General features: G+C 44.0%; 1 protein-coding gene across 2 annotated transcripts; it reads right to left on the reverse strand.

Annotated features, from left to right (window-relative positions):
- Nucleotides 1–25,778: 25,778 nt before the first annotated feature.
- On the reverse strand, nt 25,779–102,881 carry LOC147885748 (CAAX amino terminal protease family protein). Of its 2 annotated transcripts, XR_015543448.1 has the most exons (10): nt 102,798–102,881; nt 102,439–102,464; nt 59,900–60,112; nt 59,789–59,866; nt 59,544–59,604; nt 32,890–33,014; nt 28,419–28,481; nt 28,195–28,319; nt 26,163–26,371; nt 25,779–25,909 (listed from the first exon to the last, which is right to left on the reverse strand). XR_015543448.1 is itself a non-coding variant. In XM_087396603.1 (9 exons), the coding sequence occupies exons 1-9, from the start codon at nt 102,847–102,849 to the stop codon at nt 26,224–26,226; spliced, it is 891 nt and encodes a 296-aa protein (XP_087252729.1). In that variant the 5' UTR covers nt 102,850–102,881; the 3' UTR covers nt 25,779–26,223. The 2 variants fall into 2 exon arrangements, 1 of the variants encoding a protein (XP_087252729.1); XM_087396603.1 differs by having other exon boundaries at nt 25,779–26,371.
- Between the last annotated feature and the right edge of the window lie 32,098 nt (nt 102,882–134,979).

Genomic DNA, 134,979 nt, shown 5'->3' on the forward strand with positions numbered 1-134,979 from the left:
GCAGAAATTACATCAACTAAGAGGAGATTATCATGTGAATTTGACATGAAGGATCTTGGACAACTAAGGCACTTCCTTAAGATTGCGATAATTGATTCACCTTATGGTATTTGGATGCTACAAAGACAATATGCTTTGGACATGCTAGAGAAATATGGTATAACAGCATGCAAACTTATTGAAACTTCACTTAAGCAAAATGCTAACATGGTTGATGATGGGTGCTACTTGCAGAATGTGACTATGTTCTGGAAGATGATTGGAAGTCTCATATATCTCACCATCATTAGACTAGACTTGAGTTATGCTTTGGGTGTGGTGAGTCAATTTATGCAAAAAGCCTTGTAAGAGTCACCTTGATGTTGGTGAGAAGAATACTTAGATATGTGAAATCCACAATAAATGTTGGCTTGGTTTATGCCAAGGAAAGAGGAATATGCTTGTGTGGTTATACTGATGCAGATTGGGCTAGTAGCATTGATGATAGAGGGTCAACTAGTGGGTATGCATTCTCTCTTGGGAGTAGTGTGATTAGTTGGAGCAGCACAAGAAGCAACCCACCGTTGCTTTGTCTAGTACAAAAGCAGAGTATAGAGGGGTTGCCATAGCCACAAGTAGCTAAGATTGCTTCTTCATGAGTTGGGTGTATGCGTTGATGGTCCAGTAGTGATGTACTGTGACCATAGAATATGATCAACACTACTTGAAAATAAATTAATGAAAGAAGCCTCATTTGACAATGTCATAGTCTCACGTGACTATGCTGGAAAAGATTCTAACAAAAAAAGGAATCAAAAGTACAAAATAAACATCCCTATAACAATTATTCTCTAAGATATGGTACCTAAGTTAATAATGATATAAGTAATATAATAGTGATATAAGCAATATAATAGTGATTAATAATTGTTGTTACCACTCGATACCAATATTACAACTGGCACGTTAGAATTAGTAAGTATGCTATAATGGGATAGTCTCTATGTTTAATAGTGGGTACCTGTAATAGTTACCACGAGATGCTAGAAGCCAATATGCACCACTTTCTAACAACTTGTATCTAATTTAATAGTGGGATGAAGAATATAATAGCTATGTTAGTGGCATTGAAATCGATTTTCTACAATTAGCCTAGGAAGAATATTAGAGAGAGAGAGAGAGAGAGAGAGAGAGAGAGAGAGAGAGATGCTTGCATGGTAGTTCAACAGAGAGAATCACCTCGATCAACTAAGAAGTTTGTCTAGAGTTGAACATGGATTCACCATTCCAAAGTTGAAAGAAAGAAAGAAACAAAGTTTATTATAGTCTACAGGAGACTAAAAGGTCTATGAGGCTGGAAGTACCCTCCATACAATAGAAAAGATTTAAGGATGGAACCACTAAAGTAGGCATCCATTCCCAAATTACTTACTTACATGAATTACAGAGCCAAGAGTCTTTACATTTCAAGCTGAATTCCCTTATGAAGGCCTTGCCATCACGGTAGACTGCCCACTATCTAGTTAAATTCTCCTTCATTAACTCAATGGCCTTCTGCTTAAGTTGGGATCTAGTGAGTTCTTCTATCATCCATAATTTTGTACCTTCTAGATTATCTGAGGATGTGAACTATGTTAGATTGTTTGAGAATATTAACTTTGTTAGCTCTTGCAAGAGTGAGCACTTCATGGGTACCATTGAATGGTTTTCCTTAGGTAATTCCCCCACTTTGATTTTCAATGTGGTGGCTTCTCTCTCCTTGCCTTATTTGATTGGTAAGTCGACTTGTTTCCCTAGCTTGGTCCCGACCTCATGAGAAATTAGAGTGTCAAGCTTAGAGATAACAATTATGAAGCTTATCCATTGGTGTACCACTCAAGCTGCCATGTGTCAAAAACCCATCCTTGTTTTTCTTTTTCTTGTGGGGTATTAAGTATAACAGATATAAGGGAGCACCTACAAGCATAGAAGAGGGGAAGAATTAGATTTCCCTTGCTGGCAACATGTGAGTGCAATGACAAGGGTGTAGCATCCCCTAGGTCAATGGGAGTGCCTTTCTCTATAGGTGAAATCTGGTTGGAAACTAATTTAGTGCACTAGTTGGCAGCCCACAAGTTTTTGACACATAGTTTGGGAGCCTATAGTTTGGGAACATGATCTTATAACATAGTTTTGGGTAGTTAAACTAGCTTGGTTAGATCCCTACTAGTAGTTGGCCTTATCCAATTGCATTAATATCCACTCCTCATCAATTTCTAATTTAGCCATGGAAGCAAAAAGGGCATATCGGAGCTATTTATCATTTTGATAGAGGAAATTCCTCTTGGCAGCATCCTTCAAATTTTATAAGTAAATTTTTGTGTGTTATGATGGATGATCCTAGCCAAGCTTATTGACATTGAACCCTAAGGGGTGTTTATGCATAAGAAGGAAAGAGGAAGATACACAAGGCTCACATTGCTCATGAAGGATGCTTCTTCATTACAGGAGAGAGAGAGAGAGAGATTACAATTACACTCTTCTTTACATAATCCTCATTTCAAAGAAGATGCATAAGGTTCTTCACACACGTACTTCAAAGATGCCATTGTCATCTTTCTTACAATCGTATATACCCAAGCATCATCCATATACTCATGCATACATATCATCTATACACAAAAAATCTCCCCCTCAAGCTCAGCATGAGCTTGTACATAACATAGACTCAAACCATCTCTAAAAAGAAAAGGCTTATCTTTACCCAGAGACTTGGTAAAGATATCGACAACCTAGGCATCTATCCTTACATATCTCAAGTCAATTTCTCCACTTATCATTTTCTCCCTAATGTAGCAATAGTGGACCTCAATATGTTTTGTCCTTGCATGGTAAATGGGATTCTTGGCCAGCGTGATAGTAGTTATGTTGTGTTGAGTCTCTTGTAGGTTAATATGGTGTAGTACAAGTTTGTTGTTGTGATTGTTCTCTTGCAAATTCATGTGTAGTTCTTCTTCATCTAAATGAAAATGAAAAGTTTGATGCAAAGTTTGGTTCTAAGGCAACTATTGCAAGTCTTCTAAGTCTATTAGAGGTGACCTTGAATCATTTGATGTTTTGCAAGACCATAATGAATCCATTGAATGAATTCTGCAAATAAAAGTAATATGAGATTCTTGATAACTCATTTGCCTTCTTTCTCACACACCATTGTTGTCATTTCCTCCTTTGTAAGGTATTGCAAAGCACTAATAGACACATCACAATTCCCTATCTCATGAGCTACATTATGACTGTTACTTCTTTGTGACCTTCCCGCCTTGCAATTCCATGACCCCTTCGTGATATTTTACCCTTGTGAACCCATCAGACATCCTCAAATTTGCAAAACCCTTGACTTTGAAATCTAGCTTGTGAACTTGACACCAATTTTCAAGTTTTTGCAAGTCTTACAAAGTCTTCTATCTCTTTAAGTTCAAATTTCTCTAGAGCTTACAAATTCTTACTTTTTTCGTGCTATCAAAGCTGAAATTACATTCAATTGAGGCTTTCTCCTGATCTTATTCTCCCCTTTATTTTGTTCAAAAATTTCTTGAACTAGGGCTATGATGAGAGAGAGTCTCAAGTAGTTTTCATTAAGAATTTGTGAAATTTTTTAGAGAGAATGCTAGAGAATTTGAGAGAGAAGAAGAAGAAGAAGAAGAATGTATTACCGTCCTCTGGGGGCCGAGAAACCGACCCATGGGACCCATGAAAATCACAATACAAGTGTCTCCCTTCTTTTATGGAAGGGGTAGGAAAACAACTATTCTTAAATACATTGAGTAATACAACATTCCCGATATTGAAGAATCTTGGCAATAAAATTGCCCAGAGTGGCTATATGGGTATGTGAAAGCAAGCTTGCGAGGGTGTCGTGTTCCTTTGTAATGTTGTTAAAGTCCCTCCTTATGCATGCATATCGTGGGGGGGGGGGGGGAGGGAGGAATGGAAGCAAGGAGGGAGCGAGGAAAGGGTGTTTTAAAGAGGGGGGGGGAGGATCTCAAAGCTCCATCACTCTATCATCGTGGCCTATTAGGGATACGAACATAAGCTTCACAACGAAATACACGAAGATGCCCATAAGATGGTGGCTTGCCTGACCAAACCTCTTCTGGCACTTTCCCATCTAGGGCCTTGCTAAGCGATCTATTGATAAGATGTACTACTATCTTGATAGACTCAGCCCAAAAGCCATGAGGTAGACCGGCATTAGAAAGCATGCTTATATTCCTTTCTTGAATAGTTCTATTCATCTTCTCAGGAATCCCATTCTGAGAAGGATTCTCAGGAGTAGTCAACTCCCGCTTGATGCCACGTAGCTTACAAAAATTCTTAAAATGCATGAGAGGTATACTCTCCTTCATTATCAGTGCACAAAATGCATCAAAGGCATCACTCTTCTTCCGAAGAGGATAGACCCACACTTTCCGTGTAGCATCATCAATGAAAGTAGCAAAGTAAGAAGCACCACCCAATGAAACAGTAGGCATAGGTCCACACATATCACTGTGAACCAACTCCAATGGTTCAAGCCTCTTCTTGCCCAAAGATTTTTTATGTGAAGACCATGTTTGCTTCCCATACATGCAATGCTCACACATGCTAAAATCTGAAAAGTTAAACACGAGAACATACTGCAAACCAGAAAGTATCTTCACTCCTGTCATGCTCATGTGTCCCAATTGACGATGCCACAAGGAGACGGATGGTTGCTCAGTCACATTGATTACATTATCTCTTATGCCTGACACATGCATTGAGTACAACATTCCATGCTTGGAACCTCTAGCAATCACAAGTGACCCTTTGATAATTTTCCATGTATTGTTGCCAAAAAACACATGATAGCCATCATCATTAAATTATCCCGTACTTATCAAGCTCTTTTTCAAATTTGGAACATGCCTAACATGCTTGAGTACAAATGTAGAACCATTAGGAAGAGACAAGTGGATATCTCCCACTCCAACAATGTCACATGGATAATCATTTCCAAGTCTCACAGTTCCTTTCCTTCCTGCATCATAAATGGTAAACCACTCCCTATGTGGAGTGACATGGAAAGATGCTCCTGAGTCTAGTATCCAATTCTATGACAATGCATCATCACTAGTCACAAGAAAAGCATGCTCAAACATAGAGGCATAAAGAATGTCACCCTCATCACTATTGTTACTTATGGCATTCACTTCCTCTATAATGACCGTGGATTTCTCTTCCTTCTTGGGCTGCACATTAGCTTTGCCTTTGCCTTTATCGTTCTTCCATTTGTAGCAATGGCCTTTCTTTCCACAATAGAAGCATTCCAAATCCTTTTTGGCATGGGATTTTCCTCTAGATTTGCTTCTAGACTTGCTTGTATTTCTGTCGTGGTATTTCCCCCTGAAATATGACCTCCCTCTCACATTGAGAGCACTTGAACTTTTAGTTCCAGCATTGTTCTTTCTATTTACCTCCTCAGTGAGAAGGCTATTCTCAACATCACTGCTTGCCAGGCCTCCTGCATGGGCTAATTTGCTTATAGCAGTCCTAAAAGTGTCCCAACTTTCAAGAAGGGTGACCAATAAGAGCATTGCCTTAACTGAGTCATCAAAGGCAATTTTCTGAGCTGAAAGTTGACTGAAAATTGTATTAAACTCATTTAAATGGCTAGACATTGAAGTTCCTTCTTCCATGCGAAGATCTATGAGTTTCTTCCGCCAATACACTTAATAAACGGCACTCTGCTTCTCATAAAGATCATGCAACTTTGTCCACACACCATAGGCACCACCTACAGTATCTTTCACATTGAAATATACCAATTTTGAAAGTGTAAGCATGATCATGGAGCGTGCAAGCTCATCCACTTCTTTCCACTCTTCATCGTCTTCCTAATCCTCTAGCTTTATGCCTTTGCGTTTTATAGGCTTTACTTGCTTCTTCTGCACCCAAACATTGTAGATTTGCTTCTTCCAATAGAAGTTTATGCCATCCAACTTCTCAATGTTAAACAATGCATTCTCTGATGCCGAAGCCATCACAATGGATGACAGAACAACTAGGATACGATGCACCAATGTACCAAACTCAAGCCCAAAAAATATCAACTACAATGACAAAGACCACGCTGTCACTGTAACAAATACATGTTCTGCTGTAAGTGACCTCAGGGCATCCCAAAACCAGCCAATAGCTTTTGCACGGTAGCTCCGATGCAAAAAAGATAAACATAAGAAATGTAGCTTGTAGGAAACTCTACAACTTCTCAATTTATAGCAGGTCCAAAATCCTTACTGATTTTTAAAAATTTTCTGTTGAAAACAGCCACTTACTTTGTACTGCTGTCACAAGCTGCAGACCGCAACTCTCTGCTGTTTTGCAGGTCTGATAACTTTTGACAGATAATCCAAATCAGAAAACTTTCAAAAGCAAAGTTGTAGCCCTTGAAACAGTCTACAACTTCTCTGTTCAACTCAAATTCTGAATCTTAACAGTTTGAGAGATATTCTCTTCTGAAAGTGACTTGTAGAGCATAAACCATGCATTGACTGTTACATCAAGAGCATAAACCACTTTCTGTAATTGCATACCAGAGAATAAAAAATGCCTTGCAAGTGCCCCTAAAATGCATTTATTGCATGTACCTGGACTCACTGCATATGAGCACCCATTTAGGCATCAAATATATGCATTTGTGCCACTCACCAAGCATCCAACTTAGTGCTTCAAAAGTGCCTGCACAAGTCAAAAATTTACTTTTGTTGCTCCAAAAGTCGCATTAGCTCCCAAATATGATAGGCAATGATGTAGTATTCACATCCAAGATTTGTGGTGCTTCCACACGCTATAGGTGACCTTCCAAAATGACAAAGCAAGGCTTCCTGCAACAATTCGAGCCAATATAGATGGCAATGTAGCGACTATGGCTTGTTCCCAAATGAACTTCTAGCTCCGTGGAGGGCTAGAATATATAGAAAACAATTTTTAGATCCTAATAGAGCTCAATTTGGAGCTTCCAATGTTGAAAAAGAACACTTTTACTGTACCGGACTGTCAAAAGACTGCTTGAAGAAATTTCCAGCCTGCTAGTGTGTGCTTAAAACTACCATTTATAACTCCTCCAAGCTTGCTACAATGCTCTGAATTGTCAATCACGTGCCCAACTAGTATCCAAAGTTTGGGAAAATCTCAAACAAGCTTCCAGATGCAGGAAAGAAGCCCGCAACCATGTATACCTGAGATTTTTCGATTGCAGTTCTATAGGAACAACCTGTTGCATAGATAACTCACAGAACACAACTCATTACAGCCTAGTTTTGGATCATTCTAGGCTGTAGTTACTGCAAAAACTCTTCCTGTAGCAAGGCAAGCTGAAGAACATCTTGTTTGTGGTAGAAAAGCTTAAGAACTCCTTGTGTATAGCTCAATTTTGTCCCTTGAGAGTTGAGAAGCAGTTCAACAAGCTTGTGGGAAGATAGAACAGGATCCCGAGAGCTTTTCTAAAGCTTCTATAGTGAAAAACGAGCTGTTCTTGAAGAGGAGAAACTATCCTATGCATCGCATTGCTCTTCAAGAAAACTGCTACATAACAAAGATGAAGCTGCAGCTCACGAACGAAAACTCCACAAGTTGTGGATGAGATCTCCACCGATGCACGGAAGTCCCTTGCAATCCTTAGCAATCTCCGTGGTGGCGATGTCCTCACCGACCTTGTTCTGCAAATGCCTCTCCCCCGGATATCACCAAGTACATCGAAGGCAAAGAATGCTTTGCGCCACCTAGTGCATTCTCTTCTCCATCTCCAAGATCTCCATACACCGTGAGCTCTGATTCCAGTTGATGGAGATGAGGTCTTATTGGAGAGCAACAAAGAAAGGGAGAACACCGAAATTGTGGTTGCTAACTCACCCAGATCAAGGTAAGCTCTTATTGGTATAGACTGGACCATTGGCCTTTACCCCAATACTTTGTGCTTGACTTATATACTAGATACTTTGCCAAGGCTTGTGCTAAAGACTAATTGTCACAATATATACTGGTTGGTTTTGACTCATCAAAATTATTTATTTTTTATGAGATTCTTTCAAGCCATATAGCTTCACATGCTCCTATTGTGAGAGCTCTTTATGTTGCTTTTGTTGAGGACAATGAAACTTTGGGTGTTTGTTGGATAACCAAGAGAAAGGACATTGTGCTAAGAAGAATGCATATCCTTGTGTTGATATTCTTGTTTCATGATCATTGGCCTAATCACTATCATAGTATTCATGACTTCCTCTATCACCCATAATGAATACAACATAATCAAAATCACGATCAAATCTAATATATGAGAAATCAGTTACCATGGCTAGGGTGGAAGTTTAAGGGGGGCTTGGCGAGGAATACAAGAGGCAAAGAAGGCCTATGAGAACATGGAATCTGAAATCATTATGAGAGTATACCCCTTATGGGAGGAACTAAAGGCTTCTATCACATCTCTAAGAAAGGCTACTACTGATGAAACTGGGAACTACAAGAAAGAAACTTCGTGTTAAGGAGTGGCTACCATATCATATCATTTATTGGTTAAGCAATTGTTTTACATGAATATGCTTCTTATGATATTGAGACGTAGGAAAGGAGAAACATCTACTAATATCATCTCATACTCATAAGGAGAATATATAGAGCAAGAATATTTTATATGAAGCTTCACAAATATAAATAACTCAAACCAATTTCCTTGTTGATGGCTCTCATGTAAGAAATCCTAGATTTACTATATTTAGAACTGTGCTAAGGAACAGAAAAGAGACTGAGATAGCAGAGAGCAAAGGAATAACTGTATTGCTTGAATGTCTGTAGGGTGGATGTGATTGTCATCCATACAATTTGGCCTCTCTTATATAGAGAGTGAAGAGTCACACATGAAAAGGTGTGTACTCCAAAGGGTATGTGCATGAAGAGGTGTGTACCCCTTGTGAAGGGTGTGACCCTTGATGAGAGGGTACATTACAATAGGAATGTCTCTTCATTAGAATGTCTCTTGTGAAGGGTTATGCCTCATTAGGAAGTGTCCCGTCGAAAGGGCAAGTGTCCCGTCGAAAGGTCATACCCTTCCACAAGTGTCCATTCATTAAACCATCCATAAGTCTAGAAAGAGAAAGGAATACGTCACAGATCGTGACATCCCCTCCCACTCAAAAGAAGACCCTGGTGGAGATAATGAACCGATGTAGAAAATATCATGGTAGATTCTGAAAATACTGCTGTAAAAGATCAGGGTACTGCTGTAAGTCTTCATCAGACTGCCAAGTAGCATCGGAGTCGTCCAGATCTCACCAAAGAACAAGGAATTCCGTGATAAGTCGATGTCGAGTTTCTCGCTGTCGATGGTCCAGAATACGCTCAGGAATAAGGAGAACATAATCGTCTTCGATTTCTGGGACATAATCACCTGCAGGAGGAACTGCTTCATCGCCTGGAATGTACGTCTTTAGCCAAGAAATATGAAATGTTGGATGGATTTTACCCCATGATGGTGGTAATTCCAATTTATAACTTAAAGGTGAATTTTTCTTGACGATCCGGAAAGGTCCATAGTATCTTGGTCGCAACTTAGGAAACACAGACTTAACCGTCTTATAGCGATGTGCGGCTACAAATAATAGCACCATGTCACCAGTGTTAAATTCCAGGTGACGTCTATGTTTGTTGGCAGACCGTTGATACCGCTCTTGCGCTTTTCGCATATGATCCCTGACTTGTAGTAGAATGTCTTGCATTTCTTGAACCAGTTGATCAACTAGGGCCACTCGATGTTGAAGTACAAAATTTGTTGGTACAATCGGAGTGTGTCCATAAGCTGCTTGGAATGGAGTCATGTTGATGGCACTATGGAAAGAGTTATTATAAGCAAACTCGAGGAGTGGTAGATACTCTTCCCAGGCTACGAGGCGTGACTGAACATAATGTCGAAGCATTTCTTCCAGAACTTGGTTGACTCTTTCAGTCTGGCCATCTGATTCTGGGTGGTAAGCTGAACTGAACAGTAGAGTAGTACCCAAAGATTCGAACAGGGAAATCCAAAAGTGACTGGTAAACTTAGGATCTCTGTCGGATATGATATTCTTGGGTAATCCATGGTGTCGGAAGATGTGTTGTATAAAGAGTTTGGCTATGTCCGGGGCCTGTGCACTGCTTTTGCAAGCAACAAAGTGTGCCATTTTGGACAAGCGATCAACAATTACCATAATCTGAGTATTACCTCTGGAAGATCGTGGTAGTGTTGTAATGAAATCCATGGAAATACTTTCCCACCTTTCAGTTGGAACTGGAAGAGGCTGAAGAAGTCCTGTTGGAAGTCGTCGACTTGCTTTCATTTGTTGACATGAGAGACAAGATGTAACCATGTTGATGACATCTCTTTTCATCTGAGGCCAGTAGTATGTTGCACTGAGTAACCGGTAAGTCTTATTGATGCCTGGATGGGCAGCATAAGGAACTACATGATGCTCTTTTAACAAAAGACGTCGAACATCCTTGTCATGTGGTACACAGACGCGATCTTGATAATACAGAAGGTCGTCCGTATAAGAATAAGATGAGAAAATCTTTTGTTCGGAAGTCGAAGGTTGATCTTTGGAAAGAACCTGTACTGCGGTGCCGAAGTCTTTATCATTGAAATACTTTCCTTTGAATGAGTTCGGAACATCCACAGATAATGTAGAGATTACCATGGCTGATGCTAGAGGTAACCTGCTGAGAGCATCTGCAACTACATTGCGTAGTCCTGGTATGTACTCAATGGTCATGTGAAAGTTGGCCAGAAACTCAACCCAGCGTGCTTGTCGAGCATTCATGACTGGCTGAGTAAAGATATACTTGAGAGAGTGGTGGTCTGTTTTGACCACAGAGTCGGCACCCATGAGATAATGTTTCCAAGAGCGATAAGCATGTACAACAGCAAGAAACTCCTTATCATAGACTGGATATCGGGTTTGGATATCAGAATGTTTATGGCTGTCAAAAGCAATAACTCTGCCTTCTTGCATCAAGACTGCTCCTGTGGCGATGTCGGAAGCGTCGGTCATGACCTCAAATGGAAGGTTTGGGTCAGCAATAGCCATAACTGGTGTGGTAGTGAGTGCTTGCTTGAGTTGTTGGAAACTATACTCTGTTTCGGGAAGCCACTGAAAAATTGCTGTGCTTTTCAATAATTCGGACATAGGAGCTGCGATTTCGGAAAACTGATAGACCTTTGTATGGTAGAAGTTTGCCAATCCGAGAAAAGAGCGGACATCATGAACATTCTTAGGAGTAGGCCAGTTTCGGATTACCTCGACCTTCTTGGGATCCACAGAGATACCTTGAGCTGAAATAACATGTCCCAAATATTCGAGTTGGGTCTTGAAGAACTCACTCTTTTCAATGTTAATGTAGAGAGAATTTGCGCGGAGGACTTCAAAAACTTGGTGAAGATGTTGTTTATGCTCAAGTAGGGATCTGCTGAAAACGAGGATGTCATCGAGGTAAACGATGACGAACTTATTGAGGAAAGGCCTGAAGATGTCGTTCATTAATGTCATGAATGTGGCCGGGGCATTGTTTAACCCAAAAGGCATGACCAAACATTCATAGTGTCCATACTTTGTTCGAAAAGCTGTCTTGTATTCATCGCCTTCTCGTATACGAATTTGATGATAACCTGAACGAAGATCAATCTTGGAGAAGTGTGTTGCATGTAGAAGTTGATCGAAAAGGTCATCAATGCGAGGCAATGGATACTTGTTTTTGATAGTGAGCTTGTTGAGGGCTCGGTAGTCGATGCAGAGGCGCATAGACTTGTTCTTTTTTTCCACAAGTAATACAGGAGATCCGAAAGGGCTGCGACTGGGTCGAATGTGACCTTTGTCGAGTAGCTCGGTGACCTGTCTTTGGATTTCTGCATTTTGAGTGTGAGAAACCCGATAAGGAGGCTTCGACGGTGGATTACTGCCGAGAATAAGTTCGATTGCGTGATCCACTGGTCGTCGAGGTGGTAACTGCTTTGGCAATTCCTGTGGAAAAAGATCCAGGTAAGGCTGGAAAAAAGGTTGGTTGAGGTATTCAGGAGGATCCTTTGTTGGTGTCTCCTCGACTGCCGTAACCAACAGAAGTGAAGTCTTTGCTTGGCGTTTACGAACCCACTTCTTTACTTGTAGGGCAGAGGCAACTGGGGTTGAAGGAGAATCCCTAGAACCAGTTAGCTCAATAAGTTTTCCCTGGTGGACAAACTGGATAGTATGGCTGCGAAAACTGATTGATGGATCATAGTCGTAGAGCCATTGTTGTCCGAGTATGACATCGTACCGAGAAAGAGGCATAATGTCGAAGTTTAACTTGTCCGTATAATGTTGGATGCGAAAAGACAAGTTTTTAATCCTGGTGTTGCACAAGAAAGTTGTTCCATTTGCGAGTTCAATCTGATAGTCCATGAGGCTAGGACTGGTGGTCAACCGAAGTTTATCGACCACAGAACTGGCTAGGAAATTATGAGAACAGCCACTGTCGATGAGGATGGTGACCGTTGTTCCACGAATCGATCCTTGAACACAAAGTACTTGAGTGGCCAGGGAAGGTTCGGGGTTGCTGGCAAGGCTCAGGTGGATGGTATTCGCCATTCGAACAGCTTTGCCTTTCTTGTCTTGTGCTGAGGGCTTGTGCTGAGGGAGCATCTTCTTTTGGGGAAGTGCTAGGTTCCATATTAGAATTTTGCTTTGGTCGCTTGGGACAATCGAACCATCTATGGTCGCCTGTACAGATGGTACAAAGTCCTTTTGAGCTGGAGTAGTTCTTCTTGTCAGTGGCCGCACCTTTATGTTGGGGCTGTCGGTAATGACTTTGTGAAGAAGAAGAAACACGATCCTTGGGGGAGTGCTTCTGTTGGAATCCAGCAAATGATTTCTGAGGCTTCTGGGGATCTTGAGACTATCGCTGACCTTGATTACCGAAGTTTTTACGAAACCTGGTGTTTTCTTGAGGGCGAGCACCTTTGGCCATAGGAGAGTTTTGTGTGCGATTAGCACTCTGCTTCCCTGTGTTGAGGAAATCTGTAATGCGCTCCGCGTAAGCAATAGGGCCATCTGTGGTGGTGATATTGGCTTTAAGAACATCAATGCGTAACGAGGGTTGTAGGCCTGAGATGAAAGCATGAAGGCGATCATCCTCAGTTAAACCATCAATCTCTAGCACCAATGTGGTGAACTGAGAGATATAAGAAGACAGGGAACCCGTTTGCTCCAACTGTCGAAGTTTTGATCGTGCTTGGAAGTCCGCATTGGCAGGTACAAACTACTTACGGAGCACGTGTTCAAAACGTTCCCAAGTTAACACACTTTTTCCATCCTTTAAGCGTCTTTGCCACCATAGAAATGCTGTATCCTTCAGGAGGGAGGCTGCCAAGGCGATCTTTTTGCCTTCCATGAGGTCAACCGTGTCAAAATACATGCGCATTTTAGCGAGCCATTGGTCAACAGTTCGGCGATTACGTTGACCATTGTAGGCTTCCGGAAGTTTGACGTCAAGTCGTTTTGTTTTGGAAGCTTGAAGTAATCGGTAGAGAGTACGCAGTTCAGTATTTTCTACCTCGGGGGGGAAAGAATCCGCATCGTCGTCGGGTTGCGTCACCTCGTCCTGTGTATGTGCTAGACTTCGAGAATCTTGGAGTTGTTGAACTTTTTGAACCAGGTCGGAGATGCTGTCCTGAAGCTGAGATATTTGAAGTTGCAATAGAGATTCACTTTGGGTGTTGCCTTCAGGGGTCTTTTTGGGACTTGATTCTTTAATCTCGGGAGAGGCTTCACGCGAGCGGTGCGACATGTCAGAAATCCCTGTGAGAGAGGCGCGAACTTGCGCTCTAGTTTGTACCATCCCTGAAAGAGGATTCGGGCTGCTCCCTGAGGTTGCTCATATTGGAGGGGGCAAGCGAGGCAGGATGGAACCACCCGTGGAAATCTGGTAAGGGAGGTCCTGTCGGAGGTAACACTGGAGATTCTGAGAAAGGTGTTACTGCTCGTGATAAGACAGGGGTAGGTAGCAGAGTCCACAGATCTGAAAAAGGATAAGGAGCTGCTGTCGGAAGAGGAGGATATCCAGGAGAGGGAGTGCCTTCAGGATGTAAATACTGACTGGGAGAAGGTACACCCTGTAGAGGAGGATATCGGGGAGCTGAAGGAGGTGGAGAGTACCCTGGGGATGCCGAAGGTGAAGGGTAGAACTCTCTCCAAAAATGAACAACAAACTCCTGAGGAATATCGTGTTCCGGATATCTTCGTGTCTCGTGGAACACAACCTGTACTGTGCTGAGGAAATAATGTAACTAAGGTGCCTCACGCAGAAGGTAGAGGATGTGATCCAAGTCACTCGGAAGGCACGTGACACAGAAGATCCAAGATGCAAAGGCTCCAAAATGGGCTGGCTGTGCAATTTGAACACGATATTGTGTAGTAGCAGGTGCCTGAGGTGTCCTTGAATGGCCGGGTGAATTACCAGGGGTTTCCATGCTTTAATATGGATTCTTTCATTTGCTGTAATTTGTTAAAAGAATCCTGAAAAAGCAAATTGGAAAGACTCCACCTGGCAATACTTTAATCTGCCAAATGATTGCGTAGAAGAAGGCTGCAAATCGTTGTCCGGAGGTCCATGTTGCAGTGTTTTGTGAGGAGTGCTCGAGGCTGGTCTGGTCCGGGCTGTCAACGGGCTTTCTTCATTGCGAGAGAAGGCAACTGGTGCTGAATTGGCAGGGTAAACATGGCGAAACAAGGAGAGGCAGCAGCCTGTCAGGGAATCGGGTATGCAGGACTGCAAATAATGAGTAATCTGTCAGCGATCATCGCGAGGCAAGGGCTGGCTGGCAGCGCAATGTCGAAAGAGGGCTTGTGCAGCGTCGTACTATCCGTACGGTGTGTACGGGCCAGGATTGTACGGCCTGTACGGCAGGCTGTACGGACTGTTCGTCAGGCTGTACGGACAGCGCAAGGCAGTACGGATGGCGCAGGCTGCGGTGAGTTCGTCAGGCTGTACGGACAGCGCAGGGCAGTACGAATGACGCAGGTGGTACGGACTGTTGCGCAGGGCTGTACGGATTGTACGGAAGGGCTGCGATGGCTTGCGCAGGCTGCGGGAAAGTCCGTACGGCCGTTGTTTTGTGTTTTGTATTGGCTGGAAGGTACGCCCTTTCATTGGGCTGCCTAAGGGTTATTTGCCCCAAATTAATTTGGGGGTTAAGTTAACCCTAGGGTAGTTAGGGTAACCTAGGGTTAGGGGATGGGTTTAATTTTTATCCCTTTTTACCCCTCTAGGTTCCCTTTTGTAGGTACTTGGGCCTAAGAGGTGTACCTATTCGAAGGGGTGTGACCCTTGGAATAGGTGCACCTGTTCATGAGGGGATATGTCCCTATTGTTAAAAGGGATGCGACCCTGCATGAATAGGTATGTCCCTTTGCCCACGATAGGGTATGTCCCATGAGTGAGGAGTCAAGACTCGTCACCAAAAGGTGTGTCCCATGGTGGAAAAGGCGCGTCCCTTGGTTTTGGGACAACCCAAGCACCTTAAAGGACACGATTTTGGTCGTGTCCATTCACATCAACTTGTGATGTGAGGGGGATGGAGAGGCCAGGATGACTTTAGGCGTTTAAAAATTTTACGCTCATCCTCTCCATCTCTTCCATGCACTATGTGCACGGATGTCCTTCTAGCGGCAAAAATGTATCAGATCAGCGCTAGAAGGTGAGGGGCATTTCCTACAGGCAGGAGCGAATTTTGCTCTGATACCACTGTAAGAAATCCTAGATTTACTATATTTAGCACTGTGCTAAGGAACAGAAAAGAGACTGAGATAGCAGAGAGCAAAGGAATAACTGTATTGCTTGAATGTCTGTAGGGTGGATGTGATTGTCATCCATACAATTTGGCCTCTCTTATATAGAGAGTGAAGAGTCACACATGAAAAGGTGTGTACTCCAAAGGGTATGTGCATGAAGAGGTGTGTACCCCTTGTGAAGGGTGTGACCCTTGATGAGAGGGTACATTACAATAGGAATGTCTCTTCATTAGAATGTCTCTTGTGAAGGGTTATGCCTCATTAGGAAGTGTCCCGTCGAAAGGGCAAGTGTCCCGTCGAAAGGTCATACCCTTCCACAAGTGTCCATTCATTAAACCATCCATAAGTCTAGAAAGAGAAAGGAATACGTCACAGATCGTGACATCTCCTTTATCATATTGGTTGCTATGATGCACATAAATAAGGGAAAGTAGTACCAAATTGGAACTTCCACCACTTGCAAACAGAAAAACACTAGCTTTTGTTATCTGGTATCAACATGGAAAATATATGTAGAATGTAAAATTGTTCTCTAATAGCAAAAATAAATTCTTAGAATACCTCATTGCAAATTTTGATGGCACGAATTGCAAATTTTGCAATGAAACCCATCTCATATAATGGATTTATAAGGTCCTATAAAAATCCATAAAATATCACATCAAATCATAGCCTCCCATAAGAATTCAAAGAAATGGGCTTAGGCTTTTCATGAGTCTTAATCTACCCAAAGTAGCATGCAATCATGAAACTCCCACAACAATGTCTATTTCAAGTCTTCATCACTATGAATATGCATGCGATTGTCATCAACATAAAGCACCCCATCCTCTATTTTGTACATAACCCATATATCCCTCTCTTCCTCAACATACTGCATGATATCGTTTTGAACCCAACATCCTTTGTTATAGCTTCCTTGATTAAGTCCTTGAGTGTCCCAAGCACTACACTGATCGACATCAACTCTACTTTTCTTTTCAAAGCATCACACATTAATTTTTGTTTACTCGACTAATGCTTGATTATGATATCAAAATTTGAAATGAGTTCTTACCATCTGGTTTGATGGGATATCTCAAGGTGTATGCCCCAGGCACACCTTGGGTTCTATGTGTGTGTGTGCTAGAGGCACACTTAGGTGCCCATAAGCACTGTTAGGTGGTGGTAGATGCCACATAGACTGATTGAGAGATTCTAGGAGCTAATTGAGGAGATGATTGTGGAGCTTGGTGGCTCATGTAGAGGTGCCTACATATGGACCTCACCCTTCTTCATTCTATATGCATTCTCTCATTTCGTGTTCAGCTTCATGCTTTCCTTTCACTTCTTCAACATGGTATCAGATCACTATGATCCTCCTTGAGCCCATTTATGCCATGTCATCTTCTTCTTCTTCTTCTTATGCCATTTTCCTCTTTCCTTCCAAAATTTTGTGTGAGCTTGTTCTCTACCTACAAGCAACCATTTCCAGAACCCTTTCAGACCAAGCATCCTTGAATATGGGCGACCTCCTGGCAGCAAGCAATAGAAAGATATTCCCACATACACCCATGCTGATAGCTTCTTCGCGCGGCGAACTTTCACACAATTCTGCCCAATGCCTCGACCATTCAACAATTCCTCTGACACGTGTTGGGCGACACTACAAGCAAGCTGCTGATGAAGTTTGAGCTTGTTTGGTTAAGCATTTGAGGAGAAATAGACGAAAAACCAGTCAACAATCAAGCTCCTGGCTATGGCGACGTGACGCAACATTTTGCCTTTCCTCTTTAGTGGCTCTTCTCTGGTATACCAGCTTTATTTCTACCTAGAAAGCCCTCTTTTTTTTGCCTTGAAGAGTGAGATACAAGCCCTCCAAGATTAGGCCTCTGTTTTGGACAGTTTTGACAGTGTTGTGAATTTGGTGCTACATTAGATGTTATTTTGGCATTTCTGATACTTTAAAGTGTTGAATAACATCAGTACAATTGTGGCTACAACTTTCCTTTGGGTTGCTATACCTGGATTTGCTTGGAATACTTTCATTTAGCCATCTCTATGAAGCATACAAGTTAAAGTATCATTTCCATTATGATTTTTAGTATGGAATTTGGTTACAAGTCTTTGCCACACCAAATGCTTGTACTTTGAAGCTTTTCAGCTTTTTCTAGCCTTGTAAGAGAGTAGACACTGCCCATTTTGGGTTAGACCCTCTCATGGCTACCTTCTTGAATATTGATAAGTTCAATGGTAAAGGCTTTCACACATGGCAGATGAAAGTTAAGTTTGCATTGATGAGGAAAAACCTCTGGGGGCTTGTTAAACCTGCTTCAACTTCTTCTTCAACAGCCTCTAATGTTGGAGAATCCTCAGCTCCTACATGCCCGGCACGAGATCCTGCTAGAGAGGAGAAAGCCTATGGCATTATTGCTCTTGGCTTAGGAGATGACTATATTCATCACATTTCTGATATGGAGTCTCCTTCTGAAGCTTGGCAAAAGCTTGATATTCTTTTTGATGCTAGCTCTTACATCTCAAAATTGTCACTTAAGATTGCTTTCTTTGAATTGAAGATGGCTAGTGGCACACCCTTGGCTGCCCATGTCAATCACATGTGGAGTCTCATGACTCAACTTGCTTCTATCAACTCTCCAATCACTGTGGATGATGCAATGGCAGTATTGCTCAAAAGTATGCCTAAAGATTATGATCATGTTGTCACCACATTGAAAAATCTTCCTAATCCTACTCTTGAAGGTCTTATTACTGCCCTTCAAGAAGAAGAAAGGCACAAGAAACTCCGGAGAGGCAATGACACAACCTATGCCATAAAAACTCAAATGGGCAAGTTTCAATCTTGCAAACATTGTGGGAAGACTAATCACCTCTCAAAAGATTGCTTCAAGATCAATCCTTGCAAATATTGTGGCAAAAACAATCACCATGAAAAGTTTTGTAAGGCCAAAAAGGAAGCATCTACAAAACCAGAAACTGCCAATTTAGTTTCAGTTGATGTGCCTCCACAAGATGAGGCCTCCTATGATGATTATGCTTTTTGAACCAGCTTCACATATGCTCCAGATCTCTCTTTTATGTTGAGTCAAGGTACTCTGCATGGATAGTCCTCCAAAATGAATGGAATAAACTATTGTGTTCTTTGTAAACACCTCTGGTCACCATATGATGTAGGCCATGTGTATGTGTTTTGCTCCATGGTACCTCCTGCAGACTTTGTGTGCATGTACATGTAGGGGAGATAACCATTGGGGGTCTTATGTATCCCTTTGTTTGACTTCACACCCTTCGGAACCCTTGCTAGCATGAGATCCTAGCCATAGATTTATCCTTGACCACCATGAGATGGCTTGAGACACTATGTGACTAGATGTATCCTTGACATACCCTGAGGCATTCCCTTGAGGGGGGGGTTGATGGGATATCTCAAGGTGTATGCCCCAAGCACACCTTGGGTTCTATGTGTGTGTGTGCTAGAGGCACACTTAGGTGCCCATAAGCGCTCTTAGGTGGTGGTAGATGCCACATAGACTGATTGAGAGATTCTAGGAGCTGATTGAGGAGATGATTGTGGAGCTTGGTGGCTCATGTAGAGGTGCCTACATATGGACCTCACCCTTCTTCATTCTATATGCATTCTCTCATTTCGCGTTCAGCTTCATGCTTTCCTTTGACTTCTTCAACATGGTTTTCTTTCTTTTAAACTTGGGCCACATTTGAAAAAACTTCACCACCGCAAATATTCTCTTCTCATGGATAGTCCATCTCTTCTCCATGACGTCCAACTTCCTTCACTCGTAAGCCTCCAAATGTCCAACCATCATGCATTTAGGATCTAGCTTCTTTCGAAGCTCTTTTGGCACATGTGCATATGCCTCACACCCAAATATACGCAAATGAGAGTAAGAGGGCTTCTTGCCACTCCATGCCTCTTCAAGAATACCACCATCCAAACTCTTACTAGGTGATCTATTGATCACATGCACTGCAGTCTTCATTGTCTCAGCCCAAAAAACACCAGAAAGACTTGCATTGGAAAGCATGCATTGCAACCTTTCTTGAATGGTACGATTCATCTTTTCTGCAACTGGATTTTGCTCTGGAGTACAAGCGGATGTGAGCTCCCTCTTAATCCCACGTGTATCACAAAAATGTTGAAAGTCATGAGAGAGAGACTCTCCACCATTGTCAGTCCGTAGGCATTTAAGCGTTCTACCTGACTGCTTCTCAACCAAGGCCAGCCATTTCTGAAATACCTAGAACACATCACTCTTCGGAGCTATAGCATAAGCCCACACTTTCCTAGTTGCATCATCAATGAATGTCACATAGTATTCAGCCCCGCCTAATGACCGTGTAGGCATGGGACCACATACGTCTAAATGCACCAAATCAAGCTTTCAAACTCTTTCTTTCCCCTTATTTTATGGGCTGATTTAGTCTGCTTCCCATAGAGACAGTGCTCACAAAATTCAAAATCAGAGAAACTCAAATGCGGTACATAATTCAAATGGCATAAGAGTTTCATTCCATTCTGGCTCATGTGCCCCAACCTGCAATGCCACAAAAAAGTACTTGGCTGCTCGATTATTGCAACAACATAATCAAATACCTCTGATACATGTAAGGGATACAAAGTCCCACACTTGCCACCCCTAGCCAAAAGCATGGAGCCCTTCTGAATTTTCCAAGTCTGAAAGCCAAAAGTGGTGTAAAAACCAGCATCATCTAGCTGACCCACTCAAATAAGACTCTTGGTCAACTTAGGCACATGTCTCACATGTTTCAAAACAAATGCAGACCCATTTGCAAAAGAAAACTTTATGTCACCTACTCCCACTATGTCACATGCATAGTCATTTCCAAGATGCACACAACCTGTCTTTCCACTGTCATAAGTGGAGAACCATTCCCTATGGGGAGTAACTGACTCTGCAAGATGAAGTCTAATAGTAGATTTTGCTAATGCATCCAACTCATTCCAATCATCCTCAGACATATTTGCAGGCTTAGCTTCAATCCCTGCCAAGGTTTTAATCTGCTTCTTTTGAATAAGCACATCCCTTATTTGTTCTTTCCACAAAGAAAAGTTTGTCCCATAAACCCTATCTGCATTTCAAGAACTAGTTGTTGCTGCTGACCTTCCCTTCCCACATGCATGCTGGCAAAGGGATTCTCCATGTCTGTCGAATCTGTTCAGCCTAAACATCCAAACATGTTGGTGAATGTACCTCTTAGGCTGGATGCTACAGAAGGAGCAGGAGAGTTGGGCAAGGCCACACTAGTGAAGGGAGCTTTGGAAGCCCTTGGGCCTACAGGATCTTGCATCTCCTTGTCAAAGCTCTCCGTCTCGTCAAAGTTAGATGGATCCTCCTGTTGGGGTCCCATTATGGAGTGGGAGCTAGGAATTGAGCTTCTAGTTTGGACCAATCCCCAACTGGGGCGAAAGGTGGGTTGATCATAGCTTGAAGCACTAGCTTCAGGCGCGGGCTCCTTGGACAGAATTCTTTTAGATCGCAAGTGCTGCCAATTTCATGATTTATAATTGTCAAGTTTTGTTTCAATGGTGAATTCAATCCTTCACACCTAGTTAGGAGCTACTGTAGCATAAGAAAAGACACACATAACTCTGAGAAAAATATAAAAAACAACTTTAATTTGACTCTTCTACCATGCCCCCCCAACAAGGCGCTTCAACAATCCTATAAGGTCTCCATCCTCTCACAACTACTTGTCCTAGTGAAATAATTTTTAGGAAAATGGTTCAACTTATGTGGACTTATTAAGAGGCTATGCTATCGAGTTACTATATGGAGTTGGGAGATGGTTTAGGTCCTATTAGAGAGAGTCAATATTTGTGGGAAGAGGAATATGGGGCATTGTTGTAGAAGCTCATGATATGGCATCTATGTATCTCAAAGGGTTTATCAAACTCATTTGCCTTCAAGGCCAAAGTAAAAGTCATATTTATTTTCATGAGCTTGAACTTTGTCCACTCAAATTTTTCCAACTTCTTTGCCAGATCTATTAGTGGTATATTCACTTCAATATTCTTCTCCACAAAATGTTTCCAAAAATTGGAGAAACCAAAGGATTCTCTAACTCCATGAACTGACTTAGGTAACTCCTGATTCATCACATCCTCCATCTTTTCCAAATCAATCTTCACACCATCTACAATGCCATCTTTTCAATGTCTTTTTCCACAATCCGATCTAATGATAGTCCAACTTGAGATCAATGCGATTGAAACATTTGGCTCCAACCAACCTATCCATCAGGTCATCCAATTAGTGGCATGGGGTACTTGTTCTTCACTTTATCTTGTTCAACATAAGGTAGTCGATACATAGCCTTATGGTCCCATTTTTCCCAGTTTTCTTCATTACAAACAATCTCAATACTAAACAAGGCGATTTGCTTGGCCAAATGAACTTGCTCTCCAACAACTCACCCAATTTTCTCCTTCATTACTTCAATTAAAGTTTGCAAATAGCTCCCCAGCACCAACACTATCTGATGCTCCATAGGCCTTTGTAATGGAAAACCCTTGTGTAACTTTCAACATCACATCCTAAAACTCTCAAAACAAAACTTCTATTCCTACCTTTAATGGTTCACTTTTATTTGATTGAGGATGGGTTAATCAAAATGTTCATATATCTACAAATTTACCTTTTGTATGGCATGCAGATAGCCATGGGTCAATTTCATACCTCATCACATTGGTCCACATTGGGATCGATCGAGAGATGGATGCCACATACTAGCATCATGAGCTGAAACTTTGTACTCTATGAGTGCAAGAGATGGAGACGACGGAGCATGTGGTCATGAGATGTCCTCGATATTATGTTATCTAGGGGAGATATCATTGCCTCTTTGAGCAGAGATTTGAGGATATGAGCAAACTTGTCGAGTGGCACCATTCCACAACTTAAACCACATAGCCAAATGATTTGCAAACTCATCATAATCTCCACAAATGGAAATAGGAGAATCATGCCAAACGATATCGATTTATGTCCAATGGGGGTGGCTTTAAGCAAAATGAATTTCAAGCTCCATGACACTTGTCTAAAGTCAAGTTTGAGTAAAGTGGAAGGATCTTCACTTCGAAGAAATAGTCCAAGATGAAGCACTTGGGATATAACAAGCCTCATACGTCAAAAGAGACACTCCAAGTCATGATTACATTTTCAAGAGGAGTTAAGAATGAGTTAAGAATAGGATTGCATATGACTCCAATGCTGGTAGGTCCTAATAAACTGTCACGAAAGAGTGATGTTTCAATGCAACCACCAATTTGATGTTGCAGAATCCCACTTACCATAGTCGCTAGCATGCAATGCCCCTTGACAATGATATGGCCTATGGCCCCCCGTGTGCATCCCAAAGAGGGATAGCATTGACATGCCATGGCCTAAGGGCAACTTGACAAAATGATGTCACAACAATGCAAATCAAATAGAAATAGCTCCCACCACATACAAAATTACCAAAGAGATCACCTAAATGACTATTTTTTAGGACTAAATGGCTAGGGAAATATTGAATATGACATCTAAATCCTAGGATCAAAATGACAAGTCTTAGAGTTGATAGGACCAACACTCTGTTCCATAACAAGATATCTAAAAGGGAAGGTGTTTTTTATTATCATAGGTCATATGGAGTGCCTAAATGCCTACTTTTGTTGTAGAGTGGAGACTCTTATGTTGACAACCTTCTAGGAAACTCACTTTACCATTGATTCTCTTTTTTGGGCTATGTATTGGAAATTTTAAATTTTATTTGTTTCTTGCGAGGGTTGCAAAGGATCACTTTCTTAGGACCACCCGCAATTTAAATTCCTTTAAAGAGGGATTGTAGAGGGATAACCCAATATCTTCTATAGAAAGAGAAGAGTAGAGGGAACATTTGATTCCTCTGAGGAGGGATGGTAGCAAGGATAGTCAAAAATATATATTCTCGAGATAAGACGAGAGTATGCTTGTAGGAGATGCAAATGAAGGGGATGTCACATTATGTGTTGGGAAGGTAAGTCAAGCAAAAAATACTTAGATGGTGAGATGACTCAAGAAGTGCTACAAAAACAATGGAAGTAGCAAGAGGCAATGGCAAAAGAAACCCACTTAGATGGTAGAGTGGTGTTGGGGTGATGGACTAGGATAAATTTTAAGAAGGAGAAGGTAGCATTTGAAACAATGGTGATGTTGATTGTAATAGACAATTGAAGAACTTGCCATAAAACCAAGAGCTACAATGGATTCTCAACTACTTGAGACATGATGCCGACCCGCATCCCTAATTAAATATTTCTTACTAGCCTACCTTGAAGGGATGGATGATATCGTAATTTCTGTGATCCCATAAACCCCAATTCGCTATGAAAAGTTAAGAGTGTAAAATAAGCTCAACCCGTATAGAATCAACAATAACCTCAACACAATAAATTTAACAATGTCTTTGTACAAAAAAATTAAGGTCTACAACCATAATTATGCAAATAAGTTACCAAGCCTATGATTTATTTTGTGGACCAAGGTTACGATCCTTGAAAATGAAGAATATCTCATGATCAAGTTAAAGAGTCTCACATAGGAATTCTCTAATGGTGCCAAAAAAGACAACAGAATCATAACCTAAGAGTGTGGATATTAATGATGATTTCATCAGAGCTATTTTGGCATGGGTTCAATCTTAGAGTGAATCTTACTATCCAAATAGTCTTTTTCATTGATTGAAAAATAATCCCTAAATTGATCTCTCTTGAGTAAAATGACATGGGTGTGTGACCCTTAAAAAGACTTCATATGAACAACAAAACCCTTGGCACAACATGGACCTACACATCATAGACCCCTTGAAATACCATCAACCCTTGGCATACAAATGGTAAACACCCTCCCCCCATTAAGAATATGGAAGCAACAGAAGAGAAAGCCATCCCCAACAAGAGGTGGCTTCAAGGAGGACGAGGGGGTTTGTAAAAAGTAAGGCAATATTTGTGACTCAAATATATGGGTCTATTTGAGTCCTATGTATCCATCCAAAATTTACCACGTAGCAGAGCAGGTGTCATTACTTCAATCCCACAATCAAGTAAGATCTAAAGCTAACCATAATTGGTAAAACCAAGGCTGACTCAAGCAATGTTAATTTCAAGAATAATTTGAAATTTGAGGCTTTAGACCTCTTATTCACAATTATTTATGCCCAAAGATCTTTGTGCTTTTATGGCCCATTGATTTGGTGCTCTCAATTTTCACTTATGCTCAACACCAAACACTACAAAATTATCATGTACAATACATCGATGCATGATAGACATCATGATTCTTCTATTCAATTGTCTTCATCACTTGGCTCTCATTTTTACCTTCCAAGTTATACTAATCGGAATCCATGTCTAATTGCATACTAATCACGTGCAATGAATTTTCTTGAATGGCCCAAGGGGGGGAGGGCGGGTATTCACTTGTCCTCCTTATTCTATGCATATGAATCTTCTTGGAAATCAAAAGACACCCCGAGTACACATTTAAACAAGACCTTTCTGCATTTGTAGTATTGAAGCTAGTTTTCCTAGGTTGAAACATGAAAGTTTAATGATTTATAAAGTATCCATTGAATTTAAAGATACATAGGATCTCTTTGTTTAAGTGGCTTTCATATTCCACTTGGCTGAGTAGTAGTTATGTAGTATTTTAATATGGATATCAATGCAATCTTAAGGGCTCTAAAATATTGTTCTTTGAAAAAGTGTTCAATGATAGACGGAGGGGAAAGTGCATGAGATGTGCTAGTGAGAAAAATGAGTTGGTGATGAGGTAAGCGATATATCATCCTCTAGACAGTCTGTCACACAGATGACTTGTCTCCGAAGCAAAACTCGATGTGAACATACAAGGAAGGCACAATACTCCCTTAAGTATTTTGCAAAGAAGCAAACGTCCAGAAAGCACAAATCTATAGAAGTATTCTTGTACCTAAATTAGCTACTTAAAAAACAAAGGCAGGATGCCAATGGCTTAGTGGAGGTATTCGCAACAGCAATCGGCAAATTGGCAGCTTCCACAATTCTGTGCAAGTTCATTGCCTATTTTTTAAGAAGTTGTTTTGTTTTGCTTATCATCCATTAACTCACCACTCCTTTCAAAAAAGATTCTTTGACAATTATAATGGATTGGTTCATTTCATTTGTTCTTTCAATGTGTGTATCCATTGACATCTTCAGTTCTTATTTTGCTGGAATGCTTAATTTTGTTTGAGATGTGTGCAGAGTAGATAGCCAAAGTTGTCCACATGACTTGAGAAGAGTAGGAGTCAATTTACCTTAAGTGGTCCACCAAGCTTGATGAAACCAGCATTAAATTTGAAACTCTCTTGCATACATTCAATCTGCATGGAAAGATTTATCTTCTTGATTCAGCTTCCACAAAATTGCTCCCACAAGATTGTTTACAGAATGTGCAGCCACAGGTACTAAAATAGCTTGAGTGGACACACATGCTAGCCCATAGAGGATTCCCACAAAGGAGGCCCTGCAAAATTTGCAAACAATAAGTGTTTTTCAGGTGTAAGTAAAAGCTGTGTCAAGGAGCAGCATATTTCCTGACGAGTTGTGCATTTTAGAACATGGCACCCCGTAGGCATAAACAGTTAGGAAAGACCACAATCCTCATCAGTTCATACACAAAACTAGTAACCAGACATGCTGCCATAAGGAAGCAAGTCTGTTTGAGCAAGTACCTCAAATGAGAGCTTGGACAGAGGCACCTGTGCCTCAATTATAGGAAAGAAATGCAGAAACCAGGCACGTGGACCAGTGGAACATATGTAGAGACAGTAGAGCAATTACTGGTGATGTAAAGATATCCAAATGGAAACACATGGTAAGGCAAAGGTAAACTGTCTGTTTCTTGTTGGACTTTAACTGTACCTTTTTTTTAAATTACAGGATATTTAGTTTCTGTGGGGACCCTTCCTGTCAGAATTCACTTTCAGGAATGGAATTCACAATGTTGGAACCATCTTTGGTCAACAAAATTTGATTCGTCTGATCAACTCTCAGTTTAGAAACTGCCAATCCATTGTTGGGAAGAGGACTGTATCAGCATGTTAGTTTCCACGAAACCCCCTCAAAACAAACTCGAAAACTCCATTGGCAAAAGGGTCTCTCTCCCTCTCTCTCTCTCTCTCTCTCAGCCGACCAGTGGAGTTAGTCCCACAGACAGCGTACACATGTCTAGTCACCCGGATGGAGAGCTGATTGGGTGGGAAACAGCCATAAGCATCTCCTCGTTGCCCTTTACATGTTAGGTTCTCAATCTTGCACTGACATCGCAATGTATTTATTTATTGTCTTGTTTCAGACACCAGCCTCCTTGGGGTAATGTGGCCCACCCCCTTAGCTTTCATTGTATTTGGCTTTTCTTCAGTCTTAAAGACTCTTGGGTCTTTCATAGAAGTTAATAAACTTTCATTCTTTCTTTCCTACACACACGCATGCATGCACACGGGGCAGACACATGCATGCAGGATGGTGTTATTAAATTGCTGTTGATCTAAGAAAGGCAGTACCCAGATTTGTATGAGATTATCTTAGCTGAGCTTGCAGGAACACCATAGATGGCACAGGACTAAAAACAAAAGATTGTTAGCAAATGGTATTATAGTGGAGCCGAGACACAAGGAATTTTGTAATGCTGGTTAAGTCCTAGTCCCTCTGAGATATCTCTCAACATAATTATATTTTATCTTGCATATTGATCACTCTCATATGTACGGCATATACAAAACGTACAGAACATACAGTGCCATCCAGCATATTGTGGTCTAAACACCCACAAAAAGCCCTACCCATAAAAAAGGGGGTGCCATTTCCTGCCTATTTCTCTAGGCAGCTTACGCTGCAAAAGCCCTCTTCTTCCCATCTGAGCACTTGCCCACACCTTTTCTTTCCTTCCATCTAACTCCTAAACTCCCTAATTTGCATCCTCCCACAAGTTACCTTCTACTCTGCTCTGTTCTTCCTTCACGTGACAAGGTAGCCTGCTCTTTCATGTTACCCCCTCTTCAAGCTGCCCCTTCTTCTTTTCGTGCCTTCAATTCAAATTACTTCCAAGCTGCCCCCTGGCACCTATTTATTGGTTCCTATCCCCTCATGTCCCTTTTTCACATAGCCTCCTCCTCGCTACCCTTCCAAGGCATTCGTGAGACTATTTATCTATGGGCCTTGGCATATGATATATATTATATGCTCCCTCCCCTTTCTCTCCACACCACCTGTTCCTTGACTTCCAAACCAATATGGTTTGATTTAGTTTAAAAACCAGTACAACAGCTAGGTTGAAGAGAATTTTACCAAATGGCAAAGGCAGCCTTTCTGCCCCCACTTAAATGCAGCAGCCCAAATAGAACTCCACTGAGAGTTGCTCCCTTCCAATCCAGCCCAAATAAGGGTAGCAATGCTCCACGAAACAGCAACTCCTGAAAGTTGGCAAAAACTTGTTTATCCTAAAGACAACGTAATCTGAAGGCAATCTTAGATCCAAAGCATTACATCACAAAAAGTAAGAGGAATTATACCTCACTAATTCCTGGCAAAACTGCAACAATGGCATAATCACCCAGTCTCAATGGTCCGAGGACCTATAAAACAAAAGATTGTAAGGTCTATAGATTTTCAACCAGTCAAAAATACCACTGCATTATAATATAAGCTATCTGAAGTGTTCATTGGGCCTGTGTACAGACTCCTACTGACTTGGTGTGCCTGTAGGCCAAGGTCTTGGCCGTGACATCTCCCATCCACTTCTCCTGTGAAGAAGTCTCTGATCTCCTGCTACCAAGGGTGGTGTCCCATGATGGGTCTTGTGAGTCCATTGGGTGACCTCGTGTACAAAGGTTGTGGCGCATCTCTAGTCTAGGTACTCAATGACTCTGGCCATATCCATGTATCCTTGGGTGAAAAGGCAATGATATCTCCCTTAGATCTCAAAATACTTGGGCATCACATCATCAGGACACGCTCCCTAGTCTCCACCTCACGGGTATCACAAAGTATGCAAAGCATCAGATCTATGCAATGTCGTGTGGCTGCAATCTCGCGACCTGCCTTGATTTGAAATCTATGAGATGAGGTACTGAACTGGCCCATAGTGATCCGTACTGCATGGAAGAGATGGATCGGTAAGTATCTTGGCACTTGGATGAAGTCATCATCGCTCAATTGGAGTTGTGTGGGGGATATCCATCCTGGTCCCCTATGGCTGAGCAGGAGATATCCAATGTCCATGTCCTATGAATGTATACTTGCCATAGGTCAACCCGGATGATTTGATGAATCTCCACTGTGTGTGCTTCATGGTAAACTTGGACTTGTAAAGATGCACCCTAAGCAAGGTACCGTATTGTGCAGTACATGGATCTTTTTTTTCTTTTTTTTTGGGGGGGAGGGGAGAGCGGGGGGGGAGGGATTGTGTAGGGGTGCATTGTAATTTTAAAAAATAAATTATAACAAGGAGTGGTTCAAAGGTGTCCCCCTTTCTTTAAATACATACATAATTATCAAAAGTACCTAAAAATCCTAAATGTATTTGGCACTTGTTCGTGTGCACTTGCTGCCTCCTTCCTTCTCATCCCATCTCAAGGCTGGTTGCTGCCCCTTCCTTCAGCCCACACAGCCCCTCCGGACATCATCCTCTTCCAAGATGTAGTTGCTCCTATAGTCCACTGAGCTCCATAAATTGTAGACTGTACAGTGTAGACTTTAAGTCATGACTCGTTCTCTAGTATGTTCAATAATCTTGATCTAGTAACTGGTTTTACATTTGAACTTTCAATTTTAAGTTCTCTTTGTGTATTATTGAGTCCCATGTGTGATGTATATACATCAATAGTCAACAATGATAGAATTACTTGATTGTTGATGGTGATTTTCTATGGTCTACAGTCACTAGTATATTGTCCCTCTCCCTCGCTATGCCTCCCTATCCCTCCCTCCCTCAATACTTCAGTAAAAGAAATGATAATAATTTACAACAGGAACATACCTAACATATCTTTTTTTTTTAAATCCATATGGCACACATACAAGTCCTTATGCACCTAGCATATGGTAACACCTTGGCCCTAAGTACACATAGGATCTAACTACCAACCAGCTTCTCTACAAGTGTGAAAGTCTCATGTTGAAGCTCAGTTCTACTAGTATTGACGATCATAGCCTTGGTTTTACCCAAGTTGACCTTCACGTCTCGGCTCTCACAAAAAGCCAACAAGGCTATCAAATGCATCAGTAGCCCCTTTGTTGTGTCCAAGATCAGCACCACATTGTCTGCATAAAGTAAGACAGGTATGATAGACTTTGTTAAGGTATATCCTCGACCTCCTAGTGTGTCCAAAAAAGATGTGGGTCATCAATTTAGAGGCAAAAGAGGATGGGGGAGAGGGACACCCATGCTTCACCTCAATGGTGTTGCTCACCTCCTTTAACATCCAGTGACAAGCCTTCTCGATGATGGCTGATCCAGTGTAGATCAATCTCGTATGAGGCTAATACTAATCTAGTGAGGCGCATGTGGTTAATACTTTTAACATCATAGATGATACCTCTTTAAACAAGGTATGCATATACCCATGCAGGCCTGATAAAAAAGAAGGCATCTCCATGGGCATAGTGATGGTCATATCTTGTCGTCAATGATCATCCACTACACTCTTTCCTTGTTTTTCAAGTGCCATGTTATATACCTAGATGAATCCAGGAACATTCCCAAACTCATCCTCTAAAAACACAACATAGTGCAGTTTCAATCTCACGATAGTCACTCATAAGATAGAAAACCATAAACTCCATCACGCATAGCAGGGACTAGCTACTATGACATCCCCACTGACGTCATCACTGCCCAATAGTGGGTGTAGACCATAGTATAAAAATATGCTCTCACACATACAAATCCACACACCCACACATACTTGAGCATCCATTTATACAAAGTCTTCGTACTGAGTTTCTGTCGGCACTCCGGAGGTGACTCTGCCATGACAAAGGCTAGCACTAAAGGAGAAGGCTAATCAAAAAGTAGTCCAAAATCTCTTCATTCAAGCTAAAACTGCTTGTGAAGTCCAAACGATTTCATTTAGTCTCTCCCAAACGAGCATCTAAATCTAGCTGATACGGCAACGCACCAATTAAGATAGAAAGAATTATCGCAATACCAGTAGGCCGTAACTTGGACGAAAACTTCACGATGTGAAATTTGCATGTCCGCTAATACGGCACAAGTATATACCTAGATGAATCCAGGAACATTCCCAAACTCATCCTCTAAAAACACAACATAGTGCAGTTTCAATCTCACAATAGTCACTCATAAGATTGAAAACCATATACTCCATCACGCATAGCAGGGACTAGCTACAATGACATCCCCACTGACGTCATCACCGCCCAACAGTGGGTGTAGCCCCATGAGCCCCATGGTGAACATGAGGCTAGGGAACATGTGAGACAACTTCCCAACTATAAGTCCAACCAACCCACGAGTAATATTGAGATTTAAAAGAGAAAACGAGAGTAGAAGCACATCAAAGTGATCTAGCAAGATCAATGGCCTGCTATCAAAAGCTCCGAAAAACTTCATATTGAAGCTTCAACGAGGTAGACGTTGGTAGTGGCAAAATAATTGGGGGACTAGCTCCCAAAATGAGCAAAGTGGCAGCAACATTGAAAGAGGAGCTCACACCTCTTACCAAATATAAGGCAAGAAACAGAGGTGAGACTCGTTAAAAACCAAACGGGGAGGAAGGAGCTTGTGTACTCATTCTAAACAAAAAGGAAAAAGGTGGGGGGGATGCTTGTATGGTGGCATAACTACTGACGCTCTCTAGAATGGATTGGTAGTGGTCGTGTGCCACGCTCTAGCTCTTTCTACTTGAAACAACAAAGAGAGCTCTCATGCTCCCTCCCTTGCTGTTCCTTTTGAATAAGGGTAGAAGGTATATGCCTTGACTAGCCCCTCTCAATGCTACTCCTATGCTATCTGCTTGTACAAAGTAGAGTGAGTATACTTATGGACAAGTGAGCTGAGATGGACAAAGTAGAGTGAGTATGCTCAGATGGAACAGGTGAGCTGAGATAACATAAGGCTTTGAGCTGAGGAAAGAGTACAAGGCCCAACAAAGACTTTGATACCAATATAAGGAGGCAAATGGGATACATCTAAAGAAGGGGTAAGATAGTAGAAATGAGGGATATGGAATATGGAGAAGAAGGAAAGTGAAGATGTAGGAAAGAGAAGGGGCTGTGATAGAAATCAACATTCACTTATGCAAGACAGTAGAAGCAATATCAACTCAAGAATAGTTCACAAACATGGAGAGGAGGACGAAGAGCACGTAGATTTGAATAGATGCTGCCCCTTGGTCCGATGTCAGCAGCTCCTAAATCCGTCAAGACATGAACAGCAAAGTGGGACTGGTGATCTTGGATCTGTAATCTCTATATATCCAAGAAGCACAGTGTCATCAACTGACATGCCAAACTCCTCCAAGTTTTTCATGGACTATCTGGAAAATCTCTTTTTTAGGTGTTGTCTCTTGTGGTGGCTCTTGGGATCGTGGAACCTATAGCTCCTCTACCTCTTTTTCTCTTCTCTCTTGTCGCCTGTCTCAGTGAACACAAGAATTTTGACAGAGGCATTAACTCTTTCTTAACTAGAAAATATGCAAGAGAAACATATAAGGTCTAGATTGAACAAATGAGTACGATACATAATACACATACAGGTAACAAGGAGAAAGGCTCAAGGAAGAAAAGGCATTCTACCAAGACAAATTCTATCAAACCACGCTTGTGTCAATGAAAAGAACGCAAAAAGAAAGGACAAATAAGGCATATCTCGCCGAGGCAAGATAGATACCAAAAGGAAATCATGCAAAGTTGTTGCTACCCAACAACTTTGCACAATCGCTGGATAGCAACACTATCAATCCTTGTACATTGAGATGGGTTCGATCATTTAAGCAAAGGACGATAGTTATTGTGCATTACCTGTCTATTAGCCACGTTACTCGACTCTGAAAATTCTGGCCACGCTTGGAGTAGCATCTGACGCACTCCTGATACTACAACAACCAGTCCTAGTGTAGCTGCCAAGTGCCAAGATTCAGCATGGTCTGCACATGAAAAAAAGACAGAATTAATTTTGAAGTGTAACAAAGGCATTGATTGTTTCGATTGCCAATATGATTGGATCCCCCCCCCCCCTCTCTCTCTCTCCACCTTTTTAATATAGCAAAGGCATCTTGCTATAATTGCTCCTAAAAAATAAATCCTAAACCTTAAACCCTAAACTCTAAATCCTAAACCCTAAATCTTAAATCCTAAGCCCTAAATCTTAAATCTTAAACCCTAAACCTTAACCCTAAAATACAACCAAAATTTAATGAATTTTTTTAATTTGTGCAATAGGTTGGATATATCCCCCAACCTGTTGCTTGAGCAACAGGTTAGATATATCAAGCAACAGGTTGGGGGATATATCCAACTTGTTGCACAAATCAAGAATTTTTCTTATTTGTGCAACAATTTGATATACAATTGAGGAATATATCCAACCTACAACTGAAAAATTTTCTTGATTTGTGCAAGGTTGAGCAACAGTTGGATCATGTATACCAATGCACAAGCAATGTACGAAAGGGCTGGGATAAGCAAATGACCTAAAGCAAATGGCACAATAAAAAAATGATACTTTTCTCTAAATCACTAGCCATGGAAGCTTGCAAATGGCAACGTGGCTGATTTGCACTGCTTGCATGAAAAAATGTTCATATACCAGGACAACATCCACCTAGATTTGTGGCTTGCTCAACTCTTCCATGCCAAGGGGGACTCCCATATGCCATAAACAAAACTACATGAAATTGCCACATGCAAGGAGAGACAAGAGTCATACAAGCAATTATTGAACCATCATGATGATTTTGATTATGGCCAAGCTGTTACATATAGCAATGGAAGTAAATTTTATTCATGGTGTAGAAAACCAACAGAGAAGAGAACAAGGCTGGTTTTTGCAAGGAATACAGTACAACAGGTCGTTTTGAGGTGTTAGGTTGCACATGGAGGAGGGCTGGCTGCGAGGAGAGACGTTTTGTAAGCTTTATAAAAGCCTTTGATACTATTCCCAAGCTTAACCCTAGAAGGAAGAACTAGAACTAGAACTAGAAGTGCCACAAAGATAAGATAACATGGCAGCGGTAGCCAAGCTATACTAGCATAGAAGAGCAAAATTAGGATGAACGAGGGAGTTTTCACCATTTTTAAATGAGCCATTGGGGTTGAGGTTTAAGCAACTCTCCCTCCCCTTCTTGGATTATGAAAAGACGAGCAGGAAAAAAGTGCTGGAATGCACCCAGTAGCAAGCATCTCTTGCTGCTCCTAGTTTATGTCAATAATGTCCTCTTCCCATGAACATAGGAGAAAGCCAAAATTGGTAGCAGCCAACACATGGCCTCATTATGAATGTGGACAAAACAAAGAATATGCTGGTCAGGTCACACAAGGAGCACCAACCAGTCATATCGTACCATAGAAATCATGTTGGTGCAGTGGACACGTTTATATGCATGGGGGTCGACTTCTAAAGTAATCACACCTGACATAGCTGCAGAGAAACAGAATTAGGGCATTGTCACAAGAATACTTCTAATGACACCAGGTCCAGTACATAAGGTTGAGGCTCTGGGGGAAAGCTTTTACAAGACACATAAAATCATCCGTAGAATGCCCATAATCATTCTTTCACTAACAAAATTGTTGGGATTTGGTAAGTCACCTCTCCGTCTTTGAGCCCCCAAATGAGGAGAGCATAAGGGAGGTGCACCCAGAGGGACTGAGACATGCCACAGGGGGGATAACTATAAGAGGGTTTGCAGGGCTGCCACATGGGGAGCATGCAGGCTGCCATGTGGGTAGCATAGGAAACATTACCAGGCTGCCACTGGAGGGCTGGACAAGGTCTAAGCAATGGGCAGAAGGGCCCAGATCTGGGGCAACACATTTGACCTGAACCAGCAGCAAAGGCAGCCCAGAGAAAGGCAGGGATGGACCAGCAATGGAGGCTGCAACCCAGAGCGAAGGACTGCGCAGCACCCAGGGTATGCTTGAAGGACTGATCAGGGGGCGCACACAGCAGCAAAGGCTGCCCAGAGAAAGGCAGGGATGGACCAGCAATGGAGGCTGCAACCCAGAGCAAAGGACTGCACAGCACCCAGGGTATGCTTGGAGGACTGATCAGGGCACACAAACAGGTTGAAGAAGAGCAGGACAAACGCGCTTGAGCAAGAGTGCCGTGTGGCAGCTAGGCACCATGTCTAGACCTGTACAATGGTGTCCAAGCAAAGACTCCAAGCAGCAGATGTCTGTGCGCAGTGAGCAGCAAAAGCCGCAGCTAGCAGAAGGTATTTGCAGTGCATCAACAGGTCAGGTCAGGTGATCAGAGTGCAGCAGATGGGCACAGTGCAGAGGCACTACAGTCTACCACATGGCAAGATTCCACAGCAATTGGAGCAGTCTGGGTCTGCAACTACAAGTCGGCCAGTCTGTAGGATTACAGCCTGGATCGGTTGGTTGGCTAGAAGACCCAGCCTTGGGACTATTCCATTCAGCAAGGTCTTTGATACCTCAGCTTGGGTTGCCAACACTGCATCAGGGAGGTCCAGAACAACAGCAAAAGTTCCTCATGTTGGGCTGCCTACACAGCAGCAAGGAGGACAGGATTCACAGAAGACTTGTGCCTCACCATTGGGCTGCCTACACAGGAGCAAGGAGGTCAAGGTTTAAAGCAGCAAACACTGCCTTAGGTTGGGCTGTCCATTGGAGGCAGCAAGAAGGTGTGTTTGCAGGGTACCACTATGAAGCCCACAAAAGCTCTAGGAGAGCAACGCAGGCTGAAGTATTTTGAAGGTGCCACGATGAGGTAGGAGGACAGATTTTGGGAGCCACATGGTCCACATCTAGGCAGTGCCCCGCTGACAGATGGCACACTGCCCCCATATTTTGTATATGGTTTGGTCCATCTTTGGACAAATATATATTCCTATTTCTACATCTTCTCTTCAGCACAGTTGATTTACTGTCCGTTGACCTGTCATTAGGAGAGAAACTCACGTAATCGATGTGTCTCTCAATAGTCTCAAGAACACAAAGAAGGAATCTCACCAAGGCATACTAACAATCAAGAGATTCCATAAGGCATTCCGTCTCAAAATAGAGACAAGAAGAAACTCTACAAAATGAGCAAAACACAATCAAACGTGTTTCAAGGGGACGGCTCATCCCTTTACAAGAGCAAGGGCTTGACACTCTCTCTACAACATCCCATAGGCTTTGATATCCTGCTGGAGTAGAAGAAAATGGGCTTTGATATCCCGCTGGAGTCCATTGACTATTTACTTCTTCTATTACAAAGACAATTGAATATATACATGTTCACCCCTTAGAGTGAGCGTTAGGGTTTGTCGTCACACATTTGCAAGCAGACTTTGGGAACAAATTATTGCAGCTCATTTGCCATTGACAATTGCAAAGTGTTTGTTGTCATTTTGGCTTGACATTTGCAGATTTGCTGTCAGATCTTAGGCAACCAGCTTATTGCAGTGATGCCTTGAGGCATTGACATTTACAAAGCACTTTCTATTTTTGGGGATTTTATTGCAATGGCCAGGAATAACTTGATTGAAATTATTTCCGTTGAGGACAAGCTTGATGATACACCAACTATCCCATGTGGTCATACTTGGTGCGCCACTTGTTGGTATCCAGGAATTTTTGAGGTACTGTAACTAGATCAGAGACTAGATTTGTCTATCTGACATAGTCACCTACTGCCACCGCACACACAAGTGGTGCTACCATTGCTACTGCCACTTTTAATTCATCTACCCTGCTACTCCTTGCTAATAGTCTTAGGACTACTCCCGGGGCCCGTGGCAAGGTTAAGGGGATTAACTGCCATAATCTCCATTCCGGACGGATCCTCGCTGTAGTGCCTCCCACATCGGAACAAATACGCTAGGATTAGAGAGATGCACATGCACATGCCTTGATCGCTATGTCTAGCAAGAGGATTGTTATACCTCACATAAGGTCTTGCAAGGCAGCCAAGGCTGCATGGGACACTTCAGCCAGTCTATATCAGATGAGGCCAAGGTTACCTATTTACTCAGGCAGCTAGACAATGTGAAGATGAACGAAGGTGACAGCATGGATGCCTATCTCACACAGGTCAAGCACTTTAGAGAGCAGTTCATCAATGTTGATGAGATTGTACCAAATTCACTAAATCGACTCCCTGAGTCTTACCAAGGTTTTGCTCTTATATTGAGATTTGGTGGCCGTGGGTAACCCCAGCCACTACTCCTTCGATAAGCTTATGTCCTTTCTCTTGCAGGAGGAACAAAGCCGCTCAAACAGGGTTGCCTACAACCACGAATACCAAGCCTTTGCCACAAATTACAAAGGCAAAGGTAAGAGGGGTAAGAATTTTAGCAAGCCCAAGCCTTCTTGTACCTCATCTTCTCTCCCAAGACTGATGGGAAGAAGAAATCAAAGCGTTGTAATTATTGCAGGAAACCAGGCTATGACATCTCTTAATGTCAAAAGCGCATTGCTTCGGAAAAGACAAAACAGCATCGAAGTCTTGTAGTTACAAATGCTCCTGCTACCCATGATCACATTCAAGAGGCAGCAAACATGGCTCATGATGAGTGGGCGTTTATTGTGACCTGTTACTACAATGTAGAAAAGCATGATTCAGTTTTGTTAATTTCAGATTCTAAGACAGACTGGTATTTTGGCAGTGGTGCATCTAAGCACATTAGCTATTGTAAATCTCTATTTCATTCCTGGAGTGACACTCCACAAGGGGGCATTGTCCCTTATGCAAAATAATGCATCTTATTCCGTGAAAGGTATTGGACAAGTTGAAGTCACTTCTATGTCAGGGGATGTAGTGACTCTATTGGACGTGTTATATGTTTCTATCTCAGTCCATCTCCTCAAATGGCTCTCGGTTTATTTTTGACAGTTATCATTGTAATGTGTATGACAACCAGCATGACAATTGTATAGTACTTACTAGCGCACTTTCCAGAGGGTTATACCACCTTGATGCATATGACAAATAGGTTGTTACATAAGGAAATGCAGCTGCAGAATTTGTCATTTCAGATACACATTTGTGGCATGAGAGATTGGGACATCTCAATCATGATAATTTGGTGAAACTGCATTCCAAGGACATGGCAGTAGACCTCCAGCCCTTGTGTGCACTTACAAAACATGTCTGTGGGGGCTGCTTGTTGGGCAAAATGCATCAGTTCTCATTTCCAAAAGATGGGATTGTTGGTGCATTCAGGAAGTTGCATCTCTATGTTGAGAGTTCACGCTCAACATCATGTGATCATGTGTGCATAGCACCATCATGTGATCATATGTACATAGCACTAACCCAATAGAGTGCTATAAAGGAAAATGTTATATCCCCTAACCCTAACCCTAAATGGGTTTGTATATATTCTACATTTTCAACTAAATCTAGTGTACAGTTAGTCATTTGTGGTGTGCTCTCTAGCTGTGCCCTCTCTCCTCATCTCCACTCTTCTCCTCTCCCCTCTTCATATTTTGTCATGGTATCAAAGCTTGGTTCTGCCTTCTGCTGAGGCGCCATCATTCTTGTGAGAGTGATTGAGAGATTGAGAGATCGAGAGAGATTGAGTGTTCCTTTCACTTCCGTAGAGTGATAGAGAAATTTCTGTTCATTGGAAGAAATCCCGTCAAATTCCGTTCATTCTTGAGAGATTTTAGTTCCTTCTCTTGAGTGTTTGTGTGAGAGAGAGCTTGTAAGGAAGAGAGTTCTTCGATTGTTCCTTAATTTATCGAGAGAGCTTCGTCTTGAGAGATCTGTTCTTCACTTGAGAGAGTTTGAGAGATAGTTTGCACATCTATGAGATAGTTTTAGAACTCTATAGAGCACTCTACTAGCAGCATCGACTCAGCTTTCAGCCCATACTCCATCTACAACATATGCAACATCGACTAAGGGGGCCTATCGATCACCTGCAACATCTACAAGGCAGCCCATACTCCAACGAAAACCAGCAAGCATTGCGACTCCTAAGGTACTCACGGCCTTCAGCTCTCCAACCGGCTTTTCCAAGGAAACAGCAATGATCGACGAAAAGAGGCAGCCCGCATGCAATCTAGTCGCCACCATCACGCTAGCGATGCTCACGCAGTCACGTTCAAAGCCTCCACAGTGCCTTTCTACCTTTACACGCTCCAGCGCTTATGTCTATGGCTCCTTCAACACGCTGACTACTAGCGTCTCGTCTCCAATCACCATCAACCTCTCACCAACAAAATTGACGCCCATACAAGCTCTGCAGCTATGCCCAACACCAAACTAGAGCTCACAGGCTCTCCTTGACCAAACTGCAGCATCAACACCTCACGGACAACCACTTATGCCAACGCTCCACAATGACCTACCACCAAGCACTCCAAGGCTACGCCTCTGCCACGTCACTTGTGCCACATCATCTGTCACATCAGCATAGCCACATCATCTGCTGACATCATCATCTGTGCCACCTCATCTGTCCAATCAGCACATTGACCCTCTGTAGGCACACATAGTACTTCACAGTCACCGCATGTAACCACTCATGCCACCTCAGCACAAGGCTCCACTGGCACACCTCTTGCTAGGCACAGTGCCACATCATCATTGCATGTGACCCATAGTGACACATCATCATTGAGCACCATTTGCACTCCTTTTGCCCCTCCACCTACATCAAGTCGTATCTCTTGATCCAGGAAGAATTTGAGGGCGTTCCAAAAACGAAAGTCTTGTTCTTTCATCGATCAACGGTTGGTATAGATCTAAATCAGAGTAAACTAGATCGCCATAGAGGGGATGCTTTGAATTTCTCCAAGTTGCCAATCTAAGCCATGCCTGAAATTCCCGACTAGTACCTACTCGAAGTCAGTCCATACGCTCACATACGATTTCACATCATCACATTACCTGAAACCTGACGATCATCAGTTCAGTGGCCCGACTTCAGAGTGTACAAAGGCATTGCAGATTGTTTCAGTGAGCAGATAGCATTTGATTTCACACACACATGCCACCATTGTAAAGCCTACACGGCTATTTCACGGTATTATGCACATCATTTCAGCCTTGTAAAGCCTCTTAGCTATTCTCGGCATCATTTGCCACAAGCCTTGTAACATAGATCTAATTTTATATATTGCAGTTCTATCTTCATCGACAGTTCAGAGTCAAAGTTTTCTTTGCACTTAATTCATATAGAGATTTTCACGACACTTTTAAGTACATTTCTTGCACCATGTCTATGACTAACAACCTCAATCTGGAGGCATCTGCTAAGCTAGACAACTCCAATTACAGTACATGGAAATACCTAATGGAGACCATTCTTGTACTTCAAGACAAATGGGAGTATGTCGATGGGTCTACACCTAGACCATTGGACAATCCAGCCACCAATAGCTCTACTCCACCTATTGTCACAGCACTAGCAGCGGGATCTATAACGGGATCTACAGCTACACAAACAGTTTTCGCACCTGTAGCAGATCCTACCATTGCCCGAGCTCAAGCAAAATGGGATAAGAAAGACAAGTACACCTATCATCTGATCAAGCAGAATGTGCAAGATGTCATGCTAGGACAGCTCAACACAATCAAGACATCGAAAGAAGCATGGGATATGTTCGCAGCTCTCTACGAGTCAAAGAACACTTCCAGGATTCTCACATTGAGAAACCAAATCAACCAGAGTTTCCGCAACAGCAGCAAAACTGGTCATGCTTATGTACTCCGGATAAAAGACTACAACAATCAACTTGCAGCAGTAGAAGAGACTATGAACCCTGCATTATTGGTTCAAGTAATCCTGAATAGACTAGGAGAGGACTACGAGAATCTAGTCAAGAGTATTACCGTCCAGCGGCAAATTTCAACACTGGAAGAACTTCAGTCAGTCCTACTTGGTGAAGAACTCAGAACTCAGGCTATTCAAGCACGAAAAGGTCATTCTAATGATCAGGCATTCACAGCTTTAAGCAGAGGCAGATCATATCAGAGAAGTGGTAATCATCAGCAACAACAAGGTCATCATCAACAAAATTAGCATCAGCATCATCCTCAGCAACATCAGAATCAGCAAAGAGGAAATCATTCCAATCGAGGAAGATTCCAAGGACGAGGGAATGCATCCACCAACGTGTCAAACATCTAGTGCAACTATTGTCACAAGTTTGGACACTATGAAAGAGATTATCGCAAGAAGCAGTACGACCAAGGCGGCCAATCCAGCAGTAATCGAGGGAATTTTTGAGGCAGAGGAAATCACTGTGATGGACATTCTAGTCATAGTCATTTTGCAAATGAACATGGGAATATATTTCTTGCAAGCGAGAAAATGCAACAGACTAATCTAGTGTACCCAGACACTGATTACAATCCCAAAGAGGATTACAGCTATCAAGTTGACCAAGTGGAACAGGATCCTTGGTATGTCGACAGCGATGCATCATCTCACATGACAAATCATCAAGAATGGTTCACAGAGATGAAACCATTAGAAGGTTTTGAATTCTAAGTCTGATGTCCTCTCTTGTTTCAAGAACTTTCTTGCCATGGCTGAAAAAAAGTGTGGAAACAAGCTCTTGCCCTTGTGCACTGACCGGGAGGGTGAGTATATGTCCCGGAATTTTCAGATTTCTTAGCATCCCGGGAGCATAATACATCATTGCACAGTGCCATACACCCCGCAACACAATGGAGTTGCAAAGCGGGCGAACACAACATTGATGGAAATGGCCAGATGCAAGCTTAAGAGGAAGTCTTTGCTCAATTTGGCTGGCTGCAATTATGTGTGCCAATTATGTGCTCAATCGAGCACTCACACGGACATTAAAGACCATTACTATGAAGCATGGAGAGGCTAGAAGCCTGTGACTTCACACATGTGGGTGTTTGGGTCCTTGGCATATGCGCATGTTCCCTCTCAGCTGAGGCATAAGCTAGAAGATAAGGTAGTCAAATGCATTTTCATTGGCTACAGCTCACACAGCAAAGGATACACGTTGTATCACTCTGGCATAGGCAAGGTTACTGTCAGTAGAGACGTGGTTTTACTAAGAATGTAGCTTTACTTGACTAGAATGGAGAACCCTCTGATGTGTTCGATTCCTTCCTGCCCCTATTTCAGTCAAACAAAAATTCAGATCAGATTTTGCAGGGTACCAATCCAATGCTTTTAGCAGTTCACACCTCCTTAAGATGCCAATGTTCATCCTAATTTGCGATGATCATGCTATTGAACAAGCAGTTGCAGAGGAGAGGGCTGTCATTAGACAGCGAAAAACAGTCCCAAGAGGGCTCTTGGAGACTCTCAGGGACAGCAAGCAAGCTGAGGCCTTGGCTGCCCACACAAGAGGTAGGCAATTTGCTTGGTGGTGCATTGATTGCAACATCTTGCAATGAAGAACCCTTATGCTCTAAGGATGCGTTTGATAGGAGGGAATGGATGGATGCCATGAGAGCTGAACTTGATTCCATTCATGCAAATGGCACATGGGAGTTGTGTGCCCTGCCAACAAGCAAGCATGCCATCGGCACAGGGTGAAACAAAAAGTTGATGATAGCGTATACCACTACAAAGCCCGGCTTGTTGCAAAAGGTTATGCATAGCAATGTGGCATTGACTTTGAGGAGAACTTTTCTCCCACATCACATTATGACCATTCGATGTGCATTCTCATTGCATCACATCGGCATTGGGAGGTTTACCGACTTGACATTAAGATAGCTTTCCTACATCTATGTCAACCAACTCTAGGATTTTTTTTTTTCAAAAGTAGACCTCCATTAAATATGAATAAAACCCGCAAGAGCAAGCTCAAGGTGGAAATACATCATGCAATACATAAGAAAAAGACGTAGAAAATAACTAAGGTTTAGGCTGAAAATGCCATCTCAACCCTGTCGAAGTCTCAAAGGAGAAGGGGGAGCCCCTCCATTCCAAGAAAACAGCCCTCCTAGCAAAAGCTACCCAAGAGGATCCTTGCATACTCGTCCAGATGGCCATCAATGTATGTATAGTGTCTGTGCATGTCTGTGCATATACTGGCCAAAGTGCGGGAGGGGTAAACCTGAGACCCATCCAAAGCCTCTGTGCATCTGGCTCTCCAAATATGCCACGCTGAAATGCTCGCCGATCTCTCCCCAGAAGAGTCCACCAAGGCATGGACAGCCCTAAAGGGTAAGACTGCAATATCATCCACAGAGCACAACTCGACCAAGTGACATCTAAAATGAGTCATGTCTCTCAAAAAAGACCGGAGGCCTCGAAAGAGAGAGCCAAGCAACTGAGCCCCAAGTCATGAAGAAGGGGGATAGAGCAGAAGAACTGAAAATCCTAGCAATCCCCTTCCAAATAATCCTCACCTATCTGCAATCCACAAGCAATGCTGAATTGTCTCCATAGCAGAGAGGCAACGAGGACAGGTAGGGCCGGCTCCTGAACCTGGATCTCCATAGGTTCACTCTAATCCCACCATGAATAGAAAGCTAGAAGAGAGAGTGATTTTTCCATTCGTGTGGGATTTCCAGAGTCTCCATCAATAGAAACATGAAAACTATCCCAATGAGGAGCTCTGGAAGGCCTCCAACCTCTACATCTGAGCTGAAATCTCCTGGCATTACTGATAGTCTAACGAAAGAAGGGGAGGCTCTTCTCTCGGTGTCCTTCATCAGTCCATTCCCACTCTCCTGGTCCCACTGCAAGAACTTTATGAGGACACCTCCATAAAGCCATAACCTCCATGATCCCATGGAAATGAGAAGAGGGTCAGAATTTTCGTACCGCTGTCAGTCAAAACCAAACTCCACATAACCCATAATCTTTACAGGCTGAAATGCTCTCTCTAGCAAGATGTCATCTATGGAGTTGGACAGCCTGTCTCCCAAATGCACATAAAAAACCAGAGCATCCTCATGTGCATCTCGAACTACAATAACCTGAAGTGGAATGTCTGTATTCGTGAACGCAGCCATCCAAGTGGAACAAAGTAATAGGCATGTCATCTGTCTCCGCCCAATTTACTGACAAGCTGCATTGATATGCTGAATTCTCCCTACGCTACTTCTAAGATCACTAGCCATCTAAAATTTCTTGTTATCTGAAAGCTTTTAAAAAGCTTTCCAAGATCCCACAGTGGAGGCAGGCCCCCTCTCCCAACTGGACCACTACAGGCAGCTCTCTCTCGCAGGTCGTGCTCTTGTAGTCAACCAGGTTCTCCTAGCCACGGCTTGGTATGTGGCTTCTTGTTGGTGTTTCTCGAGATCCAGCGTGGCACAGCTTAGGAGGTTGGTCCGGAACTTCCTGTGGTCTGGGGGGGACGGCGGTCTCAGAGATACCAGAGCCAGGGTTGCCTGGCAGACAGTCATTCTTCCGCAGGTTGAGGGTGGCCTGGGGGTCATTGATCCTGAGCTTCAGAGTCAGGCCCTACTGGGCAAGTTATTTATCCGCGGTTTGACCCCTGGGGGGCAAACGTGGAAGATGTTACTTCAGCAGGGGGTCGGTTCTTGTGTCCCGCGCCGAGGTGGAGAGTGGCTACCGTCCCTCAGGTGGATCTTCACTTCTGCCCCACTCCCCACTCGTTCGTAGCCTTCTTATGGTTTGGAGGCGGCTCCGCCTCAGTCTCATTCAGTCCCCTCCTAGCTGTCAGGAGGAGATCGATCGCCAGCCGCTCATCTGGAACGACCAGGTCAGAGATGCCGAGGGCCTTCAGCTGGGGGAGAGATCACACATCAGGTGGGACGGCTGGATGCGGGGGCCAGCCCGGTCCCTTCGAGTTTGGAGGGACACGTATAGACACTTGGATACCGCTGCTCTAGCAGTCGCAGTCGGAGGTGCCCGTGGAGCTCAGGTGAGAAGCACGGAGATAGACGGAGCGATTCCAGCCGGTTGGTTGGTTCCACCCGAGATCCAGACCCTCATGCCTGGTGATGACCGTTGGCTGGGACAGTTCACCCCCCGTGGCATCCCACTGGTGGTTGTAGGTCGGATGGACGACACTTCAGTTTCCTTTTTCACGGTTACGGGGGACGGCCGACTCAGGAGAGAGGATGTGCTCATCGACCCACTACTCCCATGGCAGAGGGTTCGGGTCGTAGGCCTCGTGGGGAAGGTTTGGCGGGCCGATCCCAGTATAGAGCAGGATTAGCTGCAGTTATGGCGACTCTGGCTCTGGGAGGGGCGGACCTTGTCAGAGCTTGATTGGGACCCAGGAGAGTGGAGATGGCCAGAGATTGTGACAGGTCAGGGGCCGACCTCTTTCTTCGCCTACAGCACGACATTGGGCAGGAGAGTTCTCGGGAGGATGCAGAGCCGCCCGCCCACCCAGCGGCCCAGTTGGTATGCTCAGGGTATATCCAGGTTATTTTTGCAGGCCTTCTGGAAGGCCTTGTGGGAGAGCTGGCGACCGCGGAAGATCTCCTACTTCCTTTGGCTTCTCGCCCACAAAGGTCTTCCAGTGGGGAGCTGGTTGCGGCAAGTGGGTCACGATGGACGCTGCCAGATCTGTCATGAGGGCGAGGAGTCACCAAAACACTGTCTGTGGAGCTGCACTCGCGCCCAGGAAGTGTGGAGGTGGACCTTCGGGATCCTTACTCGCGCAGCACCGGAGTTAGGTATGATCACATGGGGTGCGTTCTGCTGGTGCAGCAACCGCACCTGGCTTTCATCACTTGTTCGAGGCATGTCCGCAGGACCCCACGTTCCTTATCACACAGGGGACGTGGGGGCCGCTCGAGAGCATTCCGCCGCACCTAGCAGAGGCTGACACAGGTTCTCAGGAGAGGCAGCCAGTCTGGGAGATTATTAGCAGCATCATAGGATGGCACATCTGGACCTCGCGCTGCGCGCAGATTCTCGGTGGCACCTCCCTTTCGACTGCCCAGGTCATGACTGACATCTGGAGTGAGATTATACACACCCTCAAAGGCCAGTGGGACCAGATACAGGGTGACTCCCGTGCTGGCCAGGAGAAGCGGAGACGTTTCCTCCGTGATTGGGACACACAGGGCCTCTTCTTCGAGCATACTTCGCAGGGCCTTCAGTGGCGCTATTCACCACCTCTCTGGCTGTTCATTCACACTCGCCTGATCCCTCCGTGAGAGAGAGCTTTACTTTTTTGTTTCCTTTTTGGGCTGCGTCCGATTTGTGAACGCAGTCCCATCAGTTGCAAAGCTGACCTCATGTATCTTGTTTTCGAAGTAATATAATCAGCACTGTTTTTTCGGCAAAAAGAATAATAATCTTTACAGGCTGAAATGCTCTCTCTAGCAAGATGTCATCTATGGAGTTGGACAGCCTCTCTCCCAAATGCACATAAAAAACCAGAGCATCCTCATGTGCATCTCGAACTACAATAACCTGAAGTGGAATGTCTGTATTCGTAAACGCAGCCATCCAAGTGGAACAAGTAATAGGCATGTCATCTGTCTCCGCCCAATTTACTGACAAGCTGCATTGATATGCTGAATTCTCCCTACGCTACTTCTAAGATGACTAGCCATCTAAAATTTCTTGTTATCTGAAAGCTTTTAAAAAGCTTTCCAAGATCCCACAGTGGAGGCAGGCCCCCTCTCCCAACTGGACCACTACATGTATTGTCTGCCATGCTCATTCAAAATACTATCGTTCCACATGACGGGCTGCCTATCGATCTCTTTGCGAGAGGAAGGGAGAACCCTCGAGATATACTCCTGAAGCTGGCCCAAGCTTTCAGGATAGTGTCCATAAGAGGGAAGAAGGAGATCTAAGATGGGCTGAAGTAAAAGTCCATCTAGTACTATCTATTCAATCTCCTCCGGATGAAGGTGTGCAAGACTGCATGCTCCAAGTAAAAAAATCCTTCCGTGGCTCCTGCCCAAGCATAAATCCCATCTTGGAAAGCAAGTCCCCGTAAATCTGGATCTATTAAACTAAGATACCCTTCCCAAGTGGGGAGAATCAAGGTCTCTATCATGGCTGTAACATCTTCTGTGCTACAATCTTCAATCAATGCAGACTTCATTCTTCATTCACTGCAAACACTCTCGGAAACTCTCTCTCTCTCTCTCTCTCTCTCTCTCTCTCTCTCTCAATGAACCCTTTGCTTCAGCACTCTGTGGCTTGTATGAGTTACTTTTTGACTTGTACTTTGTCTCATAGGCCCTCAAGGCCTCTTGCAGACGTTAATACATCTCTCTCTCTCTCTCTCTCTCTCTCTCTCTCTCTCTCTCTCTATCTCTCTCTCTCTCACACACACACAGAGAACACTAGGGCCCAGGAAAAATTGTCGGGCTGTAACCCCCCAAAGGTCTTTATTCATGAAGAGAGAATCTGAATACAAAGTTCAGCGTAGAGCTATGTTACAAAAAATTCCAAATCATGCATATTTACAAGAGCTCAAGGCTCATTCATTTGGCAACATGCCACTTGTCAAATGCATACTTTCCCAACCAAGAAGGACATGGTCCCGCAACTTCTTGGGTATGAACTGTTTATAAAAGGCTTTCTTGAAGCCCTTCCATTTCTTGGGAGCTGTATAATTAGCAATTTGGGCTATCCACCATGCACTAGCTGTACCAATCAAATGCAAACCAACCATATGAAGTTTCGAAGACTCACTGAAATTTTCCAAACTAAAGGTAGCACCAAATTGCCTTATGAATTGCATTGCCTTCTCGGCTTGACCATGGCAAATCTCACTGACTTCCCACCATCTTTGAACTCTTTAGTCTTTGCTCTCTTGCCAGACTTCTTCTTCTTATGCTTTGGATTTGATGATCCAGAAGAAGAAGATGATGACGAGGATGAAGAGGTAGTGCTAGAAGAAGAAGAAGACGAACTAGAAGAACTATGATGATGCTTAGCCTTTTTCTTCTTGGAAAAAGAATCTTCTCTTTTCCTCTTTTTGATGTCCTTAAAGCGAGACTTTTTACTCTTTCCTGATACATCATCTGTGGAAAGAGGAGTACGACTCAAAGATCTCTTTTTGCCCATCTCTTCCTGATTTGCTCCAGAAGGAGGCCTCTCTGGCTCTAACGCTTGAATCGCCAAAGTCAGAGAAGACTTTGTGCCTAGGCTCTGATACCAATGCAATCTTCAATCAATGCAAACTTCATTCTTCATTCACTGCAAACACTCTCTCAAAAACTCTCTCTCTCTCTCTCTCTCTCTCTCTCTCTCTCTCTCTTTGTGTCTGCTGGGAAAACAGAAAATTGGGTGGACAGAATTGAAAAATGCTATTCTCACTACAGCCAAGTCAGTTTTGGGGTACAAAAAGAGCAATAAAGAATGCAAGAAAGGGCTACCATACAATGTTTGGTTTGATGCTGAGTGCAAGGCAGCTAGGAATGCACTAAAGGGGATCCCAATGGGGGATGAGAAAAGAGCAGCTGAGAAACAGCTCCATGCACTTACACGTAAAAAAAGACGTGCACATATTGTGAACAAGGAATGGACTGATGCAATTGATTTTATCAAGCATCCTAGAAGAGCATGGAAAGGAATTAAACAAAGGTCAAATGACATTATGGGAGATTTTACAGAAACACAGATGCTGGAATATGCTCAACAGCTCTACACACATCCCAAGGCTCGGCCCATGGTGAGCATACCTCTCAGCAGTAATACTCAGGGTCTTTTCTCATTGAAAGATGTACAAGATGGCCTCAAGAAAATGGTAAATGGAAAGGCAGCAGACACTCTACACCTAGTGGCTGAACTCATTAAGTGGACCAATGAGCACACGCAAAGGCACATAGCAATGGCACTAAATCAGGCTTTGATGAATGGTTTCCCAACAGAATGGCAAGAGAATTGGATCAAACCAATCTACAAAGGGGGTGACCGCAATCAATTAACAAATTACAGAACAATTATGGTATGTTCCACTCTAGCCAAACTATATAGCACAATAGTAGAGGCCAAATTGAGTGCTTGGGCAGAGAAAGAAAATAAAAGAGCAATGGGACAAGCTGGTTTCAGACCAAAACACTGTACAGTGGATCACCTAGTCACTCTTCGAGTTTTGATGGAGGAAAGCCGCCTCAAGGGGAAGCCACTCTTCTGTTGTTTCATTGACTTTAAGAAGGCATTTGATACAGTGCCTAGGGATGTGCTATGGGAGAGAATGGAATGCATAGGGGTGCCCGAGGAAATAAGGTTTGCTGTCTTTAGACTTTATGAGAAAGTAAAATGTCAACTAAAATGTAAGGATGGGATGTCACAAGAGTTCTATAGTAATATGGGGGTAAAACAAGGATGTCCGCTCTCACCCACTTTGTTCGGCCTATGCATTGATAGACTTGAGGAGTTGGTGAATGAAGAAGCATGTAAAGATGAGTTATACAGCCCTCATCTAGCAGGTCTCGTGATTTGGTTGCTTCTTTACGCAGATGATGTGGTTGTTTTCACTGATAGTGAAAGTAAGATGCAAAAAATGATGGATATCTTCAGCATATTTTGTGCAGAGAGTGGGATGGCTATTAATGTCAACAAAACTAAACTCATGATAGTCAAGACTATACAGCCAAGCAGCCCCCTCCAAATCTTATATAAAGGACAACCCATTGAGACAGTGCACTCATTCAAATACTTGGGTATTGAAATCCCTGCCAATAATAGATGGAACAGCTGTGTGCAATGGAGACTTGATGCAGGATGGGCAAAATACTTCCAATTTGAAAATGAGTGCAACAATAGCAATACGAGAAGGTGGCAAGTACGAAATATGATCTTTGGGGCATATGTGATACAGACAGTACTCTACGGAGTAGAGGTATGGGGTGGGAGTATATCTCCATCAACGTGGAATGAGATAGAGAAAATGCAAAAGTCTTTCATTAGGAGGCACCTGGGCATCAAGGCTACTACACCATACTCTTTGTTACTCCTAGAGACAGGATGTATACCCATAGAGCTACATGCTCTGAAGAGAGTACTCAGATACATCACAAAGGTCAAGTGCATGGATAATGAAAGGCTACCAAAGAGAGCATGGAATGAAAGTCAGAAGCTTCAAAAGACAAACAAGGGCAAGATTTTGACATCCGGATGGGCACAGGACCTAAAAAAATGGTTCAAGAAGTGGGAAGTAGAAGAGTATTTAAACTACTCTTCAGAGGAGATTGATGAAGAGGCTTTTCATTATGACCTGCTGAATGCACTACACAGGAAATGGCAAACAGCAGAAAACAAAGATAAATTTGAGTACTATCGCACATATATCAACCCCGAATATTGGTCAATTTATACAGGAAGGGAGACAACAACGCAGAAGTACATATGTACACCTATAGCAGTGCATAAACGGAGGGCTTTAGCCTCACTTCGCACCCGATCACACCAGCTGCAAATAGAAACAGGGGGATGGAAAAAGATGCCAAGGGAGAGTAGAATATGCCAACTATGTGATCAAGGTATGGTTGAAACAGAAGAACACATGGTAATGATATGCCCTCACTATGCACACATTAGGGAAGAGTTCAATCACCTCCTTGAGGGACATAACAAACTGGCTGATTTGCTGCATAAAGGGTCACCTTCAGCTTTAGGAACATTTGTGTATAAGCTCTTCAAGCATAGGAATCCACCTGAATCCTAGAAGGTGGTTTCTCTTTCCACCCTCCCATCTTCGGGAGGAGCTTTCATGTACTTGTGATATTGTATTGCTCAAGTCCCATAGGCCGGTTTTGGTCTTCAGAGGACGATAATATATTCTTCTTCTTCTTCTTCTCTCTCTCTCTCTCAGCACAGACCGAAGCGTGATAGAGCCCAGCCTAATAGAGCTCAAGCACACGCTATACCAGAGGACAGAGACCAGGAGGAGCACGAGGAGGTCAGAGCTCACACAGAACACATGCCTCCACCCTGTGTATGTACACATGAGATGGTTTGTAGACGCCGCAGGATCTTGTTACATAGGGGACGTACTCACCGCTTCATCTCCAGATGATCCAGGATGATGGCAGCTTTTCGGAGGAGACTTACTCATGGAGATCTCGACCCACCAGCCGCTCACCTCCCCTTTGCTCAGATTTGTACTCTCATAGCAGGAGGCAGAGTCGATGGACAGGATTTCCAGTATTATTTTGGTTCTCAGACTCCGTGACACCTGGACTTGTATCTTTGCATAGGCATATTGTACTCATCCCCCCATTTTGCACCCAGGGGCGGTTTCCTTGAATCTAGTTTACTTTGTATTTAGGCTCAGATTTGACATTATGTACTTTCACTTGCATTGTATTGCGTAGCACTTAGATGATATTCGACGATGCCTCTTCTTTGTGGCACGTTGATTTTGTGCTATCTTGTATGCAGAGTTCTTGATGTCCCATGGACCCATTTTGGCCTTTAGTGGACAATAACACACTTTCTTTCTTTCTTTCTCTCTCACACACAGCACTAGGGCCCATGACAAATTATCGGGCTCGAACCCCCCGAAGGTCTTTATTCATGAAGAGAGAATTTGAATACAAAGTTCAACATAGAGCTGTGTTACAAAAATTCCAAATTGTGCATAATTTACAAGAGCTCAAGGCTCATTCATTTGGCAACATGCCACTTGACCTACTTAAACTAAGAAACTTTTGGAGGTTAAGTATCTTTCACCTAAGTCAATACTTTGACCAAATTAATTATAGCTCTTTGAACATAATTAAATAGATGAAGAACGCAATAATTATGATCAATAGATGGACAACTTGAGCTTTGACTTTGGAGTATTTACAACTTGGTGGCATGTGCCATCAAGACCACTCCATATAAAATTCCTTATCGGTCAACTTAAGCTGAGTGATACAATCTCGGGAACGGCACCAGCAAGAGCAAACAAACCAAGCCATGGCCAATAGGACCTGGTTGACCACCACTACTCTCTAGGCAAGGTCAAGCTTGGTAGAGCCCCAAAAAAGAAGCTTACTCCTATGCTCTCCGACATCGAAGCAAATTGCTGTATTGGAGAGATGCCCAAACCGACCTGGCATCCCAAATACCTCACAGAAACACCCTCTGAATCCAATTGAATCCCATGTCATTCCCCCAATTCGGAGTATCCTCGTCAGTCATCCAAAAGCCAATGGATTTGTGCCAATTGATGTGTGCCCCTGGAGGAGTGCAGAATAAATCTAAGGCTGTCCTGAACCATGTGAGTGTCTATGGAGTGGCATCCAAAAAAACAGCAGTATCATCTGCCAACTCACTATCCAGAAGCTCCTCTTCCCATGTCAATGGGTCTCAACCCAAAAATATCAGCCCGAGATCTAATGTAGATACTCATAGCTTCAGCCACAAACAAAAAGAGGAAGGGGGCAAGAAGGCATCCCTGGCAGACTGATCTAGAAATCTGAAGACTCTCTCCCCTTACCCCAACAATAAACACCTGAACAGCAGGGGGATGCTCTATTGATAGGGATTCCCTGAACAGCATTCCCAAAAGTCGAGGGTACAAAGTCCTCCCTAATATCCACCAAAATATGCCAGTTCAGAGAAGGAGTTCCTACGAATCAAGCTTGGCAGAGGTGTACGGAGAATCCCCGCATTCAAAGAAGGTGAAGGAGATGCAACCCCCTTGTCTCCGACAATAGAGGTAGACTGAAGAGCAAAAGAGACAGGGGGCGGTGCCAAAGAAGGGCCAGGAGTCTGAAAAGCAAAATGAGCATCACCACTAATCCTTCCCATGGGTGGATTTGAGGCATGTCTAGTGGGGAGCGAGGCACTGGATGGCCTCCCTTGCACTTCGTCTAGTGGAACGGGAGGTGGGACCTCTGTATCCACGATAAAAACAGGAATATCACCTGCTCAAATATGTGGAGGTTCTGGGGTACGAGAGGGTCCTCCTATAAAAAAGGTGGAGGATCAATAACCTTGATCGGTACCCAACGGGCGGAAACAGTTGTGAACCATGCTGAGGGTCCAAGACGCATTGCTGGTGCTTGGTGTCCCTTGAACTAGCCTGGTAGCATGGGGAGAAATAGGTGCCGAGGGAGTGGTATGAGGAGGAGCCACAGCAAAAGGCCGCTTGGGTCTTTTCTTCTTCCTTGGGCAATCTCTAGCAAAGTGCCCAAGAGGTCTCCATATCCTACACTGATCTAGTTTTCCAGTAATCTCAATTCTCTGGCGAAGAAAGAGCCACTCGGATGCTGCAGCATAATATGGTCATCCAAATTGTTAGGGTCTGGAACCAAGACCCTAACTCTCGGCACCACATCTGACCTGACCTGCTAAATAAGGCATGCCAAGGAAGGGGGGGGGATCTCTGCAACCAAACCAAAAGTGGCTCCAATGGTAGGAAGGAGGCGATGGTACACCTGAGGGAGGCCAGGAAATCTAATGAAGAGAGAACTTGGAAGTAATCTAATTGCTCTCTACAACAAGGTCGAAACCCAAGTTGCAAGGCGAGAGAAAATTCCTCCTAGAGCCTCGCGCTAAAGATTAGTCTGAAGCACTGTAGCTGCGGACTCAAGAGTATCAAAAACCACCTAGAAAAAGCATAATCCCAGTAAGCGAATGTCTGTGAGATGTGGTGCGAGGTCTCCCAGTAAAGCTACGAGCATCCAGTCCCTAGCCTGTAACCTGGAAGGCTAGACCCAAAGATGCGGGCGAAGACAGAAGTAGAGCTTTCAAGCTCTACGTCCTTTTTGAGTTGTTGCAACTCCTGTTTCGAAAAAATAACTTGTCTCGAGGCCTCTGTCTGACCCAAAAATCTGTTGCAGAAGAGGTAGAAGGGGAGAGATTGGAAAGGGGTAGGTTGAGGAGAATAGAGGGGAGAGGGAGAGGCCGAGGGGAGGCGGGGGGGAGAGGACAGGGAGGAAAGGGGAAGGGGGAGGGAGAGAGAGGGGGAGGAGTAGTGGTAAAGGGGGGAGAGGGGCTGGGGCAGGGAGAGGGAGAGGAGGCAGAGGAGGGGAGAGGAGGAGGTGGGGGAGAGGAGGAGGAGAGGGCGGGTTAGAAAGGGCAGGGGATTAGGGAGAGGGGAGGGTAGGGGAGGCAGAGGAGAGGGAGAGGGGGAGGGGGCGGGGGAGGGGAGGCGGGAGAGGGGGCTGAGGGAGAGGGAGGTGGAGGTGGAGGGGCTGAGGGAGGGGAGGGGCAGCAGGGAGGGGCAGCGAGGAGGTCAGGGAGAAGCAGAAGCTCCGGTATATGAGGTTGAGAGTTCTGAAAATCAGGTATGCCCACTGAAAAAGGCTCTCTATAAATCGCACCAGGCACCCCCGGCATGGTATGCCAAGTTACATTCACATTTATTATCCCTTGGATTACAAAACAGCCCCACGAAGGCCACTCTCTATGTCCGGAAGATTGAATCAGATTTTCTGATTTTAATTCTATGTGGATGGCATGCTTATTACTATGCCACATACACAGCAAATTGCAGCTTTCAAAGCTGATTTGCAGAAATCAATCGCCATAATAGATATGGGCAAGAGAAAAAACCCGCGAGAGCAAGCTCAAAGCGGGATACATCAAAATGAGGTGGAAAACAACCAAGGCTGAGGCTGAAAGTGCCACCTCAACCCGTAAGAGTCTCAGAGAAGAAAGGAGAAACCTTCCATTCCCTGAAGAAAGAAGCCCTCCTAACTGAGGCTACACGGGAGTCTCCCTGCACGCTCGTCCATACAGCCATCAAAGTATGTATGGTGTCTATCTAGATACTAGCTAATGTGTGCAAGGGATGAACCTGAGTTCCCTCCAATGCCTCTGTGCATCTGGCTCTCCAGATATGCCAAGCTGCTATGCTCGCCAGTATTTCCCAAGAGGTATCCACAGAGGCATGTACTGCTGCAAAAGGAAGGTGTGGTACCACATCCAAGGAACAGGACTCAACTTGATGACGTCGAATCGAAATGGCCCGAGAAGAGTCATGTCTCTCATAAAAGACCTGAGGCCCAGTAAGAGAAAGCCAAGCCATTGAACCCCATGTCATAAAGAATGGGGAGTGCACAAAGTGACTGAAAATCTTGGCTACCCCCATCCAAATCATCCTCGCCTGTCTGCAATCCCATAAGCAATGTTGAATCGTCTCCAAAGCAGAGAGGCAATGAGGGCAAGTAGAGTCGGCTCCGAATCTGGATCTCCAAAGGTTCACTGCAATCCCACCATGGATAGAAAGCCAAAAGAAAAGAGTGATCTTTCTAATCCTGTGGGATTTCCAGAGTCTCCTCCAAAAGCACCTCTGCAAATCCACACTGATATCAAATGCGTCCCAATGAGCAACTCTGAAAGGTCTCCAACCTCTATTACTGAGCTGGAATCTCCTGGCATTACTGACCGTGTAGCAAAAGAAGGGGATGCTCTTCTCTCGATGCCCTACGTCAATCCACTCCCACTCTCCAAGGTCCCACTACAAATATGTAATGGGAACTCCCCTGTAAAGCCAAAGCCTCCAAGATCCAGTGGAGAGAAGCTGGGGGTCTGGGTCAAGGAACCACTCTGAATCTGATCCCTGCTCCAAAAGACCTACAACCGTGACAGGCTGAAAGGCAGACTCAAGCAAGATGTCCTCTGTGGACCTGAACAATCCACCATCATGCACATCAAAAACCAGCGCATCTCCATGTGCATCTCGAAAGGCCAAAACATGAAGAGGAATAACCCCTCTCGTGAAAGCACCTGCCCAAGTGGAGCAAGTGAGAGGCATATCATCTGTGTCTACCCAATCCACTGGAAGGGCTGCCTCAATCTGCAAGATCCTCCCTGCACTCCCTCTAAGATGTCCTGTCAACAACTGAGATTTAGTCTCCTCTGAAGCCTCCGAAAAGCTTTTCATGACCCTAGAGATGAGGCAAGTTCCCTCTCCCATCTAGACCACTGCATGTAGTGTGAAGCACCAAGTGGTCTGCCAAGATCATCCAAAATAGTGTTATTCCACAAGACCGGTTGCCTATCAATCTCTTCACGAGAGGAAGGGGGAAATCCTCCGAAGAGTGATCCAAAAGCTGGCCCATGCTTTCAGGATGGCAACCATGAGAGGGACCTGAGATGTGTTGCAGTGAAAATCCATCTAATACTACTCATCCAGTCTCCTCCTGAAGAAGGCGTGCAAGTCTGTATGCTGCTGATAAAAAATTCCTTCCACGGCTCCTGCCCTGCTGGCATAAGTCCCCGCACCACCATCTTGCAGAGTAAAGCTCTGCACTGTAAATCTGGATTAATAATATTGAGAACCCCTTCCTGTGTAGGAAGGATGAGGGTCTCCCAAGCCACCCTGGCTAATGCGTCTGCTGTGCCATCAAGCCCAATCCAAAGAAAATTTCAGATCGGTCTCCTGAGCTAAATAATGCAATCCCTAGAACGGCACCAGCAAGAACAAACAAACCAGGCCGTGGCCAAGAGGGCCTCGTTGACCACCACAACTCTAGAGGCAAGGTCCAACTTGGTTGAGCCCCGAAAAAGGAGCTTCCTCCTAATGCTCTCCAACACGGGAGCAAACTGCTGCATGGAAGAAATATCCAAGCTGACTTGGCCGCCCAAATACCTGGCTGGCACACCCCTCTGAACCCAAGTGAAACCTATGTCAAGCCCCCAATCTGGAGTGTCCTTGTCGCTGATCCAAAAGCCATTGGATTTATGCTAATTTATCTGCGCCCCCGCCACCAAGCAATATAAATCCAATGCTGTCCTGAAAGAAGTGAGCGTCTGTGGTGTGGCATCCAAGTAAACTACCATGTCATCTGCCAACTCACTGTCAAGTAACTCCTCTTCCCGTCTGATGGGAAGTCTCAGCCCAAAGATGTCAGCTTGAGATCTAATGTAGATACTCATAGCTTCAGCCACGAACAAAAAAAGAAAAGGAGCAAGGGGGCATCCCTAATGGACCGATCTGGAAATTTGAAATCTCTCACCCCTGACTCCACCAATAAGCACCTGGCTGTGGGCTGATCTGTACAAAGAGGAAACAGCTTTGATCCAAGCATCTGTAAAGCCAAAACGTAGAAGGGTGCCCTCCAAAAAACCCCAATCTACTCTATCATAAGCTTTCTCAAAATCCAAGAGTAGAATGGCTAAATTATGGCTGCTCTGCATGGCCCACTCTGAAGCTTCCCAAAAGGAGAAGATGCTATCAAAAATGCTTCTGCCATGCACAAATCCCGTCTGAGTGTCATGAATAAGATCTAGGAGAAGGGGCTGCAATCGAAGGCTAATTGCCTTGGCCAAGATCTTGTAACATGCCCCCAAAAGTGTGATAGGCCTCCACTGGGACACTAAATTTCTGCAACCCCCTTCCGGAATAAGGTGGATGAGACCCTCTGTGAGCGACTCGGGCATCTCGTCAGAGTCCCAAATGCTCTACACAGCTGATGTAATGCAGTCTCCAATCATATTCCAAAATGCAATGAAGAAAGAAGGGGTGAGGCCATCCGAACCTGGGCATTTGCCCTTGTGAAGGGCTGAAAGTGCAGTCCTGAACTCTGTGTTTGTGAAAGGTGCATCAAGCAAAACATGCATATCCGGTTTCACCAACTTAGGGATGCTCTGCCAAATAACCTGTCTAGCATCCTCTCTATCCTGTGTGTCAGGATCAACAGTAAGAAGGGCGGCATAGAAACTATGTGCATGACGTCATCTGGATCTATCTATAAAACCCCATGTGAGTCAATAAGCTAGGATACACTGTCTCTACTATGTCTAAGGCCAAGAGTAGAGAAAAAGTGTTTATTGACTCTGCCACCCATCTGTATCTAGAAGGACTCCCGTGCATGAAAGGCATACTCTGCTTTCTGATCAAGCAATGTCTGCTGATGAGCCCTTGCTGCAGCAAGGCGCTCCTGAATCCAAGCATCTGAAGGCCATTTCTGCTCTTCCCTCTGCAAAGCTACCAACTGCTAGTGAATATCAATCTCACGTCTAAGAATATCTCATCTCCTGGTACTAGCAACTGAGTGGTAAAAGTCGCTAATACCAGAAAGGGCAGCAGCTACATGTGATGAAGATGGGTGCCCACCCTGGACATGAGAAACCCATATCTGCAAGGCTACCTCAGTAAGGTCCTCCTTTGTATACAAGGCATTCGAAATCCTAGTGTTGGCAGACCGGCCTCTCAAGTGAGGCTCTAAGATAGCCAGCACAACAGGAAAGTGGTCTGAAGTGGAAACCCCAGCAACAATGCATACCAATTCACCTCTGTCTAGTGCCCAATCAACGTAGAATCTGTCAATACATGCATGAATAGGCATCTGCTGCCTCCTGTTCGACCAAGAGAACAGGAGGGACTATGGCTGAATAAGAAAGGCATCGTCCAACCAAGTATCTCTGCCACAGTAGTGAAAAAGGAAGGCATCCCAAGCTGCTCTCTCCAAAGAGTGAAGTCCTCCTTCTCTACCCCCTTTTTTGTCTAACGGTAACTCGACCATGTTGAAGTCACCTCCAATCACCGAAGAATCTGCAATGGGAGCCTAGGAGAGTAAATCCTTACCACATAATGACATGTTCCCCTCTAATGTTAGAGGCATACAGGTTGAGGAAACCAACCTTATGCCCTCCAATCAAGAGAATAATCCACTGAGCCCTAGAGGGGATAATGACTCCGTGTCCAACAACTAAGGAGAGAACTGACTCTGAAACTGAAATAGAAGTGCCTCCCCTAGTGCCCAAGGCAGGCGACCAAAACGTATGGCCAGAAAGCAACTTGCCTGACTTGACACAATCCCTAGAATCTAGTTTGTGCTCCTGAATAAATAAGACATCAATGGAACCCCCAGTAACACCTAGATGAAGCTGATCCTATATCAACTGTCTGCGCCGGCGATGTGGGACGCCATCTAGGCCCTGTATGTTCCAGCTCACAATCCTCATCAACGGGAGGATGTAGAATGGAACACCTTACCCGACCTAGTGGCGGAAACAAACCCCTCAACCGGGCAAGGAATGAAACCAAGTGGCAAAAAATCAACAGGGAAATTAAGACATTATGCATTTCAATCTGCATAATTCACAAGTTCATCACTTTTCATCAAACATCCACAAGGTTGCTAACCCACTTCTCTCCACATCAGCAAATTTCAAAACCAATCACAATTTCAGAGGGGGAAGTGAAGGTCCAACTTTATTTATTGTAATACTTTTTCCCGCTGCACTCTATGCACCAATTTTTATTTTCAAAAACTCCAAAAACATCTTTTGTAAAGCACCCTCTACTTATACAATGCAAATTAGGAGTGGTGAGGATAGTGTAAACTGCACCTATCCTCTAATTATAAGATATAGGGTTCATGGGACAAACCCTAACCGAAACCCTAAGGGGTGAACATGTATATATTTCTGTTTTCTTCGTAATAGTGTACAGTTAGTTGTACCATCTCCTTCTTCTCCAACATAGTCATCTCTCCAAACATTTCACTTTCAAGCAAGTAATCAAAAGCTCCAACGAATTAGAGGGAAGAAGCACCAAAAAGCAGCACTGATTGAAGCATTCAAAAAAACCACCATAAAAACTCACATAAGGAGAACTGGACGGAATTCTTACAACAGCATCTGGGCACCCAACGACTAATGAATGCAGAGTGTCTGCCATCAAGCACATCCCTTTCTAAACTACTAAGGTGAGTATATTACATGCAAGTAATAATGTGCTGTCGGCAACTGACCAGCCTGCTTCAGCTGCCCAATGAGATGCCTACAAGGTAGTAAACAAGCATCGATGGGACAAGTATCCTTACACACAACTTTGAATGACCAGTATACTGAAGGGATGAAGGCAAAATGTTAACTTGAAAATTTTCCAACAGTTCATTTATTTGCCATATTTTGTTTGCAAAAAGCATCTATGATAGGTCTCTTAAGGTTGGGAAACAGTATACCTGCTGGATAAGGAGTCCAGCTGCAGAAATGCCAGCACATGTAGTAACACATGCTCTTAGTACCGCTTCACGTTTTGGATCCCGTGATGATTCTTTTACGTTCAAACTAATATCCCGTGATGATTCTTTTAAGTTCAAACTGATATCTTCCATGCATTTGCTTTCTTCATCCCTTCTCAATGATTCTCCATCAATGAAAAAGCTTTTACTTAGCTCGGAATAATTACTCAGATTGTCTTCATCTGTTGCCTTTAATATGGATTTGTCTATCACATTCTTATGTTGTTTCTTGCCAGAAGCAGGCTTCGTTCTTGCCTTCACAACCTGCATGGTAAATTTAAGCAAAAAACTGAAAAGGTCTCTCCCTTCACACTGATCCCTCCCTCTATGAAGCTTCTCTTAGCACAAGACAACCTCAATTAAAGGTCAAAGTATTTTCAAAGTTATGATAACAGGATCTTAACCCCACCCTCCATCCAATTTAATAATAAATTTCATGTACAAAGTTTATGAAAACAGGATCTAGCTAGCAAGCCCCACCTTCCATCACATTTAACTGCTGTCCATTCTTGCTCCATGTTGATTCCTTTGGCATACCCCTTTTCTATCTTGCTATCCATAGAGAGTATTTTCTGAGTCATTTCATTTATGGTATCCTTTACCTTCTTGACCTCTTGTGCTAGCATAGTATTTTTGTTCTTGCATCCTTACCATTGCCTCATACATCTTCCTTTTAGATGTCTTGTAAAGGTTGCAGTAATTTTCAGCCCTTTCAATACAGCAATCCCTTCCCAGAGAATTTGGCCCTCAAAATTACATGTTCCGGCTGTCACACAAGGGTGTTGAGACAGCAAAGTGATGCTGATGAGCCTGGTAAAGATAGGGCTACTCCTGGACAATGTTCTCAAGCTGCCATGATTGTTCATCCTTACGTAGTCCTTCCCATCTGATTAGGTATTCAAAGTATACATTATTGCGGAGTTCTCTATCTCCGAAACCCACAATGCGCTCGGGAACATAGAGGATATGATCCTCCTTGTCCATAGGTCGCAAATCTAAAAGAATGTTGCTGGCCCCCCATGTGGTTTCAGCAAAGACACATGAAACACATTGTGGATATCGGAGGTGCTCAGTAGCTCCAATTGATACGCTACCTTCCTAATCTTGCAAATGATCCTGTAAGGGCCATAATACCGATGAGCAAGATCTTTGTTGGTATTACCCTTCAGCAAAGCATGACCATAGTCCAACTGTAGTTATGTCAATTGTGGTGACATTTCTCAGTAGCTTGGTTCATCTCTAATTTTTATGGAGACGTAAATGCACATCATCCCCTTCCTATGCTCATCCGCATATTTCTTTTGCTTGGCTTGGGCATCTTGCATATTCTTTGTAGCCAATTATAAAAGAGCCTCCATCCTCTCCAAGTCATCTCATGCTTGCTGATTTTTCACAACCATGTCTGCAATTGAGGAAGGCCTTCCCACTTTGCAACTCACGCATTGCCTCAAATGGGTTCATTCCAATAGAGATGTTTAGTGCTGTTGTGGCGGAATTCAGTAAGTGCAAGCCACTTATCCCACGACCTCTGGGTTTCATAGCACAAATGCCTTAGGTATTCCTCGACCCATTTGTTCACCCTTTTAGACTGATCATCAGTCGCAGTGCTAGGGGTAAGTAAAGGACCCACTGCTGTGATTAATTCCTACTAGAAATGACCCATGAATTTTGCATGTATTGTTAGAAAATGAAAATCCCACCAGAGGGTATCCCGCAGCGGAAGACTGATAGTTGAGCCCAAGAATTAGACGAGGAAGTGTTTCATAGGGAATAAAACTTCTTAACTTGTGTGTACTTCACAACCATAGACGTGTGCGTGCAAACCATAGATCTGTGTGTGCAAACCAATAAATAGACAGTGCATCAAAGACAAATATAGAAGCAACACTTATTTCCGTCCATCCACAAAGTGGACACAATACAAAAGAGATGTGGAGTCCCACCAAACCGTGGTCCTCCAATCTTACCAAAATGTACTCCTATCTGCCTGGCACCTCTGGATCTTTGAGCCTGCGTGCTCATCTAAGCTTATGAAGACTCATGTCCAGTGATCCCTTCCACCTTGCTATTCGGGTAGACAGCCCTGGTGAGCAGCACCCCAAGCTTAGTCTGCAGCTCCTTCCAGGTCCCCTTCGCCTCCTAAATATAGGCCCAAGGAAGCTCCTTCTGCTACTCATATTTGTTGTCTTAGGGCCGCTCCAATTGATGCCAAGAAGAGGCCCAAATGGCCCCTTTTATAGGGGTTGAACCCCTTGATAAAAACCAACTGGAAGGGGGCTTCCTTGCTGACTCAAACAGGCCCCCTCCCACCAACCTTTGCAGCAGCCTATAAAGCCCCTTCGTGGGGTGTATTTCCAGACTTTGGCTGGCCATGCCTAGCCACGTGGCCGGCTACCACTGGCTCAGGCCGGTCTGCCCTTCTTACAGCCTGTTATCCATGCCCATAGGCTTTTCAAACTACTGACTTTTGCTGCACTATTGCTTCCTGCAGATTCCGCCTCTGTTCAACCCTGATTTCAGGTCTGTACAGCCACGTGTCACCTCCAAACTGGTCCTTACACATGCTTGTCCACACAGCCATCTATTGCTGGTTTCCATGTGCAGTCTAGTCCTCTCCAAGCATGGACAGCCCCTGCCAGATCTGTCCTCCATGGTGGATCGCCTCTGCCAGGTACTTCCACTCTCTCTCTGCTGCCCACATGGCAGCCCATGTGCTTCCCATATAGCAGCCCCATGAATAATCCTATTGTCCTATGGTCCACCCCCCTGATGCACTCCTCATTCGGGGGCTCACAGGTGGGGAGGTGACCAACACTACAACTGTACGGGCTGTGGCCACCGTACAGCTGCCCCTTGCTCTTCGTCGGTCCGCGGTCACTTCCTCAGCCCGTGGCCTTGAGTAGAGCAAGCGCCAGCCCTTGACCTCCAGCTCTACGTGGAGCTGCCCTCAAGCAAGTAGACGGCCCTCAGCCCGCTATGGGTCAGCCAGCCTCTCCCTTGACACAAGTCGACTCCTGCTGTATCTTCAACGATCAAGGGAAAATTCAGGTAGCTCGTGTATTACGGACTGGCATTGTGTGACCAACCTTCAAGCCTTTGAGCCTCTATTTCGAAAGGTTGGCCAGCCCCCTCAAGAAGAACAAGAGATGAAGATTATCCCGAGTTCGTGGAGCGCTTCAAAGTCTTTTGGTGGATCACTCTTCTTGGCAGCTTCACTTCGTGCATTCCACTCTCCTCTCCAAGATTAAGAGCTTGCTTGTGGACAGACTCCGGGGTTGTTTTCCTACATGCCTGGGATGAGTTTCTTGGCGGTCTTTCCTCTCGCAGGTCCTTCTAGTTTCCCACCTTTTATGGGAGGTGCAGTTTATTGCTCATTGCTCGTGACGGGGACTTTTGGTGGCAGCCTTCAGTCAAGCCAGAGGGGCTCTAAGGCAGCACCCTCGACTCCCCTAGCTGTCAAAGTCATCCTTTCACCAGCAGATAAGCAATAGGTACAGCAGGCAGTGAACCTCTTATAGGACAGGCTAGTCGTAGGTAGGATAGTCGGCCTCACTCCCTCGAGGAGACAGATTAGGGACTAGATCTAGGTCAGCTTGGCACTAGATGGTGACCACATCCAGAGGTCACTATCTATGGACGTGGCGCTTTCCTACTGCAGCTTGGTTCCCTGAATACTACTTTGGCTCTCGTGGAGAGAAGCCCCATTCTCCTGGTCCCTCATTTGGTGTAGCTTATCCCTTGGTATCATGGATTCACGGTGGAGGACATGGACTCGCCTCACCATGTTCCTCGCTTTCTAGTGACATCCCACTTCCTGGGGCTCCCGAGGGAATATAGGTCCATCCTTCCTTCCATTGGGCGAGCTTTTAGAACAGTTTTAGAGTACCCTTCAAAGTCGTAGGAGGAAGTGGTGACAAATGACGGTGTTCCTCGACTCAAGCTAGTGGTAGAGAGCTCTGATACCCTCCCAAAGGTGATTCTCTTGGAGACCTTGGAGGGAGGTACTCTTCGCAAGCGATTGGAGGTCTCCGGTTTATCAGGTCGGTGCTTGAGGTGCAGGCAAAAGGGGCACCTAGCTAGAGACTGTACGAGAGGCCTGAACAGGTCGCACCCCTCCACACAGGAGACACAGAGACAGCATAGTGACATGAGAGGGGATGGGACTCGAAGGCCACCCGGGCAGACACAGCAGTAGTTTCAGCGACAGCATGCAGGGCCGCAAACCCCCCGGATTGAGCCTTCGAAGGGAAGGCGAACCAAGGTTGGGAAAAAGAAGCGAAATAAATGGGCTAGAAAGAACCAACGATAGCGCGCCAACCATAAGAGGCAAGCACAAGCAGCTACGCAGTCACCATGAGATCAAGTGGGTGACCCATAGGTAGGCATACCACGAGATTTATAGAGAGAGCCCTCGACATTGGGACATTCTTCAAGCCCCTCTGGAGGAGAGACTTCTTGTCCACCGCAGGATCCCCCACAGTAGCAGGAACAGGCACTAGAGACTCCCAGAGCACCAGCACCCACGGCCCCTCTGACTCACCCTCCTCAGGCTTTGGAGGAGAAGCCTCAACGGCCGTAGGTACCACCGCCGCAGCGACCTTCTACTGCAACAGCAGCAAATCCCACACAACCACCTTCCACATCCCGCAAGCCCCCCCTTTAGCGCCTCCCCCACCCTCTCCTCCATCCTCCCACGGTAATTACCCTCACCCCCCCCCCCCTTCCCGCCCCTCAGACAGCAACAACCTTGCCCAAGGTTCTTCCTCGCGCACTTCGCCAGTTTCGACAGTAGACCCCTCATTTGTGAGTAAGGGCAAGGCAAAGGCTTCCACGCCAACCTCTCCTCAGCAGCAAGTCAATGCTTTGGCCATGCAGGATTCAGCAGCTTCTTCTCACACTTCAGGGAGAGGGGTTCTAATACTGAGTCCTCAGGCCTCCACATGCAAGCTGGGAGACCTCTGTCAAGGGAGTTCTGGCGGTTGGGACCTTGGAATTATTTGGAGATCCCGGATACATACCCCATGCCCCTAGAATTGACCACTCTGATCCTACAGCCTCGAAAAGGGGGCACTAGCACAGTAGGATTCTGCATCCACTAGTTTGGATCCACCATTTTGCCTCCACACGGGTGGAGAAGTAGACTCCATAGCTTTTCGACACAATGATGGAGCATTAGGTTTACCAGCTGGACGAGTGGATAGGACCTCAGGGCATCGATCTTTGGCTCGCTCACGGTGGTTACGTGTATTTTGAGCTTGGCTTTTCCCCAGCAAAGCCAGGGTCAGGCTTGGCAATAGCAGTGATCCACTTGCCACCAAAGACGGTTCTAGATGCTTGAGTAGTGTGCCGACCCTTTTGGCGTCGATGTTTCTTTTATGCAGTATTGGGTACAAAGGATAGGGATTGAGCCAGTGGTGGCGACATTGGTCCATCGGCAGAGGATACTGATTACTCTCCCTCCAAACCCCGGCAAAGTTGCTGTAGTCCGGTTTCCTTAAGTAGGCTCCCACACACCGGCGAGCCTTGTTCACTACCGTCCCATCTCCATGAGTTTGACAGTGGTGAGTTGGAATGTGCATGACTTCATGACCATGCATGTAGCCAGCCGCAGTACTTGATTCTCCGTCAAGAATTGCAGCGGGCTCTGGTAGGTAGACCTATTGACTTTCTCTTGATTCAGAAGCACATATTCTTAGCAACAGACATTACACGCCGACACCGCCGTTCCCCTAGGAGGGGCTCAGAGGTTTGGTCCCCTGCAATTGGCAGAAGCAGAGGGGTATGCATTTCGGTATTCCCACGCGATGGTCCCAGAGGTATTTGCACACGACGAGTTCAGGCCGCACAATGTGGGTAAGCCTATAGGCAGGAGAGGCCCGGATCGGTATCTTGAATGTGTACGCACATGCTTGCAAACAGCACTGCCCTAAAGTTCATAGAGGATAAGCAGGGACGAGCCTCTTTCACAGAGATGCCAGCTGGGGAGAGGAGTACCTGGGAGCACTTCATTTTTGTGATCAGCGGCGGCGGGATCCATGGCGCGATCCTGAGTTTACCAGGCTTCCAAATAGCCTGTAGTTCTCTTTTGGCCAGTAACGGCATGATGGGCTATTGGAGCGCCTGGAAAGATTTGATATCGGTGATGGGCCTCTACTCCGTGGCGCTCCCACCGGCATTTTAGCGGGTACTACGATCTCAGATCACTCTCCAACGGTTCTTCACTTGGAGCAGCCCCGCCTCGTAGGCTCCCCAAAAAGGAAGTCCGTACACTAGATGATCTCTTATAAGACGTGGACGTCCGGCAGTTCATAGTAGAGCTTTGGAGACAGACCCGACGAGGAATGGACGGCATGGGTGGCGAAGAGGATTCAGCGGAGCAATCGAACGCTCCAGTGCTAGGCCCTTAGACAAAGAGCTGCTCTTTAGGAGCGGGAAAGAACTCTTTTCCGCGACCTAGCCTCTATCGAGAGACTCAGGGAGCAAGATCCGGGGTCCCAGTGGCTTAGGGACCATCTGGAGTGTGCACATTTGGAGCTACAGGATTTGGAGGTCCGTAGAACTGAGTTTTCATACCACTCTTCCCGAGCCAGATGGGTCCAGCAGGGTGACACGATGACCGGGCAATTTTTCCAAACCACAGGTCCACAGTCTACAGGGATCCAGCTACAGCAACTCAGGGACTCACTGAGGCATATGCACACAGACCCTTAGGAGATCCTCGAGATGACTACGACCTTCTACCGCCAACTCTTTCAGTCGGAGGAGGCCTCGCCCACCACTCTTTTGGCTAGAGAGGCAGCTTGGTGGGAGCAGATCCCCTCAGTTGTTTCCTAGGGTCTCAGCAAACGTCTGGAGGCGGCCTTCACTGATGAGGAATACGCATGAGAGATCAACGGCCAGTTGACCCAAAAGGTATGCTACAAGATGTTGTCATTTATCTACTATTTTGTTGGGGTGACCTTGGCTTAAAAATGCAAAAGGGCTACATGATTAGGGTTCAAAAGAAATGATCACCAAGACTGAAAACCAAGATGTTTGCATTCCAACGAATCCTCGAAAGATTTTGACCAGATGTCAACCTAAGGATTTGCAAGTTACAGATCCATTTCCTCAATATGTCGAGTCATAATTGATGGAGCTACAAATACTTACTCTTGGTGAGATTGATATTTTTCAAGTTGCTGCTGACATCAAACAGAAATTGAAGGCCGAGCAAATTGCTAAACAAAAGGATCTATTCCCAAGTAACTTCACCGAAGGCATTGAAGGAGAAAGGGAGTTTGCTAAGGTACCAATGACTATGACACGACTCAATACTGAGCAGCTAGTGCCAGAACCAACCCAAGAACTTAATCTTGGAACAAAAGACAATCCAGTAACGGTGGTGGTAAGTACCAATCTCTCCTCCGAGCAAAGGAAGGTTGTCGAAGAACTGTTCACCAAGTACAAAGATGTTTTTGCCTAGAACTATATTGACCTTCGAGGAGTCCCTCCCGAGCTGTGTCAACATAAAATACCACTCATACCAGATGCTAAACCAATTCGACAACAAAGGTATAGGATGAATCCAAATTATGCCAAGCAGGTAAAAGCTGAATTAGATCAACTTCTTCGCGCTAGATTCATTTATGCTATTGACCGCAGTGATTGGTTAATTCCCATGTGGTGGTCCCCCAAAACAATGGTAAACTCTGAGTATGAGTGGATTACCAAAAGTTTAATGCACAAACTGTACTTGACCTATTTCCGATACCTTTCGCTACTAAGTGGGATGAAGCTAAGGCACTCCATGATGATAACTCGGCTCGGAGCATTGCCAAGTTTGTCTTTGAAGATATAATTTGCACATATGAATGCCCAATACAACTTGTCAGTGATCAAGATTCACATTTCCTTGATGATGTTATGCAGTTGTTGATGGATGAATTTAAAATTATGCATACAATTTCGAACACTTATTATGCTCGTGGTAATGGTGAAGCTGAATCAACTAATAAGACCCTGAAGTTAATTTTAAGTAAGACTATGCAGTCTCATAAGAGCTATTGGCACGTTGGGCTTACCGAACTGCCTATAAGATCACTACGAATCTAACACCTTTCCGTATGGCTTTTGGTTTGGAAGCAGTAGTTTCCTTAGAATTTATTATTCCCAGTCTCCGTGTGGCAACCAAGTATAAATTAGATGAATCCGAGGCAATCAAGGGGCGATTGCATCAAGTAAGCCACCTGGATGAACTACACCTCTGAGGAGCCTGGTCACAGCTAGTGATTCAGCGCAGAAGGAAAGCATGGCATGATAGGCATATTGTGCCTAAGCACTTGGAAAAGAGTATACTCGTATTATTCTATAATGCTAAGCTGGGACCCCTTGAAGCAAATTTCAAACTCGAATGGAATGGGCCATATAGGTTTCCTAATGGGACAATATAGCTCAAGGATTTGCAAGAAATATGTTCTCCGAGTTGTATAATGGGAGCAAAGTGAAGCCTTACCGAGCAGTAGGTTCCTCGGTCACATAGAACTCGGTTACAGGTCACTCGGTTGAAAATGCCTAGGTTGATTTTGTGCCAACATGAATGCTTGTCATTGTTTGGTGACAGTAGAAGGGATGCGATGCATGCAGACACGTGGCAGTTTGAACATTATGTGGGTATTAATTCAAGTTGATCATATCCAAGAAGGGGGTGTTTCACTTAGTCATGTAGTCATTCAAGGGACGAGACGTCAATTTTTAGCTCATGGTCGTCTACACTTAACTCTGGCTTTCCGTCGTCTTCGTCACTTGTTCTTACACTCTCTTACAACCTTCTCGCTCTCCTCATCTCCGATTGCATTCCTACCCCTTTCGTTGTCACTAAATTTTGTTGCAATCTACACCGTGTTTGTGAACATGGAGGAGCATAGAGTACGTAGTGATTGCTAGAAGAGGCGCAAGGCACCCTCTCACTTGACGAGTTGCTCTTGCAAGCGAGAGCTCCGACCAACACCATCACACTCCCCGTACCTCCTGCCACTCTATGACTATTACCCCCTCTTGAACCATTCTCACTTGATCCTATCTTGATGCACGATGATCATCAGGATCGAAATGGCACCAAATTGCAGTGGCAAATTTTGAGGGAGAACATTATACATGTTGCCTAGGCTCTCCACTACCTGGCCAACCATTGGCTTCCTCCCCAAGTGTTAGATCATAATTTGTTTCTTCAGACGCAATATAGGGAGGAGCTAGCTCGGTTTATTGAGGCGCACACAGCTAGCCTAATACAGGCATAGGTTGATCTCACCGTCAAGCGCAACCTGCAAGGCAACTCAACCGTGTCACCAAGCCATAAATACTTCAAAGTCAAAGTTCTCGTTGACCATTTATTGATCATAATCAATGAGTTCTTCATTTATTTAATTATGTTCAAAAAGTTATACTTATTTGGTCAAAGTATTGACTTCGGTCAAAGACACTTAACTCTGGTTAAGTAATCCTAACCCCGGTTAGGAAGACGAGGGGACATGAGCTCCCTCTTGATCCCACGGGTATCACAAAAATGTTGATAGTCAATAAAGAGAAGACTAAGGTGAGACCGGAAAGCATAGCAGAATCTAGACGCCTACAGAGATGAGGGGATTTCGTCCGCAAGTTTCGTCATGAGCAGACGGTTCCGTCCGTCATATAGTTTTTCTAAGTGCTGTGCGTGTATTTTCTGGTGGCGAGCCCAGATCTCTCATGGCAGATAGGTAGAACTTCCTAACATGGCATATGTGTGCTCAGCGCTGATATGGCACACGCGATTGACACGTGGCAGCAGTGGGCAGTTGACACATGGCACTGACATGGTTGACAGGTGTATGATGACATGGCAGTCCATGCTCGCAGACAGCGGATGTGGCATGGCCAACTAAGCAGCTGAGCTGGCAGACTTGTGGTTAACTAATTTGACCACGATTAGAGACTCTGGTTAGAGCCTTAGTCACAGACTAGCTAAGACCCTCCATCTAACCAGACTGTCTGACCAACTAGACCAGACTGGTCCAATTAACCAGATCTCAGTTTGGTCCAGTTACTCTGGTTAGTGGCTCAGTTATAGGTCAACTAGTCTGTTCATTCAACCAGACCAGACCCAGCTGGTCTGGTTTGTGTAACCAGACAGTTATCCATCCAGTTACCCCCCCCCACCAAAAAAAGGGGGCCATAACTGTCACTTTTACCTCTCAGAAAATCAGTAAAAAACCACATATTTGCTAAATGGAAATGCATGCTTTTGAGCAGACAAAAAGGGAAAAACATATGCATTCTGAGTCTTTTTTGCAGTAGCCAGCAAAGATGCAACACAACAGTTGATGCTCAGGCAACCTTCTGGCTTATGCCTTGAGGTGACAGCTTGTTACTGGGACAAGTTGTGAATACATTACGCCTCTTGTTGAGGTATTTCCATTCTAAAAAAGACAGGCTGGGTGCGTTGGTTGCATATACTCTGTGAAAGAGTTGGCAAATCTCAGGATAAGTTGGCAGAGAATGGCTTCACAGCAAGATGCCATGACTTCCCACCATGAGGAGAGTACCAAGAATGACCAAGCTATGCAAGAGCAGAGTGTGCAGTCACAGACTGAGGCACAGCTCATGGAAGCCAGAAGGGATCCTTTGTTTCGCACACTCATAAATCCTCATGCAGAGGAAGAGCAGCAGAGAGTTTCTTTTCCGGCAACCCAGAAGGTGACAGCCAAAAAGAGATCCCAAGACACAGCTCCTGTTCTTCCTGTGGATGATGTTTCTAGGAAGAGCAAGAAACCTTGAAAAGAGGACAGCAAAAAGAGGAAAGCAGGTAGTCAAGAAGGGAGTATGCCTCCCAACAAGAAAAAGGCTGAGCATCACGATAGTTCTTCAAGTTCCTCTTCATCCTCATCATCGTCTTCTTCTTCTACATCATCAAAGCCAAAGCAAAAGAAGAAGAAGTCAGGCAAAAAAGCAAAGACCAAAGAGTTCAAAGATGGCAGGAAGTCTGTTAGGTTTGCAACTTTTAATGGCCAGTATCGCCAAACAGAAAAAGCCATGCAGTTCATTAGACAGTTTGATGCAGTTTTTGGCACGGAGAGATTTTCTGAATCTTCAAAGCTGCGCATGGTTAGTTTACACCTAACAGAAACAGCTAGTGCAGCACACAGACCACAGCCGGTACTACTTCAAGGAAGTGGAAGGGCTTCAAGAAAGCCTTCTACAAACAGTTTATGCCCAAACATTTCAAAGACCATGTTCTTATTGCCTAGGACAGCTTGCATATGGATGCAGCAGATACAATAGAGACCTACAACCAGAAATTTTGGGATGCATTTTTGCAAATCACTCCCTTCAAAAAGGTCTCAAAGAAGAAATACAGGTCTGGTCTTACACCAAAGATAAAGGCTATGGTTAGTACCCAGCAACATAAGGGCATACATGATATCACGCACGCAGCCACTGTGGCAAGCTTAATGTATATGCAGGATCCCACCACAGTGCCTTCTCTTTATGCCAGGACAGCAAACAAGAAAAAGACAGCCACACCTTAGTCAGAGAAAAAGGAGTTTCCCAAGGCTCAGAAGAGGGAATTTCAGCCTTAGAAGCCGAGGGGAAACCAAGCGCCAAAAGCCATCAAGGGCAAACCCCAATTCTCCCCTGAGCAGATAGCCATTTTTCAAAAAGAGGGAAGGAAGGGCATCAGCCCAGTGCCCCGAGAAACCTTCGGGTTCTAGGGAGCAAAGAAGGCCACCAGGACAGCAAAAGCTGATGGCAGGAGGAATTCCATACATTTTGGGCCAGGTGACAAATCCTGAGGAAATAGAGTTGCTACTCTCTTGGGGCAAGATCAAAGACCAGCAAGCGCTTATTTTGTTTGATCCCGGGGCAATAGATAACTTCATTTCAGAGGATTTAGCCTTGAGGCTGGGGATAAAGACGGAAAAGTTGGGCAGGGCTCTGGATGCTGACCAGATGTCTTGTGGCAACCCTATGCTAGTTACTCCCCTGATAGGGAAGCTCCGTCTTCATGTATAGAACTATGTTGATCAGAAAGACTTCTTCATCTCCCCACTAAAACACCATGACGTGGATATGACTTGGTTCCATCGCAAGGCAGTGAAGCTAACTCTTCTTGAGAGACTGCTGGAATTTGTACATAGGGGTAAAACTCAGCATGTGGTTGCCAGGAATAGAGGGAGACTATCCCCATGGTTGTTAGAATTATTATTATATTCTAGCAGTGACTAATGTAATGTAATAAGTAGGTTAGGGGCACTTTTCCCTCTTTAGAGGTTTTTCCCCCTAACCACAGTTAGTTCACTAACTACGGTTAGTGAAGGATAAGGTTTTGTCACTTAGACAAAACCTTTCCCTCTTCTTGTATTACTCACTTCATCTATTGCAAACTTACATTCAGCACTCTCTTGCTCTCTCACTCTTCTCTATCTCCATCAATGGTATCAAATATTTCAGTTGGAAAGCCTGCAGTTTCAGCGTACATGGTTTTTATAAAAGAAAGAGATGTTGAAATGCATGCTGAAATGAGGCAGATAAAGATAAATTTCAGTTTCTTTGTAAACTATAAAGATTGTTTTTCTGACGCTTTGTGAAACCGGCCTCTAATCACTCAGAGGGCAGTGGAACTAAACCTTTAATCACTTCAGCACTTATTTACAGCTCACAAAGCATATATCACAACCATTAACCATTGCATGATCACCATTTGGCATTTACCCATTTGTTCACAAACAAAACCACTGAAAAAGGGATGGAGGCTAGAATGCCCCTGCTCAACAGACATGGACAAGTGCACCCGATTGGCCCCAAACACCGTGGCGCCCCTTTCGGTATTTCTTTATATTTCACAGTGAAATGATTACAAGTTGCATCTGGGAGACCTTCCCTGCAACTGAGCACGCAGCCCCAATTCACTAAGCCTTCGCAAGGCTTTCAAGCATATAACACCATCACATAAGTGCACTTAACCCGTAGGCTCAACCCAAAGGCATTCTCTTTTCCGAGTGCAATTCCATTGGCTGTCCAGATGCAATCACACTACACCCCAGCTGCACTCTCCTTGAGTGGTTTCCAGATGGCATTCACAAAGCTTTTCAAAGCTCCGAAATAAAATCAGCAAAGTACCCAACCAAAGAATGACTCATGTAGCACTGCCTGGGCACCTGTGAGCCAAGAAAGAGGCGGCACACGAGGCCAACCAATAGCTTATGGCAAAAAGAAATTGCAGTAGCAAAATCACAACTCACCAAGCCCTGAAGACTCGAACCAAGTCCTCAATCGCCAAGAGGACATAGTAGCCAATGCCCAATTGCATTCTCAGCCAAAGAGGAGTGCAAAGGCATGAAGAAAGAGCATTTACAAGAGCCGACCAGCAAGAATTCCACTGAAAAATGCGAAAAGAAACACTTCTGTCGCGAAGAAGTGGGAGTTCTTGGGCTCAAAAGAAGCGTGCTTCAGAGAGGAATGCATTGAGAAGGTTTTGGAGAAGTTTCATCGCCGGAAAGTCCTCCAAAACTGAGAAAAACCAGTCAACCAGCACGTCGGACCACTCGAAATTCAACAGAAAGCTGTAGCTTTGCAAGAGGAGAGGCCCAGGAGGCGGTAGAAGCAAAAAGGTCCAGAAAAAGCCACTTTTGCAAATTCGTCCAGCAAAAGAAGTGCTCAGCTCTGCCCGTTCTACCAAACGCACGGAGGGAAAAGCATATCACTACGAAGGGGAGGCAGAGGGGAAGCCATCGGGCCAAACGGAAGTCGAGGAATCCAAACGGGTGAGGAGTTATGAAGAAAAACGGAATTCAGCTGAAGGAGGCTGAAAAACCAGTCCAAAATCTCAACAAAGGGAGAAGATGAGAGAGAAAACCACACATGTGAAGTTTAGAAGGCCCAGGAAGGTCCAGGAATGGCAAAGGAGCATGTAGAAGGCACTAGAGCCACCTGGAACTCTAGGGGGGCCACTGAAGGTACATGGCCCTCTAGGGGGCCCATTAAAAATGCCACGTCATCATTTCCCAACAACCACTCTTTTAATTCCTTGGAATGCCTTTGGGCCTAGGGATTAATTACGCTTATGTGCTAGGCACCATGCCGCGTTTAATTACACATTATTAAGCCCACGCTTGGACTTTTAAAACCAAAGTTGTCACGGTCTTGTAGTACATTAAAGTACCTAGAATTTCACGCCCCCGTGACATACCCCTCTCTTGAAACAGCAAACCACAGTTTGCTGCCCCAAAACACAGGAGCGAGCATGAAATATAGCATAAAAGAGTATACAAGAAAGCCGCAGCTATAGTATACAGAGACAGTGAAAATATGGCTAGGAGAGGCATGCATCCATCCATATATACTGCTCAAAATCTATGTGATCCTCGGCGATCAATAGTGAAGATGCATCAATATCATGAAGTCTCACAGCAGAAATACTGTCAGCTCAGTATCTCAGATGAAACATACAGTGTCATCAAGCGACCTCATGAAATCACGGTGAGCCCGTCTGTACTGAGGGAGTGGAGGTGCTACCCCCCTCTCGAACATCAGGTAATGCTCCAGACGCTCGCTCTGCTGAACTACCTGTAGGAGCCCGGACCGCAGTCGGCTCTAATTGGAAAGCATCAAGGTAAAGCTGCAATATCCCAGGTGAATCTGCCAGTTCACCTTCCTCCATCCATTTCGCATCAAGTGATGGGTAATTTTGAAATTTTACCAAGTAGCGACGGATAACTTTACCCTTGAGCTTTCTATCTCTGTGTGCCAGAATCTGCTCTGGGACCATAAGTTCATCCTGTTCTTCCACTTCAGGCTGCACCTCATCAGGTACATCCTCGGGAATATCTCCATGATATTGCTTTAATAAGCTCACATGAAAGGCATTATGTATCTTCCAATGCGGAGGCAACTTCAGCCTGTAAGCTACCTCGTTTATCTTTTCAGAAACCTGGAAAGGACCATAGTAACGCATGTTCAGCTTTGTGTACAACCTTTCCTTGCCTTTCTTATTTTTCAGCCTTGCCTTCTGAAAACGCAGCAAAACCCAATCACCTTCTGTGAATACCAATTCCCTGCGGTGCTTATCTGCTGCTCTTTTCTGCTTGTCTTGACTTCTTTGCAAGGCATATTTGATCTTCTTGTAAGCCTCTTCAAGGCTTTCCACAAAACGATCAGCTTCGAAGATTTTCTCTTTTGTATGCAAAATGGGAGGTATCTTCCTGGCACCTTCCACTATTTCAAAAGGTGCTTTACCTGTGGATGTGTGCACCGTATTATTGTAAGCATATTCCAGCAAAGGCAAATAATGCTCCCATTTGCTTTTGTGGTCTGAGACATAGCATTTAAACATATCCAAGATGGTAGAGTTTTCCTGCTCCGATTGTCCATCAGACTGAGGGTGAAAAGATGACGAAAAATTCAGCGTAGTGCCCATATTTTCAAACAGTCCTCTCCAAAAGAGGCTGGTCATCCTCGGATCTCTATCACTGATTATGGATTCAGGCATCCCATGATACTTGAAGACATGCTGCAAAAACAATCTGGCCATTTGATCTGCTGTAATTTTCTTTCTTACTGGCACAAAGTGGGCTTGTTTGCTAAACCTGCAAATTATTGTCCACAATCCATCATGTCCAGTAGGAGTACGTGGAAGATCAAACACAAAATCCATAGCTATGCTTTGCCATGGTCTATCAGGAATTGGCAAAGGGTGTAACAACCCAGGTGCCTTCTGCCTGTCAAACTTTACTTTCTGACAAACCATGCATGTTCTCACATATTCTTCCACATCTTTCCTCAAAGATGGCCAATAAAAGTATTGCTCCACTGCTGTAATTGTTGCTGTAATTCCCCTATGTCCTGCATATGGAGGAGCATGACTTTCCATTATGACTTTCTGTCGCATCTGATCAGTGACACAGAGTCGTCCATGCATCAAAATGAAACCCTCTTTCAACATATAGTGATCATGCCTTTGACCATCAGAAAGCTGATCATAAATAGTTGAAAAATCAGCATCATTAACATACTGATCTTTCATCACATCTAACACATTGTTGTAAGCAATGCTCACTGCTGAAACACTGGGTTTCTTGGAGACTGCTTCAGGCTGTGGTTTCCTGGAAAGTGCATCAGCCACGACATTTTTGTTACCCGGCACATGTACAATTTGAAAATGAAACATTGAGAGGAAGTTAGCCCATCTCATGTGCTTTTCAGATAATTTTCTCTGCGTGAGAAAATATCTAAGTGATTGATGATCTGTCTGCACATAAAAATCAGCTCCAAGAAGGTAATGTTTCCATGTGGTCAAAGCATGTATCACTGCTAACATTTCCTTCTCATATATCTGCAAGTACAATTCAGCATCTTTGAGAACTCTACTCTCATATGCAACCACTCTGCCATCCTGCATCAAAGTGCCTCCTATGCTGTTTCCACATGCATCACAAGTTACAGCAAAGGGTTTTGCAAGATCTGGCAAGATAATAACGGGTTCAGAACACAATTTTTGCTTCAGCTCTTCAAAAGCTGCATTTTCCTTTGGTCCCCACCGAAACGGTACAGCTTTCTTTTGTAAAGCATGCAAGGGAGAAGCAATTTCTGCAAAGTACTTTATAAACCTCCGATAGTATGAACACAACCCAAGAAAGCTTCTGACTTCATGCAGATTTTTCAAAATTGGCCAACTCCTTATGGCCTCAACTTTTGCAGGATCCATCTTGACTCCATCCTTTGACACTATATGACCGAGAAAATGAATCTCATGCATAAAGAATTCACTTTTCTTGGTGTTTATTAATAGCTTGTGTCTTTTCAACTCTTGAAACACAATAGTGAGGTGTTTCCTGTGCTCCTGCTCATTTTTAGAGAACACAATGATGTCATCAAAGAAAGTGCCCACAAACTTTCTGTGTGCTCTAAAAATTCTGTCCATCATTCTATTGAAAGTGGCAGGTGCATTAGTCAAACCAAAAGGCATCACAAGGAACTCATATAAGCCAAATGAAGTGCGGAAGGCAGTCTTGTAGACATCTTCAGGCCGTATCCTTATCTGATGGTATCCACTTTTAAGGTCAATACGACTGAACATTGAAGAACCTTCCAACCGATCCAATATATCATCAATGCGTGGAATTGGAAAACGGTTCTTAATTGTGACTTTATTCAAAGCCCTATAATCAATACACATTCTCCAACTGCCATCCTTCTTTTGCACAAGCAACACAGGGGAACAGTAAGGAGAATTACTTGGCTGTATTAATTCCTTTTCCAAGAGTTCCTTCACTTGTGACATTATCTCTTCCTGTTGTGCCTTACTGACACGATAGGGAGGTATATTAGGCGGTGAGCTTCCTGGAATTATATCAATTTGATGATCCTCGGGCCTCTTGGGAGGTAATTCTTGAGGAAGTGCATCTGAGAAACAATCTTGAAAATCTGAAATAAAAGCAGCCCTTTCTCTATCTAAAGCAGAAAGAGTAGAGCCTTCTTGAAGTGGTTGGCTGTCCTCTTTGACAAAAATCAAGTACGCTGAAATATGACGCTTTATTACATTGGAAATACAAGAAGCTGAAACTATAGGGATGGACTCCCCTTTCAACTTTACATCAAGTACATGATTTTTGCCTCTATGAGTTAAAGAAATCTTCTTGTTTCTCATCTGCACATCAGCCCCCACCCTGTACATCCAAGGCATCCCAAGCAAAGCATCACACTCTGGCAAAGGCATAATGTAGAAGTCCTCTGCATCCTGATATCCCTGGATATGCATCCTCAACTTGCCAATGATAGGAGTGACAGGTGTGTTGAGTTCAGGGTTGGCCATATCACACATGTCGGATGGCCCCATTTCCTCAGGCTCGATGCCAAGCCTTCCTGCCATATCAGGAGTTATGAAATTTGCCTTTGCCCCAGAATCAAAGAAAAACAAACAATTCTGATTTCTGATTTTTCCCCATGCTCTGCACATCTCAGTCTTTTTCATTTCCTCTTCATCATGTGCATGTGGCAAACTCCCAATCACATCTGGAAGAAGTCCTGCAGAAGGTTTAGGCTTTTTGCCCTTCCGATCAGCCTGTTTATCACCATTCTTATCATCATCTGACCTGTCTCTTTTCTTGAATGGGCAATCATAAGAGCGGTGTCCCTCTTCTTTGCATATAAAACATTTGTTTTGCTCCATGAGTGACTTTTTCTCTTCATCAGATAACTTGGTACGGGGCTGTTTATTAGGCTGTCCACGCCTTTGACCAGCTTTGAATTGGGCTTTTCCTCCCTTTTGAAACGGTCGTTTGCCATAATTTTTATTTTCAGATTTGATGTCCTTATCCTGGTGTTTGGCAGCCCGTTTGTTGTCTTCTTTCTTGCTGTCCATAAAGCCCAAATTCTTCTCCTGCATCCATGCATATGCTGTCCTTGCATTCTCAATTAATTGAGTCATAGAACCCACCTTGGTTTTGATGCAATAATCACGTAGCTCACTAGGCAATCCACAACAGTACCTCTCTATTTGCTCTTTCAAAGAAACATGCCTGTAAGAGCTCAATGGCAGCAAAACATCCCAAAACCTCTGGGTGTAATCATCAAGATTCTTGCAAAGTTTGTATGACAAGTCATGCCAGTGTGAAAGTACTTCAACTTCAAAAGTTGGAGTAAGCCAAGTAGAAGAGAACACTTGCTTAAATTCCAGCCAAGTAGCAGGTGCATCTCCATGAAGCATAAGGTTAGTGTACCACTTAAGTGCATTGCCTTTCAAAAATGTGGCAACCTTCCTCATCTTGGATGCTTCTGTAAACAAACCCCCAAGAAATGCAGCATCAAACTGTTGAAGGAATGTGAGGGCTTTGTACCTGTCCTGTACTCCATTATATGTATCAAACTTGACATGAGAACCACCATCCTTAAATTCTTTATATACATTTGATATTGGCTGTCCCAAAGATGGCTGTATATTTGCAGCATTCCCTTCACTAGGGAGAGCCATGCTTGGCTGAACATTAGGCATGGGAGCATATGCTGTGGCTTGCATGCCTGGCTGCATTCCCACATTGTCATACATGGCTTGTTTTCTATGCCCAATTGGCGGTGAAATCAACATAGCATCAAAGATAGAATCTGTACCAAAATATTCAGGTTGCTGCCTCAAATATGGCTGAGGTGGTTGAGCCACATTTATGGACTGCACATTATTATTTTGAGGAGTAGAAATACCCAAACCAAGGCCTTGTGCTGGCTGCTCATACTGTTGCACTGGATGTACTTTTTGTACCTCTTTCTCAAGTGCTCTTTTGGGCGATTCCTCTCTCTTGGAAGTCACTTTCTGAGTCATTTTTGATGGTTGTCCCTCATGGGAAACTGATGCATGAGTGTGCGGTCCGCCATGAGAAGCTGATGCATGTGTGTACTCACTCTTTCCGTGCTTGTGCTTTCTTGATTTCTTCTTCTTCTTGGCATTTGTTTGCACAATCTGAGCCAAATTTTGAGTCAGCTGAGTCAAAGCAGTCACTGCACTTGCAAGCTGTGCATTCAACATAGTAGCATCATCTGACTCACTGCTAGAACTAGTATCACCGTTGAGCTCAGTTGTAGATTCATGTGTGGCCTGCTCAAAAGGCATTTGTTGTGCTTCCTGCAGCTGTATACTAGCTGGATCATTAAGGCTTTCCTGCCTTCTCCTTTGAGGAGTTGTGGAGCTCTCTTGCTCATGGGTACTCACCATGTTTATGGTTGTAATATTCAGCTGTCAAAAAGTGCAGCAAAGATATCCTTCCACCAAACTACCGAGGCCCACCTCTTGAGAAAGAGTGTGTGGTATCCCGGCAATGGAACCAATGAAACCGGCCTCTAATCACTCAGAGGGCAGTGGAACTAAACCTTTAATCACTTCAGCACTTATTTACAGCTCACAAAGCATATATCACAACCATTAACCATTGCATGATCACCATTTGGCATTTACCCATTTGTTCACAAACAAAACCACTGAAAAAGGGATGGAGGCTAGAATGCCCCTGCTCAACAGACATGGACAAGTGCACCCGATTGGCCCCAAACACCGTGGCGCCCCTTTCGGTATTTCTTTATATTTCACAGTGAAATGATTACAAGTTGCATCTGGGAGACCTTCCCTGCAACTGAGCACGCAGCCCCAATTCACTAAGCCTTCGCAAGGCTTTCAAGCATATAACACCATCACATAAGTGCACTTAACCCGTAGGCTCAACCCAAAGGCATTCTCTTTTCCGAGTGCAATTCCATTGGCTGTCCAGATGCAATCACACTACACCCCAGCTGCACTCTCCTTGAGTGGTTTCCAGATGGCATTCACAAAGCTTTTCAAAGCTCCGAAATAAAATCAGCAAAGTACCCAACCAAAGAATGACTCATGTAGCACTGCCTGGGCACCTGTGAGCCAAGAAAGAGGCGGCACACGAGGCCAACCAATAGCTTATGGCAAAAAGAAATTGCAGTAGCAAAATCACAACTCACCAAGCCCTGAAGACTCGAACCAAGTCCTCAATCGCCAAGAGGACATAGTAGCCAATGCCCAATTGCATTCTCAGCCAAAGAGGAGTGCAAAGGCATGAAGAAAGAGCATTTACAAGAGCCGACCAGCAAGAATTCCACTGAAAAATGCGAAAAGAAACACTTCTGTCGCGAAGAAGTGGGAGTTCTTGGGCTCAAAAGAAGCGTGCTTCAGAGAGGAATGCATTGAGAAGGTTTTGGAGAAGTTTCATCGCCGGAAAGTCCTCCAAAACTGAGAAAAACCAGTCAACCAGCACGTCGGACCACTCGAAATTCAACAGAAAGCTGTAGCTTTGCAAGAGGAGAGGCCCAGGAGGCGGTAGAAGCAAAAAGGTCCAGAAAAAGCCACTTTTGCAAATTCGTCCAGCAAAAGAAGTGCTCAGCTCTGCCCGTTCTACCAAACGCACGGAGGGAAAAGCATATCACTACGAAGGGGAGGCAGAGGGGAAGCCATCGGGCCAAACGGAAGTCGAGGAATCCAAACGGGTGAGGAGTTATGAAGAAAAACGGAATTCAGCTGAAGGAGGCTGAAAAACCAGTCCAAAATCTCAACAAAGGGAGAAGATGAGAGAGAAAACCACACATGTGAAGTTTAGAAGGCCCAGGAAGGTCCAGGAATGGCAAAGGAGCATGTAGAAGGCACTAGAGCCACCTGGAACTCTAGGGGGGCCACTGAAGGTACATGGCCCTCTAGGGGGCCCATTAAAAATGCCACGTCATCATTTCCCAACAACCACTCTTTTAATTCCTTGGAATGCCTTTGGGCCTAGGGATTAATTACGCTTATGTGCTAGGCACCATGCCGCGTTTAATTACACATTATTAAGCCCACGCTTGGACTTTTAAAACCAAAGTTGTCACGGTCTTGTAGTACATTAAAGTACCTAGAATTTCACGCCCCCGTGACACTTTGCCAGGGGAGTTACCCCCTGAGAGACCTCAAGATCATGGTATAGAACTCATTCGTGGTAGTGAGCCACCTAATAGGCCCCCATATAGAGTTAGTGCAACTCAACGAGAAGAAATTATAGCCTAGGTGCAAGACTTGTTGTCCAAGGGGCTGATTCAGCCCAGTTCCTCTCCATTTTGCTCCCTTGTACTGCTCGTGTTAGAAATCACGGTACAACGGAAGCAAAAGAGATGAATACTTGCTGGGAAACAACTCAACAAAAGTTCAACAACAAAGTAACAAACGAGATGGCAAAATTGAACAAGTTCTTCCTTCTAGAATGAAGGACAAAAGGCTGCAAGAGGAGCAGCTACAAAGAGCAGCAGTTGCTGCAATCTTCTTCCACCAAGGGTGAGCTAGACAAGTCGCCTTCTCCCTACTAAGTGCGCGCTGCTGGATCAGCTTCAGTGCTGAGAGGCTGAAGGCTTGAGTGCTATATGATAGTGAGGGGGAAGGGGGCTTTATATAATAGAGGGGGGAGGCCACAAAGGGGTGGTGGATTGACCACCGACCATTAACCTTGGCCACCGACCATTGACCTTGACCACCGACCATTGACATTGGCCACTAACCATTGACCTTGGCCATCGACCATTGACATTGGCCACCGGCCATTGACCTCGAACCACCGGCCATTGACCTTGACCATCGACCATTGACTTTGACCTTGGCCACCGACCATTGACATTGACCGGTTGGCGACCCCCTCTCAATCACTCCCCCTTCTAACCTCCTAAGTCCCTTGCCCTTCTCCTCATAAATGGGGGGGCAAAACATGTGGGGCATTAACCACGAATTCTAACACCCCCTCTTAATGACCCAATGGTGGGCCGATACCCATGCATGTGATCAAATGCTCCAGTTGCTCTTGAGGGAGACCCTTCGTGAAAACAGCACCAAGGTTGTCAACGGTGGGGACATACATCGGCTCAACAATGCCATCGATGATGAGCTCTCGAACAAAATGGTAGTGAACCTCAATGTGCTTGGTTCTAGCATGAAACACCGTATTCTTCGCAATTGCCATGCAACTCTGGTTGTCACACAGGATCACAGTTGCCTACGTCTGCGTCTAGTCCAAATCCTCCAAGATCCAACTGAGCCATAAAGATTCGCATGCTGCGGTGCATGCAGCCTTGTACTTCACCTCCGTCAATGAGAGGGCAACGGAAGGTTGCTTCTTGCTGAGCCATGAGATAGCTCCTGAAGAAAGCACAAAACAACACCCTATAGTGGATCTCCAAGTGTCGAAGTCCCCGGCCCAGTGGGAATCACCGAAGCCCCCAAGGTCCAAGCTTGAGGTGTAGGTAATGCCATAGGTACTAGTACCCTGTAGGTACCATAGTACTCTTAATCCTGCTCTCCAGTGTGCCTCCCTGGGGTTGGCAAAGAACTTGCATAAGACTCCAACAGAGAAAGAGATGTCAGGTCGAGAGTTGGTAAGGTACAGAAGACTCCCTACCAACTGCCGGTAACGTCCAACATCCACCAATATTGATGAATCATGGATGCTGAATTTCAGCCCAACCTCCATCGGTGTGACTGCAAGCTTGCAGTTCTCCATCTAGAACCTCCTAAGCAGCTCATGACAATATTTCTCCTGACAAATGAAAATATTGTCACTGCTCTGCCGTACCTCAATACCAAGGAAGCTGTGGAACAGCCCCAAGTCTGACATCTCAAACTCCATCATAAGCAGCTTCTTGACTTGGACTATTCTGTCCTTGTGATTCCCTGTGAGCGCGAGATCATCCACATACAAAATGGTAACCTGCATCATCCCTCCCTCAATGAAGAAGTAGAGGTTGGGATCAGAAGGACTCCTCTCAAGCCCAATCCTATCAAAGAACTCATCTATCCGCTGGTACCATGCTCTGGGGCCTGTTTCAACCCGTATAGTGCCTTCCTCAATCTGCAGACTTGTGATGTGGACCCTGGAACATGAAACCCTGGGGGTTGCTCAACATAAACCTCCTCCTCCAGGGTCCCATGAAGGAACGCAAATTTGACATCCATTTAAAAGATGGGACCAACTGTGATGTGCAGCCAAAGCTATGACTGTCCGGATTGATGTCATCCAAGCAGTTGGGGCAAAGGTCTCATCAAAGTCAAGACCCTCTCACTGAGCATATCCCTTCACCACCAATCTAGCTTTGTATTTGTCCAAGCTCCTGTCGGACTTGAGCTTCTGCTTATAGACCCACTTGGTTCCGATGACCTTCCTCTTGCAAGGTCGATCCTCTGGATGGTGTCCATCTATGTCTGCATGGCCGCCTCCCACTCTGGGATGTCCTTGGCCTCCTCAAAGGTCCTGGATTCTATGACTTGAGTCACCAACGCATAGTGAGCAGATGAAGCCGAAGCATGCTGCTAGGACCTCCAGAGGCCAGAACTGCTCTCAAGTATATCTGTCACTCACGACTCATATAAAGTCTTGAGATACCACTTTGGGAGTTTCCTCGCTCGCTAAGGATCCTCTAAAGAGGCTACTGGAGCTGGTTGCTCCTCCTCGTTGTCTTTGGCTTCTGGGGCCTCCTGGGGAACCTCCTCAATGACAACTTTGGGTGGGGGAGACTCTGAATTCCTGATTATCATCAACAGTCTCTGGCAGTGTCTCCTCAAACACCACATCTCGGTTGACAATGATCTGCTTCTTCTTAGGGTCAAGGAGTCTGTATGCCTTAGACTCTTCACTGTAGCCAACAAAGATGCAAATCTCGCTTTTGGGATCAAGCTTCTTCCGTTCATCCTTGTGCACATGAACATAGGCGTTAGAACCAAAAATCCGTAAGTGAGAGATGTTGGTTTCTTAACATAGTACGCCTCGTATGGAGTCATGTGTTCCACAACCTTTGTCTTTATCCGGTTGAGAATATGAATTGTGGTTGCAAGGGCTTCACACCAACAGGCTTTGGCAAGATTCTTGCCTTGCAACATAGACAATCCCATCTCAACTAAGGTCATGTGTTTCCTCTCAGTTACACCATTTTGCTGAGAAGTCCTGGCTGTAGTCAATTGTCGCTTGATTTCACGTGTTTTGCAAAAGCTGTTGAATTCAGTTGATGTAAACTCGCCTCCCCGATCGGTATGGAAAGCATTGACCTGCCTCCTGTTTCTTTCTCTACCTTTGTCTTCCATTCCTTTTCAAAGGACTGAAATTTATTGGCAATATAGTAAACCCAAGTCCTCCTGCTGAAGTCGTCGACAAATAAAAGAGAATACCTTTAACCTGCAAAGGAGTTTGTCGAGATCGGTCCACATAAGTTGGAATGGACTAACTCTAGAGGGGCCTTAGCTTTGGATGAAGCCTCCTGAGGGAACTTGTCTCGATGTTGCTTGCCCTCCAAGCAAGCTCGACAAACACCATCTTTGCCTGTGATTGGGGGAAGTCCATCCACCATTTTGGCCTTCTGCATGTCGGTCAAAGTGCCATAATTCACATGCCCGAACCGTCCATGCCAAAGTTTGGACCGGCCCTGATCTCCATGAACAAGTAGGGCATTGAGTCGATACAACCTATGGTCCTGTACTCCTCTAGCAACCACCTTTCCGTCCTTGGTCTTTGCTAAAGAGTGATGGGATATCTCAAGGTGTATGCCTCAGGCACACCTTGGTTTCTATGTGTGAGTGCTAGAGGCACAGTTAGGTGCCCACAAGCACAGTTAGGTGGTGGAAGAGCCACATAGGATGATTGAGAGAATCTAGGAGCAGATTGAGGAGACGATTGTGGAGCTCTGAAGTCATCAGTGATGTCAGTGAGCATGTATGAGGTGCCTACTTAAGGACCTCACTCTTCTTCATTCCATAATGCAAGTGTTCTGAGTTTGTGTCCACTCTTTCCTTTCCTTTCAGTTTACCAACATGGTATCAGAGCCCTTTGATCCCCCTTGAGCCCATTTCTGCCACATCATCATCTTCTTCTTCATCTTCTTCTTCTCCATTTTCCTCTTTCTTCCCAAAATCTTTGAGAGCTTGGTTCTCCACCTACAAATGACCATTGCCCAAACCCTCTAAGCTGGAAACTCCTCTAGTATGGGCGAACTTCCACCTGTAAGCAATTGAAGAAAAAACGTCTGTGGTGGCTGCCATTCCCCAAACAGCGCATTTTTCACCATTTCTTCTATTGCTCAATACTCCCTGCCTGCTCCGCCATTGCCTGAGCCCTCTTAGGAGTAGATGGGCGACCTCAAGACGAAGATTTTGAGCCATTTTTCACCTCATTTGGTTCAGTAACGAGGGAGAAATCGTCAAAACTCAGGTTCAGCTTGTAGCAACTCCCCCGGGCAAAAGTGCGCACCATTTCGTCCAACCTCTGTGCTGGACCCTCTCTGGTATATGAGCTTTCTTTTGCTTCAGAAAGCCCTCTTTTCCTTGCTTTGAAGAGTGAGCTACAAGCCCTCCAAGTTCAGCCTTTTGGTTTTGACAGTTTTGGACAAGTTTTTGAAGATGATGCTACATAAAATGCTACTCTAGCATTTCTGGTTTTTTGGATCTTTTAATAACTTCAGTACAAGTGTGGCTTCAGTTTTGTTTTGAATTGCTAGACCTGGTTTTGATTGGAAAGTATTCATTTTAGCCACTTCTATGAAGCATGTAAGAAGAAGCATCATTGATTGAATATTGGTCACTAGTCTTTGCTACATCAAGTGCTCATATTTTGGAAGTTTTTCAGTTATTTTTTGCCTTGTAAGAGAGAAAGACACTGCCCAATATCTGGGTTAGACCCTCTCATGGCTACCCTATTGAATCTAGAGAAGTTCAATGGAAAGGGCTTCCACACATGGCAGATGAAGGTGAAATTTGCATTGATGAGGGAGAACCTATGGGGACTTGTCAAACCTACTCCTACCGCTTCTTCTACGGCCTCTAATGCTGGAGAATCCTCAACTCCGACATGACCGGCAAGGGATCCAGCTAGAGAAGAAAAAGCATATGGTATCATTGCTCTTGCTTTAGGAGATTATTATATTCATCATATCTCTGACTTGGAGTCTCCTTCAGAAGCTTGGCAGAAGCTTGACATGATTTTTGGTGCGAGCTCTCACATCTCTAAACTATCACTTAAAATCTCTTTCTTTGAATAGAAGATGGCTAGTGGTACTACTTTGGCAGCTCATGTCAACTATATGCGGAGTCTTATGACTCAACTTGCTTCTATCAACTCTCCTATTACTCCAGATGATGCTATGGCAGTGTTACTTAAGAGTATGCCTGAAGATTATGATCACATAGTTAGCACTTTGAAAAATCTTCCTAATCCTAATCTTGAAGGTATTATCTCTGCTCTCCAAGAAGAAGGAAGGCATATGGAGCTCAGGAAAGGCAATGACACTGTTTATGCTGCAAAAGTCCAGAAGGGCAAGTATACCCCTTGCAATCACTGTGGAAAGACAAATCACCTTTGAAAGGACTGCTTCAAAATTAATCCATGCAAACACTGTGGCAAGAACAACCATAATGAGAAGTTTTGCAGAGCCAAAGCAAAGACAGAAAATGCAAATCTACTTTCAGCTGATGAGCCTCCACAAGATGAGGCATCCTTTAAAGATTATGCATTTTAAATCATCTCTATGTATGCTCCAGATCTCTCTTTTTATGTCAAGGTACTCAGCCTAGATAGTCCTCCAAAATGAATGAAATAAACTATTGTGTTTTGTGTGTTTTGTAAACACCTCTAGTCACCTTATGATGTAGGCCATGTGTATGTTTTGCTCCATGGTACCTCCTGCAGACATTGTGTGCATGTACATACAGGGGAGATAACCATTGGAAGGTCTTTTTGTATCCCTTTTGTTTACCTTACACCCATGGGAACCCTTGCTAGCATGAGAACCTAGCCATAGATTTATCCTTGACCACCATGAGATGGCATGAGAAACTATGAGACTAGATGTATCCTTGACATAGCCTGACGCATTCCCTTGAGGGGGGGTTTGATGGGATATCTCAAGGTGTATGCCTCAGGCACACCTTGGTTTCTATGTGTGAGTGCTAGAGGCACAGTTAGGTGCCCACAAGCACAGTTAGGTGGTGGAAGAGCCACATAGGATGATTGAGAGAATCTAGGAGCAAATTGAGGAGATGATTGTGGAGCTCTGAAGTCATCAGTGATGTCAGTGAGCATGTATGAGGTGCCTACTTAAGGACCTCACTCTTCTTCATTCCATAATGCAAGTATTCTGAGTTTGTGTCCACTCTTTCCTTTCCTTTCAATTTACCAACAAAGAGAACCGACATTTGATGCTGGTCCATCTAGCTCAGAGACAAAAGGTTTTTGCATAAGTCAAGAACATAAAGTACACCAAATATTACCTTCTCTTCGCCGGAGCTTGTGACGAAAGGAATACTTCCAACACCTTTGACCGGGCACGTTCTGCCGTCCCCCACTGTTACTTTGGAGCCTGGATGAGTAGACTCCATGGTGGTGAACCAATCCTTTTTGAAGGACATGTGTTTCGAGGCACCGCTGTCCATGAACTAGCCATTGTCGTTCTCTCCTACCAAGAGAGCAGAGCATGTTTCTGAGATCATGTGAAGAGCTTCTCTGTGGTAACATTTGCCGCCTCCCCGCTTGACTCCTCCTTGCCCTTGTTCTGCTTCTTTCGCTTTAGGTCTGCCTTCTTCTTGTGGCATTTCTTCGCCATATGACTAGGCTTCTCGCAATAGAAGCATTTCATGTTCTTCTTGTGCTCCTAATCATCAGTCTTCTTGTGGAAGTCCTTGGACTTGCCCTTGCCAGACCTATCCTTCACAGTTAAGGCTCTCTTGTCTGCATGGGAGTACAAATCCTCTCTAGCCTCCTCCTGGATGAGAAGAGGGCATAGCTCCTCAAAAGTCATGGGCTTTGTTCTTTAACCAGCTGTGACCGTCGTCACGAAACCTTTGAAGCTCCTGGGTAGCTTATGTAGCACCATCAGTGCCAACTGGCTTGAATCCACCTTTTGACCAACTGCTGCAAGTTGGTCTCTCACAACCTTCACCTTCGTCAGGTGGTCGTGTACTCTGTCTCTCTCACTCATATCCATGTTGTGAAGTTGATGCTCAGGATGCAGGCCATGTTGTATGTCTCGTAGAGGTCTTTCAAAATGGTCCATGCCTCTACGGAAGTCTCTGCCATTTGGATATGCGGGATGACCATGTCTGCCGTCATCCCAATAAGCATGGCAAGAGCTTGAGCATCTCGGTCTTCCCAGTACTCCAGAAGTTGGGGATGAAGGAAGAAGGAAGATGAGAAGAAGAGGGAGAGGGGGCTATCGTGGATGAGGCTTTTGTCGACATGTCTGGAAACAGAAATCTTCTTCCTTACTATTCGAGCAGCAAGGGTAGCAAGTAATACTTGAATTGGGACCGTCTTCGGCAAAGATTCGCATGTGGAAGTTCCTTCCTTCAAGCTCCCAGGTGAGCCCTAGAATATGGGCTCTGATACCATGTTAGAAATCACAGTATAGCGGAAGCAAAAGAGATGAATCCTTGCTGGGAAACGACTCGACAAAAGTGCAGCAACAAAGTAACAAAGGAGATGGCAAAACTGCACAAGTTCTTCCTTCTAGAATGAAGGGCAAAAGGCTGCAAGAGGAGCAGCTACAAAGGGCAGTAGTTGCTGCAATCTTCTTCCACCAACGGTGGGCTAGACAAGTCGCGTTCTCCCTACTATAAGTGCGCGGCGCTGCTGGATCAGCTTCAGTGCTGAGAGGCTGAAGGCCTGAGTACTATATGATAGTGAGGGGGAAGGGGGCTTTATATAATAGAGGGGAGAGGCCACAAAGGGGTGGTGGATTGACCACCAACCATTGACCTTGGCCACTGACCATTGACCTTGACCACCAACCATTGACATTGGCCACCGACCATTGACCTTGACCACCGGCCATTGACATTGGCCACTGGCCATTGACATTGATCACCAACCATTGACCTTGGCCACCAACCATTGACCTTGAACACCGACCATTGACCTTGACCACCGACCATTGACTTTGACCTTGGCCACCGACCATTGACATTGATCGGTCGGCGACCCCCTCTCAATCACTCCCCCTTCTAACCTCCTGAGCCCCTTGCCCTTCTCCTCATAAATGGGGGGGCAAAACATGTGGGGCATTAACCGCGAATTCTAACAGCTCGTACAGAAGAAAGATGGTTCATTTTGTATGTGTGTTGACTATCGCGCACTGAACAAAATGACCATCAAGAACACATTCCCTATTCCACGCATTGATGATGTGCTGGACTAGTTAAATGGGGCTTCAGTTTTCAGCAGGATAGAGTGGTTATCACCAAGTGAGGATACAACCACAGGATGTGCACAAGACAGCGTTTCGCACTACTTTTGGGGGTTGTATGAGTATTTGGTGATCCCTGTTGGGTTGACAAATGCCCTGGCTACTTTTACCAGAATGATGGATAGTATCTTCCAACCTTAAAGACAATTCACAGGAACCTTCTTCAATGACATCATTGTTTCCTCTAAGTCCGAAGAAGAGCATAAGGAACCACAGTTAGGGGAAACGGAGACGGGGAAACGGGGAACGGAAACATTTCGGGATTTCTTGGAGGGCTGAAACAGGAAAACGCCACGTCAACAAGGGGGGGTTTAGAAAAGTGGGTTTTGAGATGAGAACATACACATTTAGAATGCTACAACCTACAGCCTACTTGCTACACTGGAAGGAGTGGAAGGAGGCCAAAATCGAACGCAAAAAGACCAAAATCGGGGCTGGTGGCGGATTTCATGTCATTTTGGAGACCTAGCAGCCTATGTTGTCTGAAACGGCCCGTTTCAAAGCTCTGAAACACGTTTCAGACTAGCTGAAACGTTTCAGGGTCCTGAAACGTTTTAGGGTCCTGAAACGTTTCAGGGCTTGAAACGCGTTTCAGAATCCGGGGCTTCTCTGAAACAGCGTTTCAGGTCTGGCTGGGCTCTGAAACGCATTTCAACGTAACTGTGTAAGGAACATCTTGCTGCTCTTTTCCAAGAGCTGCAAAATCACCAGCTCTATGCAAACAGCAAGAAGAGTAAATTCTTTCTGGAAGAGATCCATTATTTGGGGCATATAATATCAAATGATGGGATACGGATGGATCCGGCAAAGATCCAAGCCATTCAAAAATGGTAAAGATCCATAGTTTCCTAGGCCTATGTTCGTATTACATAAGATTTATCAGGCATTTTGCGGATATAGCCGCACCACTTCACGACCTTACCAAGAAAAATGCAGCTTTCAGATGGGGTATTCCACAACAGAAAGCATTAACCACACTCAAAGAGAAGCTGACCACAGAGCCAATTTTAATAGTTCCAGATTTGTATCAGCCATTTGATGTGGATTGTGATGCCTGTGGGGAGTATATTGGAGCTGCATTGCATCAGAATGGCCATGTAGCGGCCTATGAGAGCAGGAGACTCCGAGATGCAGAGAGATATTTGGGAATCTATGAGAAAGAGTTGTTGGCTGTAATTCATGCCATCCATACATGGAAGCACCTTACGGTAAAGACTGATCACCTGCAGCTGATCAATTTGTCAGAGACCTCCAGCAAACAGCTTTCAACCAAGCCTGAACAGCAATAGAAAGGTCTCAAGAAAAGCATAAGAAGGCTGCAGGTAAGCATAGGAGACAGCCAGATTTCAAGGAAGGGAATTGGGTGCTTTTGAAGTTCGAGAAAGCTAGGCTCCGCAAGCTAAAGGGCAAACAACAAGTGTATGCAAAGTTATCACCCAGATACTATGGCCCTTTCAGGGTTACAAAAGAGATTAATGAGGTTGCATACAGGTTGGCACTGCCAGAGCATTGGAGGATTCACAATGCCTTTCATGTGAGTCTTCTGAAGAAATTTTAAGAACCGGCACCTACAAAGCCAATAAGAGAGGATCCACCAAAAGTGGATGAGCTGGAGGAGGTCCTTCAGCCAGAACAAATTGTGTATCATACTGTACGCAAAGGCCTCCAAGGCAAGGAATTTTACAAATATCTTGTAAAATTCAAAAACTATTCGGCATTGCATGCCAAGTGGACGGATGAAGACATGTTGTCTTATCATCCACAACTTTTGGATATTTACAAGGAAGCTTTTCAGTTGAGGTCAACCGAATAGAAGCCAGGGGATGTCACCAAGCTGTAAATACTTCAAAGTCAAAGTTTCAATTGACCATTTATTGATCATAATCAATGAGTTCTTCATTTATTTAATTATGTTCAAAAAGTTATACTTATTCGGTCAAAGATACTTAACTCCAGTTAAGTAAACCTAACCCCGGTTAGGAAGACTTAGCTTAGGCCAAGATGGTTAAATACGGTTAACCAAAGAACCAAAGCGCTGACTTCAGTCAGAGAGTGTTGGCTTCGGTCAACGAGACTTGGCTTACGCCAAGAGGGTTAACTTTAGTTAACCAAGATGTGTCAACCTCGGTTGAAGAGACTTGGCCATTATTAAGGCACTTTGACTGATTGTCAAGCCCCTTAATTATGATCAAGAGGGTTGACCTTGTGAAGAACCAGCCTTCTCAAGAATGCAAATGTGTGCAATGCATGCAGAATTTGAATGCCAATTGGCCCTCCAATGGAGAAGAGCGTCCTCGTGAGAGTACTTGTTTCTATTTTCGACCTACATGCAAGTGTGTGAGAGATGGCGGATGAATGCAAGGTGAATGAAGAATGCTACGTGAGATTCACAATGAAAGGGTGATACCATTTCATTAATGTCCCTTGAGATCACTCAAGTTCCATCTTCCCATTTACACCTACCCTTAGCCTATGGCCCATGCATCTACCATTCAATGCACCTTAATGCATCCTTCCCCTAGGACCTAGACACGTGTGTGCACATTTTTATTAATAGAATAAGTGTCACATGTTTAAATTTGATGCCGTCTGAAGCAGTGGCTCCAGCTTGATTAGTCCTATCTACTGAGATGATCCACCGCCATAACAAATTGGTAGGTGCCCATCATAAATACATATGCATGTTACACCATTGGCGTATAATATATAATAATGTTTTAATGTCTACTAATCACGGATTAGTGATTTCTCTTGTCATGACAGACCTCGGTCAACCAAAGAATTTGTTTTACATTATGTGCACATGTTTGCTTGGAGGGGACGCCCAGAGTGATAGGATTAGTCCACATATTCTTATTTGCATGCAAAGCGCTGACCATTAATGGGTGTCTTGGTTGTGTTCTTTAGTTAATTGTTGCAGGTACTAAGAGGGATTGAAGACCTAAGCAATATGGAGCTGAGTGAGTGATTAGGAAATCACCCGCATGACCAAGTGCTTCTAAGACTCCAGAGTTGCCCTTAGGTGGCATGTAATTAGGAAAGTAGATTAAAATCTCACACTTGGCATCTTGCCAAAGAAAATAAGCTGAGAGCTCCTTTGCATATTCATTCACGTATGAATTTCTGTAAGGAGTTGTATGCTGAACTCATGTACTCAGAATTCTCTCAAGAAATAAAGACCTTCGGGAGGGTTCACAGCCCAACGTTTGTCTTGGCCTCCAATGTGTGCAGAAGTAGTAGTAGTAGAAGTAGAATTTATTAGCGTCCTTGGGGGGCCAAAAAATGACCCATGGGACCCGTCTCGATACAATGTAAAAAGAGTCTCCTCAAGGGGTCAGGAGTCTCTGAGTTCCTAACGACAGGTGAAAAGACGAGTGACAAAAGATCCCAATGCTGCCGGAGAGGCAGTGAAGAGAACTGATGTCAACTGAGCGGAGTCCCCCAGTATCTACTGGTAGTCCTCTCTAATATGTGCATATCGGGGTCACTGTAGAGCTACATGTGCCTCCGTCTCAACTATCTGCATGTCACAAAGGATACAGACTCTAGCATGTCTGGGCTGGTGTATCCAAGCTCCCTGCTCAATGGCAAATGTAAGAGATCTGGTACGGAACCTGGCAATGTTTCTGCGATATAGAAGGGGGATAGGTGTGCTAATATAAGACTGAGCATGAGTCTCTATGGACATGTATGTAGACCAACATGTGGGATTTATGTTGTCTTGGTAATATTCCAGCTTTACCCTCTTTTCACTTGTCAACCAGTGAAGAGAGAGAGAGAGAGAGAGAGAGAGAGAGAGAGAGAGTTTATTATTAAAGTCTTCGGAAGACCGATGGGTCTATGAGATTGTGAAAAACCTGGTACAAACGAGCTGTGGTGGTGGAGCTACTAAACGAGCATCCACACCAATGCAAAATGCAAAAAATGCAGAGTGGTGGTACTAAGTCCTAAGTACAACATAGTCATGTCGGTGGTCGACTATATATATCAATCTCATCATCATCATCATCAGGGCATCAGGGTGGATGAGGCAATGGGGGCATGAAATCGGCGATAGAGTGCTATCGGCCACTCACAGGTGCAGCCCTGGCATGTCTCCTGGTCGTAGTTCTGCATCTAACCAGGGCTACCGTGACCCCTGTTGGTCGGGCCCCAATTGTAAACAAGGAGGGGATGTCCCCCAGTGTGATCTATGTGTCAACCCTCTGTCTGAGCGGTCGGGTCACTGGCTCCAGGTCACAGTCATGTCGAGGCCTCGTCTCATGAGGGTCCATGTGATCTGGCTGAAAAAACTCCGTGATAGAGCTCTAAGAGGGATCAGCCAAGGAAAAAATCTGCTCGTCTCCGTGCTCGAAGTATCCTCTCATGGTGTCTGAGAACATCATGAATGAAACCTGCCAAACATCATTGGTCTGGGTAAGAGAGGAATCGGGCCAGAATCCCATAGCTATCTCTGAAGAGGCAGTAGAAACGCCCTCGGATCTCATAGTAAACAAGACACCTGAAGATGAAGTGCTCCTCTGTCTCAACCTCTTGCATGTGAGAGAGAGAGAGAGAGAGAGAGAGAGAGAGAGATTGTTTGCAGAGAGAGAGAGAGCTGAGTAAAGCAACAGCGCAGCAAAACAGAGTAGAGTAAGGCAATAGTGCAGCAAAACAGCAAGAAGAGAGTTTCACACCGAGCTGCAGACTGACCACCACGGCAATCTCAAGTGCGAGATTACGGTCTCTCAATGCTGGGTCCAAAAATGAGAAGATCAACCTCACTGGTGCAACAAACCTGCAACTTAAAATTGCATTGGAGAACTGCACAAAATACAAGGGCAAAAAAATACAAGGGCCGACCCCAAGGACCTCCAGGCTGCACAAGCAGAGGTTGAGACACTACGAGAGTGGAGAATGCCTGGCTCCAACAAGCAATCGAAGAGGCTGAAAGCCTAAGGGGGGAGAATACTCGCCTGAAGGGGAAGTTGGAGAATTATGCCCAACTTCAATCTCTGATCCAACCACTCCAAGCACCTAATGAGCACCTACCCAAGCTGCCCCGAAGACAATCACCAAACATCGATGATTCAGCTACGGGCAATACTGGTGTGCATCACCTATCACAAGCTACTCCCCAGACAGGTCCCTCGAAGCAGAAGCTTGCAGGAAACAGCAGCACCTTAGGCACTAAGGCAACTGAAGACACGACTACACAAACCCTCTTATTGCCGGATCCAATGGGCAGAACGAAATCTGAGATGTGGGCACCTAGACCCACACCAATTTTGTAGAGGTGGGAGTTCAAGTTTCATTTTTGGCAGAGAATAATTTTAAAGTGGGGACTCAAAGGTCGCCCGAGCAGGTTTTTGATGCCGAGCCCATTTCGTCAAGACAAAATCTTCTGTAGCTTTGCGCCGTGTACCAGGGCGCGAGATTTTACCTGTCCATTACCGAGCATGGCGACAGATTGAGGAGATCGAGATCAACCCTCGTGCTCCCCCACAATCTCTACATCAGGGTGTACTAGGGCCGGTCCAACCCAAGATCTCAGTCTATGACCCTGCCATACGCACCTTCAACCTTTTGTCCAGGATCGAGCAGTGCGCCAACACAACATTTTCAAGGCTAAACGACGCCTGATTGCTGCCCAGATTTGCGAACTCCTTGAGCCTTCTATGCCTAAGTTCCCATCCTATTATGCAAAGATCTTGCAGAAGTTGGAAAAGCTTATAAGTAGCCACACCACCGAGGCGGTAGCGATGCAAAATAATATATGCAACTAGTGGCAGGAGTGAGTCACAACCGTTTGGTGGTATGCGGCTCATTTTAATAGTACGTTGGGCATCTCCAACCCTACCGAGGACCCCATCACCAAGCTGTGGTCAGCGGATTGGCTAACTCATCCGGATAGGCTACCACTCCACATTAGCTCACTCTACCCGTGGCCTCCCTTGAGCAACAACGAAGGTTCGCTTCCTTCAACCCTTCATCTCCAGGCCCATCATTCTCCTAAGCTCCTGCCCCCGACGAAGCTGGACCTTCTACCACACCAGGTCCAACAGATGTGCCTCCTCGACGACACCGCAATTCCGCATGACGACCCCACGGCTTCAACCCCCAAGCCTCAGCATTCAAGCAACGGTTGGTACCTACCAGTCTTGAACCATGAGGACCCAGTTGAAGTAGTCAAGGCGAGATGTTGGCCCCTGGGTTAAGACCAAGGGAAAGGGAAGTTACCAATACAAGAGCGAGTACGGTTCCTGCAGGCGGTAACAAAGTATTTCATTGGCTAACTCTTGTAGTGAGCGGTCACGGGCAATGCGACCTCAGTCAATTTCTGAATCATGAGCACCATGGTAGAAAGCGATGAAGCTGAAGATTAAGGGCAGTTGACCAATGGCGAGCAACGGTGTAGCGAGCCGAGCTCACCACCTTTAGAAGGCGGTTTTGCAATGGTTTAGAAAAGCTTTGTAACAAAGAGAAGGGAAGAGAGAGTGACATTGCGAGTTCACGCTCTCCCTCTCACCTGAGCTTGCTAGGTTAGGAAGCTTGACACTGAGTGTTCATTTCCAGCCGAGGCGGGCTTGATTGTATATACTATCAGTCTACTTCAATATATATGAGTGTGATTTCATGTCCTGTTTATGAAGTGTCACCTACTCGGTGTGGTGTTAAGTTCCCAATTGTTAGTAACTCGGTTCTCCCGTTACCATACGGTTTCCCCTTCAACAGCAAACCTTGACCTCCGCATTTTATTATTGACCGTTGTTTCATCACCCCAAGCATGCATGCACTCCACGCAACAGACTGCAAGAGCGAGCATCTTCACCCGAGTGCTGCACAGGGTTGGGTTGTTTCCGAGCACCGAGTGCCCTTAAGTTAGCCTGTTGGGAGTGAGCAAACAAGAGCGTCAACACACTCGCACTTATCGCGGACCCATCCCGATCTCCAGCAACTCATCAGACAACAGCTGCAAGGAAACCCCCTCTAGGTCTGCCATGTCATCACATCCAAACAAATACTAACTAGTATACATACTGCTACATGAGTCGGGGGGAACAACTCCTTGTGGCTCGAGGTCCTGCTTGAGAGCTTGCCCGAACTAATACTCCTCCACTAATACCACTAATACCCCTTTGTCAACTCGTGCATCTGTCATCTTGCTCCTTCCCTTCCACTCAGTTGACAAAGCCTCTAAGTGAAATGCCCGAGAAGGACTCGAAAATCTCTCCTACTGGTCGAGCACCATGGGTACCAATTCCTCCCAAGCCAATGTATTCATCCTTCCACTGGTAATCAAGGATGAATAAAAAGCAGATGACAAGTGGGACAGCAATATTATGGCCATGTCCACAGATGATATCTGCTTCCCCTCCTAGAGAATCTCTTGCTGAAGCTCCTGAAGCTTATTGATGTGCCCCCGCATCAAGGAAGACTTCATGCGATCCAACAACCTCATCTGAACTTCTAAAGAGGCCCTCTTCATGGGAGAGGTTCTGTTGTACAAGGATGCCAAATGCTCCCAAATACTTTTGGCCACCGTCATGTGCTTGAGGAGTACAGTTTAGGAAACTGAAAGACCCTTACCCTCGCATTGAGTCGGTCCCAAAGCTGAGACATGGTCTCTACCTCCCTCCTGCCTCCGTCTGTTTTGCAGGATCTCTAGGGGATCAGGCCTAACAACCCCATCAATATGAAGTCAGCTAAATCATATGACTGCAAGGCAGACTCCTTATGACCCGCCACACACAGTCATTGAATCCATCCAATTGAAGGTCCAGGGGGAAGGTAGGTAATATGGGGATTTTCACATTGCTCTCCATCATCTCAGCCAAGGTAGCCATGTTGAAGTGAAGAGAAAGTCGAATTGAGAAGAGAGGGTGATGGGAAAGAAGGTAGAGAAGGGGATTGATGGAGAAAGGGAGGAGAGGGCTGGAGAACATAATGAAGATGCTTGTGGTCTGGGTACCTTCACACCTTGGCTGTCCCATCCCTCGAAAACACCTCCTTTCGAATCTGAAAGAACCCTTCAAAGACTACGCCCCCTTGACACCCGCATAGCCTTCACCTTTACACAGCCAAACAGCGGCCCTAATACTCGATGCAGTTTGCTGGCTCCAGGCTCCCTCTACGTCTTGGGTCTCTGGCCAACCTTAGGCTTTGATACCGTGTGAGAGTGCACAGGAAACTGAACAGAAAAGAGAGAGCAAACCACATCACACAAACTGAACTGGAAAAGAAGGAGAGAGACTGCAAGGGATCTCAGGGAAATCTGCTAGGCAAAACCTCCAATGATGAGATGAAGTCAGCTGATACAAGCAGGCCAACCACCTGCTCCACATAGGCTGACTGCCTGCCCTGCATGAGCCTGCCTCAAAGAGGCTGACCAGGCGGCCTAGGTGGCTGACCAGCAGGTCAGCCCACCTCTGCCTATAAACAGGCTGCTGGGGGCTTGGTAACCCAACCAGTAGGTCGGGCCTGCTGTCCCACATGCTGGCCTACAAAGGCACCTCCAATGAGCTGCCAACACCACAGCTAACAGGCCTCAAAGAGACCCTAAACAGTGCCGCATCAGACCTGTACCCCTCCTGAAGCACACGTAGTGAGCGTGACACCAAGGCCCCCTGCCAACATGCCCTGATCTGCCCGCACAGGTCTGCACTAGACAGCACCTCTCCAGGCACATACACAAGGCCCTGGCTCAGCCTCCAAACAGCCAGACCTGCTCCAAGGATAACTGGATCCACCCCAAGGCCCTGGCATAACCACCACAAGGGCCTGACTATCCACATGCCTAAGCATGCACCCAACCCTATCCTACACAAGGGGTGGGCACAACCACAACAAAGGCCCTCACTCTCCACCCTAACCATGATACATTAGGCAATGTTCAACTGTAACACCTCCCCCCCCAGATCTGCCCCCCCCTTTCCCCTCCGTCTTCTACTGTACCCTCGCCTCCATCCGTCTCTCCCGCTGTAGTCACCCTCACCACCCGCCTTTCACCCACCTCTTCTCCCCCCCCTCCCCCCCCCCCAAAAAAAACTGCAGCGGCCCATCCTTTATTTCCTCCTCCCACCCCTTCCCCCCCGCGGGAGCCCCAGCTGCCTTTTGGTGCCTAGGCCAGTAGGCAAGGGCATGGCTGCAGCCTCTCCCTCTTAGTCTCTAGCTTCCCTCGTCTAGGGCAGCCCTTGTCGTGCGAAGTCTGGAGGCTTGGACTGTGACACTACCTTGACTTCCTGGTGGTTACCCCCTCGCCTTGGAGATGCGAAAGGGGGGACCCATTGGAGCAGTTGGTTCCACCTCGTATCCTTTTGGTGGTTTCAACTTCGCCTCCACGGTAGAGGAGAAGTGGACCCCCACGCTTTTTCATCTCATGATGAAGGACCAAATATCGCATGATCGAGGAGTGGTTGGGACCCCAGGGAAGGGAGTTGTGAATGTCCCACGATGACGCGGCTATCTTCAAATTGGGTTTCTCGGCAAAGAGGAAGCCTCGCAGTAGCTGTGCTTCACTTGTGGCCGAAGGTTCAGCTCAAGTACATTACACACTAGCCATTCCAGCAATATGCTAGTCGGCTTGGACTAGAGGTCTCCTTCATGATGCAGTGACGGTAGGCATTGAGCCTATCATGCCTTTGGTGTGCCGTCGCGCAAATACAGACTATCCCCTTCTAAATCCTCGACGGAATCTTAGAAATCCACAATTGTCGTTCAAGCTCCCACCCATAGAAGGGTGCTAGACATGGTGAGTTGGAATGTGCACAGGCTTCATGATCGTGTACGGCAACAGCCACAACAGATGATACTTCATTAGGAGTTGCAAAGGGCTGTGTTAGGACAGGCAGTTGATTTTCTCACACATGTTCTTAGGAGTAGATATTAGACACCGACACTACCTCCTTCCAGGGAGGGGCCCCGAGGTGTGGTCCCCCACAGTAGGCAAGAGTGGAGTAGTCTGCATCTCTGTTTCCCAAGCATTAGCCCCAACTATGTTCAACCAAGGTGAGCTTATCACAGGGAAAGCAGTGTGAATCAGTTCATGATGGGTGTCTCCCGGATCGGCAACCTGAACATGTACACCCCAGCTTGCAGACAAACAACACCTTTCTTGATGTTGAATCTTGGGTTGTTGGAGGTGACTTCAACAACCTAGAGTTCAAGGAGGACAAGTAGGACAAAGCCTCTTTTTCAAGGAGGCCCATGGTTGAGAAGAGCACATGGGAGAATATATAACTTTGTAAGACTAAAATATATCCACTCGTACAAATTCAAATTTTTGTTGTTCTAAAGTCCAAATTTCTACCATGCAAATAAAAGAGAAAATGAAAGAGAAGAAAATAAAAGAGCAAGTGGGAATAGTTCATTTTCGCAATGAATGGTTGTGACCCCGTGAGCTCTTCAAACTTCCTAGTAGCCTTTGCTTCTCCTTCGGCTAGAAGAGGCATGACAGTCTCGTAGAGTGACCTAATAGGTTCTCTATGTTGGGGATTGGGCATTGCACAAAGGGGGAGCCACAGGTATTTTCGCAAGTATGATAACGTCAAATCACTCCTCTTTTGTGCTTCGCCTAGGGCAGTCCCATCGGGGACTCACATAGAAGCGGGTCCATACTTGGTGCTTTACTTCAAGAGGAGGAGGCCGTAACAGAGATTTGGCAATAGCCAGAGAGCCGTCCTGGGAGTGGTTGGACTACTTGGGTGTCAGATGCAATTCAGAGGAGCAATGAGGAGCTAGCCCTAGGCTCTTCAAGGGTGACACTCTCTTTAGGAGATGATCTGGCTTTCAAAGAGCAACTCAGAGAGGAAGACCCAGTCTCATAGTGGCTTGCAAACCATTATGAGAGTGGGCAGCTCGACCTTCAAGCCACGAAGATCATTGGGCTGAGTTCTCGGATCATTCTTCACGATACGATAAATCACCCCTGGAGACAAGATGACCAGGCACTTTTTTCAGACCATTGGCCCCCATTCAACAAGGACACAACTCCAACGACTATGAGATGCGAGCAAGCAGCTACAGTTAAACCCGCATAAGATTCAAGAGATGACCATAGACTTCTATCAGCAGTTGTGAAGGAGTCCCCCGAGGTCCTTGCACCTAGGGAGGCAAACTGGGCCCATATCCTTTTCAGGAGGTTTTTGACTCTGGCTCTCTTCTACAATCCTTGAGCCAAGGTTGGATATGTTTGATCCCAAAGAGGAGGGATAGATTGGACATACTGCAAGTGGAGACCAATTACTCTATTGAACACCACTTACAAGATCTTAGCCAAGGTCTTGAGCTTGCCGTTCCGGCCCCACCTCACGGATATCACAGTCAAGTTTTGTTTAGCGACCTGGCATCCCGTATTATATCTTCAACTTTTGGGAGGCATGTGATTCGGCCCTAGAGGAATCTCACATTGATGTAATCCTTCTTCCAAATTTGAAGAAGGCTTATGACTGGGTGGAGTTGTCCTTTTTGAGGGCACCATGCAGACGTCGACTCTAAGTGCCAATCGGATGCTCTTTGGCAATCACATGGGGGAGGCCTTCACTCTGCATGACTTACGGAGGGGAGTCGTGCCTTCTCCATTGATCCAATGTCTCCAGCATACAAGATCCAAGGTCAACGTAGGATGCTATCATCCGCGGCCTTTGCCTTCGCTAGAGGATAGCTTTTGGGAGATGGTATCCAGCATCACCGCCTAGAACATCTAGGTTGCTCGCTACAATCTTGTGATGGGAAGCCATCAGGTTCCCCCAACAGCAACCCCGGTAGCCATCTGGCAAGATATCATTTCCACGTTGTGTGCCATTCGGGAGTGCAAGACTTCAAGATCTAGAGCAACCATTGAAAGGCGAAAGCATTTCTACAAGGCTCAGCCTCACGCATCTTTTCGAGCGAAGTATGGACCTCCACCCTGGTTGTTAGCTCCTGTTCCAGAATTCTTTGGGTTCTTTGGAAACAGGCTGGTTTTTCTGACACCCTTTTTTCTTTTTTTCATTTCCATTATGAACACCTCTTGGGTTGCTAATTTGTATGGTTGGTTTCTCAAGCATCAATAGGAAGTTCTTTTCTTTTCTTTTCTTTTCTTTTGGGGGGGGAGTCCCTTGATGGTGTTTGAAAGGCAGGTGGCTTTAGAACACCTGCTAAAAGGTTGTAATCTTGTTTGAGATTGTGTCAACGAGCAATGCATTATTGGCCATTTGTGAAGTGGGCAGCTTTGGGGACCAGAACTCAACAATTGCGTCCACAACAAGGACTTAAAGGGCTTCTGAAGACCTGGAAGCATTTCCTGTTTCACAATGAAAATAGACCACCAGTCCTTGACTTGGCTACAGACCATGCATTGAACCGAGAAACAGATCTGTGGGAGCCAGTCGTTTCAATTGTATGGTGGCATGATCGACGTCTGGCAAATATTAGATTCCACAAGAAAATAGGCAAATGTGGATCCCTTCAATATGTATGTGTAAAGTCAAAGCTCGCAGAGCAATTAACCTCGCAAGGGATCCCAAAGTAGCTGCTGCTTACTCTTCACAAATTACAGCTCCTGAATGTGCACTTTCGGGACACGTATCTCTTAAGGGGGGAGCAAAAGAGGACGCGGTGTAAGTGCTGTAAATCGTTCATCGGACGGCAATAATTGTTGTTTTACCACGTCGTGGTATGGAAAGCTGCGCTTATTATTAAGCCCAAGTAAAGAATTCTTCAAAAACCAACTCTCTTTGCTCGATTGTTTCTTGTCTTCTAACTTCTGTGCTTCGCAATACTGCAATGCAAGAACGCGGTTCTGCATGCATTAGCCTATGAGAGAAGAGATGTAAGTAGTATTCCATAGCAAAACTTATCCATTCTGTGAGTCATACCTCGATACGAGTGCTGCGATTGTAGCCTGCCAAGGAATGCAAAAAAATCAGGATGGAAAGTTCATCCCCATAAACTGCCTTTTCAAAACATGAAATAAAAATCCTAGAGCGTTAAAAAACGTATGCAAGAGTGATTCCTATCCCTTCCTTCATTTGTTCTGAGCCAAGCAACTCTCTCTTTGCTTCTCTTTTTGTCTCGTTTGTGCTCTACTAAACAATTCAGCGCTCTCTCTCTCTCTCTCTCTCTGTGGCACGCGATAGCTTTAGCCCACTCTCTTGTTCTCGGCTACCCGATTCTTGCTTGTTCTGTTCTCCCTCTGTTTCTATATACGAATACCATTATTGATTCAAAGCATCACCTATAAGGCCATGGCAAGGTACGGAGTGCAAAATCGCGCATTGGGTCGTCATGTAGCTGCAAATTTTACGATTTCTAACGCAACCCCGAGTAAAGTTTGGAAATCGAGACTGTTATATGCATCCATATTGTGACGTGGCCTTGCTACACGTGGACAGCTGACATGTGGTGGTCAGTCGGATGTTTGTAACTGATGAAGAACAGGCAGTTCAGTAAGAGTTCGGGTCTCGCCGGTTGGGGCAAATCCTACTTCTGTGCATTTCACATCTAGTGGAGACGTCGGGTATGGATCACCCAAATGCCCGCCGCCCAGCATTTCCAACCCCTAGAACACCACAATGGCTGATCAAGAGACGCACAACGACGCACAAGTTTGAAGTGAACACGTATTAGCGCTCATGAATCAACTATCACCACAAATCAAACGCTCGTGGCGATGCTCAACTCCTACCAAACCCCGTCACAAACACAAACACGAACCGATCACAAAATTCATCCAAAATCATTCCAGGATTTGCCTACAGAAGATGCCATGGTTTGGATTGATCATTTCGAGAACATAGCCGATTACCATGCGTGGTCAAACGATCGAAAAGCACTCAAATTGTGAACGGTGCTTGAAGGGATAGCAGTTACTTGGTTTGTACAACAACATGAATCCATCAAACAGAATTGGCCAAGTTTATGACATTAGTTTATGCAGAATTATGTGCACACTAAAGTTGCACAAATTGCACTACAACAATTGCAAGATCTAGAACAAAAAATAGATGAACTGGTGGCACAATTCATTGTAAAGTTGAATCAATTGTTACTCAAAGCAAATTCGTCTATGTTGAAAGAGATGAATTTTTTTTTCTTATGGCTAAGACTCAGACATGACATTTCACGTCGAACCAAAGATCAGACCTCTTACAAAGCAGTTCAAATTGCTCAACGAATTGAATCCTATGACAATGGAAAGCATTCGAATCAAATTGGTCAAAGTGAATAGAGAAAGCCAACACCAAACACAATAGTACCAATGGATGTAGAAATGCAAAATGTAGCCATACAATTTACACCTCACAAGAATGTTCATGACATCTGAACAAGACTTCCAAAACGTGACAAAAAAGGCCGCCCAAGGTGTTTCAACTGCAACACATATGGACATGTGGCCAAGTATTGTCGAAGCCCAAAAGACACATCCAAGTTTGAAGTGCAGAATGTGCAAATCACAGAACAGCTTCACTAACCAAATTGTCGGGAAACGACTAAGTGATTGGTTGATGGAGGCCAAACAATCGCATTGGCAGGCCTCCACATCACGGACAAGGCAAGTCTCTATTAGTATTCGCAATAGTAGGAAATCATCAGTTGTGGATATTAATCAACACAGGTAACACAATCTCATCCATCAGTCCAGAATTAGTGACAAAGTTACAACTCAGAATTCATCATCGTAAAGAATTTAAGGTCCTTTTTGGAGATCACCAAACATTCTACAAATCCAACAAACTAGCAAAATTTCAATTTCATTGTTGTGAGAAGAAATTCACACACGCAATGTATTAGCTACTGAAGTAATTGTTTCTCGAATGTGATTGGTTGGAAAAAAATCAAGCCATTCTCGCAACACTCACTGTTAACAAAAGACAACATTAGCATTCCGTGGGTAAAATAAGGATCATTCTCAGAAGTGGTGTGTGCTCAAATAGATGAAGAAGTATCACCTTTGGTCCAAGCCTAGATGATACGAGCATTGTTTAAAAAGTACCCATGCACAACAGCAATGTCATGTGCACGAATTAGTATCTAAGGTGTACTGGGGTACACAAGACTAGCTCAGGTACCCTGGGGAGGCTAAGGGCTCCGACTTCTTCGACGGCATGGTGTTTCATCCTGGCTACCTCGGCCTTGAGTTCTTTTTCTCTATGGATGGCTTGAAGGGTAGACAGTGTGAGTGGTCCATAGTATCTTTTTAATTTGATCCTGTTAAGGTAGCCATCCATTTCTGTCCCATCAAGGGTGGCTATTCGGCATGCCCCTTGTGGAGTGATCTCAACCACGTGGTAGGGACCCATACCTCGGTACTTGAGCTTGCGCTTGGTATTGCGGACACTGTAGAGGAGTGCCAAGTCTTCCTCTACCAGGTCTTTGTTCTTGAGGTTGCGATCGAGCCAGTTTTTGTGTCTGTCCTTCTCCACCTAGAGAGAGTAGGCTGCACGCAACCTTGTCTCTTCTAACTTTTCAAGGTCAACTAGCCGTTCTACCAACGCATTCTCTATAAGGCTTTCCTTAACAGTAAGACGAAGGCTAGGCACTACATACTCCATTGGCATCACTGCCTCCACTCCAAAGGCTAGGCTGAAGGGGGTCAAGTGCATGGCCAACTTGTAGGATGTTCCACAGGCCCATAATGCTGCTATGAGCTTATGCTCCCAGTCGGTACATTTAGGTTCTACTATACAAGTTATGATCTTATAGCAAGTTTTATTGGAGCTCTCAACCAAGCCATTTGCCCTAGGGTAATATGACGTTGACTTCCTATGTATGATCATAAACTCACTAGACAGGATTGCTATCATTTCGTTGAGGAAATGAGTTCCTCGGTCTTGCTGACTAACTCTAAGGGACATCTGAATCGCGTGTGATAACTTGTTCATATAAGAATTTGGCAGTGGATCTCGCATCTACCTTCATGGTGGCTCTCCCTTCTACCCACTTGGAGAAGTAATCTGTGGCCAACATGATGTATTTGGCCCCGATTCCTTTTGGACCCATGGGTCCAATAAAATTGATGCCCCATTTCTCGAAGGGCTGATTGGTTAAGATTCCGGTCAGGGGCATCATGTCCACCTTGTGTGGGATTTGGACATGCTAGCAGGGGTCGCACCATTTGATGAATTTGGCTTCATCTCTGAAGAGAGTCCGCCACCAAAGGCTAGCTTGGAGCACCTCACATGCTGTAACATCAGTGACAAAATTACCTCCTGCAATTCTCGAGTGTGGGCTTCCTTGAGCACATTGATGTGTTCGTGCTCGCACACACATCTTTGCAGCAGAAGTAATTATAAGTCTACCTAGTCAAAGTATCCTACTGAAGATTAGGGACAAGCACATAGGCTAAAAGCACACCGATTCATGTTGCATGGTGTATCAAAAGAAATGAAGAAGTATGTGATAAGAAAACATTTCTTTAGAAAAATGACATTTTGTAAGTTATGAGAAGCCAAGCAAGAGTGCGAGCCTTACCTCATCTACATTGCGGAGTCAAGATGTATTGTGATCGATTAAAAAAACCATTGTTCTTGTGATTAATGTGAATGTGTATAATAATATGACTCATGAATAATAAAGATGATTAGGGCATATGGCCCATGGTTAAGGTGGCTTTGTACTCCCCTTTGAAGGTTTTTTTTGTCATACATCTCATCTTATACATTCATGCACCACATGTGATTTGAAGGGGTTTTTTGTAATATATCCCATGTTATGTTTTCATATGTCCATATATCTTGTAGCATCCTACTCGGGCGCATTCTAATTTACTATTATGTTGACCCATAGTGGGGTTGAATGGGGCATAGAGCCCCATTCAATTCCATTTTTCTTTTTTTTGTATACAAATACTGTCAATCATCAACATTTTGCCTAGTTGGTCAAGAATTCCACACTGGTATTTGATGCCAATGGTCCACCATCTTCTATACACGCCCTAAAAACCTTACTTTCCGAATGGGCTCTCTCAAACCTTTTTATAATATGCTTGTTCTAAATCCAATCAAGCAAAATTTCAATGCAAAAAAGCCACTTGAGTAAATTGCAAGAGTTGTACTCTTTATTGAGGCCATAGCTCAACAGTTGCACTTGCAAACTCTTTTCTCTATTCATCTATTCATAGGCTTGTTTGTTTTTTTTCCATCCGTTTTGCCTTTGGGTAATGTAATAGGTTCTAATGCCTTTACATAAAACCCCTTGTTTTATGTTTGAAAGTTTCCCCCCTTCCTTGCACTATTTACATTGCCCAACTATGCATACAAATAGGTTGAAAGTTTCCATCCTTGTTTTATGTTTGAAAGTTTCTGCCCTTCCTTGCACTATTCACATTACCCAATTATGCAAGCAAATAGGTTGAACTTCGGAGAGCTAGACTTTATCACTATAGTAGAAATGTACCTCCATGATTGGTAGAGGGGTATGATTCCCTTCCTTTCACTACTTCCATTTATCTTGAATAGTTTCATCATATCGTAGGGAAGATGATGGATGATCAATCCCTTTCGACCATACTTACCTCATAATTATACACCTACATCAAGAATGGTAAGGTATTGGCCTTCCGCACCGATTTCTTTTGCCTTTGTGATTCCTCCTTGCTATTAAGGGAGAGTTTTGCTATGGTTGATAGCAATGCATCATGCTCTACTACTTAGCACTTAGGTATGTAGAAGTCTTCCTTTGGAGCTTCTTCTTTTTCTTTTCCAATAAGCATATGATGTGTTATCGCTACTCCCCCAAATCCAAACACTTTGGCATAGTAGATATCAAAACTCAAGACAACTACTTAGATGTTTAGGGGACAATTTTTATGTGAAGAAATATTTTTGTTCCCATGCTAAGTGACTAGCACAAGTTGAATATTAGAACAAATAGAATAAAAAGTAAATATCACCATAGCACAAACCTAGACTAGGTGGCTACGTGATAAAGCATTGGCTATTCTGTTTTGCTTTCCAAGGGTGTATTGGAGGTCAAGCACATAATCTTTTAGTGCTAACACCCATCGCATTAATCTGCCTGGAGGGTGTTTCTTCTTTAGCAATGATATGAGTGGTTGATGATCTATTTCTCATTCTGTGAAGATATGGGTGCAACTTTGCAGACGCCCCTACGATTGCCAACATCTCTTTTTCTATGGTTGAGTAATTCTTTTTGACTATTGTGAGAGGACGACTGAGACAAAAGAAATTGGTTGTAACTATCCTGCTTCCTCTTGTAGAAGTACTATGCCCAACCCTTCATTATATGCATCTGTTCTTAGCAACAATGTCTTTTGGAAATTTGGGTACTTCAAAATTGTTGTGGTTGACAACATCTCTTTTAATTTCTTGTATGCACTCTTACAATCATATGTTCATTCAATTTTTGCTCCTTTTTGTAAATGTTGGAGAGGGTAAGTTACCTTGCAAATTTTGGTAAAAAACATGTTGAGAATACTATCATCCCCCACAATCTTTATAATTGCTTCATTGATTGTGGTTCAAGGTACTGTGTGATGGCATGTACTTTCTCTCGATACATTTGGATTCCTATTGAGGAAATTATAAGGCCTAAGAATTTCAGTTTGCTTGTTGCCGATTTGCATTTTTTAAGTTGCAATTTTAGGTTGTTTGCTTGTAGCCTCTTGATTACTTCTTCGAGCACCTTGGCATGTCGACTCCATGTATCTGTGTGTCTTAAGATTCCATCAATGTACATGACTAATACCTTCTATTGGATCAAATCACTGAATAGGTTGTTCATCATTCACTACTTGTTGCATGTGACAGTCCAAAAGGCATCACTTTAAACTGATACAACCCTATTGGAGTCCGAAAAGCTATCTTCTTTGCATCTTGTGGATCTAGCGATACTGCCAATATCCTATTGCTAAATCAAGTGAGGTAAAGAACTTTGAATATCCTAATTGGTTGAGAAGGTCATTGTTAACATCCATAGAGTACAATCGCTGAATGCAGGGTAATCATTGATTAGAGGTGATTAGGCTTCATGATTTACTTCAACGGTTACAGCCATGGAAGGGGTATAGTACAAGGTTAGGGAGTTGAGCCCCGAATACCCCAAGGCCAAAGATTGTAGGCAACGTGCACAAGTTGTATGTTCTAGCTACAAGCTATGGCGGTTGTCTTGCGGGAGTTAAGCCTTGCCACTCCAAGTTTTGAGCCTTGTATGGGTTTGAGCCCCAAATAGCTTAAGGCTTGGAGGCGCGCTGCTAACACAAGTGCTATTTGGGAGTTGATTAGGGACACCTCGTAATTCCAAGCTTGTCCCAAGCACTCTTATATGGTTAACACAAGTGCTATTTCCGTTAGTAGAGAGAGATGGAAAGAATAGCAATATGCCTTGGCACCCTATGGTCCGAAGACCCTTTATTTGTAAAGAGAGGGAGAGTTCTAAAAGGAAAAGGGTTGGCCCTCCCTTCAAAAGGTGACATGTATAAAAGGCCAAAGGGTTGAGTTTGGTCTTCATTGTTGTTTGCACAAGTTTAAATACAAGCTCCCTCTTCTCTTCCAAGAGTGTTTTGGGTGTTTCCTTGTTTCCATTGTAGTGCCCTTGTGTTTGCCACTTCATCCCCCTTCACTCTCCTCTTCCCTCTCCTTCTCCTTCCCTTCTCCCCTTTCCCCCTTCCCTCTTTCTCTTGTGGAAACAAATTGCAATAGTTCGAAGGTCACTTGAGTGACATGCGGATAGCTCATGCCTTGCATTGCTCTCAAAAGCAGTAGCTTGGAGTGGAGGCTCCATTGGCATCTCTTCAACATCCCCACAACACATGAGTCACCCTCGAAGCCACACATTTTTGGCGCCACTGCTAGGGAATGGAGGTATGCTTTTGCATTGCACTAGTCTTCTTTTGTTATCTACCCATTGCACAAGGCTTCAAGCTTAACTTGGAGCTTTGCTAGTGGAGTTGTAGGAGAGGAAAGGGGGTGAAGAAGTGAGAGTTTTGGACGAAAAAGTTAGGAAAGCTATCATTTTCTGTTGGAGAGTCTTTTTTATCATTTGAAGCTTCTTTTATGTTTTTTAGTGTTTTGGTTGGTAGGAACTTAGTTTGTAAGATTGCTAAGGAGTGTATGATGTCTAAACACACAAAAAACAACAAAAAATGATGATTGTTGCTGAATTTCGAAGTGGTTTTGTGTGGTAAAACTCACCTCTCAAGAAATCTTGCATTTTGGCTTGCAAAAGTTGTTTTTCTTCCAAGTTTTTTTCATTGAGTAGGTAGACTAGTTAGTGTAGCACCCCCCTAGCATAGAAAATCCAAAACAGAAACTCAAAATCCCCCAAAAAATCACCAAAAACTAGTCGGCGAAAAGTTCAAGCGTAGACTCAAGGCGAGTAGAGGGTCAGATACCAGCCCACCTACTGGGCCACAATGAAGGGAGAAATCGCTCAAGGTGTTGGAAAAGGTGGAAGAAGAGGAATGGTTCAGCTTCAATCAGTGAGAAGCTCTGGATCTGATGCAAAAAATGTTCCAGGAAGACCTAGTATTGCAAAACCTATAGGAAGAAGGAGAACTTTATGGTTTCAAGGACGGTGCTATCCATGGAAGGAGAGTCATCACAAGAACCCTGTGATAGTGTCGGGTTGGTTGCCTTCCTATTGACAGAGATAAAAATGACAATTGCCTCCCTGCTAAGAGGGAATCCCATCCTTTGGTGTGACCGATCCAACTGGATGAACATACCACTTTTGCCCCTAGGTCTTGCCAGCCCTAAGGCCAACCAGTCGTCATCGAAAAAGGGGCAGAACCTACCCAAGGTCCCCATCAATAAGCTAGGCCAATATTTCGAGAGTGATGACACGAACACTGCTATCCCCATAATCTCTATCAACACCAAAAGGTTGTCACCATCCTAGATGAGGTGGCGGGAGTGTGTCTATACCAAGGAATGCTGGGTAAAGTGGGGAAAACCTACACTCAAGCAAACCCATCTGGTAGTGAAGTTGGCCGACGGCGAAACTCCAGAACCCTTGGGAGTCCTTATTGGCATTAACATTGAGGTAATTGGATTCACGTACCCCATCAGGTTCGTGGTCATGGACTTCACCTGAAAGCTGGGATATGAGGCTATCCTAGGTCGACCCTTCTTAGGAATGTCTATGCTCGTACATGACTGGAGTACTAATAACATCTATTTGCGACAGGAGAAACACATCATGCGAGTGGACTTGCACATCTACAAGGCCCACCCATTGTCAAGACACCTTTTTGCCACGGAATCTAACACAACTACGCGAACAACATCCGTGAAGCTAGTCCTACCTTGTGACAGGGAAGAGGATGAAAAGGAGTCTGATGAATTCTGCTATGCAGCTCTCCCCAAGCCGAAATTCTCTCAGAATTGGATGCACATATTAGCCAACATTGATGTCCCAGAGAGAATAGGGTTCTAGATCACCACCCTAGAGCTCGAGGGTTTGACCCTAGTGGCTCCCCTTAGAATTAACATGTTCAAACCCCGAGAGGTAAGCAAAGGAACAGTAAGGGTTAAATCAGATTTGCATTGGCTATCATATGTATGTGCCATGACCACTCAGCATGAGTTCTCTTCCAATTGGGGAGCCAGGGTGAGTAAGATAACCTCCCCCATCGGCTCTTTAATTGCGATGAAAGAGCCCCCTTCAGGTTCGAAACTCCCTGTATCCAAAAGCTCGGCTAAGGCCAAAAGGACCACTTCTCCTGCAAAAATAGAGGAGGAGGTTGAAGAAAAGGAAGACCTAGGACATGTACCAGCCCACTACAAGGCCTACACAATCGAGGATCGTAAGATCTTATACCAACAGGCCAAGAGATCTCGAGAAGATGGATGCTCTCAAGGATATGACGGGCCAGCCTCAGTCAAGGAGGTGAACCTAGCTCAATGATCTCACCCCCAACGAGGAGAATGCTTTAATAGCTCTCCTACAAGAGTACAAGGACTGCATGACGTGGAAATACACCAATATGAAAGGGTTGCCTGCTGAAGTAGTGTAGCACACGATCCCCATTCTAGATGTGGTATGTCAATGCCCTTACCCTATGAATCCCAAGTACACACTCATAGTGAGGGAGGAAATCTAGAAACTCATAGACGCGGGATTCATATATGAGATTGAGCATACGGATTGGGTGTCACCCATCGTGATAGTCCTGAAGAAAAATGGAAAAATTGGAGTATGTGTGGATATGAAAAAGGTTAATGCTGCCATTAGATGTGGCCACTATCCCTTGCCATTCACAGAACATGTTCTGGAAAGGGTAGCCAAAAAGAAAGCCTATAGCTTCCTAGGAGAATTTTCGGGTTACAACCAAGTGTCTATCACCCAACAAGATCAACATAAAACAGCCTTCGCGAGGGAGTAGGGTGTGTATGTGGCTAGAGTAATGATATTCTGGTTAACCAATGCCCATGCCACCTTCCAACAGAGGATGATCACGGTATTCAATGAGTATCTAAGAGACTTTGTGGAAGTCTTCTTGGATGACATATGCATGAACTCGACGTGGGATGATCACCTGAAATACCTCAGGATCGTCCTCGAGAAGTGCCGCTTGTACCGCATATCTCTAAACCCTCTTAACTGCCAATTCTCGGTCAAACATGGTGTAATTCTTGGCCACATAGTGTCCTAGAATGGAATCTCTATGGACCACAACAAAATCAAACTCATCTTGGAATTACCACCCCCCACAATGCCCAGGGGCTCCAACAATTTATTGGCCACATGGGCTACTATAGAAGGTTTATCTTGTTCTACATGAACATAGCCCCCCCATTATACAAACTGCTAGTATCATTTGAGTGGATTGCGGAATGCCAAAAGTCCTTCGAAACCTTCAAACTAGCCCTAGCCACCGCACCAGCAACCGACTGGAATCTAATATTCCACGTCCATATCAATGCTTCCAACTTTGCTATTGGGTGTGTGTTAGCCCTGTTGAGATATAGAGCTCCACTCGTGACATGCCAGGGTGACTGTTGTGCATTTATGTCACCGACTTGTTAGCTGCAGATGCGGTTGGTACACCGCCCATGAAGAATAGCTGTATGACAGCTATCCTTATGTACTCTAGTTCGTGGCTCAGTTAGTATGCCACCTTAGTTAGCTGAGTTTGGTTGATACCCACATATAGGGTTCTTCTATTTCTTTATACTAGAGTTCTTTTGGCTTTCACAACTAAGAAGAGGAAAACTGTTTTTCAACCTCCACCTTTGTGTGTATTCCCCCATTGTGTATGTGAGAAAGCTGCAAGTGAGACTCCTTCCTTCTCTCCCACTATCTTCGCAAGCCCAACTAGGGGAGCATAACCTGGACTACCCGGTGTACTTTGCGAGCCGCCAACTAAATGAGGCCAAGGTTAACTACACAACAACTAAGAGGGAAGCTTTGGCCATGGTCTATGCAGTCAAGAAGTTCAGGTACTACTTGTTAGCTAACAAGTTCGCTTTCTTCGTGGACCACCAAGCATTGTTATACTTGGTCAACAAGCCATGCATGACTGGACGCATCACCATGTGGATGCTAATCCTCTTGGAGTTTGACTTCACAGTCGTTGTACGTAAAGGGAAAACCCATGTCCTAGCCAACTACCTGTCAAGAATCCCAAACGGTGAAGCCCCAACGGGAGTCGAAGATGACCTCCTTGACGCTTCTCTCTTCTTCCTCAACATCATACCTCAATGGGCCACTGAGATCAGTCACTACCTGGCCAACAGCTTACCCCTTGGCCAAGCTCTTAAGAAAGATAGAGCTTGCAAACTCATTAAGGACGCAGTGCCGTATCAACTAATTACACACCAATTATACCGCAGGCTAACTATTTGTGATGCAAAGGGCAAGGGCAAGAGTGAGGATGATGGCGTAAACAAGGACCAAAGTTAGACTTAGATGACCCCTTTTTGTAGTCTCCCTTTTTTAGCAAGAATATGATTTTGTATGAATAGGTTGGCTATGCATAGTCCAAGGGATAGAATTTTTGGGAAATTAGGGGACTATTCCATTTTGTGAGTGAATTCATTGTGAGTTTATGAATTTATTGTCTTTGGTTTTCTATGGCACATGGCAAGGCATATATATTCATCTGATGAAAGATACTTTATTGCATTTTTGAGTTGGTATATGCCCATACATGTCATTAGTTTGATTCACAATCATTGCCATCAGATTGATCAACAATTCACATCATAACCTAGATTGAAAAATAATCCACATCATCATATTGCCTCTACATGTTGTTAGATCAATTCGTGTGAAAAGGCAATGATTCACATCCAAAAATGAAATTGTCAAAGAGGCCTCGAGATGGTTGCAAAGGTCTTGATAGTGTTTTTCCCTCTCCTTGGTTGACCAGCACTCAAGTGCTCACTGTGGTGTAGGTACTTGCCAAAATGCCCTTCTTCTACTCCTTGGCTAGCCTAATGGTACTATCAGTGCTTGGTTGTAGGGAAATCGAACATTTGTTAACCCTAGATTGTTGTAACATGGATAGAACTATATAAAGACGGGGCAGTGAGCAGGCAAGAAAATTGAGAGAGAATACAAAGTCAGGAAAAGATAGCTTTGTATTCAATCAAAAGGGGGTCTTGTAGCACGTTGCAATAGCTGTAGTAGCTGTGTGGTTACCTATGCAACAACCACATATGCATGTCTGGACTCAAGATTTATTTTCACCAATCTAGCATGTCACTCACTCATAGTCAGAGGCACATCTAGCCTTGAGGCTTGTCACCTATGCGCTTTTCTAGGTAGCCTCACTCATAGCATGGCTCATACACTTGCTCCTTGAAGCATGCATGCCTTGAATCTACTCTTTATGTTCTTGCATGAAACTCACAATCAGGACTCACCCTTGGCTCCTCTTCTATGATGTAATTTTCAATCAAAAGCACATCTTGGCTCAAGGCTTGATACATTTTGTGGTACTTGATAGACTTGCTCATGGCTTGGCTCATATGCATGCTACTCAAAGTAGTCAAAATCCTTACTTTCCAAAGAGGAGTGCTTGAGAACTTTACCATGCAATTGTCTTGAGGGCCTTCCTATTTCACACTCCTAGGAACATCTTCGTTAAAGAATGGGGATTGGCTCAATGTAGGCCTCAACGTCGTAATCAAATAACACCTCTCTTCTTGTCAGGTTGGGTCTCCTTACACCTCATAATCTTTGCTATTTGAGGGCACCCCTACTCTCATTCTTTGCCATTAGTTGTCCATCCCCAACTTTGAGTTCATCTTCAGTCTTGGGTCAGTCTAGTTTTGCCACATCCTTCCATATTGGTGCAAGTGTTCCTCTCACCCCCTTGCATATCTTTGATGCTCCAAGATTGTCTCAAACATTTGTTGTACTCTATATATGGCTTAGTCATACTCCACCATCTAAACGGCCATAATTGTGTAGGCCTTGATTTGAAACACGTAACATTCAAACCACTTGCTTGTAGTAGTATATCACTCCAAGCAACTATCACATCTCGTTCCTTTAATAGGATGAATTGCTTCTTGTTGCTACTACTACCTTCTCCCCCTCCCACCTCATTCTACTTTCTTGCCGTTCTTCCATGTCACATCCCCTTTTTGCCTTAGCCATCCCACCCCCCCTTTCTACCTCAACATTCCTCACCTTCCCGCCTCCCCCTCCTCACCATTCCATCTCCCCTTTCTGCCTCCCCCTTTGGTTCATGTTTCCCCTCACTATATCGCCTCTTCTTCCTCCCTTCTTCTTGCCTCTCTCTCCTTCTCTCCCACCTCCCCACTCATTCCCTAAAGGCCGACCCTTATTTGTGGTTGTTGGTAGGGCTGGCTGATGCCCAGGTGCCACCCATGGAGTTGATCACCTTAGAAGGAGTAGCCATCCTCTCCTTTACTTCTCAGTTTGAAGTCCCTAGAGAGCCGCCCTTCAACCTACTTGTGATAGGTTTTTAGAGCCCTCTTGGGCATTAGGAATTGCTTGTTGGGTGGAGCTGCAAAAAGGGTCTTTGGGCTCTTTCAGAGCCCTTTCCCCCCCTTTTAAAGGCCTTTTCCTCCTTTTAGCCATCTTTTTTGGGATTGTAGCAGCCTCCCTGCTCTTACCTTTGCTGGCCTTTCTCATTTTTCTTCCTTTCCCTCCCCCCCTTTTTTTCATGGCTATGAGATTATTTGCTTCGCTTTAGAGGAATTGAAACTTGGTGGTGACCCTTGGTTTGGCCAGAGGGGCTATATGGTAGCACCCTTGAATCCCCTAGCCATTAAGGTTCTCCTTTCTCGAGTTGATAAGCAACAACTGAAGCCAGTAGTTCACAATCATGCCAGGGCAAGGTAGTAATGGGCAGTATAGTTGGCCTCATGCCCACAAGGAGACAAGTGACTGATTGGATTCAGCTAAGCTTGGCACTAGAAGGGGACTGCATTCAAGAGCTCACCATCTATGGGAGAGGTGTCTTTCTCCTCCAGTCGATCTCCCCCAACACAACCCTGGCACTTGTGGAGTAGAGCCCCATTCTCCTTGGCCCACACTTGGTGTACCTCTTTCCCTAATACCATGGTTATACAATGAAGGACATGGATACAAGCCACCACATCCCCCAATTGCCAATGATGCTCCAATTCTTAGGGCTCCCGTAGGAGCATAAGGCCATTCTTCCTTGTTTGGTGCCGATCAAACCTCATTGACTTGGTGCCATAGCTGTATCCCTCCAACCTAAGTTTTGACCATGACCTAACCCGCTGCCTTAATTAAATGTGTGTCAGAGTTAATTATCCCGTCGACTTGACAGCCATTGACCCATGGCCATAGCGTTATCCTCACGATCATTGCTATATCGTTATTCCATCCATCAGTGTGGTAAGCTCATCCCCACATCTATGACCATATTCATATTCCGCCAATCCAATTATTCCACCGATCGGCACGGTAAGCTCATCCCCACGCCCGTTGCCATAATTATTCCACTAACTCTATTATTCCTCCGACCGTCGCTTTTTTCTATCCCCACACCCATCACCATAATTATTTCGTCAACTCTGTTATCCCTCTGACCGCCGCTATTTTTCTATCCCCATGCCCGTCACTATAATTATTCCATCGACTGATGCATTAGTCGTTATCCCGCCGACTCCATTATCCCTCCAATCATTGTCTTAAAATTATCCCTGCGACCATGGGGATACCATCTGTGTCTTATCTCGCAGAACATGTGGCACGATCTATTCCATTGCCATCGGTCGTGTTACGACTATCCCACTGCCTAGTTCCATAGAGCTATCCCTACGACCATTGCCATAGAGCTATCCCTACGACCATCAACATAGGGCTATCCCTATGCCCGTCGGGATACCTTTGGGGTAGTACAGAATATAAAAATTCTAGAACTATGGTTCAACCTGAGTGTGCATAGTTAGTGGTCTCATACATGCACTTGCGGTCCAGGAGAAATTTGTCCAAGGATCTCGTGCCAGAAGATAGTGCTTCTCGAGCTATGCTCAGCACATCTTTCACCCTAGTTGGGGAGTGGGAGCACCATTGGCTTTGATACCACAACAAAGAGGGAGAGAGAGAGAGAGAGTGGGAACACCATTGGCTCTGATACCACGACAAAGAGGGAGGGAGGGAGGGAGAGAGAGAGAGAGAGAGAGAGAGAGAGAGAGAGAGAGAGAGAGAGAGAGAGAGAGAGAGAGAGAGACAGAGGAGTGCACATGATTTAGCTACTTGTACACCATGTTGTATTAGTCATAAACATTAATATATACATGAGAATCCCTTAGGGTTAGGGTTAGGGTTTAGCCTATACCCTTAAGGTATCGTGCAATTTACACCATCCTCAACATATTTTTTTCTAGAAAAAGGTGAATTCTATTAATGCTTGAAAAGCACCATACAAACAACTTCCAAAAGGAGCTGTCTATGAAGAGTAAAAGGTTGTCAGCTACAAGAGCAAGCATCCATTTCCAAATCTCATGACTCGTCACCTATCGAGATTTTGGAATAGGAGCTAGCAACCATGGTGGCAGTCTAAATACCCAGTGAATAGCCCTCGTGAAAAGGGTTTAGAAAACTCCTTCCGACCATATCTGGTGGAAGCACTCTTGTCTCTTGATAGTCACTCTTGAGCCTCGAGTACCACGCTCCCAAATGGTCCTACCAAATGGCTACTACCATCCTCAACATAGGGCTTAAAAAGTAACTAGGGTCATAGAGTTTAAAAGAGTTCAAGGTTGAGAAAGAGGCATAGGGTTGAGGAGAGGAGAGCTAGTCTCCTTCATGTATTCTTGGGATTTAGGGTTGACAAGGGGTGAACAAGGTGAGGAGGAGGAGGAGGAGAAAGGAGGAGGAGGAATGAGGAGGGAGAAGGGAGAAGGGAGAAGGAGAAGGAGTAGGTAGAAGGACATTAGGACAAAAGGGAACTCATTTTGGGGCCTTTTGGCCAAAATGAAAAATCCCGTAAAAGAAGCTCTAACAAATACCATGAACTCAAATACACCAGAATTAGAAGGGTAGACAATGCAATCTTGAATACCCAACACATAAGCTCACAACAAGCAGTGTACCTAGCGTTATCCTTGCCACTCTTTTCTTCTTCAAGACAATTTCAATACATCAATACAAACTCTACAGATAAACACATATTGCTGCTAAAACGAAGAGAGCAATCGCAAAAGCTAAATCCAGAAAGTACAAACATTTTCTTCGACGGCATAATAGCAAAATACTTGAAACGACCACATCATCTTCATGACATATGCCTTGCAAGTTTCACAAGCAACTACACATTCAAACATAATACGTTCAAGAAGATGAGAAAAGGTAAAATAATAAGATTTAACAACTACAATGAGTTCATAGACCCTGAAAACTACTACAGAGAACTATGCCTTCTTTTTTTACCATATCACACCATTGAGCCAACTTTGGACAAAGCAACTACTATGTGGCATGAATTGGCTTTAGTTGTTCCTTTACAATGTATTTATTTGACTCAACTTTTAAGGGCAACAAAACTTTAGTGGAAGACATAGGTTTGTGGGGGAAACCAAATCGACATTTAGGCTTGTTTTTGAAGCATGTCTTCCGATGTTTGTGTGTTTGAATATCTTTTGCAATGCAAGGAAACAACGAAATGTTTGTTGAAATGTATTGATCGACAAAAGATTCAATGTCTTTATTCGGAGATATACCGAAGGTAGGTGCATTTTCAATCCACAAGAGACCATGATTATGCTGGCTACCTCTATGTTGGAATTCTGTGATGTTATAAAAGTCATTGATTTTCCCCAGTATGTTGTGGTCTTTTCGCAACAATATCTTGAGTGTTTGGAATTTGTGAACATAATATTGTGTAGTAGTGATTGGATCACTCCGAATGAGATGTTGCAATTCCAAGCGCATGTTTGGATGTCTTTCTAATTTAGTTATGGGGTTAAGTTTCTGGACAATGTCAACTAATGGCTTCAACATTTTTTTTGCAGTAGAAACTGTCACAAAGAATGTTGGAGGACCTAATTGTCTTTTACAAACAAGTTTTTCTTGAGGTAGTACTTGTAGTCCGCTGATGTACGAAGGTGCATGAAGTCTCAAAACCCTATGTTTCAATGAATAATCTTTTCAATGTTTGTATCCAAGAGAGCATCCTTTGCCTGAATTGTCTTTCCTTTTGTTTGACCTTTGCACATTCGAACCCATGATGAAGATAGAACTTGTTTGACTAATATTTTCATTGTTTTGAAGAAAATGTTTTCTACTGATAATGCAAATCGTCGATCAACATTTGTTGACTCCCACTTTGCTATGTCTTGATAAGATGTACGTGTGGGGATACCTTTTGAAGGTGCAACTACAATTGTTTGCCCTTCGAAATCCATAGCTTGTTGACTTGTGTAGATACCATGAACCAAAGTATTTGTCACAATACCATCGTCCAAGTTTTTCATGAGGTTCTGTTCACTATCATTATCTTCTCTAACCTCAGATTGCACATGTTTTATATGTTGCTCCCAAAGATTGTTTATGTGCACGTTATTTTCTTGGTATAAGGGAGTTGTTAATAGTTCTCTCAAAGCAAGCATAGTAAGAGTTGGTCGAACAATACCACTCATGTAACTATGTTTGAATGATAGTTTACGCTTTATTGCAACTACAATTATGTCGTTTTCACTTAAGAATCTTGGCAAGACATGTTGATCTCTGTCTATGTCAACAAGGACATTGATAATGCTTCCATGTAGTCCATATTGTCCGTTGTATGTTAGCTCTCTTATTTGGGCAAATGGTATTCTAATGGATACTAAACATGCTTCAATATCATTTAGATTATTTGTCCATTTTGTTTTTTGATTCATTTGCATGTTCTTGCAAGACAACAATGGTATTTTTTGTTGTTTCACATCTTTATAGCAAAGTGAACACGAGAGCTTTGTTGATGATTGCATACTTGAAATGTTTACTCTATTCACTTGGAGAAATATTGCAAGTACTCAACAACCAGATAAGGACTACTTTGATAACTCTAATTAGAACAAAAGAAACGTTTCTCAACTTTGAACCAATCAACCTCAACAACCACAAACTCAATAGATGGTACAAAACCCTAAAAATTTCCACTCAAACCATTGGATACTCAAGGATGGGTAATCAAATTGGTCCAAAGGAGTTTTCAACCCTATGTTTTGAGGGAGTGGAGGCTTGGCCAGCAGGCTAAATTGCTTTCTGCTTAAGAAAACGATTTAGCATGTTGGGCAGTAGGTCTCCACTCCCTCATATCACTTTCTTAGGCACAATCCCAATATTGTGCTGAAAAAAATATTTGGCCTATTGCCAAGCATTCAAAAAATAGATTTGCACTCTTGAAAATAGTGCTGGGTGAATAGCTCTTGGGTGTTGCTCCATTTCCAGCATAGCCAAGGATGTTTGCTACTCTGTAATGTGAGAATCGAGTATGGTGGTGCTATATGTGTCGGATGAGCCAAGCATGTCATGGAGAAGAGGAGAGTGTGGATATGCTGTAGGAGGTCAAAAGGGAGAACACAATAGGGCAAGCAAGAACTTGATAGTGGGAGGCATTCAATAAGCCATTCTAGCCTTGTATACCCGTCGACACGAGTCCCAATGTCTATACTACAACCGTTGAAGGGCACGATTCTTGATGATGATGTTTGTATAGTGGTCGCACGTGGGGGCTAAATACAAGCTCCTTCTATTTATGGCATGTATAGTGGTCATACTTGGGTGCCTAATAGGGAGTCCTTGTATTTATGGCACACATGTGTACACGGATTCCAAGGTGGCTTGACCATTTTCTAGAGGTGGGTGCATATACCTCTCTCGGCACCTTAGTCGTCTCCTTTTTGGAGCTCTCTACTGTCTCATACCATCGCACCTACTCTAATCCGCTATCTCTGACCAATTTGATGTCTTCAATCCTATCTCCTTCCATCATAGGCACTCTACATCCGTCAATCGCCCTCTCTCCATGCTACAAAAATTGACCTGCAAGCTTGGTATGATGAAGGCCCCCCCCCCACCCCTTGTTCTAAATATACCCAAATAGTAAAGTGTGCTCAAGAAAGTGATTTGAGCTATTGGGCCAGGCTCCAACACTCCAAACTCACTCCAAATCACTTTCTTAAGCACAAATCAGAAATGTCTTTGGTCAGAGCACAAAATGCACGTGTTTGGAAATTTGGTAGTAAAGTGTGCTCAAGAAAGCGATTTGGGCCAGGCTCCACCAACACTCCAAATCACTTTCTTAAGCACAAATCAAAATGTCTTTGGTTAGAGCACAAAATGCATGTGTTTGGAAATTCAGTAGTAAAGTGTGCTCAAGAAAGCAATTTGAGCTATTGGGCAAGGCTCCAACACTCCAAATCGCTTTCTTAGGCACAAATAAAAAATGTCTTTAAACAGGGCACAAATTTCACATGTATTTGGAATTTGATAGATGATATTTTAAATGTGCTCATGTTGGTATGTTGGTCCTATTACCTACTCTATAAATCTCCTTCTTAGGCACACTTGTACATAAAGTTTTTTGTGTGGATATTCTCTTGAGTCTTATGAGTGTATTTATAAATTGCAACACTTTGGGAAAATTTGGAGACATAGCTCTAGTGTGCTCAACAAAGCGATTTGGGAACTTGGGCATCCTCCCAACACTCAAAATTGCTTTCTTAGGAACATGTATGAAGTTTGTTCTAGGGGTAGTTTGTTTTGAAGTAGGAGCATCAGTTGCTTTTTCATTTGGAATTTTGGTGATGCTATTCTCTTCAGGCTTCTAAAAGGTAGTTGGCAATTGAACACCAGGTGGAAATTTGGAGTAATAGGTAGTATGTGATCAAGAAAGTGATTTGGGAGGTTGGGCATTCTCTTGGACCCTAGTATAGCTTTCTTAGGCACAATTATAAATTGTGTTATGAGGGTAGTTTGTTCTGATGTAGGGGCATCAATTTCTTAGTATATATTTATGCTGGAATCATATATGATTGTGTTAATCAATGTTTTGAAATTTGTTTAGAGACTATTGATTTTATACATTGTTGTGTTGGCATTCTAATCAATTTAGTGGAATGTGAGAGGTAAACAGATTCTGTGGGATAGAATTTTAGTAATGTGCGATTTGGCCTGTTGGACAACTCCCAACCCTCCAAATTGGTTTCTTAAGCATAGTTTTGCATATATTTCTGGTTGCATATTCTATCTTGGTCTTCTTTATCTATAGGGCCAATAGGGACTACTTTTGATTTCTACATTACTTGTTGTGTTATCTCTCATTTGGGTTGGACATTAGATAAATTTAGTGGGATGTGAGAGAGAAACACGTTGTTTGGTATAGTTTTTCAATAATTTTCTTAAGAAAGCGATTTGGCTTATCGGACAATTCCCAACTATCTAAATCGCTTTCTTAAGCACATTTGTGCATATCCACTTGTTACAGGTTTTGTCTTGCTCTTCTTCCTCTACAGGGCCAATAGGGACTACTTTAATGAAGCTCTTGGTTGCAAGCTGGAAGACTATCATGGGAAGGACAAAGCAAATAGCCAGGGTGATTGGTAAGGGGCCTCCTATTGCTGAAGCTGCCACTACCCATGTTGCTAGTGCCAGTGTCAAAGGATTTCATAAGAGGAAAGGGAAGTTCGTGCACATCCTCAAACAGGCAAAGAAAAGGAGATTTTCCCAAAAGGTGTCAGTGCGCTTAGGGAGATAAGGAAAAGGCCATGGGATATGCAATACCAAAGTCTCCCTTTCAAAGGCTTGTGAGGGAGATCTGTAATGACATTCAATTAGGTTATAGATGGCATAGGTCTACATTGTTGGCCCTCTAAGAGGTAGCTGAGGATTGGATGTTAGAATTATTTTAGGATTGCATGATTGTTGCTGCACATAGTCATAGGGTCATGGGAGATAAGGAAGGCATAAAAGGCCATAGGATATGCAATACCAAAGGCTCCCTTTCAAAGGCTTGTGAGGGAGATCTATAATGACATTCAATTAGGTTATAGATGGCATAGGCCTGCATTGTTGGCCCTGCAAGAGGCAGCTGAGGATTGGATGTTAGAATTCTTTTAGGATTGCATGATTGTTGCTGCACATAGTCATAGGGTCACCTTGATGGTGAAGGATATTGAGACACTTAAGAGAGTTCATTATAGATACAACAAACTCCTTCACCCTTGCAATTGGGTGGACCTCAAATGAGGGATATTCTATTTGTGCCACTAGCAAGGAAACCAAAGAATGAAGGTATAAATATAGTGGAGGTAACATGCAGCAAGGATACAAGGGGCAAGGATACTTATTAGGACTCCATGATAGAGCAAAGGGATGCTACCAATAGGCAATTAATCCAAGAGACTACCCTAAGAGACCTTAGAAATAATCAAAGGATAATATAGTTGGGATCAAATATTATCCTCAAGTTTCAAGTTGCCACTTTTATGTGAGATATAACACTGACCCAAGATTGCTTGCGATCTTTGATGTCACAAGGAGAGTGGGTGAGTGATACAATTCTTTTTTCTACTCTCAAGTAATTGATCTACATGCTTAGGTGATGAATACGATTGAGTTTCTTATTAATTGATATTATGGACTGAGTTTCTTACACAATGCACTGATAATAATATTTTTACCAGCATGTACAGAGAAGGGTTAAAAGAATGGCAACAACTTGAGGTTCATGTACTTGATCCTTGCATATATCCCTTGCTAAGAAATCCAAAGGTTCCTACAAGTGATCTTGTCAAGTGGTTTAAACACTATGACCACCTTGATCACTCTCATCCTATTACCTTATCACTCTAAGTGAATAATATACTTTACTTCATTTCTTCTATCATTTGTTGTTGTAATGTTGATTGATGTATCTGTCTTTTTTTTGTAGCAACCATTGGAGCCTAGTGTGTATTGATCTTCAACAAAAACAAGTCTTTTGTATGAATTCTCTCTATGGAATACATACAGACCTTGATCTATATGTTTTCGTTCTTTGATATAGCCCTATTTAAATAAAGCTCTAAGTTGTTACTTCACCATTGCTAACAATAATATTTTATCTTGCAGAGGCCTAAAAAGGTTATTGTATGTCTTGGATCATTGTCCTCCAAATGTGGACCTGCTAGATAGTGTTCAAAATTTTGACTTAAAGGTAAGGACATTTTTGGATGTTCAAATGATACTTTGGGTCTCCTCAATTATGTAAACCATATCCTAAGGTTGTTAAGTTTGTGCAGGTGCCACAACATGATGATCCCCATTCATGTGGGTGGAGGACAATGATCCATGCCAAGTATTTATTAGTTACTTATTTTGCAGATCTGCAACCAAATAGGGTAAGTATACAAATCTATATATTCATAATGGCTATTGTACAAATACCATTGTGAAACAAAATATAATCTAATGTTTCTTATTATGTTTCTTGATTGCAGGTTTTAGAGGATTGTGTTACATCAGTGTATGTCGATGGATATAGATCCATGGTCATAGAAAAACTATTAACTTATGTTCATAAAGTATCCCAAGGGAGATGTAGAGTGAGATCTAGAGCTAGTGCTTCTGGAAGCAAGGAGCTTGTTGTTGCTGAAGGGAAGGAGCAGGGGGGCGAAGAAACCATCATAGCTGAGGACAATCCTAAAGTGGAAGAGAAACTTTCTAATGAGGATCCACAGCAGCCTGATAAAGAGTCTTAGCCTTCATAGCTGCATGATGAGCAATCTCATCCTTCATAGTAGCCTGATGACCAAGCGTAGCCTGATGAGCAACCTCCTTCATAGCAGACTGATGAGCAGCCTTTATGGTATTCTCCAACTTCATCTACATAGGACTTTAGATTTTGATTATGACTCACTCATTGTATTGATACAATACCTGTAATATGAGTTTTTATTTATCTCAACAGTCCCATTTGGGATGTCTCTCCTTATGTATCACCGATTTTTGTATTGATACAATTGACATGTAATATGAGTTTTAATTTCTCTCAATTTTGTTTACATAGAATTATTCTTTCTCTTATTTGTAGTGTGTATAACATGTAGCATTAGTATAACATGAATTTAAATCAAGAATCAAGGGTACCTTCTTACAAGGCTTTAAAGATAACATATGGAAAATTGGTAAAATTAACAAAGGCTGAGACCTTATCACTTGCAAACACCATAAACTTTCCATCATGAATAATTCATGTACAAAAGTTTCATATAGGATTAAAAAACTTAGTTTGCATTACTATTTTTTACAACTGAAGGAGGAATGTTACAACTCAAAGTATGTATATAGCTTTAGAGCTAGACTAGTAGCACAACTTCTCTAGTATGTATCTCGAATAATTCTCAAAGAGCTCAAGAAGAGATGATAATGAGACGTTGAAGTAGACGTTAGAGGAGAAAATGATACAGGAGGAGTTGGTGCATGAGGAGAAGATAGAGGATCATTTAGGTGCATCACATGCTCTAGCTACATTGGAGTCCACTTGAGGAGTGTCTAGGTATAGCGGAAGCTGAAAGTCTCCACCACCACCAGAAATAAAAATTGCATTTAGAACAAGAACTAAAAAAGCAATAGCCTACAAATGAGGATCAACCTTCTTTGTGAGTTAGACCATGGTAGATATCTACTATTAGCTGGAAAAGAAATTAGGACTAGAGGCTAGAGGCTAAGCATGGCGACGCTCGAGGGCCATAGAGGAAAGGAGAACGTGAGGGCGAAGGGTTATCATGAGAGGGGAAAAGGAATTAGAAGGGGAGGGAATGAAGAGGGAGACTATGACACAAGGGGAAAGGGAGAGGGGGAAGAGAAGCATGTACATGATGGGAGGAGGAATGTAAAGATGGAGACATCAAGGGAAGAGGACCATGCTTTATTTTAAAAGGAGGCTTTACAAGAATGGGCGTGTCTCATCAAGGAATAGCCCCCTCCTTTTATAGCCAAGAGAGGGGGTCCCTCCCAACAAATGCATCCTCCCACATGCATGGTGTGTGTGGAAAAGTCTCCCATGTGGGCTAGGCGGTTACGCACTCTTAATTGTGTGCGACAACCCTTTGCCTCATTTTTCCACATAAATCAAGCCCCATATCTCAAGTCTATGATACTCCCTTGGTCTCTTCCCAATTTTATAATATGTTCAAACCTCTAGGACGACAAGTGGAGGGTTGGCACAAGGAATCTTGCCACCTCATCCTACTTTCCCCATTATTTAACTTGCATCCTTGGACCTTCTATACCTCCCCCACATGGGCCTATCCTATATGGAGGGAATAACCCAATATAATATCCATCTCCACCTATTTTATATTACTTCTCCCATAGACTTTGGGCCATATCTCACTAAATGCAGCCTAGGTGGAGGGGTGGCACATGGAGGAGCCATGCCACCTTACATTTTATAATATTACTACCATGGATTATGTACAACACACCTTATGGGTCCTCTTACGTGGAAGGGTGGCACATGGTCGTGCCCTGCCACCAACCCTGGGCCCTATGCACTCCATATTTTATTATACTATTGCCACACATACAAGCACACATACATATTTATGCCTTTTTCATTGGTCAAATTTATCCATAACAGTTCCCCCCCTAGGCAGGGAATGCATAGCATTTCATGCCTAGGAAAAAAAACACAACAAGGAAAAGCTTGAGATCCCTTTTGTTGAACACCTTCCTCTCATGTGGTTTCTAGAAATGATCTTGGACCTCAACAGATCCAAGAGTCTATGTTCCTTTACCTTTATACTTTCCTCGATCAAAAACAATGTGTGGTGTCACTGCCATCTCCTCACGCCCTGGATCAAATACAAACCGGTTACTACTGAAAAGGGCCTTAAAACCTGGATGCTACATCAAAGCACACGGGAGCGGGTCACTCCCCCCAGTTTGGGATGGAAGAACCTCCAAAACATACCCCCCCCCCCATATGGAGGGAAATCTATCATTTGATAGAAAACACCATCCCACATTGACTCTTGCAAGAATAGTTCGGAGCTCCTTTCCAAATCAATCATGGGATCATACCTTGTGAAATCATCAAGAGATACCATCAAGACCTTTTTAACATGCATCACATCAATCAACTTCTTGGCCTCAACTTCATCCTTATTGCTCAACACTTCATCTAACACCATGAATTTCTCATCAATAAGCTCAGCCCATAGTTGGTTGCATTGTTCTTCAATATCCATCAAAGCATCATCTGAGCACATTTCAAACATCTCTACCATGCTATCACCACATATAATCACATCAGGTTCCAAGAGACTCACAACATCAAGGGGAGAAGAAGGGGTGAGGATATCACTGTTGTCGGCCCCTATTGTCAAGACTTCAAGCTCATTGATGCTTTCATCATTGAACGGTCCATCAAGACCCTCGAATTCTTTATCATAAGAAAAATTCAAAGGAGGAGAAAGAGAACCTAAAGATTCAATGCACTCTGGTAGGGTATGTGAAGTCCTTATGGCTCATTATCATCTGCGGATTCACTATAACTTTCAGAGGGAATTGATTTAGTATCATTGCCACATTCAATCTCATCATTATTTGACCCCCCAATAACTGATCTGGAAGTCTCCATGAGATGCACTTGAGGAACATTGGGACACTCTGAGTGGTAGTGCCCCTTTTGATTGGGACACTCTGAGTGGTAGTGCCCCTTTTGATTGCAACCGTGACAAACCAACTGGGACTTATCATGTGGAGCAGGAGTAGCCTTACTTTTTAATTCCATCAATTCAATGCGGAGTTGCACCAATAGGGGTAGGGGATACATATTGCAGAGGAGGGGGAGAAGATGGGGGAGGAAGAGGTTTTGCTAAGATGGATCCACCATGAGACACCTTGACTGTCCTTGCAAAAGGGAAAGGAGGAATGATGACTAAATCACTAGACATTCTATCAAACTTCACTGCAATTGCCTTTGCATGCTCCATGGTCTTCGGGTCCTCCCACTTCAACTTGAGACGAAACTCATCAGCTGAACCAGACACCATATGGCTCAACACATATTGAGTCATTCCGGCAACAAACCCCTCATTATCTGGATACATAGCTACTAGGCAATCCAAGAGCCCACCAGCCGCTCGATCCACATATCGATGCGCTATCTCTCCTTCTTCTTGCCTCAACCTCGCTATCAACAGATGAACATTCTCGGGCTCCTCTTCTTTGCTGAAATACTCGACCAATGCTACAGGCAAATGGGGCCAGCTTTCTTGAACTTTATCAATTTGCCTCTTGTACCACACCTTGGCAAAATCATCTAAGAATGTGGGAAGAACCAACAACTATCTATCTTCAGAAAGAAAGTTGAGAGAAACACAACAGTGCTTAAAGGCCACAAGATACTCACTTGGATTTTCTTCAACCTGTCCATAGAACACATGAATGTCTGCCATGCTTGGAAAATGGAAAAGGGAGAGACGAAATGAGGCTTAAGGGGAAGCTTGAACTAAAAATTAGGTGAAGATACATACACAAAGCACACATAGGCAGGGTAGTGTGTGACTGGTGTATTGTGAAATACTACACGGGAAGAATTTTCAGCATAGAATCGCTCATAAACAATCTTAAAAGGACCAACCCTCATGATATCACAGCCATCTTTACAAGCGAGGGTTCATCAAGGCAAACAAGAATGCCATGACAAATGTCAATAGTTGGAGAGCTTGCACTTCACCTTCAGCTTCTTCCAGTTCTTGTAGTTGCCATGCTATTTCTTCAAGGGGTGTGTGGTCTGGCATCCTTCTTTTGAGCAATGTCCTTGAGAACCTTTCTGATGATCTTTCGAAGTCAGTAAACTCGTATCAAGTATGCCCAACACTTAGTTTCATGATGACCACAACCTTTGCATTCCTTACAAATGATCACCCTCCTTCGTGGCTTATTGCTTTGTTGGGGTGGTGCTTCCACTCGTGTCATGCGTGATTGAAGTACAAGCTTCACGTGCCAAGAAATCAACAACTAGATTTCGAGCTCGAGGGATATGCTGAATTTTTACCTCTTCAAATTGGTTGCAAAGTTCCAATGCTTGTTGATGTCATGGAACCAAGCCTTTGCTCTGCACCTTCCACCTTCCACTAACTTGTTCACACACTAGTTGAGTATCTCCTTGCACTTCAAGTTGCTTGACACGATGCTCTTGTGCCTTTTGTAGCCCAAAAATGAGTGTCAAGTACTCAGCTTGGTTGCATGTACTTGCAGGTGCAAACTTGCTATAACAATACTCCTCACCACCCGGTGAAGTGAGCTTCACACCCATGCCAGCAGCCTTGGTCGAAGGTTTGTAAGCTCCATCAAATTGAAGGATCCAAGATGTCATCACACCAAGACTAAAATATGGACATCCCAAGTTTCTCGGTAATCCAAGATAGGTAGAAGGAGAGGGTGGGGAGAATTCAATACTTGAGCCAAACGTTCAGCACCAAATAAATTGGCAAACCTTTGTTGATAGTTTATCTTTAGACCAAAAAGAATTACAACTTGAAGCTCAAAATGAGGCACAAAAGGTTGATTAGGTACAAATGGATTCCTTGGTCAAAACATTACCAACCATAGCCGAGGCCTAGAAACCTTTGTAGTGAGATTGAGAATAAACCATTCAAGACGAGCTTATCCACAAGAATTAACAAGCAAATGCGCCAAATCTCCCCCAAGCTTGGGGAGCATCCCATCCTTCGATGAAGGACACCCTTTTAATTACCTCTGAAGCAGCAAGTAGCTCGATCACTGCACAATGAGTAGAATTAAAATCAAAGTTCTCCCAGCGTATCAATAGTTCTTCACCTTGAACCAACCATGGTGTATCATCCCACTCGTCATCTCCTTGAACAATGCACTGGACAATTAGCCTTTGAAGGTTGACGTGAAGATCAAGAAAGAGATCTCGCCAATTGGTAGCTGTAATGAGCGGAGGACCAGGCACCAAATCCTTAAACTCGTCGAGAAGTGACATAAATATCCACCCTCCTCGTGTGGCGTGCGTCCGTGAAGTGGACTTGGAAAAGTTTCGAATCTATGATCTAGCAGGAGATGTGAATAGAGCACATGAAATGAAGTACTTTTGCTTTTTACAGCAAGAGTAAACTGCCCACGGTTAGAGAGTTACAGTTCTCGAGATTTCAATATATAAACAAAAATCATTACATTTTCATCACTTCCAACTTGTTGGCCCAATGATAAGTCTCCCTTTTGTGAAGGGGGAGGTCTTGGTTCAAATCCTACTCTTTAATAAAAAGAGAGGAGAGGAGAGGAGAAGGAGAAGAGAAAGAGAAGAAGAAGAAGAGAAGAGAGAGGGGGGGCACGAGATCTGTTGTTACAGTTTTGCAGAAACTCAGAAAAACTATCCACGACCAAAAGACGCAAGAGCCTTGAAAACTGTCGTGCGGGTGAACACAGTAGACACACGAAGCAAGAAAAATGTCTATGACCAAAAGACGTAGGAGCCCAAAAAACTATCGCGCGGGTGAACACAGTAGACGCGCGAATCAAATGCACGTGCAGGAACTCAGAAGGAGCACAGATGTTACAGTTCTGCGGATGCAACCCGTACGAGCAGAAGATTTGCCGGCCAGAATACACATAGGAACTGTGACAAAAAAATAGGCAGACTGAAAGTGCAGAAGCAGGGAGGTTTTGCAGCCATAGGGATCGGGAAGGTACACAATTTGGAGGTGCAAAAGTAGAAAACTGTGCACGGAAGAGGCTGCAAAGCTGCACCTAGTCATAGGAGTAACAGGTTTTACACCACTAGTCAACCCTGGGCCCTATGCACTCCATATTTTATTATACTATTGCCACACATACAAGCACACACACATATTTATGCCTTTTTCATTAGTCAAATTTATCCATAACACTACACATGTACACAATCACTAAGATCAATGTGGCTATTGGTCACTAAGTTGTTGAGAAGTACTATACATGTACAAAACCCATGCAAAATTCTATAGTAGGTTGTTATTGAGAAGTAATATAAATAGTCTCCCCAGCGATGCTTTTGCATTGAATAGTGCTCTCCCTCCTACGCAATAGCTATTGTATGTTTTGTTAGTAACAAATGAAGACAATGAATGAAACATGTAAATAATACAAATGAAGATACTAAAGAACCAATTTTTAAACATTCTATGCACCTTTTTGTTGTTGATAATGAATGAGAATTCTTTCAAAATACTGTCCTCTGTCTCCACATGAATGTCATGATGCAATTGGGTTAGTGTACAACACTGTCCTATTGAGATTACACTTACCAATATTCCATCTTCATAGACCTTGATCTCCAATACTTTGTTTTCAGAACCAAACATGTTAAGGTCTTGGTCCATTGTAACTAATTTATCCGCAATGAACTTACTACTTTTGTAGTAAAAAGAAAATATAAAATTATGGCTTGCAATCATATACTTAATGGTAATCATACTTGGCACCACCTCACAGTAGACCTTACTCGCTATTGATTATCGCAACCATTGTCCAAGAAGTCAAGGTTCTCTTCATTTCTAGTTCCTCTAATTTTGTGATGTATGACGTACAGTAAGTTGCAACTCCATGAAGATTAAGTATGAATTGCACGTCTGTATTTGCTTCCCATAAGTTTGACAAATGAGGATTGAAGTTGTTTGTATAGATGTCTTTTGGCTCTCTTCTCAAGAATAGTGTTAGCTGCGAAATAGATGATTGCAAAACTTGAATGTATTCTTCCTCAATTAAATGCAAAGCTGCCAAGAAGCCTTCGTAGTCTAATGACAATGTGCTATCTTGCAAAAAAAATGTACAACAAAACGATCATAAATCCAAACAAAGCCTTATTCAACAAGATAATCCCCAATGTCCCAACAAATCCCTCTAGCAATTGTATCTCTACTACCTCAAAAAGCAATCCAAACATAGAGAACAACATTGAGAACTACATTGGGATTGAAATGCAAAAACTTCCTAACAAAAATCGAATCCTCAACCAACCTTTGTTGACATATAAGGTTATTCCTAATAATGACTACCACATCAGCATGAGAACTTTGAACAGCGAGCAATGTCTAATAGTAGAGGATGTTATGATAAAGAAAAGAGTAGCTCCAACAAAACCATTTTATATTTTCTTAATGGGCAATGCAGGCACAGGAAAAACATTTACTGTTTTAACCATGGTTCATTAACCATGGTTCAAGCACTACTATGACATTATTCACATAAAAAAACAAGCAATGTGGAATCCCCCAAAGTCCTGCTACTGGCTTATACCAGAAAAGCGGCTTTCAACATTGGAGGAATGACAATACATTTAGCGCTACATCTCCCACTAATGGTAGCACACTACACAAGTCTACCAAGTGAAAAACTACAAAAATTGTTGCAACTATACAAAGACCTTGAACTAGTTGTGTTTGATGAAGTGTCCTTGATTGGACACAATACAATGGTTGCAGCCAATATGCATCTACGAGAAATTAAACACAACCACCTCGAACCATTTGGAGGATTTGATATTCTCTTGTGTGGAGACCTATGTCAAGCTAGTCCAACAAAAGATTCATGGATCTTCATGGATCAATCTCCAAATACAACAATGATGACATCTTTTTGGAAAGACAACGTATTGCTATATGAATTGAATATACAAATGTGTCAGTCAAACATCTCATTCCTCAAAATTTTGAATAGAATAAGAATGGGCCAACACACATTAAATGACATCTCCTACATCAACAACAACTACGTAAGAAAACGACATCGAAAAGAAGACATTCCACACTTGTTCTACACAAATGCTTTAAAGGACATCCACAACGAAGAAGTCTTTGCCTTGCTATCAGAAATCCCTCATTCACGTTAAGAAAAAGATAAAAGACATAGAGCTTGTAGCAAATCAATAACAATACCTACAAACCCTAGAAACATAGCTGGCTTGCACAAGTCACTACATTTAAAATCGGGAATGATTGTAGAAATATGTTCTGGCAATTTGGACATTCTTTATGGTCTTGTAAATGGTGTGGATGGAATATTCAAGCACTCCAACATAGGCAATGAACCCCATGTTGTTTGGATCTTGTTCAACAATACAAAAGCAGGCATCAAAACTCGCTTCAATAACTCCAAACTATACATAGACAACATTCCAAATACATGAACTCCAATTCTTCAAATCATAAGAGAATTTCAAATTGGAAAAAAAAATTAAATTCTATCACAAGGACACAATTCCCAATACAAGCAGCCACTGCTAGGATAATTCACCGTTCACAAGGACTATCCATTGCCTTGCATTTGACCCTTCCCTCATCAAATCACATGGCCTAACATACACAACACTATCTCGTATACGAAACCCTAAAAATCTCTACTTGATTAAACCACTTGAACCAAAGCACATCAACGTGGATCCAAATGTGTTGAAAGACATTGAAATACTAAAAAAAGAAAGACAATGGAAAACTCAACAAAAAAACTTCACGACAAAATCTTGAAAAACAAATAACATTGCAATCTTTAAACACACGTGTACTAAATCCACACATGGTCAACATTGCTAAACGATAAAAGCCTTCCAAGCACAACAATACTTTGTCTTCAAGAATTGCACATTAAGGACTCACCAAACATATCTCTACCCGGATTCAAATGCATAAAAAAAAACGATGGTGTGGGCATAGCAACATTTTACAAAGACAACATAAAACTTATGCACGACCATTATTTTCAAAAAAATGGTTGCCAATGCATGCTAATAGTTTTCCAAACGACAAGCTTCAAAAACTTTGCGATTATAAATTTATACAAATCACCGTTGGCAACAACCATATCACTTATAACTTCAATGAAAAATTTCTTGGAAAAACAAATAACATTGACTTTGCAACAACAATCATTGGAACATCCAACAACTATTAATGGTACAACTATTGATCAAATGTGGACAAACACTATAAGATTTTCTTTGCATTTAAAGGCAAGTTCTTTGCATATTTCCTCTTTTTGGACAATCTACATTGTGAATGCAAGGTAGCTTAAGTTCAACAAATAAGTTGAAAGATGGAGAGACTTGGAGTAATGATTGGGCATATTTGTGCTTCTTCAGCCTTTATCCTTAGAGCCATTATGGAGTCACGACTCACCTTGGTTCTCAATTGAAGCAATTTATTTGAAATGTGGTTGATTAGAAGGAATATTTTCCTATAAGTTTGCTTTCAGTGTGATATTGAGAATTGGGATGCATTGGTTTCCAAGCTTGAATTTATTGATTATGGGGAATTAGAGCATGTGCACTCATAGGATAATTGTGAATATATTGAAGAGTAAACTAGATGTCTTTCTAAGGTTTAATTTTTTATTAAGGCAATGGTGCATGACCCCTTCAAGGGGCACATGCTAATTTTGATTTTTTTTGGGATAATAGTCCTATCATGTAGGACTTTTGTATACTTCCTTAAACTTCCACTTTGGGATTGTATTACTTAAACTTTAAGAAGGCTTAAAAACATCTAGAAGGGACTTGACATTCGAAGCAAGGATGATGTGTTGGATGTCGTGCTCCCGTACCTGGCTTAACCCCCCACTTGGAGGAAGGGGACATGCAAAGGCCTGAAGGCTTTGAGGCAATGAGAAGACTTCTAAAAGAGTTCAGGACCTCCCCCGATAGCTTTCCTTCACTCTGTCAAGAATCAAGCATAATAGAAAATGCCAAGGCCGTCTCTTTCGTTGCGCCCAAGCCAACTCGTTAACCCAATGGACCAACCCGACAAAACACAGTGCAGCAGACATCGACGACGGGGAGACCAAAGTAGGACATGCCGCAAGGCACCTATGTTGGCATGCTTCGAGGAGGTGGAAGAAGCCTGTTGAAGGCTCCCCAAGCCCCAAAATAATCGGCATGGGAGCAGCTTACCTCGAAAGCCATGTGTATCTTCAACGAACCCATCAACACTACAGCTGAGGTAGGCAGACCGGTTGGGAAAGACTCTAGAGCAGAT

This window comes from Dipteris shenzhenensis, chromosome 25, assembly GCF_047967505.1.
Source record: "Dipteris shenzhenensis isolate YYH24624 ecotype China chromosome 25, Dip_SZ_1.0, whole genome shotgun sequence".
NCBI lineage: Eukaryota > Viridiplantae > Streptophyta > Polypodiopsida > Gleicheniales > Dipteridaceae > Dipteris > Dipteris shenzhenensis.

What these genes read in the sequence shown, in the direction of transcription:
- LOC147885748 (XM_087396603.1), bottom strand. Translation starts at nt 102,849, where the DNA reads ATGACGACCCAATGCGCGATTTTGCACTCCGTACCTTGCCATGGCCTT. An exon ending in ACCTTGCCATGGCCTTATAG is followed by an intron (nt 102,465 to 102,797) that starts GTGATGCTTTGA and finishes ATTCCTTGGCAG; the next exon opens with GCTACAATCGCAGCACTCGT. An exon ending in CTGGACTCCTTATCCAGCAG is followed by an intron (nt 59,605 to 59,788) that starts GTATACTGTTTC and finishes ACTACCTTGTAG; the next exon opens with GCATCTCATTGGGCAGCTGA.